Below are 119,370 nucleotides of genomic sequence, written 5' to 3'. Positions count from 1 at the left end.
TTTTTTTTCCATTTCCTTAGGAATTAAATTATTCCAGTTAAGGCCTGAATTGATTTTACTTGACTATAATTACAGTGTTTCCTAAGACAGGGCAAAACCACATGAGAAAAAAAGTGAGAGGCTCATTGGGAGATGGATGTGAAAAGAAATGGATATTAAATTCAGCTTCTGTTTTCCACTGATTATAAATTATTTTTCAATCAACTCAAAATACTCCTGCTATGCCATATAATAAAAAGAGAGACCAAATGTTACAGAAAAGAATATCTGGCTGATAAAAGGATTCAGATTCATGTTCAACAATTCTTTTTTGCTCACATATTTCATGCAAATCCATAGGACTTCTGTGCTGCAAAGCTTTCAAGGTAGGGCGTTCTGAAAAAAAAATAAAGTAATACATTATGGATGGGGTTCATAAATTTCTGATGTATCCTTTTCTGAGGTTCATTTTGCTTTAAGTCAGTTTTAGTCTGGAAGTTACTCCTGACAGAAGACTGCAGATGCGAAATAAAACCCCTAGCTGTATGTATATGTGGCTATAGCCACATACGCATGAACCATAGCTACTCAGGTGCCTTTAGCGAATTGCATGAAAATGCTGTCTTGGTGCTCAGTGTTACTCAAAAGTCAAAGAGAATATTAAGTAAGGATCTTTAATTAACTTTCTTTAAGATATATTTCTTAACAAACAGAAATCATCACTAAGTTGTAGAAATCAATGGTGTATCCACTATATTGCTGTGTGCAGCTCTGATTCCTATTGGAAAAAGGATGCAGCAAAGATAGAGATAATACAAAGAGGGAAGAAGAACATGATCAGAGGGACAGAGCATCTACTGTATTGGGACATATTAAATAGATGTTGTGCATTAACCCCGACAGACAGCTCAGCCCCATACAGCTGCTTGCTCACTCACTCTCCTGTAGTGGGAAGGGGAAGAGAAACAGAAAGGTAAAAGTGAGAAAGCTCCTCGACTAAAATAAAGACAGCTTAATTGGTAAAGCCAAACCTGTGCACACAAGCAAAGCAAAACAAGGAATTCATTCACTGCTTCCCATCAGCAGGCAGGTGTTCAGCCATCTCCAGGAAAGCAGGGCTCCATCACATGTAACAGTTACTTGGGAATACAAATGCCATCACTCCAAATGTCCCCCCCTTCCTTCTTCTTCCCTCAGCTGCTATTACTGAGCATGATGCCATATGGTCTGGGATGTCCCTTTGGTCAGCTGGGGTCAGCGGTCCCAGCTGTGTCCCCTCCCAACTTCTTGTGCTCCCCCAGCCTCCTCGCTGGCAGGGTGCTGTGAGAAGCAGAGGCCTTGACTCTGTGTAAGTACCGCTCAGCAATAGGTAAACATTGGTCTGTTATCAACATTGTTTTGGTCACAAATCCAAAGCAGCACCTACAGGCTTCTATGAAGAAAAATTAACTTTGTCCCAGACAAAACCAGGACAATATCCTAACACCTCCTGATTTAGAAGAGGAGTGATGACTGCAGAGAGGTACCCTAGAGTCAACTCACAAATGTGGCAACAAGGAAAGCATTATTCACAACTTCTCATAATACAAAACTTAAGCAACACTCAATTAAATTATTAGGTTACAATGTTAAAATAAAACTATTTACTTTTTCAGACAATGCGTAGCGAAATTGTAGTACTCAGATTCTGAGGATGCTATGTCAGTCAAAAAGATATAATTGTGTTCAGTCCAATTCATGGAGGACAAACCTAAGAGTCAATATTAAGTAGTAAGCAGTCGTTGGATGAAACTTTGACTCAAGATATTCCCAGACTACTGTAAGCTCCTACATGCATGAAAGAATAATTTTATCAGAATAATTTTATCCATTGTTTTCTTCACATCACTTTTCTCCCTGCATCCACCACAAATTCCTGGCAGAGGCAGACTAATCACCTGGTCTTATATCTGGATTGATATAATATTTATGTTCTTATTGTCAAAGAAGTTATTCACAGGTAAACACAAACCAAGACAGGAAGTGAAAATCATCATGCCTAATGTGAGCCAGAATGGCTGCAACAATCTCTAAACATTGTGGTTCAGGACATTAAGAAGTTCAGTTCACACTGCACGTAAATAACGTCTTTATGAAAAGACTAAAAACGCATCTTTAAAAATAAAGGTCTTTGGAGATGTGAATTAAACAGCGTCACCTCGGTAAGCAAATATTTAGAAGAATGGAGAAAACCTTCAATGTTATCCATATATTTATATAAGCAGTAAATGCAATTTATGGGCGGATGTTATCATAACCTATGCTCACTATCACTTTGCTGTTCTCTGCAATTGCCAGGGCAAAATATTTCTGCAAGAACATAAAGATAATGGTACAGTTAAATTTAGTTGACTATTTTAATCTTAAAATTCAGCCTCTAAACACGTATAATTGGTAGTATATGAATGAGTCATGGAAACTTGCTTTTTATGAAGAAAATTACTAATGTTCAGTTCTGGCTTTCCTCATTACTTTTTATAACACCAGTTTCCTTCCAGTGTGCAGTTTAGTGATCACTGATCCACAACATTTATAGTAATTTAAATGTATTTCAGATGCCAGGTAACATGGCTCCTGCCATTTCAAAATGCTCATGAGTTTCCAAGCTATTCTACTTCCATTTTTATTCTTTATGAGCAGGACATTATTTACCAAGTCTTTAACGATGAACTCCTGCTTTCCTCAGTCTGGAACACATCCCTTTCACAGACAGCTTGCCAAGTCCTCTGCACTGTTCTTCTAGTTCAAGTTGACAAGTTGACATTCAAATCTTATTTTAATTAACTTTTAAATTGATAACCTGAACTTTCAAAAATTATGATGACCGTTCTCAAGCTGCACTCAGCCAGCAAATCATTTGAGTGTGCTTGCATGCTAGGACAGCCCACTGGGACTGCCACGAGGACTGGAAGATAAACTGAGTGACTTTTGGGTGGAAATGTGGGACTAGTCATGATGTTGCCACAGGACCCTGAAAAGCCTCAAACTGGATGGAAATAAGGGAAGCCATGGAAGATGTTACAGGATCACAGGGTCAGAAGCATTGCAACACAAGTATTCCAGCAAAATGCTCCCATTGCCATAGCTGCATAGGAACTTGGCAACTAGCTATGCCCTCATTTACAACAGTACGCATTTCAGGCACATGTCCACAGGTTTCTATAAACAAGAATTTGGAGCTATAGACTTAAAAAATGGCCTGTTTCTGGCCAGAAAAGAAACACAAATATGTTTCTAGTCATTGAAATAGTTACCAGCATGTAGCCATACACGTTTCTGAGAAACAGATTTGAATAACTGCATTAAATTAATTGAATTAATTAATCAGCACAAGAGTCAGCCCATGGACAGAATGTCACTTGCCATTAAAAGTGCCAACTACAAACTCATATCATCAACTGGCACACAATATAGTCCAAAGCACCAAACTTGTATCACATGTCCAGAGAATAGCAGGCATTGTAACTACATGTATGGAAGAAAAGGACATCAGACAAACAGCTACAAGATTACTGTAACTTAAATGGGATGCAAAGCTTTTAAAACGCCTTTTTTTTTTTTTTTTTTTTTTTTTTTTTAAGGAAAAAGTAACTTAAGGAGTGGAATAAATAGAAAATGGAAGGAAACCAAATATGAGTTTGCCACGGCTAACTGTGCTGGAAAATCCAATATCCTTGTTCAATAACAGCTGATCTCTTAGGCAAAGAGAGTGCTATATGTACTTGAATTAGTGCAAAAGATTTGGCATGTGACTGTCTAAAAATGTCAGTTAGGCAGAGAGGATGGAGATTAGTATATGTAGTGCAGAAAAAAAGCTGAAATGGCCATCAATCCTATTTAGGGTGGAGGGAGAGATCAGAGGAATTCCTCAGGAATCAGTCTTGAGACTAACCTTGTTTAACAGTAATCATGAATTAAAGTCACAAGGCCTTGGTCCAGAAATGTAGGAATTTACTAATGAAACCTGCTGATGACACAAAGTCAAGAAAAATCATCCTTACAGAGGGATTTGTTGTGTAAAGAAAATGCAGTTACATGGCACCTGAGGATCAAAATGTTAGAAATGGGATTAAACATAACATGAGATGGAAGCCCACTGAGCAGAGGGCTACTACTACAGACTTTGGCTATGAACTGAACTGCTGTCCTTGGAGCTTCCAAGGCTTGGTTAGGCAAAGCTAAATCTGTCATCATCCGGGGTGGCAACAGTTTTCCTCTGAGAGGAGGACTGGGGATCCAGAGATTTTTTCTAACAACATTTCTATGTTTCTATGAGAAAGAATGGAAGAATGAAAGACTGGTGTATTAGTCACATCGACTATGAACTGCCACTACTACTCTGAGGAAGAATTTGCAGTCCCAGAAGGTGTTTGGTAAGGTATTTCTTGTAGAAATAAGAAGTGATTGGGGAAAATGCAGGTTTCCAAGTGGAACGCTTTATACATCTGTAGTAACCTGCACCCAGGAAATATTAATTTTAACTTAAAATAGGTGCTAAAAAAGCAGGATAGGACTATGAGTCAGCAAGGATTTGGGATGCATCTGCCTAGATCTTTTAATTCTAAGAAGCATGTCATAAAACTCAAAACATTTGTGGAGTTTTTAAACACAAACATAAGCTTTAGTGGAAAATAATCTAGATTAATTAACATTTGAAAAAATAAGATAGAATTAGAAGTAAAAGATCAAGAAGCCTAATATAGAAGGGATTCTGGGGTGGCTGCAGTCTGGACTGCAGGATACATTGCAATGTTACAGTCTTGTTTTCCAAAGCTCTGAATAACATGAGATTAGAGAGACTCCACCCTGCTGATACTGGGATAGCAGTTAAGGAGGGAATAGAGAGTGAGAATTTTCAGCTCTCAAGAAAATCACATTTCACAGACTATCTATCACCTCCAGAATGATTTCACAAGAATAGCCCAGAGCAGTTTACAAGGGTTTTAGTAAACTTGCACATATTTCTTGAAAAGGAGAAAACTGGCAGACAAATGGCTGATTTGACCTTGTTGTCATCCAGAAAAGGAGTAGATGGTGTTAATGACAGCATGTTTCATCTTAATACACTTTACATGCAACCCTGCAACATGTCAAATTAAGTTTCAAAAATGTTTATTCTTGAATTTCCCATGTTGTCTCTTCTTTATCGTTGTCAAGCCAGCCTGTCTGCTGGTAAATTTGAGGCTTGTCTCCATGCATATTTTCACTAAAAGTTCCTAAATCCACCCCAAAATCATACCTTTAACCCTTTTTGAATTAAAACTTTGGTGGGGTAGAAGGCTATTTCAGAGTATGAGATGTGGCTCAAAAAAAGTTAAGTCTAAGGAAAGCTGAATTCATAGCTAAATATCAGGGCTGGGATTCAGAAGGTCTGGATTATATCCTGGACTGTGGCAAACTTCCTGTATGAACTAAGCATATCTGAAATATTCAGTTTTCCTCCTGGAAAAAAAACATGATTAGTTCTATCAAGCTAATAAACTGGGAGAATTTATTAGCTGATATTTTTCAAGCACTTTGACATGCTTGTTTGAGACAGTATAGAGCTGCAAAAGATTAATATAAATTATATTTCATCACTGCGCATTACAGGGTGTCTACACCTGGAACTTATTCTGTTTCTTGGTAGGAGTCTAAATTATTAATGCACTGCAGATTTTAAACATGAAATATTGGCATAATCTTATCTTTCATTCTTCAGTCCCTTCTCTTCAAGCTACTAAAATTTCATTACATTCATACTTTGCCAATTGCTCCTGCTCTAAGAGAATTCAACTTGTAGTTCCTCTGAAAGGCCACAGGTAGGTTCTTATACTAACCCCACACATGGACACAGTGTGGTAAGTCTTTCTGGTTCAAGCAGCCTCTGACCCCCTTTTCCCACCCCCATTCCTTTGTCTATACCAACTCAGAGTGCGCCAAATTAACCATTTGATGGGCAGCATGGTGAAACACAGCTGGGAACTGCTCTATGCTAAAAATAACCATATTTTGCAGGGTGATATTCTGTTTGGGATAGATATGCACAGAGACAGAATCATGCCTTTGCCAAGGTATCAGAGACAGAAAGTCAGATTGATTAGCAGCACACTGCATGTCTTTGCTTGTGGTGGTGCAATTCCTCCCCCCGACTCTCCTTGCTGGGCCGCTCAGTGCTTGGTGTGATTCCAATCCCAATCCCCCTCCTGGGCTACATACCAACCTGGGGAGGTAAGGACTACTAATGGCAGTAAACCAGAGCGTTAAGGTAACCCTTTGATGAGCCCGGCTCCTGCTCTTCCTATCGCTTGGGAACTGTTATAACAGCCCATCACCTCCTGACAGCGTGGTACACCTGTACCTGGGATGTGGTCGAGGGAGAACAGTAACAGAACTGCACCTGCATCAAGTTCTTGTGCAACTGGTGGAAGACACCAGAATACATAATTGTATTGAGCTGGGCTGGTGTGAAAATTATATAACAAAAGTCAATTATCTTGGACCCTATAAATAGCGACCCCAAGTGAGACCCTTTGAGCTCTCCTGGATCATAACGGGCCTGTGACCAGCATCTCCCCTGAGCTGGGATACCTCTCAGCTACGAAAAAAAGGTATCATCCACCATTAAAGCTGACAGGAGGCCAGAGCAAAGTCGACCCACTCGAGTCTCAGTTATCACCCATTGAGAAATGCTGATGCATTGTGAATATTTACTCTATACTCGAGAAGAGGGAAATTTTAACTTTGAGTTAGCTTCTCTTTCACCCGCTCTCTCTCTGCTTACTGATATGTTTGGGTATAGACAGTTACTTTCACGACTGTGGGCACATACTTATTCTACTGGATCCAAATACTTACTTTTGTCTGTCTGTGTGTTTGTACATCTTGGGTTTGTGAATGTGCATGTATATACGTTTTAATTTAAGGTACCATATAGTAAGTTAGTGTGAATCTTGTCACCTTTGAATCTGTAGTTTAGTCGCTATTTTAATTATAACATATTTTACTGAACTATTTTGTAAATCTTTAAATTGGTTAATGATTATGTGCTGCTAGTTATTAATAAATCTTGATTTGCTGCTAAGTCATAACCATGTTAATACTTTCATCTGTGACAGTGCTGAGATACTGCAATTCCTGGCCTTTGCCCGCTGGACCAGGATCTTGAAGATTGCTCTGCACCAGCGATCGCTGCTGGTTTCCAGGAGAGAGACAGAAAACAACCCCTTAGCACTCAGCTCCACTCCAGTGAAACTAAACTAACAAATAATGTGAATTGACAGCCCCTGCAGTATCACAAACAAAACATTCTGATTGCTTAATTAACTGCCTGATCACAGTCTCGCTCCTTTCCAACAAAACCAGTTCAATTGCTCTTACCAGCTCCATAGAGAAGTAAGCTGCACTTCCTTACACAAAATGACTCAGAGCTGGCAATACATGGGGTTTGCTGCATTATTTAAATTCTGGATGTCACCCTCAGAAATAAATACTATGAACTGAAACTCACAAATACTGCCAATATACCCATGATTTATTCATGAATGGAATAGGATATGAATGGAATGGGGCCCTAAACACTATGTATTAGGGAGAGGGATATTAGTCAAATTAAGTAGCTTTGTTCCTGTTTCACCACCTGTGTTATCATCTTTAGATCTTTTTACAGCCTCACAGAGAGAAAACAGCTTTGAATCTGGCAAAAATGTGCTTAGAAGATTATTCATATGATGCAAAAGGTTTTACTAGAGCATTTTCAAAAGGACATGACAGATGAAAGCAGAAATATGTGAATAAAAGTATAAAATGGGCAATATTACAAAATTTCAAGGAGAAAATTTTCCTTATTGGAAAAAGAAGTATCATAAGGTGTTCCCTTGCAACAGCAAGAAACAAAGAAGCAAAGATTTATAACAGACAAATGGGCACAATAATGCTTTCTAGTTTGTGTGAGCAGACGAAAATTCTGGTTTTTGAGCCCTGTGCTTACAGAGTGAGAAAGGCAAGGGAACACAGGAAGAAGTTGCTGCTTTGGACAGTCTTAAAACTTCATCTTAACATCACAGAGTTAGTTCCACCTTCGTTGAAATTGGGATGAAAGCAACTAAGGAAGGATTTTATTATTAAATACAATCTACTGATATTTTGCAATTTTATCTCTTATTTCAAATCTTTAAGGGTTTTGAAACAGTAGAGTCTGACAAATCTGATATGTGATGAAGTTTTCTATTCCTCTGGGAGTAGACATCCTGAAAAAAAGCGTTGGCACATCACAGTGTTTTCATCTGCGTAAGCAGCCTGGAAATTGTTACCTTAAGGGCTGGGCAAGGAATATCTTCCAGTCATCAGCAATAGAAGAAATTATCTTGGTGTGCAGTAAAGCAGCATGGAGCAACACAGAGCAATACTTGAGCCCAGAGGCTAGAAGCCAATAAGGAAATGCAATGTCTTAGTTTGGAAACGTTAGACTACTGCAAGTATTATATTGTATAGCACAGAAAATGCCCTGGTCAGCTCAACAACCATAGCCAAAAAGAAAGTTACCCTTTAGAAACGACAGTCTACAGTGGGGTAAGAGTGGGGGGAAAAAAAAAAATCAGACCTGAGGGAGTCTTATGGAATAGTTAAAATGCAACACAGGGAGCTGAGTGTTACATGTGTCTGGTTGTAAGTCATGAACTCTTTGGTTAGAATGAAACCAAGCAGAGATTGTTCAGTAACAATGTTTAGATGTGTTTTTCCTAAAGCATTTGGTATAGGTGACTGTAAGATCATTGATTTGATCTGGTATGCCACAATCTACTATCTATGAAATAGCAAGCATTCAGAAATGTTTCTAAATAGGTAAACAACAAACTAAAAATCCCTCCTGAAAACTAACAGACGTGTACACAATATTCAGTTTATAATAGATAGTTGTGGTCTTTATCACCAATTTTACACCAATTATTTCCTTTGCAGGGACATCTCATAAAATCCAGTTGAATGATTCTTGGAGTAAAATGGTATTTGAAGTAAATTTATGAGAAACTGACACTATGAAGACAAATAGAAAGACCTCACTTATTAGTCCACATAGTTGTCTATGCCTGGAACATTAATTTTATCTGCAGGCAAACCTCTGTTTTTCAGTCACTGATACTGCTGCTGACTTGGGAGAGTCACAAGTTCTAATTTTCTTACTTTTCCCCATCAAAGACATGACTTTAACAACAATTATCTCATTTGGATGGTGTGAGACTTACTGGAGATCCTTAAGTACTTTAAATACACTGTACCATTCTCAAGTACAATCATTAATTTCACAGAAACTTCTGCAGTAATTCAGTGTCCTGTGTCAGTGATTTACATCCTATTTTTTTCAGTGTCCGGTCATCACCTCTGGGGTTTGTTAATTTGGTACTAAAGTAGCATGTGATAAATAACAAACAATACTGCTGTGTGGGAGAGAAAAAATGAAAGAATCTATGTGTGAGAAACAGGGCTGTAGGAAGAAGCAGGAATTACTGTAAATGTCACTCAGACTTACTCAGCTGTACAAGACTGCTATCCTTATTATCCATCCAGAACATACAACTGTTTTTCAAATAGGAATGCATTGAAGGTTAGAAGGAAAACCTAGTGGGCTCATGTCTCCACTTGTTTAAATTCCTCATCTACATTACAATGACTGATTTTTAAAGAATGCTAAGTGATGCTGAGACCTAGATGGAACTGCATAAGTGTTTACTTGTTTAACGTTAGTTGAAATTCAGTTAGAAACTAGCTCCGAGTTACTATTCACCAAGAGAAGAAGAAACAAAATTTGGCCTAATGGCCCGCTGCATCTTGGCTGGTCATTCTTATGTCTCATGAACAGCACAGTGCATCCTATATCTTCAAAATCTGAAACTGTTTTTAAATTACTCAAGCTCTCTCCTTCCAGTGTAACATAGTTATAGGCCTGGTAGAATCTATTCCAAGTAGTGCTACATCAAATCTCTCAAGTTCTTAGCAATTAACTATGATAAAAGCCATCTTGATTTAAGTAACTGCCATGATATTCTCAAACCATACATCAGATCTATAATTAAATCAGCTCATGTTAGGAGTTAAAACAAACATTTACAAGAAGATATCTGAAATAATAAACAGAAATCATGAGTAATGATAGCGAGACTTTCTGATGTGTGAGCCAGAGATCCTGCTGGAACACACAACTGGGAGGTCATACTGTGAGTTTGGAGCTGTCAGCACTGCTGTCCAATGGCCCCGGATGAGATTGCTGTCCCTTAAAATCACCTGCTGAAATAAGTAAACTGAAGCCTTCAAAAGAGCTCCCTTAGCACTGGTGCAGCTGATTCAAGCCCTTCCCTTATGCTCTTCTAGTGGGGTGTCAATTTATGTCAACACCACGACCACTAGGAAAGGGTTTCAGACCCCGCTGTGGGACGCTCTGGTTGTATCTCCTTGGCTCTGCCCATGACAGTATGGATGCTCAAGGCTCTTTCCTGCCGCATGTTGACATGCTCTGGTCTTCCAGCTCTCTGCCTTGGCACTCACCCTTTTAGCTTAATGTTCCAGTCTCAGTTTCCTGCCTTGAGGGGTCTCATGACTGTCTCCCCTCTGCTGAAGCTCTGATCTTGTTTTCCTCCTTCCATAACAGTTCAGAAAATGTATCCAGAGACAATAATAAGGTGCAGACCAACGACAGCAAACAAGTAATGTCTATATAAATTAAAGGGAAATACATACAACTTCATAAAATATTCACAGTATTGCAAAAGAAGAAACTGCATCCTGGAGAACTGCGAAAGATGAGTTACAAACAGGTGCTATAAAATAGGTAAGTACTGGTAAAGAATTCTCAAGATCATATATAATTTACATAATTGGAACCATGAAGCATAAGCAAGGGAAGAACAAGCACTGTTGCTCTAAACCGTGTTTATGATCAGCAAAATCCCAGAACAGCTCCTTAAGATCCATTGATGTTTTGGGACCTAAATATAGGTTTAAAACTCAAAATGTACTCATATTTGAATGGGCCTGAGAAAATGTTCCTTTGTAGGAAATGGGCACATATTCCTAGCTGGTACCATACTGTCACCTGTATGTCCCCAGCAGATACAGTAGAGCAGTAGTTGAACATTTCAATATTTAAAGCAATAGATTTTTATGGCAAACAGATAGCCAGATTTTTGGGGTTTTTTTTTGGTTTTGTTCATTGCAGAAGCTGAACTAAAACATATTACAGAAGACTTATTTTAAAGCAGCAATTATTTTCCTGCAAAGAACTACTGTGATACCAGGACATCCCACTTGAGGAAGGGCTGTACACAAAGCATAGATCTTTCACCAGCCACAGCTCATGACAAAAACCTTCCCTGATGGGATTTCTGCCTTGGGAAGGTTGTTTAGTCCCTATTGCTGAGGAACATGAAGAACAGATTGAATGAATATGTCAGGAAGAGCAGAGACATAGTTGAGGTTGGGTTAGGCAGTAGGTTACCCTGCAGGAATTAGACTCTGCATCTGAAATGTATGGCTTTATAAAGGCAGATGGCAAACTAAGTTGTATTAATAAAGAAACAAAATGTTAAATATACACAAGTAGAAAAATGAAGGGCAACTTAATGAGTCATCTTTGAAAACTGGCATTCTGCTTAGCTGGTTTTGAGCTATACTTTGATGGTTAGGAGCCTGATGTCTACTGGGATTGTACCATTAGTGAATCATTTGCAATTAAACACGTACAACCTGGATGCTAGTGAAAGAGTCAAAGCCAAAATTACTGTGTTTTGGTTTGGGAGAATAGAAGAATAAAACCATGCTGGGTCCAGAAAAAAATCTCTGATACAGTGGAAATACTGCAAGCCATATGAAAGTCTAGAGAATTTTATTTTTCAGTTACCAATTTTGGCTTTGGGAATCACAGCAAACATAATCCATCAGGTGACATAGTTAATACCACAGTGTTTCAGTTTGGTAATGAGACCAAGAATCATGATTTATATTAAATCCCTCCCAAATGTATTACCTAATTTGCTTATTGGTGTAAAAATGCTTTCTTGGTCTGGTGGTATGAAAGGCTTTTGCCTTTTCTATCTTAGCAGATGAATTGGTGTTTCCGAATTACATTCTTTGTTCAGAAATGTTTTCATTTTGTCATATGTAGAGAGCCAAAATATGGCCTTCACATCACTTAAAGTATGTAAAATTTCTATTTAGGAGGACAGAAATGTAGACCATCAGTTGATAGGTAGATTGTACCTGAATACCTGAACTTTTCAGTCTGCATAACTTAGTGACAAACTGGAGCAAAACTACAGAGTTTTTATATGCAGTGCATGTTTCTGAAAATTTAGCTTCTAGTTTAGCTTCATACATACACAATGGAAAGTTTTTTGGAAGACCATGAAAATGGTCCCGTAGTAGTGATTGACTCAAACGGTGTCTTCGGCAAAGCTCTTGACTTCCTATCACAACCTTTTTTCCACGCACCTTGTACTATATGTGCCCCCCCAAACCAAGCTTCCCTTCACACTTTCATCTGTCAAGAGTATAATCTTATTTCCTCAAAGTAAGACCCTAGTTTTGAGCTCATTTTATTGCCAACTTTGTAACATTTTTCTGTATGTTTTTCTTTTAATTTATCATTTTGAATTAATCTGAATTTTTAAAATGTACAAAAGCAGAATACTGCAAGTTGTGAAGGTCAGAAGTCACTTTCCACCCTATGAGCCAACAAAATACTTCAGTATCCAGACTATCCAAAGAAATCACTATTTTTTAAACCTGATGACACATTGCATGAGGAAAGTTAAAAACACTCAAAAACATTGCCAAATGCTGAGATGAATAATTACAACTCAGAGGAAATAAACTATTCAGCCCAGACATTTGGAGAACATATATAGAAGTACAGTTGTACTATTCATGGATCAGTATATGAATATGTAATTGGAAGAACTTTTCTAGGCTAGGGATGAATGCAGAGCACAATAGAGGCAGAAGAAGAACTCAGACTAAAAATCTCTTTATAGTACTCACATTTTCCTTCAAAGTATCTACGTCAACAGCAGTTTCTGTTCATCCAGGCACAATGGAATCATGTCAGACTGATCTACAGCTGGAAGAAGTGACTGAAACAGCATTAATAGAGAGTTTTTTGATACCAATCGACAACAGATCAAAACCTATTTATTTTTGTGATTGATTAATTTACATGTTTAAACTCTCAGATTTCGAAAAGTTTACAACTTCTTTTTAACTTTTCCTATTTCTTTCCAAAACTTTCAACATATTAATCCAGTTAAGATCCCATAGTCTTATGGGAGTGTAGGAAGTGCAAGTGCATGGGTCATGAGGCCTAATCCCCTCCTGTTTTAGACTCATACCATATTATTTCCTCTAAACCATATAAACAGGAATCTAAAATTGGAATTTTCCTTAGATGCCATAAGGCTTTCTCAGAACCTCACTCCTCTGGTGATTACAAACAGCTTTGTAACTTTCAGCCTCAGTTTATGCAGTGCCAGTCAATATTTGACTTTTGTCTGGAAATTTGCATAGGTAGCAGAACCATAAAAAAACCCTTCTGCTAACATTTGTGCATCCAAGAACAGTTGTTACTCAACGTTAATCCTTTTAAATAAAACCCTCTCCCTCCTCATTAAGCTATTTTAAAGCATTGCTATAAACTCAATATTTCACTGCAGTGAAGCTAGAGAAGGTTGTAAAGTAAATATCTTCCCACTGAATGTCATGGAAGTGGGACAATAAAGCTAGTGATCACTTGGTTTGAATTAAGATTCAGATTTCCTAAGCAGCTGAAATAATGGGAACACCTCAGCATATCTATAGCACAACCCTGTCAGACTGTCAATGAGAGGGAAATGCGTACGTGAGGGCAGCAGCACTGTCAGGGCTTGCTGAACCCACTGTGGGGCCACGGGTCCCCCGCTGCAGCTCCTCGCGGGCGTCAGGCAGGTCTTTAGTGCAGCCCTCCCTTGGGGCAGGATGTGAGATAGATAACCCAGAGGCAGGATCAGTGCTCAGGCTGGATTTTTGGCTTTGCATTCAGACAGAAAGTGAATTTATAAATAGAACACTTAACTGAGATGTTTAAAGTTAGGTAGAAATGAACTGGGCCTAAATGACAAAAACCCAGTATTGCCTGTGTCTTCCAAGCTGGAGTCAGCTCATATTTGGGGCATCAGGATGAGTAACCAGAGCTGTACCCTGAGTAAGGTATATGCTGGGCTTTTAAAGGATTTTTAAAAAACTTATTAACAATATTAATTCCATATGTTACAAGACAAAATGGTACTTTCAAGCGTCTAAACTGATAAATTATTGCCTTAATCCAAGAAACAGGATGTTATGGTCTTTATAGGCAAAATGAAAATGATTCTTTAAAGATGTTGTGTATTTGAGGGAAACAGTATTTTTCTTCATGTTTTTACTGTTGAGTAATAAGGTCAAGTTAAGTGTTTTTGAAAACAGGCCATATGGTTTGGGTACTTATCTGAATAACAGAAGCTAGAATCTGCAGGAATTATTAAATTGTCCAATTCATCACCTGGATAAGACACAGTCATCCTCTACAGTACAATTTTCTGTGTTACTCAGATTATATTTTAATTTTCAAACTGCTTCTCATGAATATAGCTCTGGATAACAAAATGTCCCCTAGTAGTCAGGATCCATTATTAATTATATTGTTATAAACTTGCTTACTGATTCCCTCATTATCTGCAGAGTATTTTTTCATATCCTACAGAGACAGTCAGCCAAAGCCCAAGGCACCAATTAAGAGCGGGTAAAGAATATAAGCAGGAAACCAGGGATAAGCAGTGGCTGAGGGCTATTGCTAAATAAAGCCTTTTCGAACAGAGAGTTTCACAGCTTAACAGGATTGTGTTGAGAAGCAGCCTCAATTACAAAGGCACCACCTCAGAAATACAGAGGGGCTTCAACATAAAGCACAGCTCTTCATTTTGATTTCTTTTGTCTACCAAATCCAATATTCATATTTAATTGAATATCACCAAATCCAATATTCATATTTAATTGAATATCCCAGGGCACTGACTATATTTGGTAGGATATCACTAAAAAATTTATTTTTCTTATGTGAAAAATCTATAACTACTTTGATACAACATATACTTATTAAATGATTTGATACAATAGTTCAACCTAAATTACATGTCAGCTAGCTCACAATACATCCCAGCCTATGTTGTTAAGGAAAGATGAGGGTATTAAAATACAGTCAATTATAAATAATAGAACTTAATAGAAAACATTTTATTTTATTCAGTTGGACACATAGGGTCTAATTATTTGGAACTTTGTATTAACTCAATAGCATTGTGCATTCCACTGAATCCCCTTTGCAAACTGGAATACCCTCTATCCAGCCATGGAGTCACTGCAGTAAAAGTCACCTCTCAAACTCCACTGACAACACGGTGTTGCAGGGAGGCTACACATAGACACTGTAGATTGAGGTGTAGGTTGCTGCTTTTCCCGAGCACAGGCTCTCAAGCCTCTCACCGAGCGCCTGGTTTCTCCTTGTGGTCTGTGCAAATCCCCTTTTACTCTGTCACCTAATGGGCAACCTCTGCCAGGCTACAAGCAAACAGAACTGGAATTGGGAGCTAGATTGGGACTTGGTTTACACGCTGCCAAGGGAAAACAAGATGTCTTGTAAAAGCAACGTCGTTCTGCAGTCCACACCCAAACTTACATTCGCGCACACACACACACAGAGTTTACAATACATTTTCTTTTGCTGTCTTACAGAGGAGGGGAGGGGAATGCAGCCAGTATTTCTGACTGTTTCACTATCCCAGGCACTGATCTCCTTTACCTTTTCAAATGTCCCAGTTAGAAGCTCCTTGGTACAACCAGAGCTTGTGCTGTATTCAAGCCTGCCTGTGGGCCAGTGGTGATGAGTGCAGAGCTGAGCGACTCCTGCAGCTGATCCTGCCTAGCATAACCATGCAGAAGTTGTAATAGAAGTGTTTGTGTCTTTAAGCTACTTCTTGAGTGCAGGCTCCCGTACTCTCTTCGCTCCCCAACACACTGACTTTTGCTTTTCTTCTGGGGACATCCATTTCTGTAGCTACAGCAGTCTGCCAGCACTGATAGTGTTAAAATGATATAGAATTTTTGTAAGGGATCTGGGTTTTGCATTCAATGGCATGCAGACTTGCCAGGGAAACCTGCAGGTGCTGTTGCCAGCACTGATGGGAACAAAACCAGTTGCCTGCACCCCTGCTCACCTGCACCCTGGCTCTTCTGCACATTCAGGCTCATCAGCCCTAAAGAAGCTCACCTGCAGACATCAAGGTGACCTGGTTGTGGGGCCACCCAGTTAGCAGTGGGGGAGAGAACACATGCATGTGGGCAAGGACACTGCAGTCATGTAATTGTGAAAGGGTTCAGGCTGATGATAGGCAGCTCGTACAGGCACACATGTAAGGTGGGAGAGGATGAGAGCTCAGGTCTCTCAAAGAGCCAGAAGACCTCTCCTGATGACACAGCTTCTATGATAACTAGATACACACAGAAGGGGACAGATTCCCTGGTCTCTGAGGAACAGCAAAACAGCACTCTGTCCTTTGTCTCTGCTGGGTGCTGCTGTCAGGGAAAGTACGCTGCCCCGTGAGGTGCCACCTCCTCCTCCATGTGCTGACCTCCCGCACAGGCCCCGCCAGCAGCGCACCACTGCCGGTCCTGCCCCAGTGTGTCTCTCCCCTGTGCCCGTTCCCATGGCAGGAGCAGCCTTGGCCTTTCATTTTCCATGCAATTCAATTTCAATTACATTGCTGAGGAATCCTGAGCTGCCAAGGCAGAAGGACCACTTTCAGTTTTGAAAATATAATTTGTGAGTGCATGTCATAAATAGATAAATCAGATAGATAAAAGACATTCTGTGAAAAACCTTTAAAATTTTTATTCTCTGATTCCTCTTTAGTCCATTATGGTGTTATTAACTACTATTATCTCTAATAGCATAAAGATGTAAACGCTTATTTGTTCACAGCTTTATATATAACATATCTCAGAGAAGTACGTGACATTAAAAACTGAAAGCAGAAAAGCACAAAAGAGCAAAACCAAAAAAGTATAGTGAAATACAGTATGAAAAGGAAACCTATTTACACACATTAATCTATACAACATCATAGTCTGTACATTTTGTAAAAAATAATCACATTCATTTACATTATGCTTAATTTTTACCGTACTTGACAGATTGTTATTGATAAAGATGACAAAAGAGAATTTCAAAACAATACTCATACTAATGTGCTAGGAAGAAAAAAGCTCCAGGTTATCATAAACTTATTACACTGCTTTGGGAAATAAAGGGGGTTGGGACATTTCAGCTACTGGTTTAGCTGAAATGTTACTGACTTAGATTTAACTACATACTGTTATCATTGGGCAGAACCAGGTCCAACACAGAGTGGTTAAACCACATGACATAACGCTCCTTTTAAATGTTACCCTGATGTACTCTTGCAACATACGTATTAGAACCCATTATTCTTATGTTAATATTGTTTTTTCATCAGCAGAACAGCACTGCATACTAACTTCTGCTATTTGGTTATGTCAGGGTAGTACTGACAGCCCACATCTTATATAGGCACTCATGGTAACGTGAAGGTACTTTTGTTGGTAAAAGTATTTCCTGTATCCTTATGCACAGACAGTAATTGCTCAGACAGTAACCCTCATACACATAGCAGCTTCTCTGCAGGTTACTTGCCAGTTCTTCCTTTTTATCAGACATGTAATGCTTCACTTTTCATTAGAGATGTCTGAAAAAATTCTGTACAAAGTGAATTTGGAATTTATTCACAATCGCTTTGCTGAAATGGACAAATTCACAGTCAACAGAAGATGTTTTTTAGAACTCACAAAAATAGGAGACAAATAATGCACATGACTCATCTTAGTCCTTACGCATGGAGTGTGACACACGTGCACTTGGCAATGCCTTATTTCATAAATCCGTCCCAGGAATTCACTGGTTTGCTGAGGGTCTATGCCTGTTGCTTTCCCCTTCATCATGTTAAAGGCAGAGGGAAGCGTGTCTGGGGTGCATCAGGACATGAAGTAGATGCTACAGAGTGGGGCAGGCTGCCTTCAACTTGACTGCACAAGGCTTTTTGTAATGCTTTTTGCCACCAATTAGTTATTGCCACTACAGTACAGTTCCAATGTGTGCTTAAACTGGGTATTTCCTCAGCTGGCTACCTGCAGCACCCATCACCATGCCGTTCAGGTGTAATTTGTCGGGGTCTTGTGCACTCCACCACGGAGTGCATGGAGTACTTACTTAAATATATCTCAGATTCTTAAAATTTCATGAAGCCAGCACTGCTTTCAATGGTTAAAAGGGTGCTCTCATTATTCCCAAGGTTATTTTGCGAAGCACATTAATGCAGCTGACTGAGACACCAAAGCCAACATATTTTAAAAAGGTACTAGTTTATATGGCAGAAAACATGCCAGCAATAATCTCATTGCATGTCACTAGCCAGTTCTGGTCAGTTAAAATGACTATGTAAAGTCAAAGATTTCCAGAGGTATGACTATGTCAGCTACAAGTGGGAGTGAGAAATATGGTCAATGGTGTGTGCACTCCTGAAGGAGGAGATAGTGAAATATTTTCTTTGCTTCTCTTGGCTGAAGCTATTATGAATGGAATGGGGCACAGAAGAGAACTGGGAAGAATATTTGAGAAAATACCTCGCTGTCAGAATTTGAAATACTTGACATGTTTAGTTTCCCAGAGAGGAAATAAAGACATGATTTAAAGAGTGATTTTTCAAGAGACTTCACATAAAGAATATTTCTGGTGGTCTAAAGCACTTTCGTTTAGCACATGACCTCTCTGCAAAAGACAAAAAGCCAAACACCTAACCCAAAACAAGAAACAACTGTTGAAAGCTGAAACCAGGCAGTTCAAAAGGGACATAAGGCTATTGGCTTTATCACAGAAGGCAGTCAACCACAAGGACACTCTACCAAATGAACTGAGGGATCCTCCATTGCCTGAACTTTTGAATCATCCTGCACCTTTTTTGGAGGATAACTTTGGCCAACCCAAATAACTTGGCTTAAGAAGGAATATCTGGGTAATATTAGCCAGATAACTGAATGGCCTCACCTAGAGAGATTCAATTTACCTAATTTTAGATGTAGAGTGAGAACTCTAATTACTAGCCAGCTACCCTGGCTCATTTTAGACTGAATATAGAGAAAAAGGTGATTCCACTCACCTACCTTAGATGCCCAGCGGAACATGGGATGAATCATCTTCAACTAGTGCCTATTTCTCCATGATGACTATGAAAGGCACTTTAAAAGTCTTTAGCTCAGAGAGAGACATCCATCTTTTAGATACCAAAACCAGGGCAGATGAATTTCACCTGAGTTTATTGAGCACCTAGATGAAATCAACTCTGCAGAGGAAAATTTGAGTCAACGCTCGCTTTATATTTAGATTTTGATCATGGTTAGCAACTGGAGAGTAATCTGTCACTGTGTTCCTCAGGCATCAGCAGCAGGTAATGCTGATAAAAATCACTCAGAATGAATGGTGCCACCCTAGCAGCTCCAAGGAAAGTAAAGTACAACAATTAGCCCCAGTACAAGAGTGAATTGTATTACCATTCTTGTTCACCAACTTTCCATGATGTGCTACCGGCTTTTCAGTGGGGCCAAAAAAACAGCTTCCCTGCTCTGAAGACTTTACAACTCAGTTTGGACCCTGGTGCAACCAAAGGGAGAAAGGCAGTAAAGGAAGAAAGAAGGAGGGGAGCACTGTGTGACAAGGCCATGCCAGGAAAGCATATGCTTGTCTTGCCGCCTCTACCTCCTCCCCGATGCTGCTAGGACTGAGCAAGAACTAGTTTTTAGGGATGACAGAAGGCCAAATGATGTTTTCCTGCATTGTCCTTTTGACTCTTAGAGTCACCACAGAACAGAGCAGGAGCATTTAACTCCACATCCCTGTGCAAAATACAATGCCATGGGAAGCTATCTTGTTTCTAGGTGTCATAAAGTCACAAAACATTGATCAAGTACTAGATTTGTCAAACTGGTTTGCATCTTTTACATACATTTTAACATGATGTCTATCTGTGTGAAAAGACAGCTGAAAGTCAAACAGGTGATGATGGGGTTGATGCTGCAACTTTGCATAAAATTATTTGGAAGTCAGAATTTTCTGGGAGTAAAAAGTGAGCACTGTGCCTTCTTCTGGGCCTTTTCCAACATGAAAATATTTTCAAAAATCATTATGAAGTTAAACTGTCTCTCAGAAAATATATTTTCTGTATTTAGATTCTCTGATTTTTTATAGAGGGATGAGGTTCTATAAAGTACTGCACTTTTCACTGGTTTGAAAGAAACTACATGCAGAACCCCTCTCCCTTGTGTGCCATTCTTTGTATGTCCACATATTCCTTTACAAACTTAGTGATACCATCTATGTTCTCCCACTGGTACAACTTCATTGTCTCATATGGCATTATTTCTACATGAAAAGTAGAATCAAATACAAATGCATCTGCACCCTGTTAAAGGAAACTATGCTGTTTCGTTTCAACTTAATATGTATTTTCTTATTTAAGCTTTTCTGTTTTATAATCCAAAAATCACTAAAATGTGGATCACCTAGATCTACAAAGATAGTTTTCTCTAGGATACAATGAATTATAAACACATCTAATTGGTGATGTATCATGAAGAACAGACTTATGGCACAGATTGCTTGAAATCTCTATTTCTATACCATCATTCTGTCTGTGTGTCAACTCACTCAGAGAACCTCCTTTGAACATAAAGATGAGTATACTTGAATGCTTGACAAGTGTGCCTTTCTACCCTAGGAATTTGGGAAAAAAAGTACATCCTGCACATCACATCTCAGGGAGCTATGCAGTCCCAATGCCACGTCAGACAAAGAAGCATGAAGTGCAGAGATATGTTTAATTTAGGTATAGGAGCAGCCCCCAAAGCTCAATGTGTCTTCATATATTTGCAGTGAAGAGTTTGTTGATAAGGTTGTTCAGAGATCCAGGAGAAATACTAAAGTTTAGCAGTGGTTCCTGAGTCTAAATCCTTTGGGAATATATTTAGTTTAAATACCTGTGTAGGGGTGTATCTTTAGACACCATGGGACTGTCACTGGGCAGCCTACTTCATGCCAGAATCTCACAGTTACTTCACCAACTGCCAGCAGGAAACACTCTGAATGACTGGAGGTGATCATTAGCTTCTTTAAAGTCAAATCTGGCAAAGTAACAATTCATCAAGTGATTATTGTTTAACTCAAATGATACCTACTATGTAAAGGTTGGTGTCATTCAGAGAGTTACCTGTTCTGCAGTACTCATGTGAACTGTGGGGCCTTTTCTATCTTTAGTCTGACATAGCTTTGTATCACTCCAGGGTAACCCCATTAGAATAAACTGTGTTTGACTGACAAATAGCTAAATTAAATCAGACCAAAAGGTGTATGGACACTTTGACGTCTGCCAACAATATTCCCAGTACTGGCAATATTTTCAAGAATGTACATGTAGAAGGCCAAGACATGCCCTTGCTGCTGTTCTTCCCTTTACCTGCAATATTGTGGACCCTGGATTCTGCTAGCTCCATACACTGTTATCTGAAATATCAGGGCAATTGATTTTATGGGAAATATATATAATTCCCACTTGCTATTTAGAGTGGACATGGGAAGTAAACATCACTGGGTTTCTTTCTTTTAAAGAGTGCAAATGTTCTGTGTCTATAAGAATCTGTCAGTCCTATGTCATTTTTTTTACCAAGTGGCTACATAAGAGGCTTGGCGTCGTTGAGAATTCCTTCTATTTATGCCTTTTATGGTAATTTTTAGGGATTCTAATTTTTTTTGCTGGAGTCATGGCCAAGACAAAATTTCATCAACTCAGATACAGAATAGAATTAAGCTAAAAGAATTTACATTATTCCTTAAATGAGAGTTGTAACTTTATTGCAATATGCCTTGTTTTAGCTGCCAAGTATGTAGTTCTAGAGACATATTTCAATGAAAATATTATATAAAAATTATATTTTCAATGGGCAATATGCTATCCAAGGCTGTACCATATACTGGATTGCTCTAGCAATAAAGCACCTCTTCAGAAAATTGTTTAATAAAAGAGCACAAATCTCTGATTTTTTTAAACAGAAAAGAACAACTGGTGATTTGCAACAGCACTACTGGAAAATGCTGATGTTTTAATCAAAACTGTTACAGTAGTCTTTTCTGTATGGACTGCAAAGGTAGTCCTACTTTCTGCACCTAAACATAAAACCAGGCACTTTTGAAAGGAACAACAGGATTGGAATCAAACTCTGTAGAAAGTAATCTCTGAAATTTATACAATTAGCTGAGAAGTACTACCTTTTTCCCCTCTGTATAAATGTTAATGATTTCCTGGATTAGCACACTAAACTCTCAGTGCAGTTAATTATAGTCTTACATTTCTTTATTTTTATTTTGTTTTCCATAATTAGGAAAGAAATGGTTCCTTAAGTATAAATAAAGTGTAAGAAATTTTCTTGCTTCCCATCTTAAACTTTCTGACATGTATCAAGCAGTCTGCATTGAACAGGATACCACACATCTTTCTTGTTGACATGTTGGAGGGTAAAAGACCATTACAATAAACGAGTTTTTGAATAGTTACAGCTAGTAAACGGCAAGAGAACATCAGAATTAATATGAATACCATTTTAAAAAAACAGAAAGCATCCATGGGGCAGGTGTCTCTGTTATTAACTGGTTGGCTGCACAAACCAATTTCCCAAATACCAACATGTAGAAAAGCAAAGCACTAAACTGTACATTTTATAAAATATCACATTAAGCTGCATAATGAATGATATACCCCACAGTTTTTCATGTTTTGGGGGACCTAGCTGATTTATATCATGGTGGTCTCTGTCTGCATAAATGACTGAGCCCTTGAATTCCGGTGGAGCTGAGAAACGCTTTCTGATCCATTTCGAGAAATCGAAGAGCTGTGGAGTCTGTAATCTCTGCCTGCTGTCTGTTTCCAGCACAAACTCCGCCATTTTCTTTTCAGCTCCCCTTGCACCTGTGTTAAAAAGAAAATGCGTAAGCTGAGCTGAAACGTTATTTTACGTGAGGAACTTCTTCCATGTTTATGGGCTCTCAGATGGGGACCTCTTGGAATAGAATCATAGAATGGTTTGGGTTGGTAGGGACTTTTAAAGATCATCTAGTCCAACCCCCCTGCCATGGGCAGGGACATCTTTCACTAGATGAGGTTGTTCAAAGCCACATCCAACCTGATCTTGGACATCCAACCTGATCTTGGACACTTCCAGTGGTGGAGCATCCACAACTTCACTGGGCAACCTGTTCCAGTGTCTCCACCACATTTCTTCCTCACATGCAACCTAAATCCACCCCCTTTCAGTTTAAAACCATTACCCCTTGTCCTGTCACTAAAGGCCCTGCAGGACCTTGCACTTGGCTTTGTTGAACTTCATGGGGTTCACATGGGTCTATTCCCAAGCCTTTCAAGATCCCTCTGGATGGCATCCCTTCCCTCTAGAGATTACAAAACTGAGGCAAAGATTGTGTCTACACTGTCTGTGAGGAGATGACCCAAGGCCACTTTCGAAATCAGTTTTGTATCACTTGTGCTTCAACATTAGCTTTTGGTATCTAGCTATTAATCACAGATACTTAAAGCGTGGAATCAAATGATTAGCCCAAAATCAGGCATCTCAAGAATATCAAAGACCAGAATAGCACTCAGGAGAGCTGAATGTCAATTCCCTGTGCAAGCAGGTGTCTTCTTCAGACAGATTCCTCCTGTCAGACACTGCGTGCTCTTTAATGTATATTCTACCTTAAAAAGCGGCTACCATCAAAAGGATTTCCTTGCATCTTCCTCAGTTGAGATTAGGAAAGCTGCTACATGCTGAGCACTTTTGAAAATCTGCTGCTGTTCTGGGTGTTAGATTCTGTCAGATGATTACCCTTAAATACTTACTAAGTGGTGTTTCAAGCTTTGGATAAATTTCTTGACTTGTTGCATCTCACTTGCATAATCCTTGTAACAGAGCTAGAATTAGATCATGTTAAATAACAGCAGACACACTAACACCTCAGTTTGCAAGGAATTAGATTTCAAACAGCTCTTAACTCTTCACCCAAATACAATGGTTTCTTCTGTTGCATAGAAACTGCCACATGTATATTCTATAAATAGGAATGCAAACATCTTATAAAACAGCTTCACGTATCAGAGTGGAATTATAGGGGCACTTATACATTTACTGAAAACAATATTTTACATCCTCAGTAGGAAAGGTGAGACTTACTTCACTGTTCAGAAAACAATACAGGACTGCAACAATCAACCCCTGGAAAGAGACAATATTCCTTAGTTCGTAGGCAGCACCAATCTAGGTCAATAAAACTTCTTTTGAATAAAAACTTTAAAATTTACCTGAAAAGATCCCAAACACAACTCAAAGATTATTTTATAATTATTGGAACTGCGATCAGGAAATAGAGCAAACACTGTGTAGTGAACTCCAAATAACGGAATAAGCAACAACGTGGATTTTGCAAGTCTCCTGGGTAAATGAGAAAAAAAATGGAATTTAATGATAAGTTCTTGTTTTACTAAGAACCTGACACAATGTCGTTTACAGAAACCTCGTATGACTTCAAATTTATAAAGTCTTAGTAAGAGTTATTTATTGCAAACTGTCTTCCTTTCAAGCCTGCTGTGAGATTAGCCACATAGTAACTTCATAAATTAACATGCAATTCCATGTTATACTTGATCTTGCTGACCTTGCATTCTGCCAAAGGCTGGTAAAAGGCTGCAGGGCCTCTAAACCAAAAGACCCCTTTTCAGTTGCCCTCTGCTGTGTCTTTTTGACATGCACCCAGTTCCCAACCTGATTTCATGGCACGGTTTTTGGGGGTGGGGTTTTACTGCATTATTCCACAGGACCACATCTGACAAAGTGTCACAAGCTGCCATCAGATCTCTCAAGATGTTTTTTACCTGGCATGAAGGGTTCAGAGTGGAAAGGAATAATGCCTTCCTGCAAAGTCATACTGACACATCTTCTTGTATGGAAGGTAAAATCTCTCTTTGAAATTAATTGATGGTAATTTCCTTTAAATGTGCAATTGCATGATTAGTCTGTACATTGCACATACATAGTATGCAAATAGTACCTAGGAAATGTCATCCAGAATAATCTCAACTGTGAGATTTTCATGAGCAATTTCAGATTTACTCCCAAATACTAAAATCTCGTAACTATACTGATGGTATTAAACATATACTATTAACTAATTTTCAGTGTAGTCAATTACATAATAAATTTCAGCACAAGACGCTACTGACGTTAAGGAAGGAGAACTTTAAATTATTAAGCAGAGCAGCTCTGACAAACTGCCCGTGAAACCACTGAAATGATGAATTGCTAATTATTCCTTATCTGTCACTTATTTCACTCTAATAACATCAGTTTTATATATTATACAGGGCAAGTCATGCATGATTATGGATGTCTGGTATCAGATAAAATTCAAGAAGTTATAATGTTGAGTCCCATAATTCATCACTGTCTTGATGAATGTAACTTGATTCAACAATGAAAGGATGCTGTTGTGAATTCACTTATTTTAACAGAAAAGTCAAGGTATTTCAAGCGGTTTTATTTTTCCTGTGTCAATCTTCATGGCCTTCCTTTGTTCATAATGTCCCAGAGGCTGCATCTGTTTATGTGGAAAAAACCAGTTCTGACAGCAAAGTTTCTCAAGAATAGTAAAACCCTTACATCTGAAGGTGATAGCAGTAAGTGGGACAAATAGGATTTCCTTAGCAGAAGAAATTCATTTACAACTGGAGAAGATGATGATGGCAGCAAATTTCCTGCCTTCCCAAGTGAAATGGAAAACTGAATTTATTTGAACTTAACCTTACCCACTGCAAAAGTAAAATGAGCAACAAAAAGGATGGAACCAGATAGAAGCAAGTGGGACAGAGAAAAGGAAGAAAAATGGTGACTTGCATGAGCAGCATTCATTTTAGACTCATATTTCACTTTCACTCCATTCTTGTTTTAATAATTTTTGTCTAGCTGATGTTACTTTCTCTATACTGCACTTACATTTTAATGAAGGAAAGGGACAGACAAAATAGCCTTCTCTGTATAGATAGACAAAATATTCTTCTCTGTATTTTAGAAGATGCATATTGAAAAATGAGCCTTCTAGACCTTTAATTTGCTCTGTAGATGCAGTATTTCTTGAGGAAGTTAATCTACTGTTCCCATGGGTATCGGCTAAAGACCATCCAATCCAAACTTAATCAGGCAATCAAACGCTAAAAGCAAAGAATTCACAGGGCTGAATAATGAAGGACAAGGTGGCTATTAATGAACATGTTACACTATGAAGCACTACAGTAAACTGTGAAAAATTATGAGGCTTATACGAAGGGAGTGCCTTGTTTTCATAAAATACATAAATAACACATGGAAACAAAGTTCCTGTCACAAGAAGTAAACTTGAGGGGATTTCCTGCCCATAGGTTGGTCATTGTGCTAAATAATAATGTGGCAGCTGCATAATTTCATCTAGGTTGATTTGGTTCTCCCACATGTTTAGCCAATTCAAGCAGCAAACACAAAGAAGGACCCTTGTAGCTCTACGCAGCAAATGTCAATCTAGTCGTGTTGCCTCTTCCATCACTTTTTGCATCAAATGTGTCACGTTGTTTAAAAAACACATAAAGTCCTAGTTCTCTTGTCTTTCACAATATGCTTTACTTTAGCGCACCATGTTTTATTTGCTTTTAGGACAGAAATTCAGTATTTTTTTCAATGAAAAAAAGGTGTTATCCAGGTGCACATTTTCAAAGGCCACTTGCATATTTTGAATTTTCAGTGTTCATGTTAGGTTTTGTCATTGAAATACCATATTAACATCCTAAAGTGTCAATCTCAGTGTCTGTATCTAGGTTTTTAAAATAAGACCTACTACAACAGAGTCTTGATTTTGGATTACAGTATCCAGGAGCTATTATAATAAACAACAAAAACTGATATGGCAATATAATAAAAAACAAATCCAATTTTAGCAATGTATTTAAATTGCCCCTCAACATTCCTTGATTCTAAAGCTGTGGAAACAATGGATGTTAGGATTTGATGTTCAAACCAAAACACAAAAGAAGAATGCCTAAACAGAAATGAAGTTGATTTTCCTCTAGAAAAATAAACCACATCTAAAAGTATGTCTGAATTAAACGTAATTCTAGTATCACAGCAATTGTTGGTAGCAGGATTCAGCAGAGATTATTTTGATTCTGTATATAATATCTAAAAATATGACTCACTTGTACTGTGACTGGTCATTTCCCCCAACATCTGGAGATCTTAACTTCTGCAGTAAGATTCTTATAATACTAACAAAAAGTATAAAATTCACCTGCAAAGAAAACAAATATAATGGTTATTTCTGACTTCTCCACTCAATACACAGCTTATCAAGTCAGACAAACCAACTCAGCAGTGGGTGTTCTGCACCTCCTGCCAGAACACATCAAGCTCTACACTATCAAACCTATTGTGTATTTTCTGCCTTCACTAGGTTTGTTACGTCCTGCACACCTCTGCATGGCCACCAGTTCTAGACTGGCTGGAAAAAGCCTTTGAAAGCCCCAGTTGTCAGAAATGCCCTCCTTCCAAAATCTCAGCTGAAGACAGGTTACCTGGCAGGATGAGACATCAGATGTGATTTGATGCAATCAAGCATTGTTCTAAATTGTCACATGGATTCACGACTGGAAGCCCAAAGGAAAAGGTGAGTCCCATACACAGTTTTGACCCTCTCTTGCCTCTTGACTTAACTTTTAATATATCCTGTCTGAATTAGGGGAAGAGAAGTTGATTGCACAGGTGATCTGTACACTCCAATTGAGCATAGAAAGGGCCTCTCACTAGTATCTGTCTGTCTTGGGTACTGATGCAGACATTATCACTGAAGGAACTGAATCCTTGCAGTCTAATTCTCGTGACAGCCCTCTGAGATAGAACAGTAGTATTATTTTATTTCCTAATTTAGTTCACAGAAAGGCACTTGCATAAAAAAAAGTTATGATCAGACCCTGATAAATGTAAAAAATTGAAGTATAAAACTCAGCAGATCCTAAGTCTCACTCCCATTATTTCTTCACCCTTGTCTTTTGGAATCTTGTGTTCACCAGCCCTTCTGGTGCTGGATTGTTTGATGCGGTCTAGAAAACCGTACACTAAGTATTGCATGCTCATACTACAGTGAGGGAACACTTGGAATCCACACCTTCACAGCAACAAGATGAGCTAAAAACTACAGCTACAGCTACATAAACAACCAGCTGTATCAAATGAACGCACTTTAGAAGAAATAGACCTAGAGAAAAATTCGTACCACTGTGAAAATGAGCATTTTTTATTGTTTTTAACTAACCCATCCCAAAGCCCAAAATCAGGAGGCTGGGTACCCAATCAGACAGTGCCTGCCTCACTGCTATAAACCTTCAGTCTCTGCCTTGATCTATTGCCGGAACTCTTCTTTTTCCAGTCTTAACAATTTGGCTGTAAACTTCTCAAGTTCAATGAATTTTTGTGTCTTCTCTGACATACCCGGTACAATTTGTGATGTTAATAAATAAACTATGATCATAGCAACTGCATGCCCTTCTGTATTTAATATTTTGTTGAAAATGACAGGTGAAGGGAAGTGACAGGAACTGACAGGGATTTAAAAAAATAGGAAAATTAAATCTAGTATTTTTTTAAAAATAATAAAAAAATGTTAGAAAATATAGGCCTTTACTGAACTGAACATACATTTTTCAGGCAGATGATGACTTAGAATTTTTGCTTGATGCAAGTCTCCTATAAAAGCAACAGGCAGAAGCCTGTAATTGCTTATTGTATCTACAGATTTACCACAGCAGTGTACAGATGAAGGGATATACATTTAGCTTGTCATATTCACTGGAGCTAGTATTAGTGGACAAGGAGAGAGCTTCCATTTCACTGTATATTTGTTAGCCACAAAATAGGAGAAGGAAAAATCTGTATTCTGTATTTGCAAAGGGATTGGCAGAATAACTTCTTGTTCTTCACAGGCATCCCTAGTTTCTATTGTAACAGAATACACTGTCATACATTTGGTTTCTGAAACATCAAATCATCTGCAAAGCTACAATCAGGTGACTCACATTCTTGACTGACATTCATGTATTACTTTTAAGTCTGTTTTCAAACACACACCTTTCTGTCTGTAAGCATAATCTTGAATTAATGAAAAACATACATTCTTGTTTGGAGTTTGTAACAGTCCTTGGCACTACTGAGTTTGTAACTCCAGCCAGCTGAAACTGGGTAATAAGATCTAAAGGTGGCAACTGCCACTGACTTAGTACAGTGGAGAAAATTAATTTCTCTAAGATTATTGCTGAATTGATCATTTGTTAAAATCCTTTAGATTTAGAATAGTATGTTTCAATAAAATATGAAACAAGTAGTGCCCTGGAATTTTACTTTTAGTATCGTAGCTTTTCAGTCCCATAAAATTGTTTGAGCATAACATCTGTAAATAAAAGATAGAATATGTATACTGTTCAATGAACATCTAAGAACAGGAAAATGAGAAAATAATGTAAATGTAGAGAAACTGCAAGAGTGATGACAAATGATGCTTCTTTAGTGGAGTAACAGCAAGATGTTGCTGATAGCCTTTTTTACTGGTTCACTTCTGACAGTAAGATTTTGAGTCTAAATACATTGCCTCAGTATGTGTCATTTAAACTGTCTTAATGTTGTTTCTTTCTTGCTATTTAGTCCCTTACACTACCTGCAATGTGAGATAACAAGAGAAACATTTCTCAGTTACTTTGATGTGACAGAAGTATTGTTTCCACCTGAACACCACTCCTTCCCAAATGAGAGCAGTTTATGCAAGTGGAAGTATGGAGAAGGCAGCTGTGGAGGCATTTGCTTAATGGAGAACATGGGTAACACACATTAACTGGTTGGAATAGTCACCCCCAATTAAATATGTCTGCAATGTGTACAGCATGAAGTGTGGAAGCCTGTCAAATAACTTTCCTCAAGCCAAAATTGTCAGGAGATGCCAGGGAAGGTTTCTGACACACTGAATTAACTGAAGCCATTCCCACTTTGAGAAGTGACTTCAGAACCTGCTCTCACAACACTGTTTACTGCTGGATAATAACCTTATAGAAAGTATAATCTTCTAAGCAGTGTAAATGTTTGGAGTTAACACAGAAATCAATGGAAGAGAGTGAATATGGCATGAAGACTGAGTGGACTTCCTATTAAATCTAATGTGGTTAAACCATTGTTCCTTAAAACCTTTACTTGATTTCCTCCTTTCAGAAGTATATTCATGGCAACATTCTCACAGTCAGGCTCTATTCTACTCTTCTTTTCTTCACTCTTCTTCCTCTTCTTAAAGATTTTCAATATCAGCCATGCTCTGGGCTTTCTTTATGCCATTACATAAGACAGTCAATGAGAGCTCTCAGCTTAGGTGTTCTGCTCCTTTATTTTCCTGAAATTCAGCTTCTTTCAGAGTTTTCCTGTGTTCACCTCACTGACTTAACACAGATGTCCTTCCTACTACTGAAGCCATTTGTTATTGCTGGTCATCTTTGTTACCATTCTCTGCAAATCTTCCAGTCTTCCTACATTCCTGAGCAGACTGAAGGCACTGTGTGAGTGAGTACATCGTTGAGAAACATCATGGCTCTTTCACGCCACCTATCCAAAGAACTTGCAATGATCTATTTTCATTGCTGAATGGCAGGCGCGCTGACGTCATTATTCAAAGATTTGAATCTTTAACTTCTATTTTTTCTGAAGGTAACAGGAAATGTTGGGGCTTATCATGGTGTACGTATATTGAAAATTACGTTCTCGTGAATGTAGTGTTTTTCACTCATCAAATACCAATTTTATGTGACATTTCATTAGCTTCTCTTGCTCTATGACTGCACGCTCTACTTTGCACAGCAGTAAGTTTGCGTAGCACCCTAGCTGCCACAATGAAAGTGCTGGTTGTAGTTCAATGTTCCAAAAAGATACATTACTTATCCAGCAGAAAAGGGTGAGTATCTCTGCTTTTATAACTTCTTTTCACAGCTTAACTTCCCAAATGCAAAATGTAGTTGATCAACCAGCTGAAGAATCATCTAATCAGAGAAGTACATAGCTTCATTCAGTAGAGACTGCAGAATCACTTGGCCATCTTTAGTTGCTCTCATCCCTAAAACATGCAGTTTAAGAGAAGAAACATATCTGGAAGGAGCCAGCAGATCCTAAACATGTGCACCTGGCAAGCCAAAAAAGGTCATCTGCAAAATGTTTCCCTATATCTTACAGTCCCTTTGTATCAAATCAGTAATAGAACCATTAAAAAAAAAAAAAAAAAAGAAAAAAAAAAGAAAAAAAGAGAATGACATTTCCTTTGCCTCAAACAGTGATTCTGGTCACCTTTTGTGATATACTGGACTTTTGCTGACTGACTAGTACTCCATTTTCTTAACTCACAACTCATTTCCCAGCCTTTGCTAAGATCCAGCTGCAATTCAAGTCTGCCAGTGAGCACTTGGATAACTTCTGTTTCCAGGTCTAGGACTTCTTTGGAAAAGCACTGCTTTCTGTTAAAACTGAACATCCAGAGAACAGACTCATCTTTCTGTAAACCCCAGGTGGTTTGTTTTGCTTTTAACTTTCAGCACATTTTCTTCATTCTGGACCATCCCCCATTCTCCAGTTCCTTTGAGGTACATGTATTCTCTTCATGCTGTAGTTCTGTTGCATGCTCATTTCCTCATATCATAACACATCTCTTCTGTGAGTCCTTACCTTATGTCATTTCACACATGTGCCTACCCTGCTTTCTCTTTAAACACTGCAGAATTCACTCTGATGATGATGATAGGAAGTTCTCTCAAAATGATCTTCAGAAGGCACAGACTGAAAGGCAAGCCCAAGCGCAATGTGGAATCTTGAAATCTTATGTAATCTAATAACACCCTAATTTTTCTGACTAAAATGTTAAAAAAAAAGTAAGTATATCTGAAATGTATTCATTTGCACTGTGACCGTTTTCAGAAATGGACATATAACCCTATTATATTATGCCCAAAGTTAATTACACAATCATCACAGCAAACAGGAATTTTATTATGATACTCCAATAATACTAATGAGTTCCACATAGGAAAATCCCCATGAAACATTCTCAAATGGTATTCTTTTGCAAATACTTCATCTTCAATATATATTTCAGTAGGGTACCAATTAAAGAAAGATATACACAGCCACAGTTTTTTATGGCTGCAATAATATCAGAATCTCAATTGCGGGGCTACCTATTTACACGCAAAATCAAATCTGCAATTCATTGAAAAGTATAATTAGATTCTTGCTTCCCCCAGGCTCATAAACAGGAGAGATGTTAGAGAAAGAACAACATACAAATAAAAGCAACTGCTCATTTAATAGGAGGCAGATAAATTTAGAAGGCTACAAATTTTAATGGCCTTGGCATCTGTTTAACATTTCTCCTACACTGCAATTTCTTTTCATTAAAGTGGAATTCTTGCCTATCTGTAACTAGCAATAAAGAATAATGGCTATATGCACTGTACAATGCTGAACTGATCTATAATTCATGCTTCAAAGTTTACTTACTATAATAGAAATTAAAATTGGTATTCGTATAACCCACCAGGGACCACCATGCTCATTTGTATCCCAGCAACTATAAAAAAAAGGGAAAATGATGTTGACATTAATATCATCTGGCAAGCAAGACATATGAGGAGAAGTATTTCTTATATACAAGTCAAAGCACAGTAAAATAATGTCTGTTCTAGCCTAGAATTTGGCAGTCAATCTTTTTCTGCTTTTAATTTTATTTTCCTGGTTTTAATATGCATATTCAAATCAGCTAAAACATAAGGCACACTAGACTGTACCATCTCACATCATGGAGGACGTTGGCCTTTAGGGAAACCAAGCTTAGTTTCACTTTGTGTAAGGACACTTTTCCAACAAGCGCTTAACACCAGCCTCTGGGTAGCAGGAAGAGCTAAAGCAACTGACAGATACAATTGAAATTACATTATTCCTTGCGGGATATTTAGGTTACAGCTGACTGGTTTAGAAAAATGTGAGACTGAACCTGAAACTTTGTCTGAAAAACTGAAAATTTAGTTTTCACTATGGTATCAGCACTTTTGGTCCAAATACTCTGAGAATAAGTACTCTGAAAGATTAATCTTAAGCAAGGGCAATACCCTTCAGAGTTCCTCTAACTGTGATCATAATGACAAAGGAAAAGGGTGTTAGCCTTCAGTTTAGATGTTAGAGGTCTTGCAAATAAAACTTAGAAATCATGTAGGACATGATTTTTCAGTTTAATTACTGAATCAATAAAATATTAGTCAGGCTGAAAAAAAGGAGTGTGAAAACTGTTTGTCCCACCAGCTAGGAATGCTCTCCCATTCCTTGGGACCAGCAGAAGCAGCAAGTCTTATCTTCCTACAAAATTCTTATCTCAGTTCCCCTTCCCATGCCAGGACTCAGGCCTAGCTCCAGTTAGTCATAGTCTTAGTTGACTACATGCATCTTACATATGTCTACATCACAGTGTTTCACTTCTGGGAATGTAATTTAGATATACACAAAGATATCTAGATTTCAATATTTTGAGTTGCTAGTTAGCAAATTAGAATGCCTAGCATCTTACTGCACTGTATTGCAGCACTGAACCCCAGGACGCCCACTGCTATTTTAAGTATTAATTTGAGTTCCAAAGCAGATATAGCTCTAAATGTGGGTCTCAAGGGGTAACATTAGTCATAATCTATCTCTGCCTTCAGAGTTTTTCAAATAAACAGCAAGCATAAACATCATGCTGAAGTGCTCCAAAGCACCTGTTCCTTTATTGCCATACCTGAAATTTCAGTTCTGCGGTCATCCCCGTCAGAACAGCAAACTGCCTTTGTGTGAACACCACCATATCCAAGGCAAGGATTGTATTGACACAGTTGGAGGCTTTAAGCTTTCTCTCCCCTGCACACTTACCCAGTGTCCTCTAAAATGATCCGTGTCACTGTCCACGTAATAATGAATATGGTAGGAATTCCTGAAAAAGGATGATTAGAAAAGTATAAGTCCACAAAAAAAAAAAAAAAAAAAAAAAAAAAAAAGTTCAGCCTGCTAGTAACCAATTATTCCCCAAATATAAGCATACAGTAAACAGTTTAGTGAATGGATGGAGAGGCCCATCTGATGAGCTACATGATGTAAGCAATGTATTACAAACAAAGACTGCAGGGAAGAGGGTTTATTTCTTATAAAAATGCAGCCGTAATGACTAATACACAAAGAACATGCCTTTCTTAGGTTTCTTTCAAGCTGTCAGAGTGACCTACAGGGAGACAGATACAAGTTATGCATTCCCAATGCACTTCCAAGGACTACACTATAAAACTGAAGTGTAAATCATTTCATAAGGAACCATTCCCCCACACATTCCCATTTCCCAGCAATACCTAAATGTTTTATGACCACCTATTACTGGAAGCTTTGAGGTGCTCTGTATAAATATCTTTGCACTTTCTGGAAATGAAAGGAATACATGTATTTAAAACCAGATGGACAATATTATTGGGCTTTTCAAAAAGGCAAATAGTATAGCATAGCCTGTGGATGTGTAGATAAACTTTCTTTTTCCTCCCAGATTAGGACAGCCTGAATCACATGTTATGTGGTAGCAGTCCTTGTACCATCCTATATCCTGAACAACTCCTGGGCATTGTGCAGACTGGCACCAGTCAGAGCCATGCCAAGGAACAAGCTAGCAGTTATGCTTCAGCAGTTTTGTGCCCCCTCTCTCCCACGGCTGTAACCTGTGCTGGGGCTGAATTGAGGAACTAGTGAGTCTGGGGAGTCATTCAACAGAAACAGCAGGACAGCCTTGGTATGAAATACTGAACCTGTACATTCATACAGAAAAAAAGAATATTATTGGAAGATGTTTTAAGTTCTTACCCCATCCAATCAGCAGGTAGATTGTGAAGTGTCTGTTGGGGGAGAATATTAGCACAAGGAGGATGTGGAGGTAAAGTCCTTCAACTAACAGCCAGTAAAAGTTTGCCATAACACCATATTGAAAAAACACCAAAATAGCCTTGCAGCCCACCTGAAATATGAGAATAAGGATCAAAGTTGTTGCAGGAAAGATGCTGTATTACTCTGTTATTAATATATCTTATAGGATTTAACTCTGCATGTAATAATAGTAACCCAGATCCCGTAGAGATTTTTTTTATTCAGTCAAGCAAACTGAGACATTATAAATGTTGCTGCATATATAAAAAGAAAATTAATTATATAAAACTTATTTAGATGGCTCTCATAGCAAATTCAGTCAGAAATTTTAAAAACTTCATAGCACAAATATTGTAAAAGGTTGTGGTTATCAATAAATGCACACATTTGTAATAGTTAATAAATGGCTATTAGATCAAATGATCATCTACTAGGTGGCTAATAAATATATTAAAATCCCAGCTGGCTTCCTAACATAATAAAAATTAACAAAGAAAGTGCTTTATGAATTTTTCAAGGCTAAACGGGAAACTGAGTGAAAAATATAACTTTACATGAAAGTAGACTTAGAAGAAAAAGTTGACTGGACTTTTAAAAATAATGTTTTCCCTTTAGAAAATGCTTCAGTGTTTCTTAATTAACAAAACACACATGCATGTATCATAAAATGAAGTTCCAATATACTTATAGTCTGTGTGCTGCTCTTCAGAATTAATTTTCAAATGTCTGTGAGGCTGATGTTCCACAGTGCTGGCTGCTGCTACTTTGGTACTTCCCAGCAGCAATCTGGGATGCGAGAATTGAACACAAAAATGTTTCTGCTGAGACTGAGCTGAGAAATGTGATGATATGCTGAATGTAACAGACTAAACAAAATGAACTAAATAAAACTTCTAGTTTCTGCCTGCTTTACGCCCTTCCTCATTTTAAATACCCTCCATACCTCCACTGTTTCTGTTAAAATTCCAAGTACACCAGATACTTAAGTAGGTAACTTACTCATTTAGTGACTGATTCCTCTGTCTAAACATAGGTGTCTATTATGAAGTGAGATGCCCTCAGGGACCCCAGTTACCAGCTGCTAAACCAGAAGTGCATAGACTTCCTAGAGATACTTCTTTGTATTCATCAGCCCCTTGTGGTGTCTCAGATATCTCAGTGCATCCCAAGCAACACACAAGCCCACATTTATGCCTGTGTACATGCCTATAAAACGAAGTAAGAGCCCAAAGGCTTGAATTAATTTCACCTAATTTTAGCTGCCTACAAACAAGGTTTCTGGTGAAAGCTAGCCACCTACTAGCCGACTAGCTCCTTATACAGCTCATGAAGAGAGACAGGCATATCCAGAGAAAGGCTTAAAGCAGATGAGATAAACTGTCCAGTGAGAAAGACAGAAGCCCAGAGAAACAGCTTAGTCCAGTCATCTTGTTTGGTAAAACTAATCTTACCTCTGGACTTTGTATCCACTGAAGAGATATTCATTGCAGACCAGTAATGGGCCAGAAAATTTAATATGGAGAAAATTAAACATTTCAAAACACAAGTTGAAATTTTTTTTATGCTTATGACTACTTACAACCAGATTAGCAGTCAAAGTCTAAAATTTTTGTAATCTCTTTTAAATTCCAAGACTCCCCTGTATTATATTCTTGATTTACATACCAGAACCCCACATCAAAATATCTTCCCTTCCTCCTGCAGCTAATCCTGTATCAGGTGTATTTCCAGAAGCTGAACAGTGAAGGTATCTGTCAGTAAAGAGTCAGACAGAATTATGGCTCTGTGCCATTCAGATCCAGAACCTAGTTACATTGCATTTTGAATTGTGTGCTTTTAGACATCTGCATGTGCAGCAGAACTGTGGAACATCACACACGTGACAAAAGGGGTAAACCCTGCGTGCTGTTACATAAGAAAGGTAGCATCCAGGCAATGCAACACAAAAGAGCCTTGCCAAGCTGGTGTCAGATCAACCCACATATAATGCAACAGAAACTACTCAACAGTCCGTACAACTGGACATATTCAAACAGGAAAGTATGAGCCTCTGCAGCCAAGAATAACGAGAATAAAGTAGTATTTTGAGGGTCTGCTGATGAATTTTTCAAGGACCTAAGAACCTTTGATTACCCCTGGCAGACTGCCTACTAACTACTTTGCCTACTTAGGGTCTACTAACTCAGAGCTTATTTGTCTTCATTATAAATGAAGACTACTAAAGATTACTAATTCATACATACAGCTTGGTAGTCACTGCTAAGAACTTTATGCTTTGGGACAATATGGCTTCATCAATATAAAAATATCTTCCCTCCATTTTTTTTCACAAGCTTAAACTGCAGTAAATTAAATTCAGAAGGTATTCAGCAATATCTGTAGGGTTCTTTTGCAGCACTTTTGACTGAAACAACAGCGGCAGAGAATGGGGAATATCATAGAGTGGTCAGTCTTTTAACAGCAAGACTTGAGATTTTTTTAACCCCCGTGTATGAAAATGGAGTAAACGTATTAGCTTGCCAAGAACGCAGATGACAACACTTTGGTCATTGCCAGAAAGTACAGAGGAGTTAATATTTAATTAATACTACTAACATTTAATTCCTTGACTCATTTCTCTCCCTCCATTGATACCTGTCCAGTTCCTGGACCCCTGATAAAGCTGCTGGAACATTTCCAGACAAGCTGCCTTTAATCGTTCCCAGCTGATGGTACTCCTGTTTGTCCTAAACTCTCCCAGCTGATTAATGCAGTGGCCGTATTTATTCTGAGCTAGAGCTGGTGATGACATGTTTTGGCAGATGATGTTGTCCCTTCATGAACATGCAAACCAACATTAAGTTCTGTTACTCGTGCTGCAACCTTCTTTCTCTGGTTACTTCTAGGAGACCATTTTACTGGCCATTGTATTCTCTACAGAATTGTCTACACTGACAGCTTGATATTCCTAAATATTTAAAGGGATCAGGGAGGAAAATTTAGTGACAACAGTATTATACCAGGTAGCAAATGAAGTTTATTACCCATGAGGTTTGATCCTCTGGACAGTGAGCTGTGTTGGAGCTGGAATAGAGAATATCATCCTTGACTAGAACAGAGATTGCTCTTAGAATGAAAGAGAGGAACAGGTTCAGATGGATGTAGTTCCGAGTACAATGAAGTTTTCTAAGAAGAGATTTAAAAACAGGCATTTTAGATTTCGAGACAGAAAGCTCTTGAAATACTTCTACTACTCTCTGATCATTTCTTAGTATTATGAACCTTAAGTAAGAGCCTACCCTTTCTTCCTCTGTCATATTCTCAGTGCTGCCTTGCTGTTTTCTTTTATCATCATCACCCACATCATCATTATAGGCTGTCCAAAATATACAAATAAAGTATTTCATACTCCTTTTCACTATCACAGACCAAAAGATCCCAGTGGTATTTGTCCCAGACTTTAACATACGCTGACAAAAACCACAGATTATTATATCCTTCTGTGTGTGCACTCATCCTAGTGTTTTTCTTGCAATTAAAACTCTGATTATCCTACATTTTAGATGGTCTCACCTATTATTTTTTGGTTTAATTTTTTATTTCACTTCTGCATTTTTCTATATAATGGCTTTTCATCCTGTGATGTGAGTGTATGCAGGAACAATTTAAAAATGCATTCAAAACATCACATTTCCTATTCTTTCTATCCAATGAGAGGCAAAACTTCTCTTCTTCAGTCCAGCAGCCATGTGAAAGCCTGACAAACAACAAATTAAATATTTCAAGTAAGTGAATGAGTGCTCAGGGGAAACAAGTTATAAACTGAGGGTTTTTCACTTAAAAGAACATTCCCTTCAAGATCTTCTTATTTAACAGAATTTTTTTACAGCAAATCCCCAGAAACCAAACTGCTAAGAGGTTTTTTTGGTCAAAACCAGCACCTTGAACTGCACCTGGAAATAAGCCAGAAGCCTGGGCATTTTAGCAAGTACGAGCAATGAAAGAACGAAGATGCAATAGGATGCTATGGTGGTGTGCAGTGGCAGCTTCCAAGTAGTCTTCACATTTTTATTTTTACCAAAGAACACTAAATAATCCATTCTGAAACTACTAAAGCAAGGACAGTTACAGTGACTGTAGGGAAATAAATAACAGATCCACGTGGCTAGCTCCATGTGGCAAAGGACATAAAACCAGGCTGAGCTTAAAGCAGTTGTCAAAACCCCAGTAATTTCTGTGATTATGCATGTCCTTTGCTGAAACAGGTTCTGAGAAAAACTGCAATACTCCTATTATGTTGGACTGCATCGTATGTTCCTATGGAATTCAGAGATACGTGCAAGCTGCAAATGGGAGGAAAATATTTTTCTTGAGTAACTAATTTAGATGATTAGTTCTTCATTCCATTCAGTAGCTGAAATAATAAATGTTGCATATATACAAAGCTGTCAAACCAATATTTTGTGGGTAGTGGGCAAGGAAGTATTTTTTCTGAGATATGTATAATGATTCAGAACAAAAAAGAAATGCTGTTCTTTAACAATGAAATAAAAGCTATCATGCTTATTCCTTTGATATGACTACCTCATGATACAAAACTACCATGTGAGGAACATTTACAGACAATACACATGAAAGCACATCCTACAGAAATGATGGAGATTCATATTTTTCTCCTTGGTAACACATATCAGAGAAACGTGAGATTTTTGGAAAGTTTTGTTATACAGGAGTAACCCTGAAGGAAGTATAGTAAGATCTATAGTAATACCTAGAACGTCAGTGTTTTGTAGAAATATGCTGTTCTACAATTTCTTTTCACTGTGAGTTGGAACAAACCCACATTTTTAAAAATATCTGAAAAGTACTATTTATTTTCAATCATTATGATTTCCACTTTTCTAAAGCTTTATGATATATTAAAACTTAGACATTCAAAATGAAGAAATAGAAACTTACATTCTAAAAAGGGTAAAGCAACTTCTTTTGACTAAATCAAAATTATTAGCTTTGCTGTTTATAAATTAAGTTTGCAGAAGCAAGAATGTGCTTGACAAATTGGCAACCTCCAACAGGAAAATAGTGTGCCAGAAAGTTACCAATTAGCTTTAACTATATTAAGCATATAGAATATTATGTGGGGAGTGGCACCATAGTAACTTGAAAAATGCTGTCAGCTTAGTCTGGCAAGGTATTTAGAGATATTCACATTTTATGTCTTTGTTTTGAGATTAAAAGATTGCCAGATATAAAATCCTTTCCTTTTGCAATGCTTCTAAATGTGTCCTGTACAGACACTAATAATGGGAACCCATATAATGTTTCTGTAAAGATTGAAATCAAGTTCAGTTCTTTGGAAGAAATGCAAACCAGAATATTGCAACTGCATGGAAACTTTCAGAAACAACTCTCTTTTTGCCTTTTATTCACTTATAGCTGATATTGTGAACAACAGCAAAATCCTGAGGCTGTATCTGTTCTGCCAGACAGTACATAACAATATATAATAGACTGCAGAAGTCAAGTTGTAATACCTAAAAAAAAAATTCCACTTCCTTGTCATGAATACATTATCTATAATTTAATTAACCTCCACATTAGTCCATGTTTTCTTTCCTTAAAAATACTGCACATATTCAAGATTAAATGCCACACAATTTGAAGCATACATATAAAAATCCAGCAATGTACAGTTTTAATAATCTCTTGTGTTATTAATATCCAGAGTTCAAATCCTAATCCTGCTGGATGAAATCAGGATTTTGACAGCCCTACTGCATTAGTAACTTCTGATTTTTACCTCACTACTTAACCAGTGAATCTCCTTTAGATAGTTTCACTTAGAACAGCTGTTCTTTGCTCTCCTTTTTAAACACAGCAAGGTGAAAGTTTGCTGGTTACATTCAAAGGTGAATGTGTTTCAGGGGTGAGTGACTGATCTTTATAAACAGTATATTGACATTCCCTATAAAGAACCCTGGTACCTTTCAGGGCAAAGTATGTTTCTTGGATAGGGGGTGTTACCAGCTGAGTAGCAAAGAGTTAAAACTTTCAGAAACATTCTTATTTTCCAAACTCGGTCACTAAAAATTACCATAACATATGGGATGCCCTACAACATGTCTGAGAGACAGACAGACATACACACATAGCCATTTGCATTCACTTCTATTACTGATAATTTACATTTGCTTCAGCTGCAGCCTTCCATAATAACTGGCTGCTTGCTATGTGCTTAGGAAACTATATACAGAACAGGGTGTTTTTAAAACTTATCTGTGTTCGTAATTCAACTGACTAGGTCAGGAGGCTCCTATGCTTCCTGTAGGTAACAGAAACAGGCTTCTTTATGGGGAGACTTAGAAGTCCTGATGTTCCCCCCGAAAAAAAAAAAAACAACTTTGGGTCTTTCCACTGACTCAAAGAGAGATTGGGGAGTTCTCAACTTGGATATTTAAACTGAAGGTTTTGAGTACACCTCTGAAATTCTTGATCTGTTTGTTATAACTGACTTCTGGTGATGGACAACATTCAGATGTCTGTAACACTCTGTCTTAAACATGTTACTAGGTTTTAGCAGTTTTGAAAATGCACAATCTACCTGTAGCATTTTTTGGTAGAAAGAAGATAACCGTGACTCAATTAATTTTCAAAGATATTAAAAAATATAATTGTGGGTGATATATCTGTTCGAATAGTCTTTGAATATATAAATATTGAGAAAATTTGATGGCAGACTAAAAGCCTTACAGAACTTGCCATCAGAGGAATGAGGCTCTGACAAACAACAGGCTGTTCTCTACAAATTATGTGTACTTCTTTTCTACCAAATCTGAGAGATGCATTTTCTTGTTTTTCTTGGTGCAGTGGAACAGAAAAGTGTGAAGTTTATGATGGAGAATATAAAGGCTATCCTATTAGACAGCTAGAAGTGATACATAAAGGCATGAAAGTGGAGAGAGTGAGAAAAGCTATGATACTGATAATTCCATTTTGCAATTTCTTTTACCAGTTGGAGATTGCTTTCAATCTAGATAATTCCCAGAAATTAGACAAAACCAACAGACAGTACTGCCTTTCCTAACACTGCCTAAAAAAACCACTGCAACCTCAGCACTACCCTTCAGTGCAATTATCCATACCTTTACAACCCTACTTGGAGTAATTAACGATTACCTTCGATTATAGCACTCCTGAAGACCACTCAGAAGCTTCTGCAAAATATGGCTGCCCACTTGTCCAGTGTTGAGACCAGCATCCTACTAATTTTCAAGAGCAATTCAAGGTGTCAATTTTAATAATCGAATAGAAAATGCTTTATATAATCCATTCCTAAAGGACTATTCTTTCTTCTGTGGGCTGTAATGTGTGTAAATTTGTAAAGTGCTTTGAAATTTTTTAACATGACTGGTGCTAGCAAAAATCAAGTTAGCATTACATTATTGTCAGCTGTTTAACTGAGAAAAGTGTAAAACTGATACATTCTCTAAATATCTGAGCAATCAGACAACAGTTAAAACCATCTCATCATTGTTCATGTTTACTCATGAAAAATACATACCTGAAAAGGCAAAGAATTATACTTCCTGTAGTAAGAGCAATCAGAGATACACTGTGTCCAAGGGTGTAAATTGCCTTCACCCTTACATAGAAGTTGACCTGCACAGAAAAATATATATGCAGAAACCACTTACTGATATGTAAAATTGACAGTGAAATGATATAATTTTCCATTAAATAGCTCTGAAGGCTAAATAAATAGCATTATTTTCACTCTTTGCTCTACAGTACCTGACGATAATGTTATATCTTTATTCCAACATGTTTTTGCAATGCAACATTTAAAGCCAATTGACCTTAGTAGAAAATTCAGCCTCAGGAACTCAAAACTGAGGCACACAAGCTGGTACAATTTCAGCTGATTATCCCATGTCAATGAGGTCAAAGAAAGTATCAGATTAATCAGCTTTCATAAACATAAACTGGGAAGAATGAGCCACAGTTTGAAAGAATGGATTATCTCTGAAAGAGGGAATCTTTCTCAGTCTTTCTGCTCTGGTGTACTTTGTAATGCATTTATACATGAGTTTAATTTTAAAGACATGTTTAAGTCTCATTAATTTCCTAATCTAAATGTTCAAATACTTTATTAAATTGTGACCCAAACAACCCTTTCCTTCTTTAGTAAAGTTATTTGTTAAAACTTGGAAAGGAAATTTTTCAACAGAGGAAAAGCAAACTGAAGTACACAGTCCACCGATTAACTGCAGTTATCTGTAAATTTACCAGCTACATATTACATTAAATCCTATTCTGAATGACAACATCAAAAAACAAAAAAAAAGCTAAATATTCTCAGCATTAAGATGCTTTTTCATTTATGCCTACAACAGTCATTAGACTGACATTATTTTCCACTCAAGCTAGATAAAATATTAAAGCTGTAAAGTTTTTTACTATGTTATGAAATTAAAGATTTTAATAGCAGTGTAGAATGTTCTATGTATAACAGACAGAATTTCAATATTTAGTGCACATGGTTATATCGCTCACCTTCTTGAAAAATATTTGCAAAAAGTAGCAAGGAAGCAATACTTTTAAATATAAATAAATAAAAATAATTAAATAAAAAATATAAACAAAGACAGAAAAAGGAAAAGTAAATCACTTAATATATTTATTTTTATAGAATTTAAAAGGTCAAGTAAAGAGATAACTTTAACAATCCTGATTCATGATGAAATTAGCTGGACATTCACTTAGCAAGTATCATACAGATATGGAAAAGACTAAATGAAATGTGAAATGAAATGAAGTATCTTGCAACTGTACTATTGTAGATATGGTTAGAGGGGAAAAATAAGGGAAACACAACTGCCATAGAGCTGAAACGTATTCATAGCAACTGTCATGCTTGTTAGGAGCTAGAAGTGGTATATGAGGTGTCACAGAAAGCAGAAATCTCTTTATTTAATTAGAGAAGTCAGCTGTGATGGTCTTTTTGACAACAGTCCTGACATTTTAGTATTTTGTTTGCTTTACATAATCATTTACTGCAGAGATAAAGAAGAAAAATATGGAGTTAATGAAAGTTTTCAGTGCCATTAGAATGACCGTAAGAAAGTTCCTCCAATAAAATGCTGAATAAATATTAGTTTCAGTTATTTAAAAAAATTTTTAATTTTTTTTTTAATTGGCCCCCCTGGGTGGTTAAAATGATAAAACTTAAAGTATTACTTTATTGCTCTCCATAAAGAGTCTGATGTATATTTGCAGAGTCCCACTGTATTCTTAGGAAATCTCTGTGGACATAAATCGTAGGCTCTATTTCACCTAGAGTCAGGTATCTACACTGCAAATACAAACATCTAAGGCAATGTGGGGTCTCTTCATAGGGTTTTCTAGGAAGCACTTCTTGTATCAATGTAAGCAGTCAACATGGACTTCATTGGATATATTTCTACAGACAACAAGAAGCCCCGCAGTGACTAATTCAAGTGTAGCTACCCAGAGTGTACAAACGCTTACACTTAGATGGGTGCCCCAAAAAGATCCTGGTTTTCCACATGAATCCTGTGTTTGCTAAATAAGACTCTCAGTAGTCCAATGTTTCTTGAACAATGTTTCTAAAATTGTTTTCTAATGCAATTCTAAAAATATTTTTTTCCAAATTAACATAATTTCACACAATAGCAGTTCTGAAGAACTGCCCTTCAATTTCCTGTTAGAATGGCAGAATTATACTTCCCAGTTCAGCTCATTTTTGGACAGCTCTAAAATCTGTGCCTACAGACAAGCATTGCAGATCACCCCTATGCTTCTTTAATTTGGCTTCTGTCTTAGCAAAAGGAACATCAGACAGTCTCCAGGCAATTTTCTGGGAATGGAGTGATAAACAAGTTTCTCAGCAGCAATTACAACAGTCAATGGCACCAAGAACACTGCAAATACTTGGGCACCCTCCATTTATTCAACCTGACCTGCTCTGCAAAATCATGGAAAATGGATACTCCGATAAATGACTTAACAATTTGTCAGCCGCATGTCCCCATTAACAGTATTCTGTAAGAAAAGGAATTTTATTTCCTGACCTTGTGCACATCAGGAGTTGCAAATATAGTGTAAAGCTTAGAAATGATGCACATCAGTCCCACAATATGTTCTATTTGTTATCATCTTGTTGGCATTTGCAGACCCTATTTCTAATGAGTACGTTTCCACCAAGTGTACAAATAGAAGCCTGAATGGTCTCTAAATTTCCTAACATCCATCATGCAAGTATTGTAAATTTGAGGGAGATAAGTGTCATTTGCAAAAGCAGTTGCAATAGCAAGAAATCCGTGCTGTTTAAATACTGAGTAGATTTCTTGTTCACTTTTATAGGAAAAATTGATTGGCAGAGATACACTTTTAACAGTGACAGTGAAGTTCAACATCACATTACTGCAGAGCAGAGACAGGGGTCTCCCCAGGTATCCTAAAGCCAAGCACACACCACCAGGTAAGAACAGACACAGGGACAACTTTACACCACTCTCATCTTCTCATCCTGGGAACTACCAAGTAGCTTAACAAATCCTTACATGTTAAAGTAACCACTGGCCTCCTGTAATTGGTATTCATTAATAGCCTTCAAAAGGCAAGCACTTAAACCAGGACTTCCGATGTAAACTGTGTCCTGGCCCTTCACAGCGCCCAGTAGGAATTACGTCTTCCCTCCTATTCTGGTTTCTCATTGTGCTAGAAAATCTTAAAGCAGCTGTAAGGTCCCTTTCTGCTGCTGAGCAGCTAAAGTGTGCTATGAGTTCATTATAAGATCTGCCCCAAAGACAGTCATAGGTTTGCCTAAAGAGCAGAAATAACTCCAAGTCAAGAAGTGTGTGAGATTGACACATGCCAACTCATGCATTTGCTGTTAAACAGATGACTAAACAGACCCAACTATATACTTTCCTGTAAGTACCATGGTCTCTATACTCCAGACTTAAGATTAGTTCCCTCTGGCTAGACATTAAACTTCCTCCCATCATCTCCCTGATTCATTCAAAAACTTTCTTGTGCTGACTCTCTCACTGCTGACATTTGGGTTAGGCCTTTGTCCGGGTTTTGGCTGGGATTGAGTTATTTTCTTCATAGCAGCCTTAGGGTGCTGTTTTGGATTTGTGATGAAAACAGTGTTGGTAACAAACCGATGGTTTAGCTATTGCTGAACAGTGCTGCCTTCTCTGCTTTTCACGCTGCCCTGCCAGCAAGTAGGCTGGGGGAGCAGAAGAGGCTGGGAGGGGACACAGCTGGGACAGCTGACCCCAACTGACCAAAGGGACATCCCACACTGTATGGTGTCATGCTCAGCAGATAAAGGTGGGGGAAGAAGAAGTAAGGTGGGGATGTTCAGAGTTATGGTGTTTGTCTTCCCAAGTCACTGTTACGTGTGATGGAGCCCTGCTTTCCTGGAGATGGCTGAACACCTGCCTGCCGATGGGAAGTGGTGAATGAATTCCCTGTTTTGTTTTCCTTGTGTGTGTGGCTTTTGCTTTACCTATTAAACTGACTTTATCTGAACCCAGAAGTTTTCTCACTTTTACCCTTCCAATTCTCTCCCCCATCCCACCGTGGGTGAGTGAGCGAGAGGCTGGGTGAGGCTGAGCTGCTGGCTGGAGTTAACCCACAACATCCTCAGACCCCTTTTTCTGCAGACCTTGTAAACAACTCTGCACAAATATGATACACAGGAATTAATAGGAAGCTGACAGTACTAGAAACGTTGTTTTGATGCAGGGATCCTTACAAATATTTGAATTAATAAAATACATTTAGCTTACAATAAAGATATTAGCAATTTTGATTATATAATTCTGTTGCTAGTGACTACTTATCCTGTATTTACATAGAGATCAAAGAGTCCAGCAACTATAAGAAGTAATTTTAACATGCACGTTTCCTTTCAACAATAGAAAGTAGCTATTATGGAACATGTATGACATTTTTGAGAACTCATTACTCAAGTCCTTGGCTTCTACCTGACACTGAATATAACATTCATTTCTCAAAAATTAGTCATAACATCCTTTACTATTAATCCACCCAAAGGGTTTCTGTGTCTACTGCAGGGAGTGGATTTCAAAGACTATATTATGGGTATATGTCCTTATCATTCTGAGTGACTAATCCAGGCTGCAAAACACACACAAACGCAAACATACTACACATTTTACTGTCATATATAATAATTCAGTTAAGCTGTGTCAGCACTTTTACATTTAATGTCTTAAATGTCTTAAATTGCAGTCAGTCAAAAGTGTGCATTCTGCTCGTCAGTATAGAATACCTCAACTCACTGATACTCATTCTCTCCTTTCAAATACATAAAAGAAAACCAAATAGAGACTCAAGCGTCACCTTTGGTCAACACAAGTTCCACTGACATAATGAACAAACTGTACCTACTTGCCTAAATGTAGTCATCTAGTACTACTTGAGATGCCATGGGGTATCTAAGACATCTGCATGACAGATGTGACAAAGGACCTCTTTGCTGGAATGGCAGTGGCCAGTCAAATGACACGAGATACCTATGTTTAGGCAATCACATCAAACCCTGTTTCCACACACTAGTGAATAGACACCTACATCTCAAGTAAGTATCTAACTTTAGGAATTTTTATTTGCACACTGAATTTCAGCCTTTCAGGTTTTAAAATATGTGGTGAATATGTGAATGTAAACAACCGGAAAGAATTTGATGTGGTTGAGTGTGTTGGCACAGACATGACTGAGAGACCCAAGAAATTTGTTCCAGCACCTGCTCTGATGTTCTGAACACAGCCAAGTTGGTGCCCACCAGATAAGAAAACCTGATGCATAAGGTGAAAAGTTTCACATTCAGTTTCTACTCTGAATGGGTAAGAACAAATCTCTTGTCGTCTGATCGCTTCTTCTGATGCAATTATTTGCAATTCAACAAGTTTGCTGCTTATAAAACAGTCACCACTTGTGTAATCATATAATTCTCTCATCTGTGTATTGTATTTTTATGATGTTAATAATCCTTTAAAAGGCCCAAGCATACCAGATCTAGGGATTGTATATTCTCCTTATTGTCTTGCCTTGGAAGCTTTTGTTTAGGAAATACGTAAAGTTTTTGGTGCCAAGAATATCAAATTTATATCTATGTTTAGTCTGCATTGTCTTTGCTCACTTTTTCCATATTTTTGCCCATCTTCATTTCAGAATGAATTGCACTGCTTCTACATTCTTTTCCTCCCTTCATTCTGGTCCTAGACACAGTACCTATTATACTTCCATAAATTAACACAGAATCAACTGATTTACAGACTCTAACGATCTGCAATCACCATAGTCTTTAGATGGCATGCACTAAGATGTGTATAGGAATGATTCTGGACCAGAAGTCATTATTGGGAAATTGCAGTCAGACCAATGTTCCCATGGGAAATCCGTGATTCTGCTTATAAGTTCTGCATTGCTTCATTTCAAGAACAATTTGAACTCAATATATCTTTTCCTTCCCCTTTTCTTGGAATCCACTACACTGAGTAACAACGTTGAATTTTATCTGGTTTATGTAATTCAGTTGTGCATTTTTTCCATGTCTTGTGGAATAATTTTTTGGGGAGATCTCTATAAAGTCGATTTGAGGATAAGAAATTTTGCCTTCCTGTAAATGTTTTCCATGCCTAGGAATGCAAAGTTCCTGTTTACTTCTTCAAAACAAGTTAGAATAAAGTGCAGGACAGTACAGTAAAGAAACAGATGCACTAATAGCCACTGAATTTTGCAGGGATGAGGCCATCTGGGCTAGGTACCTAGATTGTCTTTATAACCGATGAATAGAAGTAGCACAGTGCTATTCATGTCATCCTAAGACAGGCATCTAAAATAATTTAGAAGGATAGTGAAGTAAAAACATCTACTTTTTCTTAATTAAATATGAATGGAACCTAGAGAGACTAGTGCAGATGCAGCTGACATGTCTAGAGTTAGACAACATGACTCTGCCCCAGGAGCTTGTCCACTGATTTGGTCAGCTTTCCATTAGGCAGTAAAAACATTGCAAAACTTTGGGTTTTATGTCCATTCAGACTTTTTCCTTTATTTTATTTTTTCCATCTTGTTTTGAAGGCCAACATTTGATGTTTGGTATTTGGTTTTGCTTTTATTTGTAATTTTTCCAATTGAGGTCCAACTCTCATGGGATTTCTGATACCACAAGTCTGTTTCCTCAGTAATAATAACATGATGAAAAAATGTAACATATTCTTTTAAAACCTTTCAAATAACTACTGATGACTAGATGAAATCAATAAGGTGAGACTTATTTAGCTTAATACATGTAACAGTGGGATATAATCTTTCTAAAAGGTAGGCAACTCAACAGAATCAGTCATTGTCCCCTGAGAGAGGGGGAGTCAATGGAAGAGAACAGACTCTTCCACACTATGATCCAAGTGCTTCATTGTGGTTGTAGCAATTCAAAGAAATTAGGATGATACAATTTCCATTCAGCCTCCAAACACTTGATCTCCTTCGACTGTAGAGAAGGCATAAACTGTCTGGATTAAATGCAGATGAGTACATTGTACACTCTAGTCAGATGAAATTAATTTGAGTTGTAATTCTAGCCACACAGAAGTACATATTTTTTGCTTACTGTTCAAAAATCTCAGTTTTGTGATGTATCTGTACATTAGCAGCCATCATACTATTACTGGCAACTGCACACAGTCCTAGGGATGCCATTGTGTAACAGTGAGCATGTCTCTCAAAGTTACCAAAGACTAATGAAAAAGAACCCAGTAGTGCTTGGTACAGAGAAATTACAGGGAAGTGAGGGAGGAGGCATTTTTGAAGGGAAATTTACTAAAAGGTCTGGTGTCAAAAGCTACTGATTATGCTATGTTTTAAATACCATTTTCCCACAGAAATATATAAAAATCGGGGATTTTAATTTTGTATCGCACCATTCTTACAATATATAGAGGCTTTAATATGTACATACAGCTATGTATGCATGCACATGATGTATATTGTATAAGTCAGTTAGAAACTAAGGTAATTCAAATAAACCTAACAAATAAAATTAAAGACTAATTTCATCAATTCGGTTTACTTCAAAACCACATAGTTAAACTGCTTAAAGTTTTTAGGTAGCCAGAGTCTGAGCCTTAGTGTTTTTAATTCATTGCTATTGTGGAAATTTACATTCATTCAAAATGAGACACTGGTCAAAACGAGTTGTCATTCTCACCAGATCTAAAATGAGCACAGAGCATGTCGTGAGCACAGCTCCAATTCTAGTTACTCTAAACTGCAGATGTTATTTTTGTTCAAAATATCCTGTGCTTTTCTCTTAAAGGGTATCTTGCAGAAGACAGTGCTGCTGAACGATTTTATAGCATGCTAAAAAAACCCAAGATGTCTATTTCAAATTGGTTGTTTCTTAATAGCATCCCTATGTTGCATTTGTTTGAGGAAAAGTTTTGATAAAAACTTTAAGAGTTAAAAGCCCTTCTCTAACACATTTTTTATCTTACGATCAATGTCTTCGAGCTATGTCTCCTCTTAATATTTCACCATATAACTTGCCTTTTTGACTTGTACCCTCTATTTCCTGAGATGTGAATCTAAACTCAAATATGTAGGAGAGAGAACAATATCATCGAAAGGTATTTTTTGCCTAATGGCTTCCTTCCCTTATTTTTACTAATATAGTATACTGCACAAAGTTCTTGACTGACCTGTCTGTAATAATGCCTCCACAATTTCCTGGAGAGTTTATACCTAATTCATAACCCCTTGGTGCTCATGGTTAAGTGGACAAATTGTTCCTTTGGGGTCTGCTCTTGACTGGCCTGGCTAGACTATGATCTGCCATCATGCTGCCAAGTTAACCAGCTTTGGAGGCTGTCAGTCTGCAAAGGCATCAAATAAACAGACAAAAGGAATAACATATGAAGTAAAAACTGAGCGATGTTCTCTTAAAAATTGTTCATAAACATTCAAAGAGAAGTAAAGCAGCTTAAACGGATTTGCAGACAGTCTCAGAATTCAACACAAATTTATCTAACAGCATTTCTGAGATTATTTTTATGTGTAAGTAGTGAATTTCCAAAGTCAATAGTAAAAGCATCTGCTAAAGGGAATGGTGAATGGTCCAGAAATCCCCTGAAAGCAATAAAGGATTCCCACTAGAGAATTTTTACTCCCCTTTTACTCCAGTTCTCTCATGCTTCAGCCATTATCAACTTGCAACTGAGATGATCTCAGTCCTTAGAAAGTATCTAATGGCTAATTCTATAGCACTGGCAAGAAACACAGGAGCCATTATATTTACATTCTCCCAAGAGTCATGCGCTCTATAAGCCACGTGTCACCTCTTGAAGCAGATGGAACTACACCACCTATATTCTCTATGTTCATGGCACTGTAAGTTGAAAGGTCCTTCACCTTGTCAGTTTTTGAAGGCATCATAAAACTCATGTATTCAAGTGGATGTAGATGCATAAATTGCATTCAACTGCGTAAACTTACCAAAATTGTTGCCATCTATAAAAAAACTTGCATGACACTGAAAATACTCCTTTAAATATTTTTCAGCCATTAGACTATATTATAAGACAGTGTTTTGCACTTTGGCATAAAGAGAGTAGCTGTGGTTCAAACAGCACTGGATTGATTGAAACACACCCAATGAAAAAGTTGGACCTGTTTCATTTTTTTATCATGCTGTATCATCTTGAAAAATCTGTCTAGATTTGATTTCAGAAAAACTCCATTGACTGAATCTTTTTAAATTGAACCTGTCTTACTTGTATCTGATTTCAGAATTCTTAAATGAAGAAAAAAACAGGTGAAACCCTGCATGAACTTTCTAACAAAGCATCAGTTGTCCAGCCACACTGATGTAACTGTGCCTCTAATTTAACCTCTAGCTATGTAGTCTGAGCTTGAGAGTAACTGTCAGGCAGCCTGGGTGTAAAATGACTCCTATCACTTCTACCCACTAGGGAGAACAGAAGAGGTTGTCTTCCTCCAGAAAAAAACACATTATTTAAAATAATGTTTTTGTCATTCTGTACAGATGCATGACCCCTACAACAAATAGTCTGATTAAAATCAAAACAAGAATCCTGTGTACTTTTAGTCCAGCACAATAGCTTTTGGTGTCAGTAGGACTGAACCTATCTGCTGGCCATTCATCTGCCAAAAGGATGAACAAGAAATAACTACATGGAAGTATGTCAGGATTGAAGCTAATGAGCAGATTAGCAGTTTGACATTACCTTAATACTTGACCATGGGCATTTTGTTCAAAGTAAGTACAAGTCAATAAGAAATAATTACATAATTGAAATTATTTTATTATATGACACAGATTTTTAATTATTCTCTATTCTACACTTGAAATTGTGACTAATGAACACACTTCCTTCTCCCAGACCATTTTACTGGTCTACTATTATAATGGTAAGAAATCTTAAATGTTTTAAAATTTTCTACTGATCAAAAATTAACCCTGCTTCTCAAACTATTGGAAAGCTAAGTAACCACTGCTACATTTCAAATCCATTACATCAGAAATTATAATTATTTAAATTCAGGTGTTATGATTTTCAAAAACAAGCAAACATTTTAGATGATTAGCATGAAGCACTTTATCAGACTCAGCATCAAAGAGGATGCAATCATACTGCTACTTAAATATTCTGTATAAGCATAAACAGAAATGTCTTAATTTGCCTGTAAGACCTTTACAACCCTTAGTGACTCAACAAAAAAATTGGCACGTGGTGTTCTGAAGTTATATGTTTATTAAATATCTATACAACCTCCATAAAGACAAAGAATTAAATTCTGCATTGTGTTGTGGTAGTTGAAAACCAGAAATTAATTTAGACTTAGTTATTGACTTAGTTATAGCTACTAAATACTACTCTGCCACTGTATTTTACATAGTACCATTTAGAAACAAACTCTTTATATTGTATTGCTGCAAAAGAAACAGGCAAAGAAATACCAAATCTGATAGCACGTAAAAATCAATGTCTTTTATGCAAAATGGGCATATCCTATTTCTTATTTACTATTCTGTGTGAACCATAATTACCCAGTTCTCAATTAAACTTTAGCTTTAACCTGTGAACTTAATAAAAAATGTACAAGATTGGCAGGAGTAAAATGAGTTTAAAGAAGGTATGGAATGACCAAAACAGAATTTAAATCTAAATTATACTTACATTTTTAAAAGATTTTAACACAGGATAAATATCAAAATCCCATCTAGTTTTTGTAACTGTATTCAAAGTATAAACTGATTCGAGTCATGCATATGAAATTGAAACGCCATTATGAAATTGAAATGACATGAAATTTTCTGCAAGACTAACAAATACAGTGCTTGTGCAACAGTAATAAGAACAGCTGGCCTCTGCAAAATATTCACATGACTATCTGAGCAACACTGATTCCAAAACTGAAATCCAACAACTTACTTTTAAATTTTTGAGGAAAATATTCAAATCACAACTACTAAACTAAACTCAATAGGTGGTTAGGCACAGCAAAAATCATTGGCTTATGATTTTCATAACAATATTATGGAAACATTTACAGAATCTGTAGCTGCTTTCTAGACTATAAAGATCTAATCCTAAAATGTTTCATCTTTTTTTTTTTTTTTTTTTTGTGGCTACCTAATGTTAACACGTTTTAAAAGGGTACAAAAAAACACAAAAATTGGATTAATACAAGTCTGTGTAATTAGTGTTATCTTCAATACACCTTTTTGTAAAATCTGTTCTTCCGCACACTTGTGTTTTGTTTTCTTAGAACAGACACCTTTTTCGACTAATGTTTCCTTTAGTTTCATGTTATTTTTATTAAGTTCAGGAGACAGAAGTCTTGTGTTTATTTACAGAACAGACATAGCACAGAAGTTTCCTAGGCAAAGTTGACAGCTACCCATTGGATCTTTCTACATCAGCCTTGGTTTGGAAGGACCTCTAGGGGTGAGAGGGTAATTCAGTGCTGAAGAACAAACCACTCTGAAGAAAGTTTAGGCCTTGATTCTTTGTCCAAAGGAGTTTTGCTATTGACCTGAAGTCACCCTTAACGTAAAAGAAAAACCCACACCTCTTTATTCATTTAACCAGAAGTATAACTGGTTATTACTGAAGTATTTACAATCATTACCATTCCAAGTGACTCTTCATTTTGTTTATTCTGCGGGCCAGTATATTTCTGTAATACTGTATGTAAGAGTCTAATATTCACAGATATGATTACTTACAACTTATTAAAATTTGTGGTCTTACATTTTTATGATACATGTGTCAGAGTACATTCCATAATATCTAAATAGTCATACTAGAAGAACAAATCAGAAAACCTTAAACTCTACAAACAATGTAAAATCAAAACTGAGTCTAGCAAATGAATTCAGTACTTTAGAAACACTGAAATGAGCAAATGCAAATAGAAGTTGAATAAAGAGCCCTAGTTCTTTCCTTTTGCAAAATTAACTTCAACAACACAGTAGTAATTTCTAAAATTTTGTAGTAATTACTTATAAGCAAACAAATATACACTGAGATAAACAGATAGATTACATGTTGTGGACAATTTACTTTTTTCTTATCAGGTACTTCTACATATTTTGTAATGGTGCAGAGAAAAATAGAATTTAGCAAAAATATATGTAATAAAATTGGTATTCCTCATGGTATGTAATAATCTGTATGCAAGTAATTAATGCTATCCCTTTTCCGACATGTTTCTCCTTCAATTCACCTTAAGCCTAAACATCACCCAAAAAAGATGAGACCATCATTGCCTTAAGTAATAACAGTTGCTTCATTAATTTTAATTATGTCAGTAAGAGTATCTTCTTATTCAAAGTTCCCTAACCATAGTGGGAGAGATGACAACTTTATAAATGCATAAACCTCCATATTTTCCTGTGTAAATGTGTACCAGCCTATGTGTATCCGTGAATGTGAACATTCTCACTGCATACTGGTATTCTGCAGTGTCTTTGGACAGTCTGAAATTAATAAATTAAATTCCCACTGTGCTCTACAAGAGAGAATATCAGGTTATATTCAGGCCTAGTCCTTCTCACTTGAAGTCAATGGAAGATGTTGCTATTTATTTTAAGGAATAGTGGTATCTTAATCACATCTCATGGAAAAGGTCATGAAAAATGCAGAATGTAATGCAAATAAATATAACATGACTTACAGGCACACAGAAAAAGCATTGGTAGATGGCTGCCCTGTACTGCATTTTGTTGAGAGTGAAGGATTCAGTTTAGGCTCAATACAAACAATCCATTAGTCCAGTGCAATGACCCACTTCACAGACAGTAGTAACGCATCTGTTTTCTAAAGGTAGCTACAGGCATTCAAGACAGTGTTTGTGTCAGTCCTGACCTCACTGCCTTGACTCCACTTGTCTTGGCTGGTGTATCTGTATTGCATAGTGGCTAGCACACCCAGGATTTTCTCTCTGACAGCAGCCTCAGAGCGAATGCTTCAGGAAACTGGCCAAATAGGGAAATACTACTTCCATAGATGATGCTTCTCCTTATGCACAAGCTACAACAGTATCACCACATTTAATAGACCTGAGGATCTTTCTCTCCATTAATTTGTCTTTGTATGACCCTGTGCATTCAAATCACATAGCCTGTAACTTGTGTATACTGGGGGGTTTTGTGTGATCTAATAAATCTCAGGCCAATTCATGTTAAAATTAGACAAAATAAAAAGTCATTATTTTAAATAAAGTGGACATCTTTCAGTCCTTTACATTCACCAGGCACCTTGTCGTGTATTAATAATGCTGACAGAGAGTTGAATACCCTCTGAAGACAGCTAGGACACATCTCTAGCTTGTTCAGTCTAGATAGAAGATGTCAAAATATGTCAAGGAAATGTTGCAGTGAGGCTTGGGTTGGGTTAACACACCCTGAGGTGTATTTCTAGCATGGTCAAATCAAGCTACTCATTTTGCCATTGTGCTACCATGAGCCCAACAGAAATAAAAAAGGGAAAAAAAAAAAAAAAAAAAAGAGAAACATTTGAATTACTGAGATGAACATAAATCTTGATCTTGAATGTTAGCAGCAACCAATTTACTTATAGGAAAGAGACTGGAAGTATAAAATAAAGGTTTAGATCTACAATTGGATGTGATAACAACGTACAGATAGTTTGTTCAGACACTGTCACACTTGTCAAACTGGTCCCTGATAAATACAGGTAGGAGCACTAAAGAATACTAATATCTAACATAAAATAAAACATTCAATTTAAGGGTGCTGTATGAGGAACTTCTAGTTAATTTCAAAATGTTAAGCAAACCATTTCTTTTTATAGTATACCTACTAGTATACCATTTGACATGGTATATTGACAAAATTGAACATTTTAACTCTCAGTAAAATCAATGCAAACTGTGGAAGCAGACAAGTTCTTTCAGCAGATAAATAACAGATGACATGCTTGTGGTATTTTTAAATAAGCTTTCTCATTTCAGTGCATTTTCAGCATAAAAATTTTGTATCTATTAATAAATGTCCTGTTCAGTATTTGCTCACTGATCTTTATAAAGCCTTCTCTAGAATATTCAAAACTGCCTAAAATAGATGCATATCTGGAGAGATATATATGTCTGGGTGTATGCATATATATATATAAATAAATATAAAACATGTATAGAAATAAGTTCCTTTTGAAGTAAAGACACAAGTCCGTATCCTAAAAGACAGCAAAAAACCAAGAATAAATAATTAATTTGATCTATAATGGAAAGTCATTCAGCAGTGAAGATGCAGGCACCAAACTCACATCAAAGACAGTTTCTATCTTCTCCTTTAACACTGTCTTCAGAGAAAGCATACTGAAGAAAACTTGAGACTTACCATAAGAAAAGTATTTTGCCACCTTCCCTAAAACATGATCTCTTTAGTAACTGTAACTTTGAGGGCAACCTCATACATTATCCGCAAAGCATATTGTTGCATAACATTTTTGTGTCCAAAGTATTTTGTATCCAGATACTTAGGATTTCATTTTTAGATCTTTTTGTTGAAATTCTAGGTCAAATATAAATGAACTATACTGATTTACGTTGAGTAAAGATTTTTTATTTTGAGGTGCTATCATTGAGCACTAAGATCTGAATTCAAGAAAACAATACTTAATTAAGTATTTTCTCACTACTTGAAATGTTATTTTTTGTTAATTTGAATTTTTAAGTCTTGACCGATTTTCACTCCACATGATAACGTCTGGGTTGAGTGACAGTGTTTTAAAATGGCTGTTCTAGCAGCAATGCATGTGTGTTCCCAAGCTGTCAGATGATACCGATGTTTTAGAATGTGTCTTCAAAAAAGTTGGGAAAAACAACATATTCTATCCATCTTCTTTATTATCTATTTTCAACTACAGTAATGGCTGGGCTTTTAAATACAGAAAGAGATGGCAAGAACTGCATGTCTTAGCTAGAATGCCAGCACATCTCTGCAAACCAGACAGAAGAGATTTGCTAGAGCTATTCCACCCATACTAAAATCCAGAAAAACCCAACCAGACAAGTATCTTTATTCATGAGAGGACTTCATCTGTTCATGATAAGGGTTTTACTGACACTATGAGCTCATGCTTGTAAACAAAATCTTGCTCTGTTAGCCTCAGCATGAAAACAGATAGAAAATAGGCAAAACATGATGGAAAATCTGCAAAGTGAACAAATTAATTTTTCCATTTATAGTGTATTTAAGATATCTTGGTATCTTTTTGAACAACTTTTAGTTGCTAAGGTCCAATATAAATCTGCAATAATTTCAATGACCTAAATTAATTCTATTTTACTTAAACACGTACACTGGTGTCAAGTGGTGCATGTATTATTAACAGATTCTTACAGTAGTAGGATTTGTTATAATAGAAACTTCTAGAAATAACACAATGCAAAACATACTGTGCACAAGCTGAGTGTCACTGCAATATTAGAAATACAGATGCATTACTGCAATTCCCAAGTGTTTATAGCCTTGAATTTCAAACAGTTACTGAATTCTACATTTCTGATTTTATCTTATATGACATTTGCAATCCAAGCATATGGCAATCAATGATACCAAGTATTACTACAGATTTTCATTAATTCTGACAGAGTAAAATGGGTATTATTTAGAAGCAGTATGTCTGACAGCTGTATTGAACAGCAGCATCTAAATGAATAAAAAAGTATTTTTCCTACCTTATAATCATCTTCATAGTCATTATATCCACAAGTACTTAAGATGTCAGGAAAAATATCTGACCACCCATTACTTGTACAATTTTTGCTAATATTTCCTGTAAAGCAAAATTTGAGAATTTAAATCAGAAAGATTCCAAAGTCTCCTCATCAATGAATCTTTAGACAACATAACTTTGTCATTCTGTTAACATCCTGCATTTTCTAGCACTCCTGTTAAAGCAACTCAGCCATTTCCTTTCATGTACTGTTCATTCATATTACCTGGTTTTTACTCTAGCTCTGAGTTGCCTTTGCACTAGAGTAATTACAAAAGTAATTCCAAGCTGTGATGATAGGCTTCTGCTTTGGTATACCAGCTAGTTCTGTTATATCTGCAAAAGCCTGAAATATTTTGCTGTTTTATCTAAAGTATTCTGGAGGGGGTCTTTCAGCTCACTCTATAAAGGGGATAATTTGTAGGTAAAGTAATCTGGTAGAAAAGTAATTTAAGTGAGAGTTGTTCTAACCTCCTATCTAGGCTTTTCTGAGAAGGCAATACCAAATGATCTACTGAAGAGTTACAAAAGCTCTTATTATGGTGATGAAGTACTGGTACAGCAAATGTTGTACAGTTGGTAATGCACTTTAAAGGCCAAATTATATGATAGGTTGAAGAACAAGGAAATAAATATGCATGCTGAATCCCACCCTTTGAAACAATCACTGAAACAATGTAGTCTAAGGAACATATAGGAGATGTACAAGTATGGTTGGAAAGAAACTTTGAATATCTATTAATTTCAGAAAGGACTTTTTGGTTGGAACTGAGACAAGAAGTTGACTCTTTTCCCAGATAAAGTCATGCAGACGAGAAGAGGGCAACCCAGGATTCTACTCTTTAATCTAATGAATATGAAATAATGTTCATACAATATGGAACAGCTTCAACAGGAGAGAACTGAAGAGTCTGATGTCAGAATAAGGAATAGTCATTAAAATTATTATAACATACTCTTACAATGTTAAATCATAAGCAACTTCCCGTCGCCCTTCTTACAGCAACTGTTATATCCATTATACTTGAAATCTATAATAACGTACTGCTTTGGTTTGGAGTGGTCTTTCACTGACTTAAAGATGCCTGTTTTTCACCACAAGAACAAATTTATGTGTCACAGATCAACTTTGGCCAAGAATAACCAAATGTGTTTATATACACTCCAAACTAAAGCTTTTGTGATTTTTATCTTGCTGATTGGTTACTGGAATTTCTTCTTTGTATAAAGTCTTCAGTAGAAAGTTGTAAATATCCTACAAACAGTTGACCAACCAACAACCAAATCTTTCTAGCTTACAACAAGGCCTTGACCTCAAACTACAGCGTCTCCTCAAACAACAGGACCATTTCTGCCATTTGGCATAGACACGGCATTTTTTAAAGAAAATGTAACTTATTTATACACTCTGAAGAGTCTTCACTTTAAAAGTACATCAAGATTCTCTGACGAGGCAGAGCACAGGAATGTGTTAAAAGAACCACAAATTACGTCAAAGCCAGTTTTGCAAGAAAAAGACTATGTACTCAAGATGCTGAAATATTTTCTACTAAAAATACTGTAAGGTCTTCTAACTTAAAGACAGTTAGGCAATGTTCTATGGAAGACATTGTTTATTTCTATACTATTGTTCCATGCAATTAAATATTTCAGATGTCAATCTCATTTAAAACCTATAACTTGACACATATATTTGAATAAAAAATGCATTTTTTTATTCAATAAATAACTTTCTGATACTCATATACCAAATAAAAAAATAACTCTCTGATACTTACATCATCATGTACAATACAAAAAAAAGCATTATAGGATAATATGATTGCTTTCCAGTAAAAATTAATTTAATATGAAGTTACTAATATTCAATAGAGAATTAATTATGTGGTATGTTTTAACTATAACCGTGACAATCACAGAAGAAATTAAGAGCCAGTCCTCCAAAAGTTGTGAAGATGAGAAGACAATTACTTTTTTAAATTCACAATTTAAATTAAGAAATCCTTTAAAGAATTGATGGTATTTAAAAGCCTACTTGTGATCTGGAATGCTTCCATAAAAAATAAGGTAGTCTAGATCATCTTGTAGTAGAATTTTAATTCCTCTTAAATCCTGAAAAAACTAAAACATACATCTCACAAATCTGGCTAAATAGTTAATTTTCTTGTTTAAAGATATTTTAATAATTTCCTGCCATAAGAATCAAGTGAATTTCGTATGTGTGGTGTATGAATTAAATAAATTATATATTCCTGACCATAATTGAATTATAAAGGTGCTGAGATAGTTAGATCTTAATTGAATCAACCATGCAAGATGTTTGCTGTCTTCCTTCTCTGAAGTTATAGAAAGACAAGATTTTAAAAAATTGTCTTAACAGGTACCTCTAACAAACCATCCTGTTAGTTCCACAAGGAAGTAAACACGTAACTGTGAAAAAAGCTATATACGGGAAAATTAAGCAAACTATAAATAGGAAGTGATCTTTCAGTCTTAATGACAACATGCCCAAGTGAGATACAGTTGTAATGTAATGTGAAGGTTTCAGACATAAATATTTATTACAGTTGTTTTATAGGAAAATTAAAATGTTATTGTAATATAAGATACTAACAGTTGTTAAATATGAAACATCTAAACTCCAGAGACAGTGTGCATGCTCTAGCTTCTGGCAAATAGAAGCAGTGTGATTTAATTCACATTTTCAATTTTTGATATTTATTAGTTCCCTCTGTCTCATGACAACACCTTAATATCTTTGAGTCATTTGAATACTGTTATAGATTTTACAACATTTAGTGATTACACATACCTTCTCTTTTATAAACTGTTTAGACTATCATGATAAACTAACCAAGATTCACCAGCTCCAAGAATGAAAACCTTTGTTCATCTGTAGATTGTTTTAGTTATCTATTTTTTTAGTGGAACGAGACTTAATCAACAGTTTTGAGAATAAAGGTATTTTAGTCATACCCCATGTTAGCCTCTATGTTAAAAGTAATATTGTTACAAAGCTCTCTACAGAGACCTCAAAAGCTGAATTAAATCACTGTGATAAGTTTTGCATCTTTCACCAGCTCTTCATGATAAAGGTTCCTCACCTGCGCAACATGGATAAGACTTTTCCTGCTGTGTTTTGAGATACCTATGTGAAATGCTGTGTGTGCATTGTCTATTTTTAAAGCCCCACTTGCAAGCCAAAGTGCAAAGTCAAACCACAGTATAATGTATTGACAAGATGGTACAGAGGATGGTAGACTTAAAACAGCTAAACATTTCATGAGCAATCTGAGACACTGAGGCTCTTTTCATGTTCCATTAAAAAACAGAATAAAAGGTTTCATAATAACAACCTTAAATAGCAATAGTGATAACTTTTAGGTATTAAATGTGAATGTTGGCTCATTATTCTCATGCAGGCAAGGCAGAGCTCCCCTCCTAAGCACAGAAGGAGTTACCTGCATGTGACCTGCAACTGTTAAAGACATCAGTCAGGCTCAGCTGCCTTAATAATTAACACTAATAGGTAAAAAAGAGCAAGCAATGTCTTCAGCCATGGTAAATGTCACTATATCAGAATATATATTTAGTATCTATCTCAAAGAACACCACATGGAACACAAAGACAATTATTTCATCTTTACATGATATATCATGAACAGTTCCGTTAAGAACCTATTATTTTAACTCTTTAAAAAGAAAATAAAAACTTTAAACTGCAAATAAACCATTTTTAGCACATTATGTTATAAAATACCAAAGAGAAGCCAGCAAAAATACACCTTAAAATGAAATACCTGGTTTGCCAGAAAAAAGACTAAATACTTTTGGACAAGGGACAGTGACAGTCTCTCCAATCCTCGCAGGACGCCAACAGGTGATGTTATCCCAAATTCCAACACATCCTGAAACAAAACAGCAGTAATATATTTGAAAGCTCAGTCTGGTCTGAATCACCCTACTGTATTTACCTTATAAAGACTTGGTGGAAGCTTTGGATGGCTAGTTCAAGAAAGATTAGCCTTTTTCAAGAAAGTTGCAAACATGGTAATTTCTATGAAAATGTTAAGGGAATCATAAGAGTCTACTGATTAATCAGTTTATTTTTAGGTCAGTTAACATATTGTTTGTAAAGTGTCTCATTAAAAGTATGTCATTTTGATGGGATCATGCTAAGAAAAGAAATGTTAAAAAGTAACTTCTGAGTATTTATACGGATTATTAACATTTCAAAAATTTTGAGGATCTCTTAAACACAGTTAAAATGAACTTTTTAATCTGCAGTAATAGGCAGTTTGAACATCACAAAGAAATATTTAAGTAGTTCATCGGACTCAGCAGCACAAATACGACAGGAGCGCATCATGACTGGAGAATTTTTGGGACAATGGGCATGGACTTATAAAATCATCTCTCCTAAACTAAATAACAGGGATTTGAACAAAGAATGCTTGTGCATATTGATTTCAGGAAGGGGAGGTCATAAAATTTTATAGGCATGTTTTATTGTAGTACTAGTAACAACTTGTTACTAGTAGATAGTAAATACTTGCTACAGTTTTGCCCATGCTGATACCCAAATAAATGTGGCTCAAAAGCAGTATCTTGTGAATGAGCGTAAATCTTCCTATAGCCCACTACGGGCTCTTGGATCAATCATGCTCCCCTTGTTTAAAGGTGTCTACTTATAATGCTTGCCTTCTAAGCTAAGTGAAGAGTTATGAAGGTTTCTGAATATGAGCCTTATGAAGAATTATTATGACAAAGAAGTAAGGAAATGTTACTCATATTATCTCAGTTTGAGTTATCTCAGAAAAAAATCATGTGTAAAATTCTGGGAATTTATGTCTTCAAATAAGGCAATTGACAATTCACAATTTAAATTTGCAATTAATGCTAAAGAGAGAAATGAAAATTTTATCCTACCAATATTATCTCCATAAGTTTATTAGAAAGTATAAGGGACAGTTTGCTCCTCTCAGTAGAAAACATGAAACTTGGATTAGAAATTGCTTACATCCATGTATAACACTGTTCTTTAGCATACTTATAGTATTAGCAATTCACTACTCATTTGCTCTGTGCTAGTGAGGTCATGCCCCAAATCAAGCCACCTGAGTTAAATGAAGCTGGAAAACGAATATTTAAAAGTTCTATATTTGTATTAAACCATATTAGTGCAATTATTAAACTTGGGCAGTTTGTGTTGACTTAAAGTGTCTAGCATCCTACTTTCAAAGTTTAACTTACTTTCAAAGTATATGTAAACTAGGGAACACAAGAATGTGGCAGCTGGATTTGCCCCTAGGGGTATGTCCTAGTTGCAGCATGAAAGAGAGCCAGTGGCATAGCATTCCCATGGGACTTGCTTTCCTTTGAAGACATCTAAGTGTGATAGTTGGGAGGGAGCCTCTGTGCTGTACCAAGAATAGGGTTTGGAGATGAAAAAAGATGAGAGGTTTGGGGAGGAGTGGCTGGAGACCTGCGAGTCAGAGAGGGACCTAGGGGTGTTGACTGATAGCTGGCTGAACATGAGTCAGCAGTGCGCCCAGGTGGCCAAGAAGGCCAATGGTATCCTGGCTTGCATCAGAAATAGCGTGGCCAGCAGGGACAGGGAAGTGATCTTACCCCTGTACTCGGCACTGGTGAGGCCGCACCTCGATTACTGTGTTCAGTTTTGGGCCCCTCACTACAAAAAGGACATTGAATGGGTTGAGCGTGTCCAAAGGGCAATGAAGCTGGTGAAGGGTCTGGAGCACATGTCGTACGAGGAGCGGCTGAGGGAACTGGGGGTGTTTCGTCTGGAGAAGAGGAGGCTGAAGGGAGACCTAATCGCCCTCTACAACTACCTGAAAGGAGGTTGCAGAGAGCTGGGGATGAGTCTCTTTAACCAAGTAACAAGTGATAGGACAAGAGGGAATGGCCTCAAGTTGTGCCAGGGAAGGTTTAGACTGGATATTAGGAAGTATTTCTTTACAGAACGGGTTGTTAGGCGTTGGAATGGGCTGCCCAGGGAGGTGGTGGAGTCCCCATCCCTGGAGGTGTTTAAGAGTCGGGTCAACATAGCGCTGAGGGATATGGTGTAGTTGAGAACTGTCAGTGTTAGGTTAATGGTTGGACTAGATGATCTTCAAAGTCTTTTCCAACCCAGATGATTCTGTGATTCTGAGAGAAGGATTATGGGGTAAAGTTTGCATTTGGTCACCAATTCAATAGAGTCCCCTCTATACAGTTTCCCAAGGAAATGATACTCTCCAGAGGAGTCACTTGTTCATGGGGACTGGCTCTTTCTTCACTCCTCTTAGGATTATACAGCTCTAAATGCAGCATCTGTTCTGCATTCAGAAAGATGATGTCAAAAATAAGGGATTACTAATGGGAACACTTCACAAAGTTTATCTGTGTGGATAGATAATATGTAATGTCATATCCTCCACTGCCTTGTACGCTGTATCAACCTCCAAAAAGGTATACAAGAAATGTATTAAACATTCATTACCTCACACACCCACCCTCTTTACAATACCTTTTCCAGTCAAGCATCAAAAATCTCCAAAAATGGAGATATCACAACCTCTCTGGGCAACCTGCACAAACACAGTCTCCTCCACAAAGAATTTTTCTATGTATCTATTTAGTATTTCCCTTGCTGCAGGTTGCCTCCGTTGCTTCCCGTTGTGTTTCTTGGGGGTTTTCTTCTGTTCACATCTGAGAAGAGTCTGACTCCATCTTCTCTATAAGCCCATTAGGTAGTTAAAAACAGCAATCAGATCACTCTTCTCCAAGCTAAACAAACTGTGACTCCTAGACCAGTGTATCTGATTCCTTGTAGCCTTACTTGAGGGTAAGGGAGACTTACTCAGGACTAGGAACTGTAAGAGTGAAATTCATTTTAGCTGTATTCCACAGTTGGCTGAGAAGTTCCTGTTCCCATTGACAATGCACTCTTTTCAGGTTTCTGGTCCCTACCTCTTGAATGAATGTTTTTAGCAACTGACTCAGAGTGTAATACTCTCTAGACTCCATAAACACTTCTGTTTTCCCCGATGATCATGCAGAGTTTGTCCTTCCTAGTGTTTCTGCTCCTACAGCCAGTTCATACATTTCTTTAAGAATTAACTCATGAGTTTTATCTATGCTCCATTATATCTGTCTACCTTGTACTCCCTTCTAGCACTTGTGGCATTTCTGTTAGCATGAGTAACAGTATCTCTGAGATGATGTTGACTTGGTCATCTGTATATAATTTAAGAGGTTTACATCTGAGAAAGTCATCTTCATACCCTTTGAAGTCAATGGAACTTAAACATGCTTAGGTGCTTCCTGAGTTGCAATACTGGATCAAAATCAAGTCCAACTCTCTATGATGCATCACCAGGGCTTATGCAAAGTAAAAGAATGTTTACCTCAGACAATTCAGGTCATGCTTCCTTCCCAATTATTTTAAGCCAGAAACAACATCAACAACATGACATACAAGTAATCAGAAAGACAAAGAAACTATTTTCTTCATCTGCCAGCACTCAGAACTACAGTCACAAAATGAAACTCTTTTGGCTTTAATGGATGTACTGACTGAGCCAGCATAAACAACCCCTAGAGTACACAAGAATAATTAGCATCTTGTGCGACTTCAGACCTTTTTAGTTCATCCTCATTTCCACTAACAAGTGAGAGCTGACATGAGTCATGAAAGTGTTCATGCACACCCATAAATGCTGATGACTTTCACAAATTTTCCCTTTTGTTCAATATACTCTCTGTAAGATTGTGGATTTGCTACAGTAACTTGCAAACAGTTCAGAGGCCTTTATAAATTTTTGTTACACTGCTGTATGGACTGGGCTAAGGTTTTGATAAAAAGGCAGCTGAATAACATGGACTTGAGAGCTCCATTAGTATATTTTCCACAAAAAAACCCACAAAACTTTTATTCAAGCTTCAATTACATGAAATATTATACAGAAAAAATGAGGTGCAAATCCTATTCCCACCAAAAGTAACACAATTTGTATCAAATCTTGAAACAAGCTTGCAGGAAGGAAATCAGTAAACAAGTTTTTGACATTCAAAACATTTAAAGTCACTAGTGTTTTCTGGGGAATGTATTTTTTTACCTCAGTTTTTCTTCAGTATTTTAAGACTTCACAGGCATCTACGGCACAGGATAGAATGATAATTTTTCAGACTCCTTAAATCAAATAGATGAAATAACACAAAAGATGTATTTCCTGCATCTAGACTGCATTCAAATGCATCAACAATTATGAAAGTGAAACTTGAGTGGTTGTCATCAGAATTCCAAGAAGAACATTAAGCCTCAATTTATGTATATTTACAGGCTTATTTATTATGGTACAGGAAATCTGAGAAAACTGCTGAAATGTCCTGGAGGCATTTATAATCACTGAATGAGTACAGTGTGCTTCTGTAAACTGGTCTAGGTTTGAATGCTGAAATGATGGTATTACTGGTGCACTGCTAGAGGCTGCTAGAAGTACAATTGTTAAACAATATGCATTTTTCTGGGCTTTCAAATCACACCTTTCCTCATTTTCCTCTCCTCCTATTACTACAGATTTTTGCCAATATTGCCGTCATATATCTTTTTCTTCTCTTAGCAAAACATACCCCACTGCAGAGGCGGGATACAATTAACAAGTCCATTCTTAGTCCACTTGCATCTCTTTGTCTCTTCCATCCCCCAAACATATCTCTATTGTAAAGCACGAGCTTAACTGTGTACAATTGAAACTAGCAATTAATTTCCCACTGATCTTGGAAATTCAAGATGTGGCACAACTGGAGACCTTGGTGAGTTTCACAGGTCTTCCAAGTAGATATTGCTCTTTACCCACCATAGTATCCTTTTACAACAAAAACATATGCAATATTGTCAGAGGGTGACACGAGAATTCTTCACTTCATCCTAAAACACATGGAAATAGGCCAGATTAATTGCTGCCAACAACTGCCTGTTTCTCCCCAGTGACTACAGAGAAGCCTACAGTACTATAAATACCTACACTGTTGGAAAATGAAGAGGTAATAAATACTATGTTAAATGTGACTCTTTCTGCATATAGAAATCTAACTTGATCAAGCTTGATATTCTCCTCTCTACTCACTTACTCTCTACTACTCTCTGTCCAGCCATTAATTCATTCGGTGTCATGATTTCTGGACTGTCATCCATCACTGCTGCATTGCATAAAATCATTATGTACACTCTTATTCTCTGCAAGTTTTACTCATCTCCCACATATATACGCCTGTTTCCTGCTGTCTCCAAAGGATATTAATCAAGTAAGATACAAAACATTTTTATTTTTACCTTTAAATAAGGTTTTAAGTTTTAGTTCTAGTAACGATTTTACCCATAATTCTATAGAAAATATTTCAAATTTAAATAAAACTTAAATCGCTCCAATGTTTATTTCATATGTCTGCACTTTTATTTATAGATTTTTTAAAATATTCTAAGTATGCAAAATTATTTTGATGTATATTTTTATCTTTTTATGTTCATTAATGGATTTAGTCTCTATGTTTGCATTCTGCTTCAATAAATTCTCAAGCCTTGACTGTTTTTGTCCTTTCACTCTACTATGTACACTTATAAAACCAGTCCAGGTCTTGATTGGTCTTAGCTCCTCAACTTTTTCTGCACATCTCTACTACTATACTCTTTACTTTCTTCTTTACCTATTAATGAAGCTAGCAAAGGCAAGAAAAAAAGGTTCTTCATCCCTGTTTCTGTGGTGTCTAGAAGAACACTCCTGCACCCTACATATAACAATCTCTTTTCAATCTCTTCATTTGCATCATGTATTTCTCTGGTGTGTCATTCACAGCATATCCAAAAAAACAATCAGTCTTCCCAGAAAACCTCTGATCAATGATTCACTCAAAAGTGTGGCCATGGTATCACTCCTCTACTGCTCTTCCCTCTGGTTCCTCCAGATAATATTGCAGATGCTATTCTTAGCTAGTTTCGATGAGATCACTTACTTCATTTGAATGTTTGGTCTTTAATACTTGTGATGCATTTGCAGATACTTCATAATGAAAGGAAATGTGGCAGACTATAAACTACATTTTGTTTCTCATTTTTTTGAGCTTATGTAAGTATTGTCACCACATTCACCAACCTGCTATCAAAGATCCAGTCTCTGAGCAACAAGTTTGCTTACCTGGATGTGCTTCTTCATCTATAAAAATGTGTAACACATTGGTTTATACTGGAAAGTTTTGTTTACATATACATTTTATCCACATATTAACCACTAGGTGGCACTTTGTATTTGGATTTTTAAAATTTCCAATTCAAAGGGAGGTTTAGCATTTTTTAAACTGTCTAGGCGTGCATGATACATGAAACAAAGAGAGAGTGCTTTGAAAACCAGCCAGAAAGTTGTCAGCTAGTCTAGGGTTTATTTTTCAAACAGGGAAACGTTTTGATTTTTGTACTTTACTTGACAAAGCAGAAGCAATCTCACCTCTTATGGGCAATGTTCTCTAGACTGTAGGTCTGAATGCCACAGCATGTAATTTAGACTGCATGAGAATTTATGAACATATACAGACCGAAATTCTTTCCGCATTTTCACACAAGTAATAAGAAAGAAAGTAAAAGGAGGCACTAGAGAAATAGCAAGCTAGTAAACTAGAAGCAAAGCAAACACACAGCAGAACTGCTTAAAGTGGTAACAGGAATAAGACTAGCAAAAATACCGTTGCTCCAAGCTACTTTGCTAAAGCTATATGCCACCTACTTTCGTCAGGGTCCTGAGTGCATTAATAGGCCTTAATGGCCCTGACCAGCCTCACGCCTCTGCTCAGGGTCCCATCTAAGCTCAGGTTTGGGCCTTCAGCGATGTTGTAGGTGCACCTGAGCTCAGCTTCGTCACAGCAGTGCCTGTGCCTGCCTCTGCCTGGGCCCTGACCCACCACTACAGCCCTGCCCGGCCACCCCAGGGCTGTGTCCAACCCTGGTGTTCCCTGCACCAGGCCGGATCCTGACCCCCACCTGCAGGCCAATGTCCTCGGCTGTCCCTACCCCAGGGAGATGCCCGATGCCTGGGGCTGGTCCTGCCCTCTGGCTGCCTTAGCTGGGGGTGGGAAGGACTCTGCCTGCCCAGGGGCCCCCAAACCCCCTCCGCAAGGAGCTGCCAGCCTGCAATCATGTGAAACTGGAAACACTGGCTGCAAAACGCTCAAGCAGCAGCTCCAATATGCCTATGTTGAATGAAAGCACTGTTGTGAAACTGAAGTGTACACAAGCTCTGATTATTTAGAAACGTGGAGGAAATGCGAAGGTAAATGTTTTTAACTACTAGTCAACAAAAACTACTCATACACGTCAAGTAGAATTTTGGAAGTCTACAGTATACATCAGATTTAGCTAGTTAAACAGAATGACGAAACCAAATGAGTTTACCTCATATTCACATAAAATCTTAGAAGTTTATAGGTTTTCACAAGCTAGCGCTATTACCAGGAATGGCAAAAATACTGTTACTGAGATTTCTAGGGGATTACTGGCTTTTCACTAAATGAAACATTTCAGAAGAAATGTCTTATTTCCCTTCTGAAGAACAGTTTCTCATTAAGGAATCAAAAATCTATAAGAAAATGTTATATTTTAATGTAATTTACATAGTTTTAGGGCTCTATATGGAAACATGGAAGTTGCCAGCTAAAAACTTTGAAAAAAACCCTCTGAAAAAGAAAATGCATTTCCATCCGATTTTTCCGCCAAGTAAATCCTGCTTTCCAATTACTCAAAATGTTATTTGGAGACAAGAGCATTTATTTTTGTATGACTGGACAGCACTCTCATCTTACTATAAGAACACCATTTTCTATTATACTGCAAAGATATTAATGGATGTAGAGTCAAAGCTGCAAGAGGTACCTTCATCTTCGTGTTGCCCCAATTTAGATATGCTGTACATTCTTCAAAAAATATTATTAAATATCAATCTACTGTTCATATAAACCACACCACAAAATATTAAAAGTCTCTGTATATTGGGACCATATATTTCTGTTATTTTGGATTATGTCTAACCCATGTGCTATTTGTTGTATTTGCTGGAGGTTTTTAGTGGTTTGGTATACAAGATTATTGCTTGTGGTATTTAAACTTTGGATGTCATGGAGAGTAGACTGCCATGGCCACAGATGTCTCAAGTGCTCAAGTGCTCAAGATGTCTCAAGGACTCAAGTGCAAAACTATGCAGGGCAGTATTTCTTTCAGAATCTTCTGAAAAACACAGTAAGTTCACTTATGGCTGTGCACTTTCCTTTTTCAGAGCTCCAAATGCCATTTATTAATGCCTACTGCTGAATTTCTATTTACGTTTTGCAGGGGGGTAGAAATTTCAGACCTTCAGAATTGTACAATGTATCTGTGGCCACATGATGCCTCTCTTCTTTCCAAAAAAGTTTGTTACTGTCACTCTTAGTAACCTTTATTATGTGAGATTTTTGAATGAGGCTGATCAGGACATTTTCTTGGTCTTTGCAGTTTATTTCCTGTTGGTTATTTTTCAGTAGGCAACTCCTTTCATTCAACATCCTTTCTCACCTATCGCCCAGTCTTCTCAAAAGACAAACCAGCTCTGCCTCTCTTTTGCCCTCAAATAAATAAGAACAGCTTCCACAAAGCCCAGACACTGTCAACACCATAGGGATGATCAGTTTTATACGGTGTCATTAATGATGATACTTCAATGAATGGAAGCCAAGATAGACATTCAAAGTAGCCCCTTCAGCTCCCCTCATAAAAAAATGCGTGAACCAAAAAGTAGCCACATCTGTACTACAGCTAGAAAAGCAGCAGCACAGAGATTCAAGAAAGCTAAAGTTGTCTTGTCAAGAACTACTGGTGCTGCATCAAAGGAAGTTCCATGATCCTACTACCTCATTTAATTCTACCTTTAATTCTTAGATAACTCTAAGCAACATTGCAGTCTGAACTACCAACTCCTACAGAGAAAATAACTGCAAAACCAAACAAAAACTGACGGAAGACCTTGATGAGATTGGAAGGATTAAGAAAGCGGGAATTTTGAGGACATTCCTTTTCATCTAGGAAAAAAAGGCCTCATCTGGCTTTGTATAAGGCTCTTATGTATTGATGTGGAGGAGAGAGTGATTGTCAGGTTGTCTTAGTTAGAGTCAGTCCTTTAGCACAATACAGAGATACATGTGTGTGTGTGTATGTGGATTAGAATGCAAAATAAACACCTTTCTTACTGGAAAAATAACCTTAACAGCAGAGGTTAGTTGGATAAACTAACTTTTGGACAACTTGCCATGGGTCCAACACTTTAATATTCATCCCACCGTTCTGAAGAGCTTCCAGAAAAATGTGCTCTGTTTCACCCACAAGATCATGAGCTCAGTGCTGGAATCACTGAGTGAAATTCTACTGGCAGTGTAATTCAGGAGATTGGATTATATAGCAACATTGGTCCCTCTTGCTTTACATTTATGAATAAGTAAGAGTATAATTTTGGTAGTCCTGTCTGTTTTAATTTCCCATTACTAGCTGCATTATGAAGACTCTCTTTGAGAAGTTTATTAAATTCTTTTCAAAGCCATTTCTCTTTCTGTCTACATCCCTTCCTCAAAGTTAAGATGTCATATCTAAAATTAAAAATGTTGTCTGGCATATGGGTCTCTCAAAAACACATTTTGGAAAGCAAGAGCCGAAAAGACTCATTTAACTGTGCAGCCACTCAGTCCAAAATGAATAAAAAAACCACTAGACTTCATTTTCTGATAACGAAATCTTTTTAGAACTTTTTGTTGTAGAACCCTGTTATAAGGTCTACTGACTGAGTTTTAACATTTTTGACCATAAGATTTCACTTTTCATTTAAAGGTAAACAGAAACAAGTCAATTACTTTATAAGGAAAAATTCTAAATACTGAATAAAGACAGAAACATGCAGTGGGCCAATTTTTATGTATTTTCAATCACTTTTATTGGGAGCTTTCTATTTTTTGTAAGAAGACAAGCCATCGGTAATACGTAAAAAATAAATTAGTTGTTTTCCATGTGGACCTCAAAATTCATAGCTATTACGAGCTATTCAGAATGCAATTCAACTGCCCTCCAAAATTAAGTGCGCAAAAAAAATCCTCTCCTAGGCTTCCAGCTAAGGTGCATCCATACCTCAGGTGTCAAATTTTATGAGGAAAGAAGAAAACAAATGCACAAAGAAGCTAGTGCAGTCTTCATAAAATAAACAACTAGATTTGCTGGAGAGCACTACAGAGAGGAAGGCACTGCCACAGATCTTTGGAGATTGACTTTCTTCCCTAAATGGAGTGCAATGCTCTCCACTAACAGAAGAGTAGTGCCAATGCCTGAAAATCCCCCAAAGGGTGCAAAGCAGGAGGTCCGAATGTCTAACAGTTTGATGTTGGCAAATGAGCAGAATTTAGACAAACTCAGTCCTGTGGTTTTAATATACCCTTAGCATCATTCAAAGGATATTTGCGTACTATTTATATAGTGTTTCCTTGCAAAACACCCTATTGCTTTATTAAGCCATGAAGTAATCAAGTCCTTCACAGAATTCGTAGTCAGTGATTTTAAGTGCACTACAAAAATTACTGAAATTCTTCAGCCCATGTTATGAGGCAGCTCAGATAAGATGACTATAACATCATTTTATTATGTAAAAAAACACCGAAACCTACAATCGCCTTTAAATCTTTCCTTTGACTCTCTCTAAACGGGAGCTGAGAAGTATTAGATAAGGTGCCGTGCATGCCAGCCAAATTCTAGAGCACATTACTTAGGGGTGTTAAGGCTTCCCAGGTGCCCAAGAAGTTAATGAAAAAATTCCCACTGATTTTGATAATGGAGGCCCAAGCCTCCAGTGGAAAATCTCAGTGAACCTTTATTTCCAAATTCTATACAGGACCTTCACTAGATTTCATTATAGCTTTTGTAAGGCAGGTAGCACATACTAAAGTTAGAAAAGTGTCCATCTTTCCCATTCAGGAAAAAGTGAAATAGGATTTGTGAATTTATTGTAATGAATTATGTTTTAAATGTACTACAAGTTTTAGGTGTGGAGCTAGGACTTGGACTAGTTCCAGTTTGCCAATTTTCATTAGTAATTCCTCTTTATCAACAGTCAGAGTATCACTGTGACATTCTGCAAGTCTCTGTTCAAAATACTCCTTGCATCTTTGTATGAGTACAGAGAGCTTATTAGGAAAATAAGGGCACATAGAGAAATGGGTATTTTTGGAAATGCAAATGCATATATTTAACGTAGGCTCTTCTGAACAGGTTCTTGGTAAAGGTATATGTAACACGAAGCATAGGATGAATTCTCCTGTAACATTAAACATGCAGTTTTTAAGGGTTCATTACCACAGGGGCTTTATTCTAGCCTCCTACAAAATAGAATATTCCCTTAGTTTCAGCCAGGAATTCAATTAAATCTATAAATCCTTCCACTGCTGTTTTATCACGACCTGCAGTGTTGAATCAACACCATCAGACATACTGTGTCTTTCCAAGACATGAAGTTCTTCCATAGCAGTTTGCCTTCAGCAGGCACCCCTCTTCCAGTGAAAAGAGGCTGTGAAGAAAATATCAACAGAAAACTTCTTTCTTCCCCTAGGGAACCCGAGATAACACTGGTGTGCAGCACAAGGATACCCTTGGAGCAGCCCAGCATCTGGATCACAAAAGTGGATCTTGAAGAAAGCTTGACTTTCAAAGACGTATAATAGCTAATAGTGAATTTATTACTTCAAGATTCAATTCATTAAGCTGGGCTAGTAATTATTTTTCCATCTGGCTTCACACTAGTATTATCTATGTAACAGCCGCCTCTCTTCACCACTCATAAATAAAAAAATCTAAATGTAGATGAATTATTCCAGTAAGATTTCGCTTGGAGAGATATCCATGTAAATTATTCCCTGTTATTATAATTTTCCTAATTACAGTTCTGGATTAATAAAGAGGAGAAATTATAGTAAAATACAAACTGCTGATGATACTTTTAATTATTTTATTGTATACAAATTGATATTAGTGGGAGTTACACATTTAAATCAAGAAGAGAGGTGGAGAAAGCATCATGAGTTGGGACTCATGTTTATGCTCACAGAGCACTGCAGATGGCAAGTCACTGAAGTACCATAATCATCTTCAGAGTGCATTCAAAACAGAGTGAATATGAAAAAGCAAATGCACTATGTATCACCTACTTCAGCCAAAAGAAAACAACCGCACTGGAAGAGCTGTAGTATTCCAAGGAGCCCAGTCATTCTGAGATGATACATGCCTGGACTACCATATGAAAAGGCAGGACACCGATAAGACTTAGAGCTTTGCAGAACTAATTTGAAATTAAATACTTCCAGCCACTTAAAGATCATTTAACAACAGAAATATAATGATTAGTTTTGGATGTGAAATTACTTTGTAAAAATCAAAATTGTGTTTTGAATTGAAAAATGTTCAGTTGCCTTTAGATCTAAAATTTCTTTCCCTTTTATCTAAGTTTCACTGAAAGCCCATCCTTCCTTTCAGTATTTCACATTTTACCAGAGTGCTGGGCAGAAAATGTATGCAAATGAAGCACTCCAAGAAGCACTTTTGCCTTTTCACCTGTAGGTGTGTAGAGACCGCTTTCTGCTCGCAAGTTCCAGCATATGGTTTACAAAAGATAACTAATCATAAAACATTAATATCTTTGCCATTTAAAAAAATTAATAAATACACACTTCCAACTTCCCTGAAGAGCCAAAAACTTTTAACCAAGTTCTGCCCTAGCTACTTTAATGTTACAGATTTGCTTTTCATTTGTCTGGATTTATCTGTCACTTTTGTATTTTGCTTGCTGAACAAATGGCTTTATTAGCAGCTCCAACTTGCAAGAAAAATGTCATTTTTTTCATAATCTTATGTTCTACTCACATGAAAATGTAGCAAGGATATCTAGTAAAATCTAAAATTAAAAAACAATAAACTACATCTCCTCTTCCTTCTTTCTTCTATTAAATTACAATTGGCCATATCTGTATCTATATATTTATGTTTCTATGTAGAGAGAAAATAAAAACAATAAAGTAGCAGAGAGAATTTGCTTTTTGAATGTAACACTCCTGTCCAGTTTTTCCTTTGCATGACTCTGGTACTCTGGGTGTGAATCTGATCTTCCATCTGAAACATCTTCTGCCTGAGAAGTCCAGAGATCATTCCTGTTGCTAGTACTTTACTTTATCTCAGCTGTAGCTAGAGATAAATGCTTGGATCCAAGGCTTTCAACTTTTCCTCAGACTTGTTCTTTCTGCTGGTCCTGTCATCACCAGCCTGCAGCTTCTCTGCCAGTCAGAAAATACTAGCAGCAACAGCTTAAAACACGAGAATGCATTTGCTCCCATCTAGTGTCCCACCCAGTGCATGTCTAGCACCTGGCACACCTCTCACAACATGCTTACTTGCAGCTGTACCTTTAATGCAAAATCTGCACAAATTCTAAAATGCATAAAATTATAAGCACAGTACAGACAGATACAGCAACTGCAACACCAAAGATGGTAAATGGAGAAAATCTTGAATACTCCAGCTGTCTCTACATTACAGCTTATCTTTTCTTACCTTTGTAGTCCACTGGCTTTGCATTCTTTAGAAGTTCTATGCACCTTGTTTCCTCCTTGTGAATCTCCAGATGAAATCTGCATTCTGGATGGACACCATTCACCTGTGTCAAATTAACAAACAGGCCAGGGTCTTGAAACACGAATTAAGATTCTTTATGAAGGATGCAACTACTAATAATGAAAGCCACAACTTTAACTGGCACTGGTTTTGCCCAGGTATGTGCTAGGCATTTTACAGACCCAGTCATTGCCCATTTTAGCTTTTCACACATTGACTTTTCAAAACAAAATGTCAAAATAATCTACTAGAGCATTCACTGGCTCCTTCCTGCAGCATTTCAAGGCCAATTGTCATTTACAAGAAAATATTTAACTTTCTAGTGCATTCACCAATATTGTTTCATGAGTCTTTTACTCCAGAAAAAAATGAGTTAAACTGAAGCAGGAAGGTAAACACATTTGCTTTTTTTTGGTTTTGTGGTAAGTTAGAAAACTGAAAGTTTAATACAAATCACAGGACCTGAAAACTGATCAAACTGCATTTTCTTTGACATGGTAAATTTTGCTTTTCTTCCCTTTTCCACCATGTATATTTTATCTCCTGAAGGTCACAGAGCACAATTATTTGATTCAAGCAAGTGCTACACAGGAAGAAAACCCCACTCCTTTAAAAATGAAAGCACTATTGCCTTTACTTGTTTATAGCCCTGCCCCAAGTTCCTTTGCTTTCAGAAAGGGTTATTTACGTCCACGTGAAGAGGCAGGGATGTAGCAGTATTGGGGAGAGAAAGAAGACACCAGGAAGTTGTACTGAAGTCAGCTGGATTCACAGAGGCAGAGAGTATAATAGAAAAACATGCGGAGTCCGTAAGAGACTGCACGGGAGAAATGACTGTAGTAGGTGACAAATGGGAAAGCAGGAAACATCACTGAAGCTGAAGGGACAGTGTGATTAGCTCAAATCAAATAGTATCATAATGAAATAAAATGTGAATATGCAGTACTCCAGACATCCTTACACTTGCAGTTACCAAGAAAAGGGTGGTCTCTCCAAGTTTCTCTCTCCTTTCTCTCTCTTACTTTTTTTAGGAGACATTTAATAACAGGATCTGGTTCCGAATCATGAGAGCATTTTTTTTAAATGGCAATACTTAATTAATTAAGCTGTGATCATGGACCCAGAGTCCAGAGTTAGGACTGAGAACCTGGTTATTCTGCAGTCTCCTTGTGGGCAAGCCACTTGTGCAGCTTTTAAAAATACAGCGTAATAGCCATCAGCATAACAGCAGGAGCTGTCATGAAAACTCACAAAAATCTTTCCCTTCTCCAAATGTCTCATTTCACCACCTACAACATCAGAGCCTTACTTCCTTTTTCCCATCTTTTCTCTACATTGACTATTGAAATTATGTTTTCAGGGCAGATTTTTTTTTTCTTTTTAAAGTGAATTTGTACAGATCCTTGACATAAATTAGGATTTCTAGCACTTATAATAGAATTATTCATATCAGCCTTATACTGAAAATATTTGTGTTTTGTTATGTATTATCTACTTTCCAGATAGCTCCCATGGAAAATAAAGCCCCGTGTATACATGATGGTTTTAACTGTATTTTCCTTTCGCACAACAGATTTTGAATCTTTTTTTTTTTTTTTTACAATTGCAAAAATTCAGTAACTGAGAGCAGATCTCCTACTCATCAGAAAGTAATATAATTACTGGATTTTGGAAAGGTAGGTTCCAGTAAATAAAAATGTTAACTAAATGAGGGATAAATCAAAGCTGCCACTGCAATTAAGAAACCTGCCAAATAAATGACACCTCTCTTTCGTACTTCCAAAACAACTACAAGTTTGCCAGTACCAGTGATCTAATTTTACTTACTTTGAGAACACAAATTTGTTAGCACCCAAAGGTAGCACAACATTACTCTGCAAACCTGGGATGCATGCCAAACTGCAATAGACTTTGTTCTAATGCATACACCTGTTTCACTCAGATGTACTTCACCAAGCTAAAAAGATTTAGGGTTCAAGACTATGTGGCACTGACCACATCCTGAAACACATCAAGAACCCCAAAATGGATTTTGAGGGCACTCACCACCTTGCAGGGCTGGTGCTCATCCACCTGTCCCTCTGCTTTACCAAGGGCAGGTTATCCTTTGTAACCACTGAGTACAGAACCGTGTGCGGTGTGTTGCACATTGTAATGGTACAGTTAGCTGGAAATCCAGCTGAGGAGTCTCTGTGTGGTTTTAGCGATGTAACAGTTTTTAAGGTGTCCAGAACAGCAGTTTGACTGGAAAAACATTTCTTCTAACTAGCAGCTTACATTTACCTTCAGCACGGTTTCCCGACTTTTGGTGGAAATCATCCATTATTTTAAATTTACAGTTACAAAAAGTGGAAAGATTTAGAGGGCAGATTTATTTTTTTATTTTTGTAAACCATGTTTCCAGCAACGCTATAGACTTTTACAAACAACTGAAGACACGCTTAAAAATATAACGATGTAAAAAGCAGACGCCCTAAGTTTGAGGACCTCAAAATTCTCAGTGCTTTGTACGTTGTTATGCGGCTGCATCTATTAAAGAGAAACTCATCGTGCAGGGTTTTTTCCCCGTATTACGGTTACCAGCGACCCTCCACACCGTAGCAGGGCAGTGCTCTGTGAAAACTCTTCGCAAACTACCGGTGGCCACCGGCAGCCGGTGAGAGCAGCGGGGAACAAGCGCTTCGGCGAAGAACGGCCCGACGCCGGGGACGGCGCGGCCCGGCCCGGGGAGCCTGTCCCGGGGAGCCCGCCCGGGGACCCTGGCCCGGGGGTGCCTCTCCGCTCCGCCCGGGGACACCCGGTAAGCGCCAGAGGCGGGAGTAGCTGGTCTCCCGAAGTGAGGGCGGCAGCGCCGCCGAAGTCTCCGCACCTGCTGCGGCTGCGGCGGAGCCCCCCGCGCCGGAGAACGGCGGCAGCTGGGAGGGAACCGCCAGCCGGGGGGTGTCCGCGCAGGCACCTCCGCGCCGGGGGCGGCGGGAAGAGCCGTAGCGGTCGCCCCGCCCGCGGTCCTGAGGGGCCAGTCTCACCCTTCTGCCGGCGGCGCGGCCGGGGCCGGGGGTGAGCGCGGGGTGACTTACCCGCCCCAGGCTCCAGCAGCAGAGGGAGAGGAGGAGGATCGGCAGGTTCCTCATGCCCGCCAAGTGCCGGGGCCGGCGGGCTCCGCTGCCCGGCGCCGCTCCGCGGGCCCCTTGCGAAGGCGGCGAGCAGGAGCCGGGTCCCACCGCAGCACCATAGGGCCCGGGGCCGCCGCCGGGGTGCCGAGCCGAGCCCCGAGCCCCGCGGGCGGCCGCCGCCCTGCGGCTGTGGGCGCCGCCGCACCTGCCCCCCGCCCGCCGCTCCGGCGGCCTCAGCTCCCGGCCCCACTGAGCCCGTGCCCGCCGCCGCCTCCCTGCGCTCAGCTCCTCCTCTAGAGCCCGGCTCCCTTCCCTCCCGCTGCTCCTCAGCCCCTCTCCTCGGCTTCCTTTTCTCCTCCTCCCTCTCCCTGCCGCGGTTGCTCCCCCCCGTAAGAGGGGCGAGTCGTTCCCCTCAGCCGGGCCGCCCCCCGCCCATCCCGGCGCCCCGCCGGTGCTCCTGGGGTTACGGACGGCTTTCCTCCGCTCTGCCTGCCCTGGGCTGCCGGAGAAGCCCCCCCAGCCGGAGGGGCCTGGGTGCCCGTCCCCGCGGCGTGCCGGTGCCAGCGCTGGGGTGCCTTTTGCCCTAGAAACCGGTAAAATAATGGAGCACCGTGCCCCCAAGCCAGGCACACGCGAAATCCCCCACGCAGACGTGGGGTAAGTGAGGCGGTCCCTGGCCGGTCAGTCTTATCACCAGGCGGATCAGCAACTATGTTACAAAATATTTAGTCAAGCCAAACTCTTTTTTTGAAGGTTTCAACAGTTTAAGGCAACTCCATATTATTGCCTGGATGTTTACACCAGGCATGAATGGTGGTTTCACCTCACAAGGCATATAAGACATATAATTAAGTGACATTCATGTTAGCCCATGCCTTTTGTTATAGAAAAAGCAGAGTTTGTACGCTGGCTTTTAGCTGAGAAAGAATAAATTAGAGTCGTCTGTCCACTGTCTTTACACCGTGCTGTAACTTAAGGACTATATTATATATATTTTTTATGTATAATACTATATATTATAAAGGGACTGAGTGGGCAACATAAGACTCTCCTAAATAGCTTTATAGCACCCAAAAAAAACAGCTATAAGCAAAACCAAGGACACTTCTAGGAAAAAGCTGAAGAGAATTTTCATATTTTGAATGCATATGCAAAAATTCTTTTAATATGTTGAGAAGACCTAATTACAACCTCTGTAATATTATTAAAAAGAAATACTACAAACCATAATGAGCAATATTATGACCTGCATGCTGAGAGCAGAGGGAAATGTTAATGTAGAAATAAAAACTTCTTGTAGGCTGGCATATGATCAAGTAAAAAAAATATTTTGAATGTAACAGAAAATAGTACCTCTTTGGATTGACTTTGATCTGTATGTGACAAGTGGACTGAAATGCCAAATTGCACCTACTTCTAAAACAGCTGGGTTGGAGAAGAACCTGGCTATGCTGCTAATGCTGAGATTCCTGGGCAGACTCTCAGGTCAAACCTCTTGGAAACGGAGAATTGCCCAGTGCAACCCCCCGCTTCCTGAGACCAGCGTCCAGGGTTCCTCTTCGGACTCCTGGCTACTGGCACATACAGTGTGCGGGTGCTCCTCGCAATTTCTTAGGAGCTATAGGCCTTTCCAAAATAACTATCTCAAAACCATTTCTCTAATCTTATCTTTCACAAGAATCTGATGTCTTATTATTATTGCAAGGCTTTGGAAAATCCTTTCTTCCTTCTCTCTCTTTAAAAGTTATCTCTTGCCCTTTGTGATGACTGGCATCCCGCTAAGAAAGCAGTCATTCTCATGAGTGAAATTTATCTGTGTCAAGGCTCTTCACATGCTTCAGCAGTAAACCGAGCAGCAGTCCCTGCGTAGAGGAGCTGTCGGGCAGACTGTCCGGCAGCTGGACTGCCCCAGCAGCTGAGGACACAAGAGTTGCCAGACACCAAAACCCAGTGTTTGATTCTTCGAGCAAATGATTCATTAGGCTGCTGAAGCTGAGTAGCCTGGGAAACCAATTAACAAATTAGTGTTAACGTTCTGTGTAGAAACAGTCTTGGGAACTGTCATCATTATTCCTTCTGTGGAATGACAGAAACTAGTATCTCGGGTAGTAGGCAGTCCACGTATCCCAGAACTGGCAAAGAAGTTTTGAAACTTGCATCTGTTCTATCCGAAGATTATCCAGAGTCAGATTTTTGTGATGTTTTGTTTTCAATGAATCAGCATTTTTAGGCGAAAAGAAAAATCATCTGTTATTTCTCAGCCATTTCCTCTGTCACTATTCCCAGTGACTGACATGAAAGAGACACCAGATGAAAGAAATGCATCAAATACTAATAATTTTGTTTAGATATAGCTAAGTGCACTTTTTTTTTTGCCTGAAAATAATACAAATTATTGATGGATGAAGCCCAGAAAATGTGGTTCAAGTTCTTTTCGCTTAAACATAGCACAGCTCAGTGCCCTGTTATAGCAGATGTGGAGGGGAAAAAAAGAACAAGAATGGAACTAAAAGAGCTGCTGATATATAGAGATATATACGAATTAGACTGATACGCAGAAAAGAATGGATAGGGTTATGAAGGAACCAAGGAGTCATATAAATTTTTACAATCAGTGTAGATTTGATGCCATTTCCAAGAATGACCTGTCAAATTCAAGGGAAAGAAGAAAGAGAGAGATTTCATGGAGGTATCCATGAGGCACAGAAAGACTGCACGTAAATGGGGGAAAAGGATGGAGTCCAAACACGGAGAGAAATTCATCCTCTCTTCACAACAGAGGTGGTAGAAAAGTAAATGCAGTTTGAAATAAATATTATTTTCCATCAGCAGAGCCTGGGTGTTACAGAGAGGGCAGTAAAATGGGAAATGGAAAGTTCAGTGGCAGGTAATGGCCATAGTGGCAGGCAGTGTCAAGGTACCACAAGCTCTCTGTTACCGCAGCACATGCAGGAGCCAAAAGGTTTGCTCCAATTCCAGCTGTTGGAAAAGTCTTCCTACTAAGGAGAGGTGCATCCCAGTAGAGTTATAAGTAACAAGTAACTTCTGCTGGGACATCTGCCTCTTCAGAGTCCTCTAATACACAGTGTTGGCAATAAGTAGCGGATGTGATTTTGGTCAGGCCCATGGAGAAGCAGCTAACAGCCTTCCATACTGAAGCAATGACATCAGTCCCCTTTTTGCTGAATCCTTGTTTAAATTGTTTGTGGAGTTCAAGATGTTTTGACAATTTGTATTCTGTCCACAAATCATGTTCAAGTCATGTGTTTAAAGACTAAAAAAACATTGCTTTCATTGTTTAAAAGGAGATTTTCTTTTGTTCAATCATCTAACAGTTATTGTTTACACAATGCATAACATACAATTGCCAGAAATACCTGAACCACATGAAAAAATTAGGCCTTCCCTCAAAGTATGTGTACATGCCATCTTCGACAATGTGCCTCTTTCAAGAGTGATAATCTCTTGACCTGCTCAAGCTGTTTCACAACTTTTGAGTCCTGCTTTCAAGACCACAGAGAGATTTTTTTTCTTTCACTTTATGTGGAATGCTGTACTGTCTTATTGCAAAAGGGATGCTCTTTCTAAGTCTTCACACTTAGTGAAGACACTAGGTCTTCATCAGATATTCCTAAATCTCCCGAAGGCACTCTCTACTGTGATCCTGCATTTTGTTAGGTGGGTTTTTTTTTCTGCAGTCCAAATATTTAAGAGGAGATTTCATCAGCCATGGAAAGAGATGTTAGAGAGGGTTTCCAAGAAAAAGGAATTTTGACTGCAGTGAACATGCTGTTTGGACCTTTTATAGTGGAGAAGATTGAAGTTCCCCAAAATTTTAGCATTGGTAACTATTAGCATAGATAACCTTATTGAGCCTCTTTCAATGATAAACTGGGAGCAGAACAAAGAAGATGCCGGGCTTGAGTCAGGCAAACAATGTGTGTCGTACTCATGACAATGGGAATTCAGACCTTGGACAGGCTCCAGGGGACATATGGATACAACACCATCCTTTGAGAAGCAGCACAGTGTTGCTACTGTCCAACAGTTGACCTTTCTGCACCAAATGTTGTTGTAGCTGCAGTAAGAGGAGAAGGTGAAATGTGTATTCTCTGAATAAACAAAAGAAACTCATCGATGTATTTTATCTGCAGCTCCAGCAGGTGCTGAAAAAATTCTTCTAGTTATTTTGAACTTCTGCTGTCGTTACTGATCGTCTCATGTCTATGTAATCTCTTGAACCCTATGCTTGTTTCTTAGACGAAGAAGCAATACCATGCAGAGGGAGAGTTTGCTAAGGAAAGGCTGTCCTTAAATGTAACCTCTTTCATTCTTTTTCCTTTCAGCATCCCCAACAGTATCCTGCTGTCTCTAGCCATGAAGAGTAGCTTCATGCTGTGGCTGAGGGCATATCTTCTAGTGATGGTGCTCAAACTGCTCCACAAACTGCTTTTTGGCAGTGGCGGGTAAAATGGCAGTTTACCAACATCAGCATACCAAATGCACCCAAAGAGCACATATTCCTAACCAACAACAGAGTGATATGAAGAACTCTTCAGAGTGGTCTTTCTATAATGTGTAAGTAGCTTGGCTACTCAAATATATGTTTCTGCAGATCAGAAATACAAAGAAATTATATGAAAACAAAGATACTTTTTGGTATGTTAAACTCAGGACTTTTAAATGGCTTGTTTAAGGAGATGTAACTGTGAAGTCTCCAGTCAGGATATGGCATAGGGACATTGTTCACCAAAGACACAGAGTGTAGTCTATAATACTTTGCATAAAGTATGCAGTTTTGTCCTCTCTCCCTCAAATTTATAAGACTCCGAGGTCTTTTGTAATTTGAAAAGAGTGAAAGAAGTCCCTTCAGAATAATGAACCTTTCTAATTTCTTGGCCAGGATATTCTGTTTTTCCTATTTCCGTTACAGGCAGGTCCTTTCATTAAACTTATTAAACACCTTAAATTAATAGGTATTTTGTTACGTTCACATGTATAGCTGAAGTAGAATCTGATCTTTGAATTTATAAATTAAATATAAAATAAATAATTTGGGTATCTAGCATAATGGAAAATACTTGGCTAATGTCATTTTAGCTATGATTTGCTACAAAGCTCCAGATTTGATCAGGGATTTTTGAGTCTTTTACTGGACATGAAGAAATCAAATCTTTTTATTCTGAAAACTTGAAGTATTTTTTATTATTATACAATGAGAGAAAAATTGTCCCCATTAGTAAAGGATAGACTTTGCCACAAAACTGTAGAGGCAAAACTCAAAAACTGCAGAAAAAATGAACTGATAGAGTGGCAGGCAAGGCTTTAGAAAAGCAGAGGAGAGTAAGTGCAGAAGGAAAAACAAAAATAGAATAAAATACAAGTAGTGTTTGTCAAGAGGAGTCAGTACCAGCTTAGTCCAATAAATTTTTTTTGACTAAGTAAGAAAATGTCTTTCTACACAAAGAAAAGACATTAGATTTATTCTTGATAGCTGTCAGTAAAGCATTTGATACAGTGCCATAGAAATTGCTAGTTAAAATTGAAATGATGGAGCTTAATGAAAAATCTATTTGGCCAAAATATGGTTAAATGAATCTGACAAATAATGCTGATGCATAAATAGGAGGATAACAGAAAATAGCAGTGAAGTTCTTCAGAGATCAGGCTGGGATCTTATTTTATTTAGTAATTATTTTTGGTTTTGACAAAACAAAATTTGCTGATGATTCAAGGTGTTGTCAATAGTAAGCAGTATCTGGATAGCCTAAAGAACTGGATCTACTGAAAATGAATTACTAGAAAAAAGTTGGAAATTTAATAAAGCAAAATGGAAGGTCATGTGCTAAAGAACAGTGAACAAGTGTTTCCACCTTAAGCTAAAGGGCAATAGCAGGAAGTCCCGAGTGTACAAGTCAGTGTGTGGCAAATACAAGTATTAATGTGACACGGCTGTGAAAAATAAATGTGATCATAGGACATATGGGAGAGATACTTGCTGTAGAGTTAGAAAAATAGTGAGGCTAGGTAACATGCAAATGACTGATCAGATCTTACCTGAAGTGTTGCAAATAAATTTAGCAATCCACAGTCAAGAAAGATGAATTCAGCAGGTGCAGAGCAAATAAATTAAGAGGTAAGGATTTTAGAGAATGCTTGGTTCAATAGCCTGCTAAAATGTACACTGAGATGGAATATGACACCAGGAAAAGAACTATGTAGACTAAAGGAAGTTTGGTATAAAACCAAGTGGATTAACCTAAGTGAGGGTAAATGCATAATTTGATATCCAGGTAGCTCCTCTGGACAAATATTTTAACAGTGATGGCAAAGAAAGAAATTGCTTTTCAAGATAGAACTTGATCAGCCAGTGAAAAGGATTTTGTACTATGACTCCATGCACAAACAGTAGACCAGGCTTTTCTACAGGTCTTTTCCAAGCTCCTATCCTGCTTTGTGGTGAATAGACCATCTCCAAACTTTTCCATCAAAATCACTGTTCTACAGAAAATTGGTTGCTGGATTTTTTGTCTTTTTACATGGAAAAGGTAGTTTTCTATACAAAGTGCACACCTTTGTGGAAAATTTCTGTTTTCCATCAAAAATATGACTATTTTTGGCATAAATACAAATATTTAGCTTTTGGATAATTTTTTCCATTTGGGGCTTTTCAAAACAACGATAAATTTTGCTAGAGGGGAAAAAAAAATTCTCTACCAGGCTCTACTTTCTGAAGATTATTTGTTCAGTGGAACCTTTACTTGGTACAAAGCAGATTTTAGGCCAATTTACAAAAGCCAGATCTGGATCTTCATTTTTTGGTAATCTGGGAGGATTTGTATTAGGAACCCTCCACTGGGATCTTCTCCAGAAGCAAGGGAAAATGAAACATTAAGGCTTGTACTAAAGGATGATTTAAAAAGAGATGAAAAATCCAGGCCACCTCTAGTCTTGGTAAAGGGAAAGGGGAAGAAATTACGTTAATATAGTCAAAAGACTGAGTGCTAATTTTGCATGATTTTAAGTCTTGGTATAGAGCCAAGTAAATATATAGTGATTTTTTAGTCAGAGTAAGTTACAGCTTGAGGTTGTTTTGATTGTTAAGTTTTTGTATCTGTAGTATAGAACATTGTTTACACCATAGGGGGTTTTTTTGACAGTTCAGAAAGAAGACTGAAGCATGGCATAATTTAGAAATTCAGAAAATCATTCTGTCAAAAACTTTGTTTAATAACCATCAGCCTAATGGGATATATATGTAAAGCAAGAATTCTAGAAAGAAGAGAGATGAGATTTCATTGTGGTTATCAATATGGGGCTTGATTTCTGTTGCTTCTGTTGCTTAGCTCAAGTCTACCCAGAGATATGAAAGCAGAAACTTCATCTTTAGTTTAATCAAAGTTTTAAACACTCTAAAACTGCTGTCTTCATTAAGAGAAAAATTCAACAGTATAAGGTAGTAAGCAAAGCAAAGCATAATTGTCCAGCGTAATGGGATCTGAATGGCACTCATCAGGAATGTCTTACTGAAGTTTGTATGAAGACTTTTCCCACGTCAAAGTAGGGTAAAAGAAATACATGTTGAAAAAACAAGCCCCTGTAATCCACAGGAGCACTCCAGAGACAAAATCAACACCACCCACTTCAGGTGCCCAAGTTAAACAGAAAACGTCTGAAAAGCAGGAAAATGCAGGGCAGTTGTGACACAGGCTGCCAGCGTTAGTGGGTAAAGAAAGATGAGAGAAAGGTGAGCAAGTGTCTGTCTGCAAAATAAAATATTGGGAGCAGATGTGTACTCTGTCCGTCTCTAGAGATTACATCTTTGATACTTTCTCTTTGGTTGAGAAGACCTACCTGATTTGAAAGTTGTTAGGAATAGATGGATAGAAAATGACAGCCAGATTCCTGGCTGCATAATGGCCCAGCTTCAAGAGGACACATGAAGAATGTCTTTGAGCAGAGAGCCTAGTGGACTGGACAGCTAGGCGTTGTATGTTCAAGCCCCCTCAGGCTTATGTGGCCCTGGAAACCCACATTTCCTACTTCCTGGGAAAGTGCATTTATTGCTGTGGTATTACACAAAAGATGCATATTAGCAACTATGACTTTGAATATATGTTATAAAGTGCTTGTAAGGCCCTAGATGCTTACATTTTGCTGGAAAACTGTATATCTGTGGGCTAGACCTTGCCCCATATTTCCTGACTCATTTTTTAACAAGTGCTAGCTAGGGCCCAAGAATCTAGCTCCAAAATCTCTTGCTCTGATTCTAGAGAGGTATTGAGTGTCCTTGGGTTTGTGTAGCTGCAGTGGATATTGAGGAAGCTCAGACTGGAATCATTGAACCACGAAGAGAAACTGAGTGTTGCCTTGTTAGCCTTAATCCTGCATTTGTGGCCCAACCCTGTTCACCGTGAGATCAATGACAACAGTCCCATTGTCTTCAGCTGGGAACACAGTCAAGGACTTGGCTGTGAAACCATGTAAATACTGCTCAAACCTAAAATTTCTGTAAGTCACACTGCTCTTTTTGAGGTGAGCACATAGCTGGCTGGGCTTATGATCACCAGAGAAATGATGGCACAGTGTCCTCCTTTTTTAAGTATCTTATAACAGCTATAGTGTGGGGCACCTCATATATTGAGGAATGATATGCACTAACTAAATATGCCAGCAGTTAGCTAACCAAGCTTCCCAAACTGAAATGCCAGTTCAACTTTTCCCCAGTCGCAATGTTATTTTGGGTTGAAAACTTAGAAATTAATCCTAAGAGATGTAATTTCCCTGCTTTAATATATACCGTTTTTAATGGAATTGTGAAGAATGATTACTGAGAGGCAAATGTCAAAATACCAGACAGAAACTGACTCACCAGTCATAGGATTTAATATTAAGGTCAGGCTATGGAAATACAATGGTGCTCAGTCTTTATTGCCTTGCACCTTATGTAGTGATTTACATTGAAGCAAAATGACTGGAGTGGATGCAATGTCCCATTTCTCCAAATTTGATGGTATTTTACATATTCCTTCCACAGTTGTTAACGATGACACAGGGCACAAAGCAGTTAAAACAAGACAAGAACTGAAAACAAAGGAACAAGCTCAGAATGTCCTAGAAGAGGTTTATGAGCAATTGTCTGCAGAGATTTTAAGGTTTCTTTTTTTTTTTTTTTTTTTAGACTGGGTTGAAATGTTGAAGTTCTGTCCAAATAGAGCATAGCAAGAGCACACACAGTGCACACTTTCCCTTCTGTCGTGGTTTAACCCCAGTGGGCAACTAAGCCCCACACAGCTGCTCACTCACTCTCCCCTGGTGGGAGGGGGGAGAAAATCAAAAGAGTGAAAATGAGAAAACTCGTCGGTTGAGATAAAGACAATTTAATAGGTAAAGGAAAAGCCGCATGTGCAAGCAAAGCAAAACAAGAGATTGGTTTACTCCCTCCCATCGGCAGGCAGGTGTTCAGCCATCTCCAGGAAAGCAGGTCTCCATCACACATAGCAGTTACCTGGAAAGACAAACACCATCACTCTGAATGTCCCCCCTTTCCTTGTTCTTCCCCCAGCTTTATCTGCTGAGCATGACACCATATGGGATATGGTGTGGGATATCCCTTTGGTCAGCTGGGGTCAGCTGTCCCAGTTGTGACCCCTCCCAACTTTTGTACCCCCAGCCTACTCGCTGGTGGGGTGGGTGAGAAGCAGAAAAGGCCTTGACTCTGTGTAAGCACTGCTCAGCAGTAACTACAACATACCTGTGTTATCAACACTGTTTCCAGCAGAAATCCAAAACATAGCTCCATACTAGCTACAATGAAGAAAATTAACAGTATCCCAGCCAAAAACAGGACCCCTTCCTAGTCATTGCACTTTCCCCCCTTTTTCTTAATGCATTTGCATATGCCAATTGGTAACAAACCTTTAATGCTGATGCTTTTTATTTGACAAACATCCTTCATCACAGAGGTTTGATTGCATGGACTGCTCTAAAGTAAGTGAGCTCCAAATGACATTGTGCTTCAACTAACTGTATGTACTCACTCACTAGAAGTATCTCAGTCTGTAGTGGCACAGGAAGACATGAAAGATTGTAAGATTAAATGCTAACACCAGCTTTCATGCAATACTAAACTTACATGTTGCTGCTACTCATTTACTTCTTCTTTATTAGTGAAACAGTCCCCAACTCACACATCCTTTAAGTCTTTGCTGCAGTTCTGTCCCTTAACTGCTAGTCATCACCCTATGCTGCTGATTTGCATTTTGGTTGTAGTATGATGATGAATTATAGGGCTCAGATTCAAAGTGTCATTTACTTGTGTTTTCACTGTTTATTGATTTATTGATTCTGGCCTTTATGCACTGCTATCTATCCACCTTGTACTGGCTGGACGCTAGATAGCACATGGTAGTAATTTCACTGTTTTTTCCTCAATGTTTTCTTAAGGTTATTTGCCAACTCCTACTTGTCAAACCATGATGATAGCTTACCTGAGGAGTGCAGTGTTTGGTCAATATCTGGATTTCAAAATACCCAGTGGCTATGATTTTGACTGCAGTAGGCACAGCAACTTCATTACTTTGTTTTGAGTATATTGCTCATAGAGATCACTTACCTAACTGAATTTGAAACTAAGAGCCTTTCTGTTATTTCTGAAAAGAATTATGTGTTCTGAAAATGAATGGTATGTTTTTCTGTTTTCTTGTAGCTACTCTGAAATACAAAGGGCTTGCCATTTTGCCAAGGGCTGAGTGCATTGATTATGTTAATACTGATGGGAAGATGCAGACATGACATTGCAGAAAGGATGTATAAGGGAAGAACCAAATTCAGGGAAGTAGCACAAAGAAATAGATGGTTGCTCATGGAATGATGAAATGCAATAAATGTTCATGAAATGATAAAGTATGGAAAGCTATAGGATGATACTCAACAGTCTGTCACTTTCTATGGAGTATGATGCCCCTGAGCATTTTGGGTTAACGGATAAGTGGTGTCTCTGGGTAAGGCCTAGATATTGGTGTCATTTTCACAGAATCACAGAATCATCAAGGTTTGAAAAGACCTTGAAGATCATCTAGTCCAACCAGTAATCTAACACTGACAGTTCCCAACTACACCATATCCCTAAGTGCTATGTCAACCCTACTCTTAAACACCTCCAGGGATGGAGACTCCACCACTGCCCTGGGCAGCCCATTTTAAATTGTGGTAGGAGATACATAGACAAGAATGTCACTCCTGTTATTCTTGTTTTCAAAAAGAAGAATTACATAGAGAGGAGGAAGCTCGATAAAAATGATAGTCAATGGGTAAAGCTCTGGCAAGCAGCAAAGAGGCCGTTCGAAGATACCATATAGGAATTCAGGGCAAGTGCATCCCATTTTAGAAAAGCAAAAAGAAATACAGCATGTCTGAACAGAAGGGTAGGGGAGATTATTAGAAGAAAGAAAGAACGTCTCAAATGCTGAAAATGTGCCCAAATGAAGAAAACCAGAAAAATCATAAAATTCCACATATTAGAAATGAAAAAGCAGAATAGGGCAGGAGATGAGCTTCCAAATGACATCAGTACTAATAGAATCACAGAATCACAGAATTGTTTAGGTTGGAAAAGACCTTGAAGATCATCCAGTCCACCATCAACCCAACATTAACAGTTCCCAACTACACCATATCCCTCAGCGCTATGTCAACCTGACTCTTAAATACCTCCAGGGATGGGGACTCCACCACCTCCCTGGGCAGCCCATTCCAATGCCTAACAACCCATTCTGTAAAGAAATACTTCCTAATATCTAGTCTAAACCTTCTTTGGCACAACTTGAGGCCATTACTTCTTGTCCTATCGCTTGTTACTTGGTTAAAGAGACTCATCCCCAGTTCTCTGCAACCTCCTTTCAAGCAGTTGTAGAGGGCGATGAGGCCTCCCCTCAGCCTCCTCTTCTCCAGACTAAACAACCCCAGTTCCCTCAGCCGTTCCTCGTACGACATGTGCTCCAGACCCTTCACCAGCTTCATTGCCCTTCTCTGGACATGCTCGAGTAATTCAATGTCCTTTTTGTAGTGAGGGGCCCAAAGCTGAACACAGTAATCGAGGTGCGGCCTCACCAGTGCCGAGTACAGGGGTAAGATCACTTCCCTGTCCCTGCTGGCCACGCTATTTCTGATCCAAGCCAGGATACCATTGGTCTTCTTGGCCACCTGGGCACGCTGCTGGCTCATGTTCAGCCAGCTATCAGTCAACACCCCCAGGTCCCTCTCTGACTGGCAGCTCTCCAGCCACTCCTCCCCAAGCCTGTAGCGCTACTGGGGGTTGTTGTGGCCAAAGTGCAGCACCCAGCATTTGGCCTTATTGAAACTCCTACAGTTGGCCTTAGCCCATCTCTCCAGCCTGCCCAGATCTCTCTGCAGAGCCTCCCTAGCCTCGAGCAGATCAACACTCCCACCCAACTTGGTGTCATCTGCAAACTTAGTGAGGGTGCACTCAATCCCCTCGTCTAGATCATCAATAAAGATATTAAAGAGGAGTGGCCCCAAAACCGAGCCCTGGGGGACACCACTCATGACTGGTCGCCAACTGGATTTAACTCCTTTCACCACAACTCTTTGCGCCCGGCCATCCAGACAGTTTTTTACCCAGCAAAGTGTGTGCCCATCCAAGCCTCGAGCAGCCAGTTTTGCCAGGAGAATGCTATGGGAAACAGTGTCAAAGGCTTTACTAAAGTCAAGGTAAACAACATCCACAGCCTTTCCCTCATCCAATAAGCAAGTCACCCTGTCGTAGAAGGAGATCAGGTTTGTCAAGCAGGACCTGCCTTTCATAAACCCATGCTGACTGGGCCTGATCATCTGGTTGTCCCGCATGTGTTGTGTGATGGTACTCGGGATGAGCTGCTCCATCAGCTTCCCGGGCACTGAAGTCAAGCTGACAGGCCTGTAATTTCCCAGATCATCCTTCCGACCCTTCTTATAGATGGGCGTCACATTGGCCAATTTCCAATCTGTCAGGACCTCCCCAGTCAGCCAGGACTGCTGGTAAATGATGGAAAGCGGCTTGGCGAGCACCCCAGCCAGCTCCTTCAACACCCTCGGGTGTATCCCATCTGGTCCCATAGACTGGTGTGTGTCTATGTGATGCAGCAGGTCACTGACTATCTCCTCCTGCAATGTGGGGGGGTCGTTCTCCCAGTCTCTGTCTTCTGGCTGAGGAGGCTGGATTCCCTCAATACAGCTTGTCTTGTTATTTCAAACATCAGAATCAACAAGTCTGCTGGAGCGTCAGTATGGCCCATAGAGGATTAAGGTGCATCAACATTTTAAGGTAAGCCACAGAAAAATGAAATGGATTCTTTGTCCCTGTGATTACAGTGAAGCAGTCTAGAGAGCTCAGCTTCACAGAGCCTTACTTATAAGTGATGTTTCAGGAAAATCTGTAGTCAAGATTTTACTAGAAGTTATGGAACAAACAGGCAAAAAGAACAGTAACTGCCAGGTCTGACAATATTCCCAAAGGATCCTAAGGAATTCCCAAGTGAAAGAACTGAACTGCTAACAATAGTGTGCAATTTCTCACTTAAATCTTTGGTGCAGAAGATTGGCAGTGAGTTAATATGGTACAAATTTTTAAATGGTATTCCAAGAAACATGTGTGGATGACATGAAGATGAATAATGAAAGACTGCTGGTACTCCCTCTCAATACAATGTCTTTAGGACATGAAATTAAACTACCAAGCTACTTTTTTCACACAATGCACAGACAATGCATAGACCTTTCCAGAGGATGCTGGGATTTCTAAAAGTTTATACAGGTTAGACATTGAACAAATTAATAGAAGAAAAACCCACAGAGGGTTAAATACAAAGATATTACCGCTGGTTTAGGAAACACTTTAAATGCAAATCACTGGATTCTAAAACAATACATATGAAAGACTGACTGTCTTTTTCCTGTTTTTACAATCTTCTCTACATATTTGCTCTTTGCTGCTGTCAGAGACAGGGTATTGGATTAGTATGGAAGTCCTGATGGTGTTAGATTTTATGTTCCAGCAGATTCAATACATAAATGTATCTTTGCTGGTTCTTCTGCAGGTAGTTAACAGGAAGAGGGCAAATTTATTCTCTGGAATCATCCTCAGTAATTTGCAGCTGTGCAAGATCTGGGATTAGAGGCGATTCCCTGGGAGATGAACAAATGAGGTAAATAATCCCTGTTTATTTAACTCCTCTACAGCTCTACCCAAAATGTGTAAGAATAAACTGAAAGATAAAGAAACAAAGAACAGGAAAAGGGCAGGCAGCATCAAAACTCTGCCTTTTAGTTAATTTTTTTTCACATTAGTTTTAGTTTTAATTTGCTCTTTGGATCTTCATACACTTTGTGTTAAGTGTATACGCATTAGTAAATACCTTCTTTACTAGTTTAAAGTGCACATTTATTTCTTGTTGACAGGCAAGTTTATTAATAATTTTTATGGGAATATATTTGCCATTTTAAGTTTGCTTAAGCACTTTTTGGTGTCTACTTAATTGTAAGGAAATGGAAAACTGAAATCATATCAGCCTCAAAAGATTTTATTAAAGGGCAGAAACAGCAACTAGCAATATGTATTAGCCAAGTCCATGGTACACTGTGTTCCCAAACTAGTGAGGACAGAAGATCCATTTAGATTGGTATTTTATTTGGCAAATAAATTGTTTCTTACACCACTTATTCCATAAATTAATCAGGTACAACATGCCTCATACAATCTAGGAATCCATCCATCCTTGAAGTTTAAAATAATATTCATAACAGGTGCTCCAAAGACTTGCAACATATCAGGAATGACCCACAGTATTTCACTACTCCCAAAACAAAATTTGCATTAGCAATCAGTTACTGTCTGCAGCATGACTTGCCTGTATCAGGGATAGAACTGAAAGATCTTCCAAGATGCTCTTTAGCTCTTGGCAGCATAAATGTGATATTCCTGTGGTATATCATGTTCTAAACCAAACAAATGCAAGGAATGTCCATTTAACACAATGCCTTACAGAGGCTGAACATTACAAAGTGATGGAACAAAAAGTAGGCAGAATATAAAGAAAAAAGAGAATTTATCTCTCTGAAGGAAAACCAATATACTGTTTTGTAAAGACACATGAGGAAGAAAAGAATGATACTCTTGAGGTGTAACACTACAGGCAAAAACACACTTGGGAGAAACAGGTTCCCTCCCAGCTCAAATATAGAGCACACAAAGGAGTAATGTCTTTTGCAGGTACTGTTAGGACTGGAAAACTTCTGGCTCAAGAGCATGGGTGTGTGGATATATACATTTTCACAAAGATTGTCTCCTGAAGGTGAGCTATCCTCATATGAATGTCATCCTCGGAAAGCTTGTTGCTGTTATCAATAAATGGGAAGTAACTGATTTAAACAACATCAATTAGTTATTTGGAAACATGTAGTTTTCTACAGTGATCAGTAAGTAACTTGACAGAACGAACCAATTGCTTCCATATTGGTATGGGAACATGGGATACTTCTTCACAGACTTTAACATTGCTCACAAGTTTGAGCTGGTATGGCTACTGCAGTGAAGTAGATATGGGGTGTCTTGGAAAAAACTGCACAGAGAAAGGCCTATTTACTTCCCTGAATCTCATTAGGCATGTATGGATATGGCGACAGTATGGCTGGCTTTGATTGTATTATTTCTAAAGATTATCCAGATCTCTCTCACAGTTAACTTTTGTTTTTTTAAATCAAGAAAAATCTGGCAGAGGCTAAGTTTAAAAAATATTGGCCAAAGAATGGCTAAAAGGAAAAATTTAAAAGGAAACAGTCCTAGAAGCCCCAACACCAATTGCTAACGGACAAAAGAAAAATGTATTTCAGAAAATTCTGGGCTCAATCCTGGTACTTGCAGACTGCCCTGATGAGAAGAGTTGCCAGCTTCTGTTCATTTTCCTGGAAGACTGTGATTTCCAAAAGCATGTGTCAATGTGTTTTTAAACTTTGGCTATGATTTTAAGATCCCATCCTTAAAACATGCCTCTAGGTGAAGACTAAGCAGCCTTAACACCACAAGACTGGATTTGGTCCCAATACAAATGCTCAAGCTGTTTAGTTAACCCCAAATATTTATACTTATAAAATGTATTTCAGTAACAAGCTGTATATTATTTCGTAAAGTTTTCTCTCGAATTACCCAGAAACAGAAATATAAATTAATTTCCTGCAAGGTCAGTATTGCTAAGATGAATACATATCCTTGTTTATTATTTCTGTTCCCAACTGCTTCATTCCTCTATAATAACTTTCTCTGAAAGATAAATCTAATTTCCAAATCCTTCCTACTGAACTATAAACAAATCAGATAAACAGCTATAAACCCGTTCCCTCCACAAACAGAAGGTGGAGAATTTATTCACCAGATTTTAAAACATGTAGTTGGGTATCAGGTCAAAGAAAATTAAATACATTCCTGAATGCTAGCACAGGTCTTTGTTTCCAATTCCTCATTCCAGATGAAGTGAAATAGCCCAGATATTCAGTTTGAAGGCTTTGGCACCGAGGCTTGAGTATGGGACCAATATTAGCCATTGGATAGCTTTCATACCTTTCTACCTGACCTGCACTCACCTAATTCATATGAAGTTATGACAGAATGAATATTGCACAATTTTAATTCCAGCAATTTGCTCTACAGGGCTCCAACTCTTTAATTCATATAAAAAAAAGCACTCCCTTAAAACATTTTATTTGTCTAAAAATAAGCCTGACTAAAAAGTGACAAAGTTCAGGTTCTCTTTTGTGCTTCCATGTGCAATATGTCTCATAGAAAGTTTAAGTGCCTCCAAATGGCTGCTGAATGCACTGAGCCCTCTGTAGGGAGTGCCTACCAGAGTAGAAGATAGCAGTCCCCCAAGGATTTGTTTTTTACTTCAATCTCTGATCCTCCTCTTTAGCTGTTTGGTTTTCTTCTTGTCCTCTCTCCAGACTATGTACATATGCATAGATTTCTGCCATGCCAAAAGTTTTGATCAAGTCATTATTTTTAAATACCTCAGTGCAACTTCTTCTGTTACAGCAAATACAATCTTTCATACCACTTACAGAGCTCTGTAAAGCTCTTTCTTCTTCTAGTTGTTCCTACTCATCCTGAGTCAAAACATGCCACATCAGTTCTCTCTGTCCCCAGTTACAAACATCTCTGGTGGTTTCTCAGACACTGTGCATTGCTTTTTCCAGTGCCTATCCATTAATCAATAGTATTATGAAGTAATAACAGTCTCTCCCTAGTGTCTATGAAGTGAGCGTGGGAAACTGTCACAACTCAGAAGAATGGCAACAGCCAGCACTACGAGTGCGGACAGCCCAAACCAACCTCTAGAAAACACTGAAGAGACAGCTGTGACCTAAGGCTTCTCTGTCACTCCAGCATGTCCACTGGAGCTTAGAGTCTCAGGCAAGCACTTCATCGCTTGGACCTTCCTTGGGTAGAGTCCATTGAGAGAAAAAACTATAATTTTGCTCCAGAACCTTGCAATTAAGAGTATCCAATCAGTGTGCAGGGGAACAGAGTTCTTCTTTACCTAATGGGGCTTAAGCGCCTCTTTCAGAGAAAGTTTGTTCTGCAGGGGAGCACTTGTCATTTCTCATGTTGAAGTTGTACCTATGTGCATGTGCTGTCATTTGAGCCCAGAGGGAAACTGAGCACCATGCAGTCTCTTGCTCACCCTTTCCGCCTCAGGAATGGGAAGGAAAAATTTAAACAAAAAGACTCAGGAATAGAGATAAGGATGGAGAGGGATGTCTCACCCATTATGGTCATGGGCAAAAGACAGACTCATTAGGGGAAGAAAAAGAACATCAATTTAATTCAAACACTAACAGCAACAACACTTAACAGACAGAGTAGGACAGTGAGAAGTATTACCATCTCTTAAAAACACCTTACCCCCATCCCTCCCTTCTTCCTGGGCTCAGCTTTGCTCTGATTGCTCTACCTCCCCCCACCCTGCAGCAACACAGGGGGACAGGGGATGGCAGGGGGGGTCAGTCAGTCCCACTGATCCTTCCTTCTCAGATGGAGGACTCCTTGCACTCTTCCCCTGTTCCAGTGTGGTGTTCCTCTCACGGGAGACAGTCATCCATGAACCTACTCCAACATGAGTCCCTCCCACAGGCTGCAACTCTTCCTGAGCTGCTCCAGCGTGGGTCCCTCCCATGTGTTGCAGTTCTCCCAGCACCAAACTACAACAGCAGGATCCTCCCACAGAGTCCTGACCTTCTCTGGGCACAGCCACCTGCTCCAACATGGGGTCCTCCACGGACTGCAGGTGGGCATCGACTCCACTGTGGACCTCTACAGTCTGCAGGGGCATGGCCTGCCCTCTCACCATGGGCTGCAAGGAACTCTCTGCTCTAGCATACCTCCCTCCACCACTTCTTCTTTTCTTCCTCTGACCTAGGTGTTTGCAGAGGTGTCTCCCTCATGACTCCTCCTCACAACTCCCACTCCTCCTCCCAGGCTCCCCTTCTGAAATATCGCAGAGGTGCAGCCACCATTGCTAGTTGTCTTGGCCTTGGCCAGAGGCAGGCCCAACTTGGAGCCAGGGGAGTTTTGAGAAGCTTCTCACAGGGGGCCACCACTGTACCCCCCTCCCCCGCTACCAGAAACCCCCGCCACACACAAACCCAACACAGCATGGCATTAACAAGACCTCAGCCAGCCCAAACAAGTAGCAAAGTTGAAGTTTCTCAGATGACGTGGCTTTTCTGAGGTCAGTCCATGGGCCAGAAGGTCTGAACTCCACTATTCTGTACCTGAAGGCTACAGAAACTGAAGAGATGGTCCTCTTAAAATTTCCTTGAGATTAAAATGTGGCACCTGCTCAAAATACTGAGGGAAGTCTGAATAAATATAGCTACTGCATTCCCAAACAAATCAGTAGGGCAGGAAATACGCAATTCTTCTCTTTTGTGTATATTCCAATTGCTAATTAAACAAAAAGTAAGCTTTCTTTTAGCAGTTTCCAAAATGAGATCGTAGTATCTCTCATGTACTGCCTTTTATTTCTTTACTTCATTATATATGCATAGGCACACATTAAGGAACTTGCTATGTAAGATATCCTCCACTTCCCACCCCAGCTAGTAAAATATCTTCCACCACTTCCTGCCCCAAAATGCATAAAGATATGAAAACAAGATGGATTAAAATAACCAGATGAAAAAGATGGTATAAACTTGTTGAAATACAGTGTCAATGTAATTTGATTAAAGTTATTTCAGTTTCACATCAGCTGACATCAAAATAGTTATAAAAGTTGTTTTTTCATTCCAATTTCTAGAGTATTATCTTGAAATTCTCATTTTAGACTCATATTTCTATACACATTTCATTTTAATACTTTTCATTTGCTGAACATGGAGAGAATCATCTCTTCAGTTACAGCCTGTAAAGCATATGTCAGCTGAGGTCTCGGCCTTTTAAGTGAGAAAACTTCTCTTCTCTCATGAACTCCCATACTAAGATTTAAGATGAAGGGGTTTACTGGAGATACTTGGCTACAAATTTGAAGTGCTTACTTAAAGGTAGTCTGCAAAAAATTGCAGCTGTTTTCCAAAGGCTGTGAGCCCTTTGTGATCACACTGCTGATATGTATCTGCTATCTACCATTGGTAAAAAATGGGGATTTGGGTAGAAGATTGTTTGGGGGGTTTGTTGGTTTTTTTTTCACTGTAACTTAAAAAAACCCCATAAATATCAACTCTTATCTTGTTTGGTGAATCATTAGTTTGAGAAAATGAAGATGTTTTTGTAACCTGTTAATACTTTTTTTCAAATGTCATGAATGCTGAGTATTTTTAAAAGGCTTAGTTCAGTTTCTGAAGTTAATTAATGGATAATAAAGGGCCATGAAAACCCAGAACAGTTTTGTTAGCATGAGAGGACATCCATTCTATTCTGAACAGCTCTAGTTTCACTGCCTTTGGTCTTGAGATGTCACTTCTGATCTAGGATATGTCACTATTCTACTAATCTTTCCAGAGAGACTTTAGCGTCTGCCCATATTAGAATAAAAGGGGTATAGCTTTTTTTTAGTTGCAACCTAATTAAACCCCATATACTATATAGAGAGGAAATTGTAATTTAGCTTGCATTATCTAGCAGAGCAAATCCTACAGGAAGAGCTGAGGTTTTCCATAAGCATCTAATATAATTGATTCAATTGCTTAAAAACTTGCTGCTGAAACCAGCAACCAAGTTTTCCAAAGTACAAAACTTTAGTTCTAGAGAAAGTTATAGTCTCCTAGAATTTTAAAATCTAAATAGGAGCAACCTCAAAAAAAAGTAATTACAGGACCAAGGGAAGAACACAGGTTTTTTTAAGCATTTGTGTTTAGCATTAAGTGAGAGCATTAGTGCAGGGAGATCACATGGAAGAAAAATCTTGAGGAAGGAGTGCATTCATCAGTGCCTAATAAGGTAAAGTTCCCACTGACATTTTCCCCATGGTTAGAACATTTCTAACATTTCTGTCTTCCATGAATTATCTTCTTTGTAGCAAGGTCTGAACTATTATTTCATTCTTCTTCTATGTGGGGATTGATAGACATATGGAATTCTTCCCTTTTTTGTTCAGCTATTTTCATAAAATTTCTGGGAACTTAGTATCTATCTTTTCATAGTAATTACGGTGGTATGGCTCAGGGGGGTTTGTACTTGGATGCAAAATACTCTGTCCTCAGTATACTACACTGCATATAACAGTTCACTCTAAATAAAGAAAAAATAGAATTAACCAAAAATATTTCTCTGGATAACACCTTTTTTAAGTGAGAGAATTGATTTACACTGCTCTAAGAATGCTCATCTTCAGCTTTAGCTTTACTTTAAGCATCTATCTTAGCTGTATGATCCTAATTCCAACAGCGACTCAAAATCTGTACAGCCTTTGCTTTCAGAGCTCAGCTGACAGTTAAGGTAGGCCCATCCCCCTGGTTTCATAGATGAGAGATTGAGACTCAAACAGATTAAACAATGAAAGAATAAACTAGTAAAATAACAATAAAACAAAAAACCCATTGTGTGGAATATAGAGGGCAAATACAAGACTGTGATCCCCAGAACTCCAGTTCACCATTCTGTGAGGTCAAAACCTCACAGATTCTGCATTATTGATTACGAGCTTCCCTGCTGCACCCTGTTTTGCTTCTGCAAATGTCCTGTAGCATCTCAGGTCTTAATAAAGTACCTTGGTGGAGAGACTGTTCCAAATGCCATTCCAGATTCAAAAATTAGGGACTTTGTCTTTTACCCTATGAACCCCTTCTTTATACAAAGCAGTAGAGCTTACTAGGTGGACAAAGAATTCCCAGGCCATACAATAGCTTATAGTTGCTAATTAGAGCATTTCCAGAGATGTGAGAGATAAAGCAGAGGAAGGAACTAAATCTGGATCTCAGAGATAACAGTAGCAATGAGCATGATAACAGCTGTAAAAATCATTGGTATTGTCCAAAGAATTTTTAAAGAGTTTTCACACACCAGGTGATAGAGCTAGCCAAACTATTTCTGTTTTAAGAGAGCCAACTCTCTCCAGCCCTGAGCAAGGAACTAGCATAAAGTAGAATTCAAAATATGCTCACTCTAACCTGCTGATTATTCCAAGCAGCCCTCTGCTTCATATGTTGACCGTTATGATCCTGTTTGTGGTTTCTTTGTGCATTGGAGAAATCTAGAACGTATCTTTGTGTTATTGGCTCCTCCTTTGGAGACCAGCAACTTAGGAGTTGGGCATTGCAAGGCTCAGCATCAGGCTATCAGAGTCTTTCCTGCAATCGAGACCCAAAAGTGTTCAGGGTTATATAGGAAGTCTGTGCTGAAGGAGGAAATTGAACATCTGTATCCCAAATTCCAAATCAACATCAAGCTTTTCTCCTTTTCCTTGATGTCCTATTCAGAGTCAGAAGAACTCCCTGGAACACCACACATTGCTCCAATATTCAAAGAGAAGTAGAAGTTTTCTGACTGTCCATAATAGCACTGTCTTCTGTGGCCTAGGAAATCAACACTGAATGCCAGACAGTGTGGTTTTTGTTGGCTTTAGCCAGGCATGGAGGGTTCCTGCAGGAGGTGACATCCAGTCCTTAGAGGATGATGTACGTGGGTCATGTTGGTAGGCCTGGCCTAAAGGCCTAGGATGTCAGAGAGGTTCTCCCCATGCTGCCCTTCAAAAGAGCTGAGCTCATGAAGGAAAAGACTTGTCCCCCTCTTGCTAGTAGTCTGTAGGGGCAGACAGGTCCTTGGAGGTACAGTGAAAATAAGCAGCAGCACAGAGAGTGAAGTTCAGTCTGGCTTCCCTCTCTGCTACAAAGGTCTGGTTGATCATGTCAAAGGCAGGAGGCTGCGCCTGCTATGCCAGGCTGCATGGCAGGTCACAGGGTGTGCAGTGTGGAGATGAGGAGGGTAAGCACTGGAAAGCCATTCCAGGATGGCAGAAAGTTGGTGGGATAGACACCTTTCTGGGAGCATCTGTCTGGAATTCAATGTTGATTTCATTGGGACTGTCTGAAACACTCTTACCACAGTTTCTTAAAATTGCAGGTTTTAGGTTGCTAGAAAGTACTGTAGGAAGTCCTAAGCAATTAGGTTCCAAGCACTTCAGCTTGGAACACAAAATTCACAGAATCACAGAATCATCTAGGTTGGAAAGGACCTTGAAGATCATCTAGTCCAACCGTTAACCTAGCATTGGCAGTTTCCAACTACACCATATCCCTCAGCGCTATGTCGACCCGACTCTTAAACACCTCCAAATTAGGTAGTTAGCTTTTGACCTTCATCTCTAGGTCCCTACTAAGGGCTAATAATAATGTAGCACCTCAGCTGGGTGCTGTGAAAATTGATCCATTACATTTGTGATCTAAATACTCTGAAACTGAGCACATCAGAACAGCCATTGAGAAAATTGACAAATCTCTGTTCTGAGGAGGGTTTGGATAGCATGAATTAAGTAAGATCTCTGAGGTCACATAGTGAATTTGAAAAAAAAAAAGGAAATATTATATATCCATGCACTGAATGAGGCAGATACTGGGGGAAAACTATGAACATGTAATGAAGGTCTGAACTGTAATGCACACACCAGAAGGCCAAAGGAAAGTTACAAGCAACCTTAAGTCTGCTGCTCTGAAAATTTAGAATGCTTGGCTTTGCGGCTTTGGTGCATAATTTCTTTTGACCTTCCTTCCTTCCTTCCTTCCTTCCTTCCTTCCTTCCTTCCTTCCTTCCTTCCTTCCTTCCTTCCTTCCTTCCTTCCTTCCTTCCTTCCTTCCTTCCTTCCTTCCTTCCTTCCTTCCTTCCTTCCTTCCTTCCTTCCTTCCTTCCTTCCTTCCTTCCTTCCTTCCTTCCTTCCTTCCTTCCTTCCTTCCTTCCTTCCTCTCCTTCCTCCCTCCCCTCCCCTCCCCTCCCCTCCCCTCCCCTCCCCTCCCCTCCCCTCCCCTCCCCTCCCCTCCCCTCCTCTCCTCTCCTCTCCTCCTCCCCTCCTCTTCTCTCCTTTCTTTCCATGATGGGTTAACCCCAGCCAGCAGCTCAGCCCCACACAGCCACTCACTCACACCACCCCAGTGGGAAAGGGGAGACAATTGGAATGGTAAAAATGAGAAAACTCATGGGTTGAGATAAAGACAATTTAACAGGTAAAGCAAAAGCCACATGTGCAAGCAAAGCAAAACAATCACTGTGTCCTAGCTCAAGCCTCCCTTTCCTTGTAGTTTGGCATTCAGCTCAAAACAATGGCTTGTTTCCTCCCATAAAACTGAACTGGCTAGAAAAAGAAAAGGCAACCCACTCTCAAATAGGAAAATACCAGATGAGCTACAGCACACCCACGCCTCCAGCATGCAACAGCCTTTTCACTTCTGGCACTCTTGCCCACTAGGTTGCTGCAAACAGGAGAGCTTGATTGTCCTGATCATTCGGTTTATATGGCTCTGGTTTCAGAGGTGTCACAAGGAAGGTCTGGGAAGGTCTTTTGGCCAAAATATTCCTGTGATAACTATAATGAAGGGTCCCTAAGTGATTCATAGACTTTGCTTTCTCATCAGAATGTAAGCAGTGAAATGGAGAAGAAACCAGCATAAACTTTAGGTAAAGAGAGGGTCTTTCCCTGGAGAAGTCCCAAGACAGAGCTATCTGTGATAATAGCTTTAAGAGGAGCAAGGGAAGAGAAGTTTGTGGGTGAGAAATTAAAAAAAAGATGATGAGACCAGACCCCAAGAAAAGGCCAAGATCCTCGCCCTCTTGTCTGTGTCTGTAGCGCTCTGCAGCCACCACTGGTACATGGGTGAGGACAGGAGGAAGCAAAGGAGAGAGGGAAGAGGAAGGGAGAGAGGGGTGGGGGAGGGAGGGAGGAAGGAAATTCAAGTGAATAATAAATGGGGTGAAATGTGTAAGTTATAAGGAACAAAATAGTGAGGGAATAGCCACATCGGTGATCATACAGTTGCACCCTGAGCATGGAGGTGCTTCACTATGGGGTGGGTTCTGACTGCTTGGAGGCTCAAGCCTGCCACTAGTGCCAAAAATGTCTTGTGAAAGTCACAGAGGAGGACAGGCGTACATGTTGCTGCCATGAGCTGCCACTCTGTGTGGGATGAGTGAGCTCAGTTGGGACTATTCAATAATGAGAGCTCAGTATCAGGTTGTTCAGTAAGATTTAGGTCTCCTGGATCTCTTCATAACACCTATGCATGACACCTATGCATGTCTTCTTGTATTTCCTATCATTTGAAAGCTCGTTTTTTCAATCATTACATAAGTTAATTTTGGATGTCATTTCAATTTGTGAAAATGGTAAAATAACATCAGTAGGTATCCTATAGGTAGATATCCTCTTAGTATCATTGAAGTGTTTGTCATGGATTTCAGAATGCTCTTCTGGCATGTGTTCAGTATTCCACGTTTTGCTAACTATGCAATTTTTATATGATGCCCTGAATATTTTTTCCTCTGTTTCTTATGTTTCCTTCTTCTCTGCTTCATGCAGACTCTCCCATGCCATTACTTTTTCTTCCATACCATAGGTATATTGAGAGAACCTTATTAATGTTTTCAGCACCATCTTGCAAGAAGAGGATTTGCAAGGGAAGAACAGCTCAAACTGTGCAGACATGTATTGAAGCATACTGAGTACAAATAAAATCTCAGGAGAGTTATCTAGCTGTTAAATACTAGCAAGTTTCTATCGCTGACTGATTTTTCAGAACTTTGCAACATACCCAGATTTTGGAAGATTTATTTAGGAATGAAACCAGGACAATCCTCCAAACCACAGAAGTCCCCTAATTTCTCAGTGGAATGATTGCTTTAATGTGCAGTTGTTATATGCACCTCCACCCCTCGCACCCCACACCCCGCCATGCCTGTGAGTGTTTAAGAGGCATTTGGACAATGCCCTTAATAACACGCTCCAACTTTTGGTCAGGCCTGAACTGGTCAGGCAGTTGGACTAGTTGATCATTGTAGGTCCCTTCCAACTGAAATTTCTATTCTATTCTATTCTATTCTATTCTATTCTATTCTATTCTATTCTATTCTATTCTATTCTATTCTATTCTATTCTATTCTATTCTATTCTATTCTATTCTATTCTATTCTATTCTTGTTCTGTTCTGTTCTGTTCTATTAACATCGTAGGCAACCTCAGAGTCTTAAGTGGAAAATGCTTGTCAACATTAATCAACTCTGACTACATTAATTTCTCCCAGAATATCTATACAGAAAAAATGTTTAATAATGCTACTTTAGCCTTATCACCATTAAATTGTTGGGCATTTAGCAACTAAACCAGGTCATTTGCAGTATATTTGCACTTTTAATTAAACAGTTAATAATTGTGGATATGTATGACACAGAAAGTGCTGGAACTGTTTCTTAGAGTGTTACAAAATAATATCGAGTGAGTTTTATCTACTTTCTATGTACTCCTGTTTCATTTGAAATTGGTGAGTTATGGAGAACTGGAAAAAATAAGTACCTTTTTGAGGAAGGAGTAAATGAAACAAAAAAATTGGCATCTAGATGTTAAGAGCTTTATAGTTATGCATAAATTAATTTCATTAATGATTAAACATTCTCAGTGCCTTTTGAAGACTGCAGTGGTGAACCCTGATTAGATGGCAGCTCTAAATAGGAGCAAAATAAGGGGGTTTGTGTTGAATCTCGAAAACCAACATCCCTAAAGCCTTCAAGAAAGCAGGCATCTTCTTGTTTCAAGGGTATTGCACAGAATGCTCTCCTTTGGTTTTGCTCTGTTCTGGTTTGATCTCTAGCAGATATTTCTGGGTTTCAAATCATTGTCATCAAATCTGTGCAGTGCTAATGAACTCAATGAGGTCGCCAAGCACACAACATTTTTAGTCAGTAAAAAAATCTGTACTGAGTATTTCTATCCTTTATGAACAGAGAATAATAACCTTTCTAAACTGATTTAAAACTTCCTAGAGAACACTACTGTAGAGATATGATTATCTAATTAATTTTATAGAAGCTTGAAATTATGCATAATTATTTAATTATTTTCAAACTCTATATTTTAAAATTTGTTTTATAAACTTAATTAATTCATATAATCTCCCCTCCCATTTTTAAAATTGTAATTACATTCCATGGAACTTTTCCATAAAGGTTGGTATGCTACTTCCTGAAAATTCAATATTAATTTTACTTCTAGGAAATAAAAATGCTTTTTAACCTATAATTAAGTCTACACAAGCATGGCCTTAAATGGCTGACTTCAGACACATTCTTATGGAGGAATCATACATTTCTAACTTGTCACTGTCAGTCTGGCCACTGTTATTCTAGTAATCCACTTCCTTTACCCTTTCCACCTCTACATTAACCCTGAATGCATATGTATACCTGATGGATGGGTTTGATTGTTTATTTTAAGATGATGGAATATTTGTAAATATATACAAAAGAAAAAAAATGTGTCTGCAGTGTCATGGAAGAACACAGATGCAACAAATAGGAAAAGAAACTGTATTTGTAAGCACAATGGAGCAGCGCTTCCTCCAGCTCCAGGTGCCAACCAGCAGGACTTCAAGCATTTTTTCTTATCTGAGTCCTGGAGTGAGTGTGCAATCAGGGATGGAAGAGGAGGAGGATGCAGAGGAGCAGGAATATGTGTACACAGTGTCAGTGAGAAGTGGATTCTTCCTGTGAAAGCCAGCATCCTGGCTGCTTTTTACGTCCACACAGCAAGCCAAGACTTCATCATTGGCCCAGTAATACCAAAAAGCAGAGCACAAGTGGTAGACTCAAATTTTGAGTGAACTGATGATTTTTATGAAAGACTACAAATCATTTCAAAGAACTTTCTGACATTCAGGAATGGGCCAAGCTATTTGTACGGACACAGCCAAAGTGGTTTGGTTTTTTCCCTAAGTGAAGGTTTATATGAAGACATCTGTTAGCTGGCCCTAAAATTTTGCTCACACAGACTGTCTGAAATCGGAAGAAGGGGTGTAGGGAGAAGACATGCTGGCAAGAGGGGAATTAAATAGATATCCTGAAGTAATATGATGAGAAGGTTTTGTTGCAAAACTAATTTTTACGACTTCAGGTTATAGTAATCCTTCTCAAAAAAAAAAAAAAAAGAACTGATTTGCTAGATTGCTGACTGCTAGAGGTTATTGATTGGTGTTTCATTAGTTGCGTACTATGTCTTGACTGCCATTTTGTACAGAGTAAAAAACATTTTCAGATGCTCTGAAATATTACTGTAGAATATGTCAAGAAACTTCTGCAAAATCTCACGGTTGCACTGTGATACTATAAAAGAAGTTGATGCAGCTGAGCTTTACTGTCCTGCTTACATTCACAGCTACAAGATGTTTGTTTAACTACTCTTCTGCAGCACAGTCATCATCATGTTTCATCTGCAACATGAAATCATGAAGAGTCCAACAACAGTCTAAAAACATCTTAGCTAAGGGAGAATTATGTTTGTCTGTAGCTAATGTTAGCATTGGATGATTTTTTCCATATGAGCCATTTATTAACTAGAAAATATGCTTTTGAATAACCTCAAACCACATGTAATTGCAGATTGAGTTCAGAGAAAAGTTGTTAATGAAAATTATTACTCATTATACACTTATTGCATACTATAAAAAGTTATTGATAACTTATTTTCTATTTATTTTAGAGCTAATCTGATCAAAACAGTGAAAGAGAAGTAATCAGTTAGATTCACAAAATACTGGAAGAAGTTGTATCCTTTGATACAGCAGTTAGGCTTTCGCCCAAGGAAAGGACGACATACATCAAATTCCCCTTTCTCCTTAAGAGATCTGCATCCACCGCTCCCACTTTCCAAACATCTCACTCCCCTGTTGTTAGTCTACCACTAACTATAAAATACTAATCACAGAAATTAAGTCACTGAAGCACAACTGCACATAGGAAAGAGCAACAGGCATCTTATAAAGTCACTCTTTGTCTCAGTGACAATATTGGTCTTTTGTACTTTATACAGAGCAGGGAAGAAACACGGTGGGGAATGTGAGAACCTTTTAAAAAGAGCAGAAAAGTCAACCTTAGGACTTTCACCATCACCAAGTGCGATGACCTACCTCCAGTTTTAGAGAGGTTAACGTCACACTCATCTTTTCATTACATCATGGTCGAGGGTGGTGTCTGATATTCAAATGAAACCTTTTATTGTACAAATGAAAATATTTAGTTTAAATTTGTCATATTAAAAAAAAGAAAAAAACAAACTTTTTGTCTTTTTTTCCACTGATTGTTCAATTTTAGTAGATCTACCAAAGAACAATTATGTTCACAATAAGCATTTATATCATTGGTGTCTTCCCCAACATAGAAGAGCGGGGGAAGTGATCATAAAGAGAGCTGGTTTCAGGAAGAAGCCATTGCCTTTAGCCCAAGATCACAAGGAATGGAGAGAGAATCACAAGGACAGCTGAGATTGCAGCATAAAACATCTAAGGAAGGTAGGAGGAAAAGGTGAGAGTATGCCACAGCTTTTGGCCTGAGTCTCCAGTGCTCTAATCCAGATACTGCTCACCAGACTGCTTATTCCTTTGTTAGTAAAATAACTGCAAAAGGATTTTGTCAAGAAGATTAACATTAACAGATTAGCAGCATTTGTATTATATTTGTAATGTAACAGCTCCCATCAGAACAAGATCATCTTATCATGATAACTGTACAAACAATTGTTTCTGATCTGTAGAGATAACAGTCTAAATTCAGACAAGATAAACAAATAAAGTAAATGGAGAGACTGGAGAAGAGGACAGGAGGAAAACAGTGATAAGAACACTTAGTTGCACAGACCATGTACATGCATAATTGCGGCTGTATTTATAAGCTAGAACTAAACATGAGATATTAATGAGGTTAGTAATCCCTGCTGGCCAGCTGCCTAGCCGTTAAAGGAAGAGCAATTTGTCTGCAAGGAGAATATTCCTGCACCCCGCTGTGTTGCTGAGTGGGATTTTATGAATGCCATGGGGTTTATTCAGTTTCTTAATTCTACTGGCCTTACCTTCTTGAGTCAGGTATACAAGGACAGAAGTCGTTCCTCTTATGGCTACATATTCTCTTTCATCTACTTTAACACAGCAACTAAGGGAGTCCTTTTCCACTCCATTCTCTACAAGGTGACCACTTGATGTATCAGGATAGAAAATGCACTTGTAGCACAAGTAAATTAAGTGTTGCCTCCTCCTTTTTACTGACAAGACTTTTTGTGATTTCTGTTTTAGTAGTAATATAATCTGTTATAGTACACAGATATATTACATGGTAATAAACACGTTTCACTAATAAAAACTTTGAATTAAGATCAACCAGTCTCCTCCCTTCTTCTCTGCCTCATGAAGCTTAATCCTGATTTAAAAGACTGTAATTTCTTCTTATGACCTCGGTATTTGCTGTTAACACAATGCTCCATGCAATTTTCCACAGTCCATGTGACCCTCATCCCTGGGCACAGATGCACTTGAGCTCCCAGAGAGCGGCAAGTGGTGGCTCTGGGGCTGCTGTGAGCTGTGCTGATGGACCAGTGTGTTCACAGCAAACACACACATGTGTGCCTGACTGAATACTTTCCTGACAGGTAATTCTGCCTCCAGATTGCCATATCTGCCTCTCTCTATGTTGATGACTGTCTCCTGGGAGACAGAGCTCTCTGCTTTTGTTCACACAAGCGAGGACCTGAATGCAGGGAGAAATTAGCTGTTGTTGACAATAGCAGTCAATGGGACAGAGGTTCATCTTCTATCTTTCCCTCTACTCTTCCCTTATTTCCCACAGTGGTTTTCAATTGTCTTCTAGGATGGTATAAATAAAACAAGTCTTCTCCCAATATTCTTTGTTGGTAAGATGCTCACACCCTGTGAACTCTCTGCCGTACAGGGAAAGATCCAGCTCAGAGCAATGGGCGTTGTTTGTGCCTTATGAAGAAAGCTGCTGGTAGGTGGGCGGTGAATTTGCAGGTAGAAAGAAGATGTGCAGGAACAGCAATCTCCCAGCACCCTGTGGGAAGGGGCTGCATAGCCCATCTCCTGAATAAGCAGTGCTGGGGTGCCATCACTGGTTCAAGAAAGCCATAAAACACAAGTCTCTGGGAGCAGCCCCAGGGAGGTACGCATATGTGCTAGTCCTGTTCTTGTACTTTTAACTTGGCATCTGTTGCTTGTCAGATACCAGGCTAGACAAATCTATGGTCTGAGTAGAGTTCTTGCATTTTCATGGCCTTGTCAACTGCCATCCTAACTTCTTATATTAGGTAAATCATCTCAGAACAAAAAACTGGCCTTATCATCTACCTTACTCCTCTCACCTCCACTCTCTTATCATGAACCTCTCTTTCAACTTCAAGCTTTTAGACAATCTTAAAAATTATTTTCCCTCGTTGTTTTCACACTGCCCCAGGTCTCTTGGGACTAGAATGGGAATAGCCGAAATACTATGAGAAAGCCTTTTCTCAGGCTATTTACAGCTTATCCAGAAGCAGAAAGAACTAAAAAAACCCATAAAAAAACAGTTCTCACAAGACTGTCCAACCCAATTCAGCAGATAAAAGGGATTCAAATAGCTTCGAGAACTATTCAGACTTTTGGGTGGTTCTCAGTCCTGATCTTTTTCAACAGTTTATGGTTTACTGATCACAATCTGTATTTAATATCACTGTTAGGAGATCAAGATTTGTTTCTTGCTTGGATTGCCTGCATGGAAGTAAATTTTACCCTTCTTTTTGAACATGGTAAATTTTGCAGTCAATGAAAAGAAGTAGGTGCCTAACTTATGCGCATTGCACCCTCTTCTAGAGCCATCAGAGGTGACACATTGGACTTGGGCTCCTGATTTAGGCACCTGCTACATGCCTAAGGTTTAGAGTGTTGAATATTCCCTTCAGCCTCAATGTAACAAAAGTCTTGCCCCAAAACAGAAGTCACTGTAGAAAGTCTTAGTATTGTGGTTCCACACAACAAATGAAACTTGCTTTTCAGGCCATAAGCAAAGCTACTTGTGAAAAAAAAGAAAGACAGCTTTTGAGCTTCTACATAGTGGCTTTTCAGACAGATGGCTGAGAGGCTGTCCAGAAGGTGAGAAGAGTGCTCATTTTTGTATTTCATTCCTTGCTTGGAAGCTAAAAGAGAATTGGTACTGGAGAGGATCCAGTACGGATAAGTGCTTTAGCTCCTGTGTTTTCCCTCACAAGAAATTTCTGATCAGATGTAACAAGAACAGATCCAACAGGGTTATAAGATATCTACAGTCCTCAAGGTGCAACGCTGGTCTCAGTAAATTCAGTGGCAGAACTCCCATTGTCTTTATCTGGACCTAGGTTTCTCTCACACAATTTTGTCAGGAAAGATCTTTTTCCTTGAGATGTCTTTAAAGAACAAACAAAACTTTTATTACAGAAATTTGGAGCAGTGACATGATTCTGAGAGTCCAAATTCCGCCACCAACCAGATAATCAAGCCCAAATCCCTGAATCCTATACAAAAATGAGCTTTTGTTCCTAAGTTTTGAGCAAGGGCATTGATGTCTACTCAGTAGTGTTGTGGTGGCCTTCCCTGAATTAACTCTGGTATGGAAGACCTTAACAAAGGCTGATTTATCATATTGAGAAGCAGCCTGCATTGTAGTCATACCCATCACCTTCAGTCACATATCTGCAAGTTATTAGAAAGAAGAACTCAATGGACTCTTAACAGTATGGGAGCAGTCTGTAGTTCTACAACAAAAGAACAGAATGGGAAACAGCAGTGAAGCTGTTGAATTTGGGGAATTTCAGGATGAATTACAAGATACTTAGTGGAGTGCAGTGCATTATTTCCTACAGCCAAAACTCAGGCTGAAATAAAATCTTCTTTCAGGTTACAACTCACAACTTAACACTGTAGCTACCAAAAGCTCAGCAAGAAAAACATGAGGAGGTTATCACTGTTTTTTTCAGCAGCAGATTTGGGGACCCGCTCTCTTCACACATTGCTTGTGTGGATAATATTTCTTCTTTGTTTATGACATAGTAAATGATTTTCTGAGCTAAGTTAATGCAAAGCCCTCAACTTTCCCTTTGAATAGTATGAATATGTTGAGCAAAAATTAATTAGACTTTGTGATGATCAAGGGAACCTGGCAATGAAAGAAGAAGTAAATAAGATGGACAAGGTTAAGTCTGCATTTGCAAAGATCTTCCATTGCAGATACAACTGAAAGACTGAGTTGGAAGGGAGAGGTGGGCAGATTCAGTGGAAATACACTGAGAATTAATGGCAAATTCCCACTGGATTTTATTTTATTTTTTTTTTTCTTCTTCTGACTCATTAGAATTGCCCTGGAGAAACAGACAGTTTATTCAGGATACAGGCAAGAGCTTCCAAAAGGTGAGTGGGATTTGGGCGCAGAGGCAGAGAAGGGAGGAATGTCAAGGAGCCACTGGCCATTTGGAGGTGGGGAAGGAATATAAGGCCAGTATGGGTGATGTCACTTTGTTGTGAAAAGATGACAACAAAAACAAGGGGGTCATGGAAAGCTTAGGTTGCATGCACATATGAGGAGACCAAGATATATCCCATGCTTCACTAGAAGAGACTTAATTCTGTTTGCTCATGTGCTGACCCAAGAGAAATCCTTGTCTGAATGATACAAATATCTGTCTTGCTGTTTATAGTACTTCCAGTCAAAAATAACTGGGACAGGAGGGAATCATGTAAGGAAAGCAGTTCGCTTATGAAAAAGTTTTTTTCCTGTTTGTATGTAATTTGTATACACACCCACACACTCACATGTGCATAACCACATCTCCCAGACAAGCTTTTTTCCTAAAGAGGCTTAGTAGAGCAACCACTTATAATACTTTCTCACAGTTTTGCTTACTAACAGTGTTCAGAACAAAGAGCCCAGTTTAAAGTCCATTGGAGTCTGTGGAAAGATGCCCATTGACTTCACTGAGATTTGGATCACATCCCAAGTCTTTCCCTATTTAGAAGAAGTTGGAGAATAGGCTGCAATTGCTCAGCTGTATATGCTGGGCTAACTAGGCCTGAAACTAAGTGCACAGAAAACCCCCACATACGCAAGGCTGTACCTTGCAAATGAGTCTTTTGTTTCTGTCTGCTCACTAACCATTGAGTTCTTCAAGTCAGTCAAACAAATAATGCTTCTAGTCATTGGATTTTCTGTCCTTACAAGGTTTGGCAGCTTTCAGAGATGTTATCTGCAAGATGTAACCATCCCTGTGGTCATGCCAAAAGATACAAATTTGGTCTTCTGCAACAATGAAAAGTAGTCTTTTTTTTTAATTGGAGGAAGAAGAAATACATTTTGAAGAAAACTTTTTCAGATTCTCCTCTGTAAAATAGATATCTTCAATCCTTCAATAGGGTTGAATAAAAAGAAGCATCTGTGGTTTAGTCATATCATTAGCACTTGAAGTTTTTCCGTAAGCATAGTTTTATCAAAGCAGTTTTGCTAAAGGTTTAAATGAATGACCACTGGAAGTTTTTGCATGATGAGGGATGATTTGACAGTACCGTTTCTGATCCCCCTCTTGAAAAGTAATTAATTAACTACCTTCATACCTTCTTTTTTCCAGTCTTTATTTCAGTTTTTACTGTAATAACAATGTAACACATAGATTTTTGTTTTGTTTTTAAGTTTGTTTAAAATTACTATTTCAAGCTTAGTATAGGCATGAATAATAGGCTAGATCCTGTATTTCATGTGTGAAAAGAGCCGCATTATTTTGAGTCTTTTTAGCATCAGTGAGAGTTTTTCCATTGATTTCAATGTGAATTTCATTGATTTGGGGCTCAGGAGAAAGGCTGATGGGGGACAAAGGTAGCTTTAAGCTGGATGTCAGCACTCTTGTTACTTCTGCACCAGAGGAATCCATTCCAAGTCTATTGTTTTATGCAGTCATATGTTACTAAAGTGACATAATTATGTGGATGGCATAAGATTTATGATATCCCTAATTATTAATTCATTTAAGTGTTTCAGGGTTGCTCTTAACGTGATAGATGTACACACTTGTCAAGGCATCAGCTGAACTGCCTTTTTTTTTAAATAAGGTTATTTACTTTTGGAAAAAAAAGACAGATGTAGATAGTCTATTTTTTTCAGTTTAGATTTAATTCAGTTTCATAAAAGAGTTTGTTTAATTTTTTTATCTTCACTATATTTTGATGACAACTTAATTATTTTAGAATAATTAATAGTTCCTCCACTTCCCTGTGTTAAACATAGGAGTATTATGCATTAATTATAAGGAGTGAACTACAACTGACTTCAACAGAATTTGTGTGACTGCACATATTATAAATTAAATCAGAATATTATACAACAGCTGGAAGACATTCTAAGAAATAACTTTTTGAATGCCATGTTAAGGAACATGCTGACTAACGCATTCATTTAATTCAAGAATCTCTACACAAATAGTGTTCTTGTCTACTGACTTCTGCATAGCCTGGAAAATGTAAATGAACTGATTTCCATGATCGTTCTGCCCAAATGTAGTGATTCATATTTAAATACATGGGTTGTACTCTGATTAGAAATTGGTTTAAACTGCATTGAAGCCTGACACAGGCAGAGTCTGAAGAGCTCATGACAGTAGTCACACCTATAGTCACTATGAGTGTAGAACTAGAGAAAGGCCAGGAAGGAATCTCTTCACCAGCTCCAGGATTTTGAAAAACAGGTGAAGTCTGACATCCTCCTACTTGTTGGGCACAAGAGCTCATTTTAATAATTTGTGATCAAAAAAAGAACACCCTGGCTTTTGATCTTTGGCTGCATTTATCCCGCTCCTTTCTGGGTGTAATGAATATTCTTTTTTTGCAACACTATGTGAAGAGGGCCCAGCTGTGCATTAGGGGACTTTTTGCAGACAGGAATGGCAGGCTCGAAAGCAGTCTGCAGCGCAGAAGACAATGGAGGAAACAGTAGACTCATTTCTAGGATAGCAAATTACTTAAAGGGGGGCAAGAGTGAAACAAAATTTCTCCATTCATATATCTGATCTCATAATCTCATAATCCACAAACTAACAATGTTTGTTGCAGACTCCAGTGCTAGTACACAAGTTAATTTGTGGAGGCCTTTGAGAGTAGACCTCTCCAAAACCCCAATCTGTAAGCTAAAACAAAGATCACCAATCTGTTCAAAGCGTACACAGTGACTATCTAGAAATATAACTAGTTTACTGTAAAGTCTTTATAGTCATTAGCACACTGACATTCATGATTGTGTGGAATATGTTGGTAAGAAGAGTGGCAGAAACCAAGGGAATGTCAAATGAGGACCAGCTCCTGCTGGACTCACTCAAGAAAATGGAGCATATATTGTCCATTAATCAAACGTCATTTACCATTTGCACAAATCATTGGCGTGATTGACAAGATTATATTGGAAGCTTAGTTTAGCAGGTACCTAATAGTATTCATTATATTTAAAGTAAAATCAGGAACCTTTGTTTTCCCAGGCTTTTTAGGGAAAGGTTTTCTTTCTGTGCTGCTGCTGCACATTCTTCACTTGTGCCTGAAGAGGGTTTACTTTGGTAGACTTTGAAGTTGCTTATGAATTTGATACGGCAATTCAGTCTGTAAAAAAATGATACTTTACTTCAATACAGCTTGAGTTTTACATTTAGTATATATATTTTTTGTTTTATTAAGCTGTCAGTGAAGACTACAACCTGCAAAACTTTAAATATTGGATACCAGAAATTGCCACCACATTCATGCTGCTCATATGATGATTCTTGGCTGCAGGTATGCAGATTGATTTTGTGTAACTGAAAATTTAGAGTCATATACTTTGTATTGCACTTTCATGCCACAGATCAGAGTGAGGGGAAAAAGAAATCATCTCACTGAACATAGAGCCTGCCCTCAGGACTGAGATCTGTCACTATAGCCCTAGCATGAGCAACTCTTAGGAATCAGGAAATATGAATGGAAAAATTGTAATCTTTCTTGGAGAGAAGCAATCCTCTTGAATATATGCCTTGAGAGAGTAGAGTGTCAAAGAAGGGTTTTTTCCCTGAGTTTATAGGTTATTCCTGTTCCCCTCATTTAGCTGTCAATAACATGCAGCAAATGCTGGGAAAAGTCTTCTTTTAATATTTCTCTGATCCCTTGATAAGCTTCATGCTCACAAAGGAAAGGGAGGGAAAATGCTATTTATATTTGCTTTCCTCTGTAAAAGATAGATGTTTTCTGGTAAGGAAAGAGATAAAATCACTTGACATAAGGACTTCTAAGTCCCACTGGACAAAGTTAGGACAGTGATAGCAACATCAGCAAGTAATTGTTGAGGAAATTCCTTAACCTCTGATGATATCTTCTCAGTCTTCTAACCAAGTAATGATTAAAGATTGATTTAATGGGATGCAAAGTTCACCAGTGCTCCAGAACAGTATCATAACATTTAAGTTTAGATGTTGATAAAAATATCTTGTACCTATATCTTTTGATGTAAAATATCTAATATATCTATATCATATCAACCTATATCTTTTAATACATACACAGTCCTAGCAGGCAGTGTCAGAGCACACACATCATCCCTGTGGTTATAGAGCTGCTTCTGCGCAGTTTGTAGCTCAGATAACTTTGCTTTTCTTTTTCCTTGAGTGTATTGAAGATATTGAAGACAAGGTTTGGAGGCAGAAGTAGGTGTCTTCCATGAGACAAGTTAATATAGGTGGGAAAACAGACAAGTCTGGGGAAAAGATTTCTTATTAGCAAAGAAAAGCAAGACGTTCCAAGATGATTAAACTGTATTAAAACAAGTGAAGCACGAGTGTGTTTAATCTAATTTTACAACAGTTACCCTTTTTTTTTTTTACCCCTGTCTTGGTAGCCTTGATGAATCCATCTTGAATCCCAAAGTTTGTAATTTTTTCCAGGTATATAATCTGAGCAAACAAAAGTATAGAATATTTCCTAATTACCTGCTTTCTGCACACTGGAACAGATTCAGCTGGAGCGGTTTGCACTGCTCTTCTCCTGAGCAGCTTGTGGTTTTGTGGTGAGGGCATTTTGCTAAAAGATGGGTGCAGAGCTGTTAAGCTAAAAACATACTTGAATATTTTTCTCTCACTTAGGGCTGTGTGCTCTACAGTGCAAAGGTGTAAAAGTAGGGAAAATACCTATGTTTTGAGAGGAAAAAAAGTTTTACTCAGGCAAAAAAAAGGAAGAGAGAACTATACATATCTCTTCAAAGAATGGTTACAGACCATAGAACTGGAATACATAGTAGTGCCTCTCTACAGCTCTGTGAAAAGTACTGCAAGGTGGGCTGTGTTTCACATGTAACCTCAGAGCTTACTCTTGGTTTGCTCGAGGGGTGTGTATGGTGAGTGTGATAAGAGCTGGCTATCCATTCTCAGGTGCAGAATGAGAATGAGTGCAGTGGTCTCTGTTCAGGAACCAGACTTCAGTGGTTCAACATTAAAGCATCTAACTATTAAGTTCCTAAATCTTTAGATGTATACCTAAAGCCTCAGTTTCTGGATATTTACTTATCCCAGAAGGTGTGAAGAAATAAGGCTAACCAACAGGCTATTTGGGGGGAAAAGAGTCATTTGAGACTGAAGTAAAAATTAAGTTGCCTTTTAAGGCTGTAATAATTTGCTATATGGTGAAAATAAACTCTATTTCAGAACATTCAGGAATTCCCAGGGTCTGGTGGGCTTTAGGTTTTGTTCACTGCTGAAATCTACCCAGTGTATTAAGCATATCACTTCAATCCAGTTTCCATTATATTTGATTCTTAAATGTTGTCCTCTACAAAGTTTCACGCATGAATAGCAACTTACAAGTTTTTTGTTGAGAAAAAGATTACTGTCCTGCTAGCACTGGCAGTCAGTCTCTATTTATCCTTCCAGCAGCATACAATCTTTAAAAATTCCCATAGCTACCTGATATTTATAGGCACATTTATTATCCAAAGCATAATTTTACTGTGGGAAGGCACACAATGCCCTGCATTGCAGAACATGTGTTTTGGGTTTTTTTCCCCTCTAATATTTCTCTGAATTTATTAATCTTTGATGGGATTCACTTCACCTAAGAGGAAAGTCTTTGAGTGAAGCTACAAGTCACCTTCTACCAGCAATTTATAGAAACAGGCACTTGGGAAGAAGCAATGCATTCCAACAGTCTGGGATGTATATTTCTCTTCAGGAGGTGCCTTCGTCCCATCACTGAGGTGGAGGGTTCTTAGATGTCAGGCCTAACTTTTAAATGGTGATTAGTAAGTGAGGTGAATTCTAGACGGTTAATTTACAAAAATACTTCACACATTCTAGGTAGTATTCTGACTGATATCAAAATCACATTTAGCTTCTGATTACAAAGATTTAATCTACCTTTCTTTAACAGAAAATCTTGGATCTGAGAACTCATTTTTTGTAACAAAAATATTTTGATATAAGGAAAAAAGTCACTTCCAGAGCTAATTAAAATAATGGGTTCGTGCAATGACTTTAATTTAGTTGCACAAACATATAATAATAATACCAACAGTCTATGCAGTCATTATCAAGGTCTTGGTTCTGGCATTAATTGTGCTCAGTTCCCATTCACAGTGCTGTCAGAGTAGCGTACTCTATTCCTCTACTTTTAAATGTGGAAATACCGATGCAGAAATCTAGGTATTTTGGAAAACAGAATTTTTGTCTACACAGGAGTATTACCCCAAATGTGGGACTCAACAAGGAAAAGACATGCAAGTAAATGAATCAGAATTCCATTCCAGACAATGGAAAATGAAAAAAAAATAAATCCTATGTTAAGCATATCTGGCCGTCTATTCGACAAAAACTGGTTTAAAAAAAGTAAGATTTCCGAACCACCCCAAAGACTTCTCCAGTGACAATGCTAATGTAAATCTGAGCAGTTCTATGGAAGAGGTCTGGACTCTCTGTCTACACACAGACCTCAGCACTGACATTTTGGGACCTCACTCTATGTGGCAGGAGAGAGGATGTTTTCATTTTCCTATTCTGTTGCATTTAGGGGAGCAAACTTCTTATCTGCAAAAGACAAAGAAGCAAATGGATTCTAATCACAATCTACAACAATGGCATTAATACAAATTACTCTGTTGCCCATGCACCAAACTACAGCTATACTGATACTTATGCCCTGTGTAAGGAAGGAAGAAACAGCCTGAATACTCCTGGGAAGAGTTTCTGGACATTCTGATTACATGGGACATTCAGTGACTGAAGTAAAACCCCAAACACTTATTCTTTTAAAACATTTAAATTTTTGTCTCTATTTTGTGAGCACAAAGATTCTGGACATCTTGTGCTGCTACACTCCCCTTGGGCTATGTTTTCCGATATATGGGTCTGTGTGCCCTGAGACTCATGAAAACTCTGACCTCAAAAAACTCAAGCAATGATATAACTCAGACCTTTGCTATTAG

The 119,370-nt window shown here is 38.3% G+C and overlaps 1 protein-coding gene across 2 annotated transcripts; it reads right to left on the bottom strand.

Annotated features, from left to right (window-relative positions):
• Window positions 1-16,920: 16,920 nt before the first annotated feature.
• VIPR2 (vasoactive intestinal peptide receptor 2) lies at window positions 16,921-79,624 on the bottom strand. Of its 2 annotated transcripts, XM_074868386.1 has the most exons (14): window positions 79,335-79,624; window positions 76,198-76,300; window positions 62,348-62,455; window positions 58,510-58,607; window positions 42,785-42,882; window positions 38,268-38,409; window positions 35,185-35,335; window positions 34,216-34,276; window positions 32,818-32,887; window positions 27,444-27,535; window positions 24,528-24,657; window positions 24,400-24,441; window positions 24,069-24,140; window positions 16,921-23,141 (listed from the first exon to the last, which is right to left on the bottom strand). In XM_074868386.1, exons 1-14 carry the CDS (start codon window positions 79,386-79,388, stop codon window positions 22,968-22,970), a joined length of 1,395 nt encoding a protein of 464 aa, XP_074724487.1. In that variant the 5' UTR covers window positions 79,389-79,624; the 3' UTR covers window positions 16,921-22,967. The 2 variants fall into 2 exon arrangements, with proteins under 2 accessions (XP_074724487.1, XP_074724496.1); XM_074868395.1 differs by lacking the exon at window positions 24,069-24,140.
• Between the last annotated feature and the right edge of the window lie 39,746 nt (window positions 79,625-119,370).

This window comes from Strix uralensis, chromosome 1 (assembly GCF_047716275.1).
Source record: "Strix uralensis isolate ZFMK-TIS-50842 chromosome 1, bStrUra1, whole genome shotgun sequence".
NCBI lineage: Eukaryota > Metazoa > Chordata > Aves > Strigiformes > Strigidae > Strix > Strix uralensis.
This window is presented reverse-complemented; position numbering and strand designations above follow the sequence as displayed.

Coding starts and splice junctions, on each gene's coding strand:
- VIPR2 (XM_074868386.1), bottom strand. CDS start 79,388: ATGAGGAACCTGCCGATCCTCCTCCTCTCCCTCTGCTGCTGGAGCCTG. Junction 42,883..58,509: donor ACTATGAAGATGATTATAAG/GTAGGAAAAATA, acceptor TTTTCTGTGCAG/GTCAACTTCTATGTAAGGGT. Junction 24,442..24,527: donor TGTGTTTGGGATCTTTTCAG/GTAAATTTTAAA, acceptor GTCTCTTTCCAG/GGGTTGATTGTTGCAGTCCT.